Source organism: Rhamphochromis longiceps, linkage group LG19 (assembly GCF_057381845.1).
Source record: "Rhamphochromis longiceps isolate RC_006_pf linkage group LG19, R_longiceps_female_GT1.1, whole genome shotgun sequence".
NCBI lineage: Eukaryota > Metazoa > Chordata > Actinopteri > Cichliformes > Cichlidae > Rhamphochromis > Rhamphochromis longiceps.
This window is the reverse complement of record NC_140575.1, coordinates 3551321-3674896: the sequence shown is the minus strand read 5'-3', so window position 1 is coordinate 3674896 and position 123576 is coordinate 3551321. Positions and strand designations below refer to the sequence as shown.

The window sequence follows — 123576 nt, the reverse complement described above, 5'->3', positions numbered from 1 at the left end:
GGAAGGAGGTTCTGCAGCATCCGGTCCCGTACCAGCAGACTGAGAGACAGCTTCTTCCACCAGGCCATCAGACTGCTGAACACGTCATAGACACCTCAGCTTCACTACTGGAACTTTAACATTATGCACTCCATACTGTACAGTAATGCCACTTGTTTTACACATATTCAACTTTGTATATTTTATATATTTTATTATTATTATTATTATTATTATTATTTATTTATTTTTTTTATTATTATTTTTTTTTACTATTTAATTTGTAAAAATGTGTATACACACACACACACACACACACACACACACACACACACACGTAGGAAAATATTTAGTATACACATCCAGAAATGCATACACTATTATATATTGTACATATATTTATTAGTTTCAGGTTGGCCATTCTTGTATTTTGCTCGTTTGTGTTGTTGTGTTTGCACATCTCTGTTGCTTGTGGGGCTCGCACACAAGAATTTCACTCGCATGTGCTGTGCCAGTGTGCCTGCACATGTGATGTGACAATAAAAGTGATTTGATTTGATTTTGATTTGATTTGAAACCAGGGATGGAGTAATTTAAAAACTAGACCTGGGAAATATGGAGAAAAAAACTAACACAAATACAGAAAATTACACAAAAATCAAAACATTGGGTCAAAGACCCAGGAACCATAGCACAAAAACTGCAGTAATGCATCTATAAACTGTGTTCATTAGGTACCCAGTAGTCTTAGTATAAAGGTAAAACCTCAGACATACCTTACAGTAGGCTTAATCTATGATGGCAGCACATTTCAAGTATTTTTGTAGATAGTCAAAATTCACAAAATTTAGCTTGCACAAGTGGAATATGAGCACATTCTTTTTCCATGATACATGACTGTATTATTTTCAGAACAGCTTGATCAGAAGGATCTAAACATTTTTTCTAAAAGTGCTACTAAAGTGATAAGATTGTGCACGTACATAAACATGGACTCATTTTAATGTCTGTGAATTCACTCGCTAATTTATAGTATTCACCAGGGCTGGACTGGGACAAAAAATCGGCCCGGGCATTTTGACTAGAGACCACCAGGTATTATAGGAAAACCCATAAAGCCTTTGACTGAAAACAAACGCTGTTGTCACAGTGATGTACACTGTCTTGTTGGTATATATGTATCAGTCTAATAAACTTAAATTAAGACAAAGACTAGAGGTGAGACATGATCATTACTGATTACTGATGACAGATTTAGATTTATTTTCATAAACCATTCATTTGCCACATCAATAAACAGCATGGCAAGGCAAAATATTTTTTCTAACATGGCAACCTTTAAAAAGTGAAAGGAGACAGAAAGACAGCTGAGAAAGAATAAAACTTAATTGACTTTTTGATGGCATTTTACACACAGTACTGGTACAGTTTCTAGAAAATGTGGGAAAATACTGGCATCATATACAGTACTTAGCTACTTCTGAAGAAATTAAAATGGGACCCTAAAAAATTACTATGTACAATAATGGATTTCTATGCATTTTACATCAGATGAAAACGTTTGTTGTAAGATTCAGATAATTATTTGTTAAAAGCGAGACATTTTAAATGTACTGTAACAAAAAAATAATTTCCCCCAGGGATCAATAAAGTATTCTGATTCTGATTCTTACCTGAAGTTCAGTTCACCACCTCGGGTCTCTGCTCCTCCTGCCTTTCCGTCATCTACCTGCCAGTGTGTTGCATCTGCTAGCCTCCACCACTTGCTAATGTTATTGAATCTGTGGAAGCTCCGCCATAGCCACCACCAAACAACTGAGTTATTTTTACACATCTCCCAGCATCTGGCCAATCCACCACCTTTCAGTGTTTATACCGTTACGAAAACAAAACGAAAAAAAAACATCGGCCCATGAAAACGAAAAATCACCATTGGGCATACCGGGCAATGGCCAGTCCAGCTATGGTATTCACTCACTGTGTGTTTAGGGTTTCGCTAGCTTAGCGACTCGCTAGCATCTGTCCCTCCTGCGCTTCTCATTTTGTAAGATGTTTAGTAACTTCTTGGCCTCCTTTAGCAGTGATAAAGTTGTAATAAATGTAGCCTATTTGCAGCTCTGGAGGCCAGCGTCACTGAAATGGAGACTAGGTAGTGTAGGCCCTGCCAGCTGTCCCCCGGCAGACTGTCCCAAGCAGCCGGGGAAACAAGATGGCTGGGTGACGGTGAGGAGGAAGCATAGTCTTAAACAGAAGCCCCTGGGACACCACCAACCTGTTCATGTGTCTAACCACTTTTTCCCACTCTGCGACACACCTGCTGGGGATCAAACTCTGGTAATTGGTGATTCTGTTCTGAGACGTGACGCTACAGACATTAGCAACCATAGTCAATTGTCTTCCAGGGGCCAGAGCAGGCAACATTCAGGGAAATTTAAAACTGCTGGCTAAGGTTAGAAGTAAATTCAGTAAAACTATAATTCACGTCGGCAGTAATGACACCCGGTTATGTCTATTGGAGATCACTAAAATCAATTTTAAATCGGTTTGCCAAACTTTGCCAAAACAATGTCAGACTCTGTAGTTTTCTCTGGTCCCCTCCACAATCAGACCAGGACTGACATGTTTACCACCACAATATTTTAATGGTGTTATGATGTTCCTTTTCTGAAATGCTATGTTACTTTTATGCCAGATGTAGTGGGAGACACACTTTCCAAGAAGTTCCACTTTTGACTCATCAGTCCACAGAGTATTTTCCAGAAAACCTTGGGGATCATCAAGATGTTTTCGGGCTAAACTGAGACGAGCCTTTATATTTGTTTTGATCAGCTGTGGTTTTGTAACTCTGCCATGCAGGCCATTTTTTTCCCTGTCTGTTTTTTATGGTGGAATTATAAATATTGACCTTAACTAGTCAAGTAGGGTCTGCAGTTCTGTGGATGTTCTGGGGTCTTGGGGTCTTTTGTGACCTCTTGGATGAGTCATTGCTGAGGATAATTTTGGTTGGCTGGCCACTCCTAGGAAGGTTCACCATTTGTGGTGAATGGCTCTCACTATGCTCTCACTGATCTTTGGGTCTACTCCACTTTGTCGGGCAGGTCCTGGTTCCTAATTGAGAACAGCTTTGGATATTTTTCCTCATTTAGAAACTGTATTTTGTTTTTACTTGTGTTATCTTTGTCTAATGTTTAAATTTGTTGATGATCTGAAACATTTAAGTGTGACAAATATACACAAAAAATAGGAAATCAGGAAGGGGGCAAACCCTTTTTCACACCACTATAGCTCATTTTGACATTTTGATCTGCCTTTATGCAAAGTTATGTCAAACTGAAGCTGTGGGGCAAGGTGAGTGTTGAGCTCAGGACGAGGACACGCTGGAAATCCTAGGTGGGAAGTACTCAGGGAGCACAGGCCGGATTATATCTGTGAACATCAAATTTGCTTATGTAACACATTGTAGTTCAGACAAAGACACTAGCAGCTGTTATGCAATCCACTGAATCCACTGGTGACCTGGCTAAGAGGCACACTACACTATACACACACACGTACACATGGATATCTAAGCTACACTTTGTGTGTGTGTATAGGAAAGGGAGAGGGAGGAAATGACAGAATGGCTGTAATTGCCATAAACAGTATCAGACCGTGGTTTAACATAAAATTAAATGCAGAATAGAACATAAGGCTTAAAGTTTTAGAACAGTTGGTATTCAGAAGATAGCCTGAGATCTGGTTTAGTAGCCATGAAATCCATGAACGTCAAGGACCAGGATTTTAGGCTTGTAAAAATGTATTTGTGCATATGAATATGCTCTTGTATGTGGTTGACAACAGCCGCATAAGTGAGGAAATGAAACTGAGTGTTTAAGGAGCTTGGAAAGAAAAGTGTCTGGACTTCTTTAAGTTGCTTGAAAACGTTTCACCTCTCATCCGAGAAGCTTCTTCAGTTCTAGGGTCAAATGGTGAAGAAGCTTCTCGGATGAGAGGTGAAACGTTTTCAAGCAACTTAAAGAAGTCCAGACACTTTTCTTTCCAAGCTCCTTAGACTACGATGACCTGGATGACTGAGAACCTTCACAGACAAACTGAGTGTTAGTGGGTGGTTTCAGCAGGGAAGGCGCCAGAGAGAAATTCAGGGTCTGTTCCAGTCCAATAGTCTATTTTGCTTTGGAAGGTTCCTAACTGAAATAAGTCACCTGGAAGTGTCTGTGTGACAGCCATTATAAGAGATAGACATAGTTCGACATGAACATTTTTAATACAGGGAACAAGGAAACACTTCAGTCATCACATTTACTTACATTTTCACATTAACTTTTAGCTAGAAGACTCAGTTGTTAATGAAAATACTGTATAGAAAAGAGATGCTGACTCCACTCTTCTACTGAACCAAGGATGATAACTGACAAATCAGAACAGGTCTCACTCAACATAATCAGACATTTCATTTGGTCTATGTAAAGTTCCTATCAAACTAAATGGGGAGGGAGAGAATGTCCATTTCAGTGGTCAGTGGGACATAAAAACTGCATGTATGTGGCACCAGTTTAGCTCACTAGTTGAACAGACGATCATATGCCACATGGCTAAATAGCAGTCTGGGTCCAATCTGCAGTCCTTTGGTGTGTGTCTTCCCCAGTTTCTCTTAACACATTCCTGGATGTAAAAAAACTGCATCTGATAACTCAACTCAAATCTGATAAAGAAAAAACCTTTAAGAGTTGGTCTCTTTGGCTGAAAATACGGTTTAAAAAGCTTTTCCATCACAAGTTCCATACTTCACTATACAGTCGGAGAACTTGAGTTTCCAAAATTTTGTTGTACAATGACAATAAAGGGATCTTCTATTCTACTGCCTCTTGTATAATTCTTTATTTTAAAAGTATTTTTTTCACATTAACACACTAATTGGTTCAGGTTCCCATCATAAACATCTTCAAATGTACTTAAATATAAATTTTTTTGTGTAGTTTAGTTTTCTTGTGTTCTTTTTGCCCAGTAAAAATAGGCAAGTGAAAGACACTGGGGGGCTGAATGGAGCAAATGATTCACACTAAGAAAACAATTTAAAAAAACCATCAGGGTGCAGCTCAGGTACAGTTGTTAGTGGGTGCTGCTGCACACTCCGCTGGTCAGAGTCAGTTTACTCCACCTCCTCTGGTTGAGGAGTTTTCGGCTCTGTTGAACCTTTACGCGAACATCAAAAACCTCCTGGATGGCTTTTTTGAAGCAGTGAAAGTTGTAGTCAATCAGTCCTGTCAGAGAGAGGACAGAATCACATTTGTTAGAAATGAAAATACTTTCTAGCACTTATATGATGTCTGAAGAACAACCCTTAAATACAAGGGAAAGTCCAAAGGTACCATATCTGAGGCCATAAAAAAAACAAAAAATGTATAGATCTAGATTTGGTTTTCATGGTTTCTTTACGGTCATCTATTTGTGCATCATTGCACTGGTTTTGAACACTCTTGCTCATTTTGTCAGACAATAGAGCACTTTTTGTGTTTGGGAGTGAGATAACAAAACTGTTCAGAGGGTACCAACCCTCTCCCCCGACTCCAGCGTTTGGCAGAATCTAAAAGAGGTCAAGCACAGTCACACCTTAAGATTGTAAACTGCACATGCTCTGTCCCTCCCTCGCAAACAAATTTCTTTAAAGGTGAGGCTGAACAGTAGATCATCTCCATGGAGACTTTTAATCTCAAGGGGAAAGAAAACTCTTCCATTGTCACTCACTGAACATTAATATCCACCTGTTACCAAGCAACATGAGGTAGATAAAGTCAGATGAAAGAATAACAGGAATGAAGCAGAGCTAAACTATAGGTATACAGACACCAAGCACAAAAACTGAATGTAAAGTGTAAATGCTGACAGCAACATCATACAAGGCCCTTATTAAAAAAATCATGAAGGTGAAATTTAGCACCTCAGGACATGATAAAATTGCAAGCACAACTGTCCTCTAAAACCAGAAATGACAAAATTTTCATAAGCCTCCAGGAAAATAATGAAATACGCCATGACCTAGTTGATGAAATTCATCTCAAAATTGTGTTATGGTTCCTTTTTGGAGCCAAGTCTCATGATTATTGACCATTTTCTCCAGCTCACACACAATAACAACCAGAAATGGAGGTAATGAATAGTTACAAATACAATGACTGATTTTAAATTGTGCTTTGATGTGAAAACAGAGGAGTTTAGAAGGCCCTACATTTATAAACTAAGATGACTGAATGGAGATAGGACTTTGAAGGATCGGTGAGTTTAGCTCAGAGTGACGCTGAAAAACTAGTTCATGCATTTATTACTTCCAGGCTGGACTACTGTAATTCATTATTATCAGGAAGTCCTAAAAAGTCCCTGAAAAGCCTTCAGTTAATCCAAAATGCTGCAGCAAGAGTCCTGACAGGGACTAGAAAGAGAGAGCATATTTCTCCTGTTTTGGCTTCCCTTCATTGGCTCCCTGTTAAATCCAGAATTCAAAATCCTGCTCCTCACATACAAGGTCTTAAATAATCTGGCCCCATCTTATCTTAATGACCTTGTAGTACCATATCACGCTACAGGCAGGTTTGCTGGGACAGACAGGGTGAGTCCCCGTGTTCTCAAGGCCAGGAAACCAGCGATCCCTGTTTCAATCCAGGAGGTAAATGTGGAGGACTATAAATACCTATACCTCAGTCTCTATACTCCCAGCCGTTCTTTACAATCTTGCGGTCAGTTACTTCTGGCCCAGCCCAGGCACCAACTAGGGGTGATCGTGCTTTTGCCTCTGTAGCACCAAACCTATGGAATAGTCTTCCTGCTACCATTCGTGCCTCTGACTCCATTCAATCATTTAACGCATGCTTGAAAACTTACCTATTCAACCTGGCTTTTCTTACTCGCTAATTCTCACCGCTCCTTAATTGCTGTATCCCTACTCATTTCTCTGGATAATCATGTTCTCTCCCTGTTTCTATTTACTAATGCTTTTTGTTTGTTTTCTCTACTTTCTGTATTTTACCATGTTTTAACGACTTACTGTTGAGTGTAATCTTTTACCGTTATTTTAACTGTGAAGCACTTTGGTGTACACCCTGGCTTTCAACGTGCTATATCAATAAAATTGTATTGTATTGTAGATAAGTACACGTCTCTATTTTCTGAAGGTGGTTGAGTCTTTTCATATCTGTCAGACAATGCTCAGGATTTTCCATGAGTTTGCTGCAGCCAGTGCCATCCTCTATGATGTGTCATGCTGGGGCAGCAGGTTGCAGATAGCACCAGATTCAATAAACTGGTCTGCAAAGCCAGTAATGTTGTGGGGAGGGAGCTGGACTCTGGAGAGGCAGATGTTGTCCTACATAAGGACGATGCTGGACATTACCTTCCATCCACTTCATGACATGCTGGCCAGTCACAGGAGGACGTTTAGTGAAAGACTACGATTACGCAAATACACCACTGAGGACACAATAATTCATTTCAGCTTGTGGCCAATTCTTTGAATAATTCCACTAAGACAGACACCCTAGATTAGACACCTCAGAGTAGTGTGAAGTGGGGTTGTCAGCTTAATGCTGACAAAACCAGAAGCAGAAGTCCATAACACCAGGCCAGCTCATTCGCATAAGTCTCACATGATCGTGAAGATGCTTCATAGAAGAAAGGCTGGGGAACCAGGATTGTATTAGTGGGGACTAAAGGGATTAGTTGAATGAGGATCACAGTGCTGACGGCAAGTTAGAGAGTGTCTGATACTGTCTGGCCAATCAGATGCTGTGCTCATTCTCTTATGTTTTTACGACAACCTTTCAAAAAAGGTTTATTAACAAAGTTGTAATTTAACAACAACATGAACTGCAGGGCTGTTTTCTGTGGGGATGAAGAGAAGGGTACATTTTAAGCAGGTGAGTGGAAAGACATGCAGGTAATCTGAGTTTGAATCAAAATCCAGTAAATTCCAAACATGCAATAAGAGAATCTGATTAGGCTGTGAGCTTTGTGGAAGAAGAGATGAAAGCGATACTAGAAAAAATGTAAACTACTAAGATATGATCTGGCAAAGGTGGAGCAGCGGAGCCAGTACTTAAGCACAGTTTTTTTGAAGTCTGTCAGCAGCACCAGCTGAAGGGCATGTCTTCAGAGATATAGAACAAAGAGGCAACCATGCACACACACATGCACATAACAGAATGAAGAGACAAAGAGAAGGAGAGCGAGAGAGAAGTAAAGAGAACGGGACAACAAGGAGACAGAGAAAGCAAAAAAGAAATCTGCCATTGAAAATGAATGACATTTGGCTACTATAAGTCATGTAAAGAGTTGTGATATGAGAGATAACCCTCAAATCACGAAAACTGTTTTGTACTGATTCACTTGTGATCCATAATGCAAAGAAGTTAAATAGAACTACAGTACAGATACTATTTCTTAAACAGAACAAATCAAAATCGTTCACTAGTGTTGCTAACTACATAATTCAACTAACGTGCCATTTCAGAGTGCCCAGCCTACTAAACATTGTTTTGATATTGTTAAAATCAATCAACATCAAAATTCAGGGAAAGGAGACAGAAAGAAAAAGAACAGTGATTTCAACTGAAATTTGGACAGTTGTTACAGACAATTACAATAGTAACAATAATAACGTTTGTTTGTTTTTTTTTACTTAGCTAGACAACTAGTATAAAATACGAGAGGTTTATACTGCACCGTGATTACCTCTGCAGTAAAACAACATAATGCACACGTGACTCGTGCTTTTGAATTGGCTTGATGAAAAAAATTACACTGTAAAAAATTTTGTTTGGGACATTGAAGAGCCATATGTGGTATCTTAATCTTTTTCTTCTTCTTGTAGCCATCCTCTCTTCTTCCTTCCTGGAATCTTTTGTCCCATTTATCCAGATGTCCACACCATCTAAACCTTGCTTCTCTAATTTTGTCTCCAAAGCATCTGACCTTAGCTGTACCACTGATATATTTATGTCTAATCTTTTCCTTTCTGGCCACTCTCAAAGAAAATCTTAACATCTTCAACTCTCCATCTCTAGCTCCGCCACCTGTCTTTTTGTTTGTTCCACCTTCTCCAAACCATTATAGCAGGTCTCTATAGCAGGTATTGAAAGCTTCGCTGTTACATTCATTACCCTGTCATTCACAGACATGTATCTGGTCTTGGTTCTACTGACTTCCATTCCTCTACTCTCCAGACCATGCCTCCACCTCTCTAAAATTTCTTCCACCAGCTCCTCACTCTCACTACAGTGTTGTCTAAGAACATCATAACTCATCTGTCAAACTGTCCATCACAGCGCCAATGACAAAAAAGGGCCAATCATGGATTTCCTTCTCCACCTTCAACTGATATGTCACTCCTACTACACACCTCATCATGCAACTGCACCTTATGTACATTCTGTAGTATTCATTCCACCTCATTCATTTCTGTATTTTATGTATATAAGTTTAGATTCGTTATTTATAGTTGGTTTACACAGCTTTGTGTATGTATGTGTAATGTGTATATATAGACACGTGTGTGTGTGTGTGTGTGTGTGTGTGTGTGTGTGTGATTTACATTGCTGTGCTTGAGAGCCACCATCTACCGGAACCAAATTCCCTGTATGTGTCTGCACATATACTTGGCCAATAAACACGATTCTGATCTGATCTGATCTTGCCTTCATCTTTGCTCTGCTTGTCCTTCAGGGGTCAGATTTGTTTGCATTTGGTATGGTTTGCTTTGCTCTTACATTTGGTGAGTGCACAAAGCCTAACAATGATTAGTCTATTCCTAATGTTCCTTTCATTAGGGATGGCTTTGTTTCCTTGGTCGGAGGTGACGATAAAGACCCAGTTAAAATTCCGAGTGACACAGGAATCTATGACTTCTATATAGTGAACTCTGTGCTGCCCTTCTCAAAGGAGTCTGACACATGTGACTACATCCTCAGTTATGGGATGGGTTTCACCACTCTTCCTGTTCCTTTGCACAAGCTCAACTTGAATTGCAAGCTCTTCCAAGGTGACATTTCCATGGGAGTACGTCCAGCATTGCCTGTTGATGGTGTTCATTTTATTTTGGGCAATGGTAGCAGGGTTTGGGCAGATGTTCCTCCTTTAACTATTGTGACATCTGTTACACTGTCTCAGATGAAGGTGTTGGTGAGATTCCAGAGGTTTTTTCTGCTTATGTGGTCAGACATGCTATGGCAATGACTGATGGTGACATACCCTCGAGAAGTGTGACTCTGAGTTGAAGGTTCCGTCTTTAAACGAGTTTCCTTTAACAGTTTCACAGAATGATCAGAGTCTGAAAGATTTATACAATCGAGTGTTGCCTGAAACTGAAATAAACAGCCCAGCGTGTGGTTTATATGTTGCATAATGGTCTGTTGTTTCGAAAGTGAATCACTCTGGCTGACGGCGTTGTTAGAGATGCCATTTTGAAGCTGGTAGTACCGCCCAGTTGTCAAAAGGCTGTGACACGAGATAAATTCCAAATCACATTCTCCTGGGAGTAATTACGTAATATCAATATTACATATTACGCTTCATTTGGACACGCCCACTTTACTGAACACAAGCCTTGGGGCTTTAGTGTCAAATGTATCATTGCCTCCAACAAACATTTGACCACACATAATGCAATTAATTTGCATGAATGTAATTGCTTTGATATGCTGCTTAGCGATGGTGGTGCCTCTCAAAGCAGAGCCAATGAGAATGGCAGGAGAGGGGTGGAGCAGTGGGTTCAGCGTGTGGTGTCAGGGGAGGCTGACCAACACACCTGTTCTCCTTCGACTGGTCGTGCCTGCCCTATCTCAGTAGGATGCCAGGACGTGACGGGAGAGCAGTGTGCTACACGAGAACAAGACAGCTGGTAAGCTGCACAGGTAAAGAAAATGCAGACTGCACTGTAAATTAAAAAAAAACAAAACAAAAAAAGCTGTGCGCCTTGAGTCCTTTATAAAACAGAGGGCAATTACTTTTCACATAGGGCCAGTTAGGTTTAGATCATGTTTTACTTTAATTAAAAAAATCACAATTTAAAAACTACGTTTTGTTTTTATCCAGGCGCTAATATTAAAATTTGATCATCTGAAATATGCAATTTGGACAAATATGCAAAAAATAACAAATTAGGAAGGGGCCAAATTAATTTTTCACTGCACTGCAGTCATCTTTGTAGTGTATGCCTGAATTCTGTATAAATCTTTACCAGTGTTGCACTTGATGAAGAACTTTGGATACTTAATCACATAATAACAAAGCAACTTTACAGGCATTTCAATATGAACACAACGAAATTTATCACACTTTGAAGTGGTTCCTCAACTAGACTGAAGAACTAAACATGTTCTGTGCAAAAATATAACTGTTCATTTTGACATGATCTGCCATCTCTTTTCTGTTTTCAGCTTTCAGTGAGGGCTGTCAGCTGTCCCGTCATCTGTGTCCCCCTTTCACACTGTTTTTGTGTATGTTTAGGGTTGTCTGTTAGGCTTCAACACTGAATTAGCACAAAGATTTATTGAACCTGCTGCTAGATGTTTACTCCTGGTATCTTCACTGTGGTAAGACTTTTTTTTGCACAAGGGAAAAGTTTGCATTCTAAAGTGAAAGAGTATGTTGTAATCCAAAGCATTTCCTGTAAGTAACCAAGTAGTTTTGGTGCTTAAACCGGACTGAAATAGTCCTTGAAAAAAGAAAGAAAACTCAAACAAAAGTCTAAAATGGAACTCCTACATGGGATGCTAATCCTTGTTTTCTGGGTGAAATTGCATTGTAACTCAACCCCACCTACCTACAGAAAATATTTTTTCCTGTTTTAATACTTCCAGACCAGGGGTAGGCAACTCCAGGTCTCAATTGCCAGTGTCCTGCAGGTTTTAGATATTGCCCTTTGTCAACACACCTGAATCAAATGATTAGTCCATTACCAGGCTTCTGGAGAACTGTTGGGGAGGTAATTTGGCCATTTGAATCTGCTGTGTTGGATCAAGGACACATCTAAAACCTGCAGGACACCGGCACTCGAGGCCAGTAGGAGTTGCCTACCCCTGTTCTAGACTCATTGTATTTAGCACTAACCTGCATTATAAAAATGGTCCTAGATAGGTAACACCTGGATTATGTGGGTAGTACTTTAAAGTATGACTAGAAGGGTTCCTGACCAATTCATATCAGTGTGTGTTGAGCTGAGGATAAGAATGTGCTGCTTGTTAATTTCCTACTTGCACGGGATCAATCCATCTTTAACTTAAGAAAAGAAAGCATGATAATGAATTTCGCAATAGGGCTACTTCCTGACATGCTTATAAAGGTAGTGAATATTAATGAACTGACCTTTCCTAGCAAAGCTTTCCTTGCGGAGGAAGCAGACCATGGCAAGAAACTTGGTGACCTCTTTCAGGTATATGACTGTGGTGTTGTTCAGGTGAATGATGGCCATAGAGTCTTTGTCATGGGGTAAACCAGCTTCAGTGTTTGGCATACTGAAGGAAAGAAGACAGAAAAAAATAGCTCAGATGAACTTCAAAGATAATATTTAATTTTACATAATCCTGAGACACAGTGTAGGCTTTTACTGAGGGAGCATTATATTATAGCTTCATTTTTTAGCAGGTTAAAGAAACCAACTGCCTAGGTAAATAACAGAGTCCTGCTTTTATTAAGAACTCACCCAGAGGACTTTCAAAATGTAGCAAGAAAGTTGGAGAGAAAAGACGTAGCACCCTGAAATGGATAGATGGATGGATGTATAGATTCTCTGCAGGTAATCTAAGTTTGCAAAAGCACTGAGGAAGAAGCCTGAACTTTCACTTTTCATCCAAATTCAGAAGTACAAATCAGCATCACTTTCTCTTCTTTATGCTGTATCAGAAATCCTTCCTTACAATCCTTACAACCCCCCCCCCCTCCCACACACACACACACACACACATATATTATCACACCAAAAAAGTTATCTTCATGGGCTTTCAATTTCCACATCATCTATTTCAATCTGCAGTTGTGAGTTTGAGAATTTAAAAAAACAACATGATTTAAAATGTACTGTCATCAGCAAATAATACTAATTTTAATATATCAGATATCTTTATAAATGTCATTTATACATTTATATAAAAACGAATACATAAACCTGAGGAAGCAATGTCCAAGCATGATAAGGATTATTCTCTCAACTTCACACTTTTAACATGCATCTGGACAAGTCTTCGGTGATTTTTCCTGGAGTCATCAGGTGTTTTGAGTCTTTCAACGTTATATACCCTCACCCAGGTGGGGGTGATCAAGAGTCACCCATCGCTCTCCCCACTGGATCCACAACCATCTTGACACAACCTCTGCGACCTCAGTGACCAACTTGATAACCTTGTGCTTGCTTGCGCCTGTGATGCCCAGCTTGCTGAAGGTCCTGAAGCAGGACTGGACAATGAATCCTCTGCACCCACCTCTGTGTTCACACCTCACTTGCCGCCCATCCCTTCTACACTTTTCTACTAGCCCTGGATATCCTTTTTCTCTCATTAGATCCTCCATGTCATGCTTCCAACAGTCACTTCTATTAGGATGACCTGCTTTTTGGCTTCTGAGATCAGACATGATGCTGATCTCAGGCTTCCCTGATTAGCTGCCTAACTAAGCCTGTGTGCCTCCAGATATCCTGACACTTTTGGGATTCCCCGCTTCTGGACTGAAGTGTCAAGGTAGTTGTGCCTCAGGAGGTAGTCTGTTAGATGCCTGGCAACAATGGTGAAGAAAATCTCAGCTTCAACACTAAGAAGGGAAATAATTCTGAATTGATCAATATTTTTGGACTCTTCCTCCTCTGGAATCCACACCCCTTCTGCAAAACTCCACTGGTAAGCTACCTTGCCCCCCCTCCAGATCACTTTGAGGAGCATCCAGAGTCTGTGGAGTAACCTAGGGCAGTTGTTATACACCTTATACAGTACTCCAGTCAGCCCTGGGGGGGGGGGGTTCCTCTCGCCGTCTTGACCACCTCCTGGACCTCCTTCCCACAGGGCTCCTTCTCGTCAAAGTCCTGTGTTGGTCCAGGAGGATCTATTAAGGCTCCCGAATTTAACTCCATAGTTGCTTATTAGATGATGGTCTACTCTGTTTTGGAGCAAGTGAGCTGGCCATTGTGCTTCTGTCCCAGCAGCTGTTTCATAAATCCAAATAGATTTTCTAGAAAGACAGCTAGCTTTCTGGCCCTCTCCTTCTTCTGCCTCCTATGCTCCTCAGTCCTTCTCAATGTTAGCAGCTTCTTCCACAGGATGCCACGCAACTCTACGAGGGGTCCTTTCTGAGCATGTGAATTGTTTTTGCTCGGTTGTTCTTCGTGTAAGGTTTTGCTACACTCTCCAGCACTCAAACTGCTCAGCTGCTTGGCTGATGATGATGGTGGCCTCATTGTCTGGAGGTGGTAGTCAGCTTCTCCCTTGGCTTTTGCTTCCAAGATGGCATCGACATCATTGTCGAACAGTGGCCACTCCTCCTTCTTACAAGCTTGGGGCCACTTGACCTATGTTCTGATGACTGGTCATGTGTCACTTGGAGGTTCTGGGCACTCTGAGGTATCTCCCTGCCTGGCTCCTCCAGCATGTCACCAGAACAAGGGCCTGAATTCTGTGACACTTGCACCATCTGCACATATTTGTGCAGATGGTGCACATTTATGGGGCGACCGTGGCTCAGGGGGTTGGGAAGCGCATCTGTAACCGGAAGGTCGCCAGTTCGATCCCCGGGCTCTCTGTCCTGGTCGTTGTGTCCTTGGGCAAGACACTTTACCCTACCGCCTACTGGTGTTGGCCAGAGGGGCCGATGGCGCGATATGGCAGCCTCGCTTCTGTCAGTCTGCCCCAGGGCAGCTGTGGCTACAACTGTAGCTGCCTCCACTAGTGTGTGAATGCAAGAGTGAATGAATAGTGGCATTGTAAAGCGCTTTGGGTGCCTTGAAAAGCGCTATATAAATCCAGTCCATTATTATTATTATTATTATTATTATTATTATTATTATTATTATTATTATTATTACTTCATCTTGACCTGGTGGATTTTGGGGCTATACAGGTTCTTACAGATTTTGTTGCAAATGGATCTCATAATCATTATTGTGTTTCCATTGCCATGATCTATTATCATTTGGTCTGTCTGACTAGGATTCTCATTCTCCCTCACTCTCATGCTCTCGGAACCCTTGGGGGTGTTTCTCCATAGGTCAATCTGTAGCTGTAAACAATTTTTAACCCAATGCAGTACAACCGCCTTGACCCCATACCATTCCAGTTTTATTTCATGATCAAATGTAGTAATACTCTGCCTGCATACTGTTTATGATGTCTAGTGTTTGTAATCTCTCAGTTTATTCAATTAATGCGGGTTGATCTGAACCCATATTGAGTGTTAAATGGACTGATTCTTACATATCAGTTTTCTACTCTCCCAGAGTACTCTATACAACATGCCACATTCACCCATTCAAACGAGCACTGTTTCTATGCTTTGGAGTCCTTTCGAACTACCATTCACACATATTCATACTCACACATATTCATACTCCAATGGATGCATCGGAGAGCAACTTGGGGTTAATATCTTGCCCTGCATTTGGCAGGGGAGCCAGGGATAGAACCGCCAACCTTCCGATGAGTAGACGACCTGCTCTACAGCCACCCAGAGAATAACTAATATTTATCTAAGAATTTATCTAATTGTTTATTGAACAGTTTTTCTGGGATTTTTGAGAATTGTGGTAGTAGACAAACAGGCCTGTAATTTATGGAGTCAGAAATTTTAGCTAGTTTCATTCTGTTTTTGAACTTGCCTCTATGATCTTCTTGACAATTTTCATTGAAATCAGTGGATGTTTTTTATTTTCATTCATTTATGATATATATCAATTATTTTTCATCCACTGCTGTAAGAAACATTGAGTAATATATATATATATATATATATATATATATATATATATATATATATATATATATATATATATATATATTAGGGGTGCAACGATACACAAAATTCACGGTTCGGTTCGGTTCGATACTTTGGTGTCACGGTTCGATATTTTTTCGATACAAAAAAATGTTCATGCCTTTTTAATTTGTCATTTATTAAAATTATAAATATATATTTTAACTCAAAAGTACAGTTTTTAAATTTAACCCTAACCCTTGTGCGTGTTTTTTATTTTGACAGCGAATGCGCACCTGCGGACCACTTATGTGCAGCCCTGGTTATTTAGCTCGTCATATTGCAGCCACAGAAATTCTTTTGTCCATGAAACCATAAAGCTGCACTTTCTTTTTGCCTTATAGTCTGATTTGTCATAACTTTTCCGTTTTGTGGTAAGCTTTTCTTTGGCTGTCACTTCTTCACCCTGACCTGTCTTATTTGGCTCAGCAGAACTAAAATATATATCTGTCTGTGAAGGTTCTCAGCCATCCAGGTCATCGTAGTCAAATATATATCCTGCTGCTTTTACACACACACTCACATAAGCTCAGCGATTCTCTGCACGATCAACCTCTCACATGTTTAAGCTGCGGGAGATTTCACTTGTCATGTTTGCATAGTAAGCTAACGATTAATAAGATGATGTCAGAGGAATTGGTGCACAAATTATCATCACTCACAGATCAGTGCTGTCGCTCTCTATACACAGTTCGCACGATTGCAAAGTGAAAGCAAAAAACAAGCGCAAATTCAAACGCGATTTCAATATGTCACATATTGACAGTGGCTCACCGATGCCAATGACATAATTACCCAGCTACATTTCTGAAAGAATGCAAAAGCATTGACATATATTTTTCCTTCCTACAATAGCCCGACGGGCAGGGAAGAGATAGATTTTGGTAGCCCGACTGAAAAAAATCGCTAGCCCCGGGACGTCGGGCAGGCGATATTGCGAGCCCTGTATCTGATTGAGGAATCACTCATCTTTGGAAAAGAGAGTTTATTACAGAGAAATGTCTCTTTCCAAAATAAAAGCTATACTATCCGCTTCTTCTGGGCTATATTCTCAGCAGCATAAGGAGAATCATGTGCTAACAGCTGTCTAAGTGACTCGGCTAAAGTTAGTAGCATGCTTGTTGTTTTTGTCTTTGCACTAGGATGATGTCGGCGTAAATGTGCAGTCATATTCGTTGTGTTCCCACTAGTGCTTTCAGGTTAATCTCGTTGAAATGACCTTAACGCCACAACACGGCAAATCTCCGTTAACGAGCTACGCCGATCGCCCCGTGCATGGGGCTAGACGGCCAGCTAACTGCGCTAACACACTAGTTCCCACCAATGTAATTGAGCATTGCGTGGCACATCCAACATACTGTTTTACTTTAGTCCATGACGCGCTTACCTTCAGGGTCATACGTCACATGAAAACCAAAATAATTCCAAACGCCAGATCTGAATGAGGGTGGGGGAGGTCCATGTTGCAAGGGGAGCTTAACTTCTGTCTCGCTAGCTTGCCCTGCGCTCTTCCTTCTGACGATGCTGTCTGTGTTGAGCGCTCAGTGAATCTGCGTTCGACTACTCCGCCTAGGCTGCACTGTCGAGCCTAGGCGGAGTAGTCGAACGCAGATTCACTGAGCGCTCAACACAGACAGCATCGTCAGAAGGAAAGTTGATAAAATAAATTACAAATTTTGTATTGTTCGATACATATGCGTACCGAACCGAAAGCACTGTATCGAACGGTTCAATATCGATACGAATATCATTGCACCCCTAATATATACAGTGGGGCAAAAAAGTATTTAGTCAGCCACCGATTGTGCAAGTTCCCCCACCTAAAATGATGACAGAGGTCAGTAATTTGCACCAGATGTACACTTCAACTGTGAGAGACAGAATGTGAAAAAAAAAATCCATGAATTCACATGGTAGGATTTGTAAAGAATTTATTCGTAAATCAGGGTGGAAAATAAGTATTTGGTCAATAACAAAAATACAACTCAATACTTTGTAACATAACCTTTGTTGGCAATAACAGAGCTCAAACGTTTACTATAGGTCTTTACCAGGTTTGCACACACAGTAGCTGGTATTTTGGCCCATTCCTCCATGCAGATCTTCTCGAGAGCAGTGATGTTTTGGGGCTGTCGCCGAGCAACACGGACTTTCAACTCCCGCCACAGATTTTCTATGGGGTTGAGGTCTGAAGACTGGCTAGGCCATTCCAGGACTTTCAAATGCTTCTTACGGAGCCACTCCTTTGTTGCCCGGGCGGTGTGTTTTGGATCATTGTCATATTGGAAGACCCAGCCTCGTTTCATCTTCAAAGTTCTCACTGATGGAAGGAGGTTTTGGCTCAAAATCTCACGATACATGGCCCCATTCATTCTGTCCTTAACACGGATCAGTCGTCCTGTCCCCTTGGCAGAAAAACAGCCCCATAGCATGATGTTTCCACCCCCATGCTTCACAGTAGGTATGGTGTTCTTGGGATGCAACTTAGTATTCTTCGTCCTCCAAACACGACGAGTTGAGTTTATACCAAAAAGTTCTACTTTGGTTTCATCTGACCACATGACATTCTCCCAATCCTCTGCTGTATCATCCATGTGCTCTCTGGCAAACTTCAGACGGGCCTGGACATGCACTGGCTTCAGCAGCGGAACACGTCTGGCACTGCGGGATTTGATTCCCTGCCGTTGTAGTGTGTTACTGATGGTGACCTTTGTTACTTTGGTCCCAGCTCTCTGCAGGTCATTCACCAGGTCCCCCCGTGTGGTTCTGGGATCTTTGCTCACTGTTCTCATGATCATTTTGACCCCACAGGATGAGATCTTGCGTGGAGCCCCAGATCGTGGGAGCTTATCAGTGGTCTTGTATGTCTTCCATTTTCTGATGATTGCTCCCACAGTTGATTTTTTCACACCAAGCTGCTTGCCTATTGTAGATTCACTCTTCCCAGTCTGGTGCAGGTCTACAATACTTTTCCTGGTGTCCTTCGAAAGCTCTTTGGTCTTGGCCATGGCGGAGTTTGGAGTCTGACTGTTTGAGACTGTGGACAGGTGTCTTTTATACAGATGATGAGTTCAAACAGGTGCCATTCATACAGGTAACGAGTGGGGGACAGAAAAGTGTCTTACAGAAGACGTTACAGGTCTGTGAGAGCCAGAGATTTTCCATGTTTGAGGTGACCAAATACTTATTTTCCACCCTGATTTACGAATAAATTCTTTACAAATCCTACCATGTGAATTCATGGATTTTTTTTTTCATATTCTGTCTCTCACAGTTGAAGTGTACCTCTGGTGCAAATTACTGACCTCATCATTTTAAGTGGGGGAACTTGCACAATCGGTGGCTGACTAAATACTTTTTTGCCCCACTGTGTATGTGTGTATATATATATATATATATATATATATATACACACACACACACACACACATATACTGAACAAAAATATAAACGCAACACTTTTGTTTTTGCTCCCATTCCCCATGGGATGGACGTAGAGACCTAAAATTCATTCCAGATACACAATATAACCATCCCTCCCAAACAGTGGTCACAAATCAGTCCAAATGTGTGGTAGTGGGCACATCTGCTATATTGAGATAATCCATCCCACCTCACAGGTGTGCCACATCAGGATGCTGATCTGACATCATGAGTAGTGCACAGGTGTACCTCAGACTGCCCACAACAAAAGGCCACCCTGGAATGTGCAGTTTTTTGCACTATTGGGGGTCTGGGGACCCAGAACCGGTCAGTATCTGGTGTGACCACCATTTGCCTCATGCAGTGCAACACATCGTCGCATGGAGTCTATCAGATTGTCAATTGTGGCCTGTGGAATGTTGGTCCACTCCACTTCAATGGCTGTGCGAGGTTGTTGGATATTCGTGGGAACTGGTACACGCTGTCGTATACGCCGGTCAAGCACATCCCGAACATGCTCAATGGGTGACATGTCCGGTGAGTATGCTGGCCATGCAAGAACTGGGACATTCTCAGCTTCCATCTGCCCTGAACAATGTGAACCATGATTCATCCGTGAAGCCCACACCTCTCCAACGTGCCAGACGCCATCGAATGTGAGCATTTGCCCACACAAGTCTGTTACGGCGACGAGCTGGAGTCAGGTCAAGACCCCGATGAGGACGACGGGCATGCAGTTGAGCGTCCCTGAGACTGTTTCTGACAGTTTGTGCAGAAATTGTTTGGTTGTGCAAACCAATTGTTCCAGCAGCTGTCTGGGTGGCTGGTCTCAGACGATCTTGGAGGTGAACCTGCTGGATGTGGAGGTCCTGGGCTGGTGTGGTTACACGAGGTCTGCGGTTGTGAGGCCGGTTGGATGTGCTGCCATATTCTCTGAAACGCCTGTGGAGACGGCTTATGGTTGAGAAATGAACATTCAATGCACGGGCGACAGATCTGGTTGACATTCCTGCTGTCAGCATGCCAATTGCACGCTCCCTCATTGCTTGTGGCATCTGTGGCATTTTGCTGTGAGACAAAACTGCACATTCCAGGGTGGCCTTTTGTTGTGGGCAGTCTGAGGTACACCTGTGCACTACTCATGATGTCAGATCAGCATCCTGATGTGGCACACCTGTGAGGTGGGATGGATTATCTCAATATAGCAGATGTGCCCACTACCACACATTTGGACTGATTTGTGACCACTGTTTGGGAGGGATGGTTATATTGTGTATCTGGAATGAATTTTAGGTCTCTACGTCCATCCCATGGGGAATGGGAGCAAAAACAAAAGTGTTGCGTTTATATTTTTGTTCAGTGTATATATACATATATGTGTATATATACACATATAAAAACACACCCAGCTCGCCCCTGTGGGCGGTTTATCCTTCAAGCTCGGGTCCTCTACCAGAGGCCTGGGAGCTTGAGGGTCCTGCGCAGTATCTTAGCTGTTCCCAGGACTGCGCTCTTCTGGACAGAGATCTCCGATGTTGTTGCGGGATCTGCTGGAGCCACTCGTCTAGCTTGGGAGTCACCGCACCTAGTGCTCCTATTACCACGGGGACCACCGTTACCTTCACCCTCCACATCCTCTCGAGCTCTTCTCTGAGCCCTTGGTATTTCTCCAGCTTCTCGTGTTCCTTCTTCCTGATATTGCTGTCATTCGGAACCGCTACATCGATCACTACGGCCGTCCTCTTCTGTTTGTCTACCACCACTATGTCTGGTTGGTTAGCCATCACCATTTTGTCGGTCTGTATCTGGAAGTCCCACAGGATCTTAGCTCGGTCATTCTCCATCACCCATGGGGGCATTTCCCATTTTGACCTTGGGACTTCCAGGCCATATTCGGCACAGATGTTCCTGTACACTATGCCAGCCACTTGGTTATGGCGTTCCATGTATGCGCTGCATGCTAGCATCTTGCACCCTGCTGTGATGTGCTGGATGTCCTCAGGGGCATCTTTAGACAGCCTGCACCTGGGTTCTTTCCTGGTGTGATAGACCCCAGCCTCTATGGATCTTGTGCTCAGAGCTTGTTCTTGTGCTGCCATGATCTGTGCTGTCTTTCCGTCCAGCTTTGTCCAGCCACTGGTAGGACTTCTGGATGTCAGCCACTTCTATGCCATACCATATGGAGTAGGGGCCTGTCCTTCCATGATGGTTCCTCCTCTTGCTTCTCTTCTTTCTCTGGTTTCTGCTAGCATGTGTCTGTTGTGGCCATCTTCCTGATGTACTGATGGATGTTTGTTGTCTCATCCTGGATAGTGGTTCTAACACTCACTAGGCATTGGCTTCCTTTCTTTTGCTTAGCATACAGTCTCAGGGTGCTTAATTTGGGCTGAAACCCTGCATGTATGGTAAGGAGCTTCCTTGTCTTGTCAGTGGCTCCTATCTCCTCCCTTTGGCCAGCTTATTATCTAGGTGTTCATTGCCCAGATCATGTTCTTCCCATTCAGCTGACTCTTCAGGACTTGCCTTACTCTCTTCAGGTATTTGGTGGTTCTGGCTTCTCTAGTGGCCTTTTCATAGTTCCTATTTGCCTGCATGATTCCCAGGTACTTGTAGCTGTTCTCAATGTCAGTGTCTGCAATGTTGCCTTTTTGAGAAGAGGCCCCCACTCATATCATTGAGCTTCTTCAAACTCATTCTCCAAACCGGATCCACGGATAGTGGTCTTCTGGCTATTCCGCAGACTGGTTTGAAAACAAAGTACGATCCCGCTTTTCAAACATTAACGCCAAAAGTGTGGAACAGTTTACCTCCCATTCTACACACCATTGACTCTTCTTTTAAAAAAAACAGCTGAAAACTAATCTATTTAGACATGTATTTGGGTAATGTTCTTATGTATTATGTTGTTTTTGTCTGATGTATTTTTAAATTCCCTGAAAAGCACTTTGCAATAGACTCTTGTCTTAAAAAGTGGTATATAAATAAATTTTACTTCACTCTTTTTCTACTTCTGTTCATTATGATTTAGGGTTTTTTTCATATCATTATAAAAAAAACACTGATATGAAATTATTAAAATATTGTTCTTGCACATAGTACATTTTTTTGCAGCAGCTCTATGTATACTAGATGCTCCTGTTCCTGGTCATTTCAAAACATGCATCTCTTTGATTTTGTATGCTCTATGAGAGTTTGTGATGCGTTCAAAAGTTTAATAAAAAAATGTATACCTCATTCATAAAAAAGAAAGATTTGTAACTATCTATAAAGGCTCTGGAGGTCCCTATATATGCACATAAACTGTGTCAAAAAGTTCACCGCGTGCATGCGCGAGTACTCCTTGCTGGCGTACTTGCGCTGTGCTTTGCTCGATGCAGGTGTGAAGTAACTCAAAAGCCAGTTGCCATGTTCTTTCTACTGCGTCATATGTCTGATGTGTACTAGGAGTGTCTAACCACCTTATAATAATACACTCATTGCAGTGCTTTGGACTTTATGACTGCTAAATGCTAAAAACACTGACGCCACTATAAATTAATGAATGTTTTCAGAGTACAAGAGTCTAATGGTGTAGTTGTCCTGCACCATTAGAGGCCAAACTTGAGGCTGAGAACACTCTTTTTCATATTCTATCAGCTGTTGCAAAGTATTTTAATGAGCAAGGGCCTGCTGCAGTTTTGGCCCAGTGGGTGTGTCTCTCCTGCCTTTGGTACCACTCTTCTGTTTAGTTTACTCTAACCAGAAAAGGAGACCAGAAAAGAAGAGCTATAGGGCTAGAGAGCTTTTGGCTAGGGTGTGTGTTGAGCTTCACTCCTAAACTCAAATAGTGACCTAGATTCTGACTATGGTGTGAAGGCACTCTTCAAGCAGGAGGATTTCTCTGCATATCAAGGTGGCAGGAAAGTGCCTTAACAACACCGATATTGTGAGTCCAATCACCTGTTTATTTCTGCGGTTGCTCCTTCAGGCTGGACAAACTGAGCACAGTTTGTTTGGGATTCCCTTTGCTGATCGATTGGAAAACGCGAAGTGGAAGGTAGGGTTAATCAGTGCAACTGGCTGCCTCAGCTCTCTCCCCTTCTTTCCATTCACCAAGCACTAGGTTATTTATTTGGTTGGCTTTGTCTGATTGTTGTACACTATTAATTGTATTCAGTTAATAAATTAGTGTATTTTGATTGAAATCACTTGTCTCCCATTAATTCCATGATGTAAGTAAGTACAATTTTATTTGTGATAAAAATCACAACGTACTTCACAGAAAAGCTAAAACATAAAAACAGAAATCAAACAACAGCAAGTTTAAAAAGATGAGTTTTTAGCTTTTTTTTTTTTTTAAATGAAACCACTGAGTCCACAGATCTCAGGCTCAAGGGAAGGGAGTTCCAGAGTCTGGGGGCTACATTTACAAACACTCTATCGCCTTTCGTTTTCAGCCTCGTATGATGGACGACCAGCAAGCCCTGGTCACATGACCTCAGGGACCTGCTGGGGATGTAAGGATGTAAAAGATCTCTGATATACGTTGGTGCTTGTCCATGCAAAGTCAAAATCTTAAAGTGGATTCTGAATTTTATGGGGAGCCAGTGCAACTGGATCAGCAGAGGTGTAACGTGAGAGTATTTAGAAGAGTTGGACAGAAGCTTTGCAGCAGCGTTCTCAACAACTTGCAGATGATCCACAGAGGCTTTACATAAACAAGTGAACAAAGACTTACAATAATATAAACAAGATGAGACAAATGCATGGATGACCATTTCTAATTCTGAGCGTGGTACAATGGGACTCAGCTTAGCAATATTTTTTAAATGATAAAAACAGGAGCGAACCAGTGATTTAGCATTAGTGTGAAAATTATTTGCTGTGATGGGTGAGAAGCTGGCAAATGAGACTATGAAGCATCCTACTCTGAAGAACAAACCAGTGGATTATTTTTAAAGAAAAATTGTTGGTCACAGTGTGTAAGGCTATTCATGTGGCTTTGCTGGTTATACTGCGCGGTGACCTCCCCTCCCCCCCAGCCCCCCTTTTTTATTTAGGGCACTGCATTTCACAACATAATACCAGATATTGTGTGTGCATGTCTTTATGCATCATTGTATGGTAGGTAGGTGAGAGTGAATGAGTGACTGAATGAATGGTCTGTCGACTGCCTGTGGCTTCTGGAGGGGTGTTATTCCTTACTTCCCACCCTCATTATGTGATACAAAAGAAATATGAGCAGGAACCACAAGCATGTTGAGGGACTGGCTGTGTTAGTTCAGTGAGAGAGTCAATAAGTACTGTGTACACTTATTAATGCTTTTTTATTTGGTTAAATACGAACAAAATTACAGAAGTGCTGCCACGTATCTGGCCAGAAAGAAAGGACCAATGTGTTTATTTGGTAGTTCAATAAAAAGCTTCAGTTAGTTAAGAGTGAGAAAAAAAATTGTGTTCACATTTGCAGATTTGTCTTGTTATACAATATTTGCAAATGAGACAATGAAGCATTCAAAATTACTTTGTCACTTGTAAACTAAACATCCTCCTCTGAAGAACAAACCAGTGGATTGTTTTTAAAGACAATTTGTTGGTCACAGTGTGTAAGGCCATCTATGTGGCTTTGCTGGCAATACTGTGCGGCGACCCTCCCCCCAACCCTCCTTTTTATTTAGGTCATTACAGTTCACAACATATTACCACACAATGTGTGTGCATGTGTGGTTCGTGGTGGGTGACAGTAAGCTTTCTGGGGGGTGGTTATTCCAGCTTCCCAGCCTCACAATCAAGTACTTTTGTGAGACCCACACTCTCTCTGTCTCTCTCACATTCACACTTACACTACACGATTTTGTTGACTTATGTATCTGTGCATATTCAAAGTTTTGTGTTCCAGGTGCTGTATGTTTGTTTTTACCAACAGGTGCAGCAGTTGGCGATACATGCATTTCTATTTGTACTTTATCCTTATATATCACATTGTAGCGGGTCAGGGCTGTTTGGGGTTTTGTTTTGAATGCTAATAAACGGCTGTGCTCCTCTGTCTCCTCCTTGTCTGAGCTCGCCACATTGGTGTCAGAAGTGGGATAGCTCACCCTTGCCGTAAGGGAGGGAGACATTTGGAGGCTGGAGCAAGCCGTCGAGGAGAGCATTCGCTGCCTGGGAAGCTGACGATTGAAGAGAGAGGAAGCGAGCGGCCATGTAAGTCCCCCGACGGGTCCCGACGGCGCGAGCGCACCGCGGACGCTAGGACAATGCTTCATGGGCTGCCTCCCATGAAGCAGGGAGCAGCTGACCAACCGGAGCCGTCGGCCGGGGGAGAGCCTGGGCTCCTTTGCATCGGATGTGTTGCTGTATGCTCGTCGTGGCTACCCGGAGTTCCCAGCAGCAGCCTGTGAGGAGCTGCTTTTCTGCGGGGACTTTTTCCAGAGTGACTACACCAACACGTCCGCCTGGCCATGCCTCAAACTCTCGGTGAGGCACTCCTTGAGGCTGAAAGGGCAGAGCTGGTGCTCGCCTCGCGACCTAACCAGCAGGTGACCCCCCCAAACTACCCCCAAATCAGAACCGCAGACTGCGACAGGGAGGGGGAGGTCGCCAGAGATATGCCAGTTGCAGCCCTCTGCCCTGGAGGCGTCCCCGTCGACTGACTGACCGTTGCTACCGGTGCAATGAGCCTGGTCACGTGGCGCGCAACTGCCTGGCGCCCGCACCAAAGACCAGAACTATGTGGCCTCAGGGAAACAAGAGGGTGTAGTGAGGGGACCACCGCTCCAGCTTCCTGCCCCCCCTCCAAGAACGATGCACGGTGGTGGGCCTAGTCGGGCACCTCAAGGGACTCTACCTGAGCTGCTGTGATGAGGACCAGCCCTGCCGGGCCCTGGTGGATACGGGGTCTACCATTTCCCTAATATGACCTGGTGTGCTCCCTGGAACGTCTGGGCTGCTTGTGATGGGTTGGTCGCCCACCGACACCCAGCTGATGACGGTGATGGGGGAGAGAACTGACATGCTGGGGAAGAAACCGTTGCGGATCTGGAGCTGGTGCATGACTTCTGGCTTGCTGACATCCAAGACCAGTGCATCATCGGCCTTGATCTGCCGACCCGCTGGGGGCCTGCGTTAACACCGCGAAGCTGGCTATCACTCTTGGTACAGAGACTCTGGCCCTCCAGTGCGGTCAAAAGCAGGGAACGGAGGGGACCAGAGACAGACAAGCCGGGCAGGTGCCACTCAACAGACTTCGGACGCCGGTGGCTCTGGACCATCTCTACTCGCCTCAGGCCCAGCCTCTAGGCAAGACAAACCTCCCTCGACCAAGACAACCCAAGCTGTTGATGACCAGCGGCAGCGGTTGAGGTGCCTCCTGGACGAGAATGTGGACATTGTTGCCACTAGTGGCAAAGACTGCAGGCAGACGCGGCTGGTTCAGCGCACCATTGACACCGGCTCTGCTCAGCCCATCCGTCTGCGCTCACACCGGCTGCCCCTCTCGAAATGACAGGAGGAGCGGGCCCAGGAGGCACTGAGCGTGGCTACTGCTCAGGCCCAGCTAGCGGAGGGGGATGGCTCCCGTTGACCATGCAGCAGCTGAAGTGGGAGCAGGAGGCTGATGTGACGTTGGTTCAGGTGGGGGCCTGGCTGGAGGCGGCACGACGCCCAGGCTGGACAGGGGTGTCAGGACAGGGGCTCGAGGTGAAGGCCTACTACTCCCAGTAAAACAATCTCGAGACCCACAACGGCATCCTATACCGGAGATTGCGGTCCCCCGGTCAGGGCAGAGATCTCCCGCAGCTGTTGGTGCCTCGGTCGCTGCGGTTGCAGGTGCTCGAGCTTGTCCACGGCTTGGTGGGGGCCGGCCACTATGGGAATGCCAAAACTCTCCGCCGTCTCAGGCGATGGTTCTACTGGCCTGGTTCTCGACGGGATGTGGAACTTCACGTGCACTGCTGTGACACCTGCACGGCACGGAAAGGCCCCACTCAACGCCCCACTGCCCCCGTGCAGCAGTATCTGGTGGGGGCATCGATGGAGAGAGTGGGAGTGGACGTCCTAGGGCCTTTCCCCATAACCGAGTCAGGGAACCGGCGGCCATGGACTGCTACAGGAGGCGGAGGTAGCGGCCACGGGTGGTTCATGACTATGCCCACCAGGCTAAGGCCAGCTCCGGAGTTCGACTGAAAGGAGCCTGCGACACCAGGTGCCGAGGGGGAGCTTTCGTGCCTGGCGACAAGGTTTGGGTGTACTGCCCAGTTCGCAAGAGAGGAGTGTCCCCCAAGCTCTGCAGCCACTGGCAAGGGCCGGGGGAGATCGTGGAGCGGCTAACAGAAGTGGTGTAACGGGTCCGCATGCCGGGCCCCGGGCGCACGGTGTGTTGCACCAGGACAGACTCTCACCGTACCGATCGCTCGCTCCAGCAGCTGCCGGGGCAGGGGATGCTGGTGGCACCCCATGTTCTGATCCGAGTGACTCTTCCCCCGCCGGTCGAGATCGGCCAGTGCGTCGAAAGAAGACACCTGGACATTTGCAGGACTTTGTGTTGGGTAATGGGGTTGTCGGGGACGACTGACCCCTTACGTGGGGGCTATGTAGCGGGTCAGGGCTGTTTAGGGTTTTGTTTTGACAGCTATGTTCTGTTGTTATGTTGCCATGTATACAGGTGACGCTCTCTCTCTGCGACTGTGTGTTTCTGGGTGGGGAGAGCGCCATTTTGTGTTGTTGTTGTTGTTGTTGTTACACTAGAGGTGTGCCGAGCGGATGTGTTAGCGTGGTGTGTGTTTGTCCGTGAATGCTAATAAACGGCTGTGCTACCTGGCTAGCTAGCGGGGAGCAAGACCAAACGATACCTCTGTCTCCTCCTTATCTGAGCTCGCCACAATATTATATTTCCCTCCCTTCCTCTTTCCTTTTTTCCTGCCTTAGACATTGTCATACTATACCACATATAACGTAATAACTGAAATAACACAAATAGAAATAGAAATATATAAACAGCCAAAAGATTGACACGAACAAGAAGAGGTAGAGATTCTTGTAGAGATTCAAGTAGAGATTTTATATAGCTGTTCTTGGAAAAACTAAATGTCTTTGGTACTGAGGTGATTTCAGATCACAATTTTGATTGTCACAAAGGACAGGTTTTATTTAAACACACAAATTTTTTCATGGATTGTAATGTTTAACTGTTTAAGGATGAATTTTGTTTCTTTTAATCTCTATATACAATAATACATTATAAGCAGGTCAGTAGCGCTTCTTCTCCTCTCTCTTCCACTGCCAGTCCATCAGAAATGTATCAACTACTGTTCGGTCTGATTTTAGCCGAAACCTGACCTCTAATTACACAAATTTAGATTAGGACACAGGTTCAAGCTGGGTTGATAATTAAATACAAAGCATATCCTTTCTGATCTATGAGGGAATCAGGAGTACCTACCATCCTTTGGGTTTTACATCACAATGAGATCTGTAATATATAATGTCAATTCCCTCTGTTCATGAGACAAATAGATACTTTCCAATTCTAACTTTGAGAAGAGCTGGAATTTTACTCTGACGACCTAATTTCAGAACTCCAATTCTTTCTCATCAGTTTCTGATGAGAGAGAGAGAGAGAGAGAGAGAGAGAGAGAGAGAGAGAGAGAGAGAGAGAGAGAATGTGAACATTGAGCTTGTGGCATTAAGAGAAAGTCTACTGACTTACCCATAAATGCAGGAGATGTCAATGACCACGTCAATCATATCACAACACAGTTCATACGTCTGCATATCTACTGGACTGCTGTCTGTAGCGATGTAAATCTTGCTGCCTACGTCAAACAAGAAGGCCTTTTCAATACCCGAGTTCTGAAATCAGAGGCAGAGAAACAAAAGAGAAAAGTAGTTATGGATTTTTTTCTATATAAATACCATTCTATTCATGACCATTCTATGCAGCCAGAATAGTTGCTTTAACAATTAGAGTACTAAAAGGCTGTCCCCCCCAAAAAAGCAAAGGAAAAAGACAACTGCACTGCTGAGTTCTTATTAACACCAGAATACTTTTCCCACCATCATTATCAAGTGCATTTGTGACAAAGAGGGCGGCATTCTCCCTCTCTCTCCCTCTCTTTCTCACACAGTCTATAGGAAGATTGGTGATTGGGTTTTTTTGTCTTTTACAGGGGCAGCAGTTGGCGAAACATTGCGCATTCATCATTCCCCCCCATAGTGACAGACGTAGCGATACCGAATTCAATTAAATTTTATTTATACAGCGCCAAATCACAACAACAGTCGCCTCAAGGCGATTTATATTGAATGACAGGAACATCAGGAAGAAGGAACACGAGAAGCAGGAGAAGTTCCAAGGGCTCAGAGAAGAAGAGTGCAGTCCTAGGAACAGCTAAGATACTGTACAGGACCTGGGAGCTTGAAGGTTAGCCTGCTAGGTTACACTTTGTTAAGAATAATCATTTGTATTAGATTTTATTTATCATATTTTTACCTTGTCCCTTCACTGTATGGAAACCAAGTGTTTCTTGCTGTCAATCCAAACTCTTTCCTAGGAACCTCTATGGACTCAGAAGCCTTCATCACGGAATGATGTCTGCCTTGTCCTATTGTAGAGGCTCCACATTTGTGTCTCCAGCAGACATTGCTCAATGGGCATACTGGAGGAAAGTTATCTGTGGTGATGCTGCATCTTGTCGTTCTGAATCTACTGCACAACTGGACAGATTCTTTCCCCAGATTATATTGAACGTCTTCCGTTGTTTGTCTCCCTGTGTGAACTGTTATGAATATTGCATAGTTCATGTGGGCATCAGAAATGCAGAAGGTCTTCAGGCCACACTTGAGGCTTCAGGCACGTATTATGAATTGCTGTCTCAATGCCAAATGTATGGTGTCTGCTAATTCCTACTGTATAAAACAGTCTTCTGAAGAGGTGACACTGTTGCCCACAAAATATATATTCCTGACAGTCACAGTTGATAAGGAGAAAAAGTTCTCATGAAATTCCATAGGACATTAATGCGATCCATTTTTGGCTCACTTACGAAGTTTGGGGTAGTAATGCAAAAACTACAGTTCTCTAAAATGTATAAAAGGGTTAGGGATCTGATACCATAAAAATTGAAATGGCATAATGTTAAGTCAAATTGTTGAATATTGTCATTGTGTTTCTTAAATTTGTAAAGTCTTGGTTCAAACTATAGGATCAAAGCCATTCCTTTGATCCTGACCACCTCTCCAGCCACTCTGTGCTGGGGGAGGTTTTATTGCAGATACATTCTCTCTGGAAGATCTGTTTCTTCTGTTGTAAGCTTCCTGCTTTTATGATCCTTTTGGTGAGCAGGAGGTCTCTCTCTCTCACACACACACACACACACACACACACACACACACACACACACACACACACACACACACACACACACACACACACACACACACACACACACACACACACACACACACACACACACACACACACACACACACGTTCCTGCACATGCATACAGGTGCACACACATACATACACATAGTGCCTTGTTTTAGAACCATTGGGGGGTTTTACAGTGGAAGGTGCTTGTGTTGTGCTGTGATGTGTATTGTAACTGTCATGGGAATAAATAGCTGCGATGAGGGCTACTCTTTGAAGGATGTGGGCTAGAGACAGGTGATGAGCATTGCTCCACTGCCTGGTTCTGACTAAAACTAAATAATAACTTTTCATTACAATGATATTGCAAGAAAACAGCCTTACTGGGTAATTTTTGGCCCACTTTTCTCCAAACTATTTCTCTAGGCTAAATGATGGATTTTCTAAAAGTGTGATACACCATTTCCTCTCCAGCTTACGAGTTATCTGCTTTAAGGTGCGTGTTTGAGAATTATACCAGGAGTCAAGTACTTCTGATTTCAGGCGTTAGTTTTCACAGGAGCTACAGTATCCAGAATCGTACGTAGTGAAGAGTCAAATATATTAACAAGATGATCGACCTCTGTTGGAGTAGCGTTCAGATAGCTGCTCTGCTCTGTGTTGGTACAGGGCATTGAAGATGATAACAGTGGGTGGATTATATTCTTAAACTTAGTTACAGCGTTTTCAGTAAGACATCTACTGTGATAAAGTCTACTCTCCACTGCTGTGTATTCAATTATTGTAAATGTAAATGTTATCAGGAAATGATCAGACAGGAGAGGGTTTTCAGGAAACTGTTAAATGTTCAGTTTCTATGCCATATGTTAAAACAAGATCTAGAGTGTGATTAAAGTGGAGGGTGGGTTCTTTTACATTTTGAGAGAAGCCAATTGAGTCTAATAACAGATTAAATGCCATGTTGAGGCTGTCACTTTTAGCATCTACATGGATGTTAAAATCAGCCACAATAATGATTTTACCTGAGCTGAGAACTAAATCAGATAAAAAGTCTGAGAAATTTGGGAGGGGACCAGGAGTGACATTACAGACAGAAGAGTGAAAAGAATTATCAAAAATGTTGTCTCTGATCCAAGGACCACTTGTGGACAGTTACAGGAAGACCTGAAATCAGCAGTTACAATTGTAAAATAATTATAGAAAAACAATAAAGAAAACAATAAGTAATGCACTCAACTGCCATGGCCTGTATGCATACTCATCACACAAGACCCCCACTGCTGAATAAAAAACATAAAAAAGCATGTTTAAAGTTTGCTGAAATACATTTAGACAAGCCTGTGAAATACTGGGGGAATACAGTCTGGTCAGATGAGACCAAAATTGAACTCTTTGGATACTATAATAACACATGACACTATGTTTGGAGGTCAAAAGGCACTGCATATCAACCCAAGAACACTATACCAACAGTGAAGTTTAGAGGTGGGAATATCATGGTGTCGGGCCATTTTGCAACATATGGCAGTGTGTACTTCATGTACACGTACTTCATATAACTGAAGGAAGAATAAATGGAAAAATGTACCGAGACATTCTTGATACAAATCTGCTGCCCTCTACCATGATGATGAAGATGAAACAAGGTTGGATGTTTCAGCAAGACGATGATACCAAACGCACAGCCAAAGAAACTCTCTGTAGGTTTCAGAGAAAGAAAGTAAAGCTGCTAGAATATCCCAGCAAATGGCCAGGCCTGACCTGAAAGTTCATAGATGGGTTCCAAAGAACCTTGAGGATGTGAAGACTGTTTGTGTGGAAGAATAGGCAAAAAAATAACCAACCAAGCCTTTTGTACAAAGTTCAATGATTTATCCATGTGTCAATTCTCATTATTACACATATTTTATGGACATCTGTGGTTTGATTTCTTTGCATGTGTGGATTGGATAGGTTATTAGAGACATCTGGTGACAATTTCTTGTCAATACTACCCTTAGAAATATATTTACTTAGAAAGTTGGTGACATGCTCAATACTTATTTAACCTGCTAAAACATTTAGATCGCAAACAGACAGCAGTCAACCAGGTAATAACCACTATTGGTAAATACCTGGAAAAGGAAGAAACTGATTCTGTGCTACACATGAGTTCAGATCAAGAGTAACTGTCACATGGGCACATAGCCAGTCTAGGAGTAAGAATTCTGGCTGGTTTATAGAGGATCAAATACTAATTTTATTCAATAACTTACTGTTTTTTTATACATTTATTTGACGGCAGGGTAAACAGACAACATGTGAGTTTGTCTTTTTAGCCAAAAATCTTAATGGGATGACATGAATATTTGATCCTTATACACACAGAAATACCCCATGGTGTCCAGTGAAGACCCCGTGTAATGCTGGAAGTAAGACTTACTTTCATTCAGTTTGTCAGATCTGACATTTACATATCTCTGTGTGCAGGCCTATTCACAGTGTGCAGCTTTTCTCAGCTGCTAGAGATACTATCATCCCGCAGATATCACAGACGTTTTCAAAGCTTACACGCTCTGGAATTTTAAGCAAATCAAAGAAAATAGATTTTTATCAACTCCAACAATAATACTACATTTTGTTTCAAGTGCTCAAGACAAAATGCTTGGAAATTAATAATGCTTAAATCCCTAAAATAAATAAATAAATGAATAAATAAATAAATAAAACACAGACAAAAACCTTCATCTGTCCTCATTCTGGATTTGGGTATTAATGAAGCTGCAGAAAGATGTTTTGAAGTTGTGTAATGTCATAATAGAATATATATCTTACCAGGAAAAGCTGTATAAACCCTACTTTAGAGCTGAAAGTTTATGCTCTCCCCCGTTCGAGGACATTGGTTTAACCCAGTAGTATTACCTGTGCTAACTAATATAGCAAAGGCAGAAAGATTTGTCTAAGGTGAACTGTTCATTCTACACATAGATATTTATATTCCGATGCATCTCCCAGGACCTCAGAGAAGTCCCTACCTCATTTGGCAGAATGACAATTAGGCCAAAGATCCAGCTAAGTCCATAAATAGCAATACTGAGACACAAAAAGCACAATGCTGCAATTACTTTTCAGTTTTAACTTAGATTGGATGAAAACTCATGAATGAAAGAGCTGAGCTGTGAATAGCTCAACAATAACCACTGATACAGCAAGTAATGATTTTTGACTCTTTAATATCCTCCTAAAAACAGAGGAAAAAATAATTTTCCCATTGAACTTTTTTTTATAATTCCCTTCCTCTTTAGAGCAAAAAGAGCCCAAATAACACATCAAATATCAGTGGAAAGCCCGAGATGTCCTCTTAAGCACATCAGGACTTAGTATTTAGCTCAAATAAGTCCAAAGACTTTTTTTTTCTTTAAATGGTCCATTACAGAGGAGATAAATGAATAGGTTGGTTCTCAGCAGGATATGCCATCGTACACTGAAGTTGACCTTATACATTTCTACCATCTAGTGGCTGTTGTAAAGCACAAAAAGGCATCCACATAAAAATTTAGTTACCTGCACATTCCAACTTCAATCAGAAAAGCACACATTAGGTTTGTACAGAGGGTTGACCTAAACATTTAGTAAGTTAGTAAGTAAAATTTATTTATATAGCACTTTTCACAGATAAAAATCACAAAGTGCTCCACAATAAAACCAGAATTATAAATAAAATAATATAAAATAATGACAAAATTAATTAAAAGCTGGTTTGTATAAAAATGTCTTCAGATGCTTTTTAAAGGAGTCAGTGGAGTCTAGACAGCATAAAGACAACAGAAGACAGTTCCACAGCCTTGGTGCCAGTGCCTGAAAAGCCTGAACCCCACGTGTTTTGAACCTAGGATGTGGGACTAACAGTAACCTCTGACCTGAAGACCTAAGTCTAAGACCTATGAAGCATGAGGTTTCAACAGGTCAGAGATGTACTGGGGAGCTTCACCATGAAGAGCTCTAAAAGTTACGACTAAAATTTTAAAATGAACCCTAAAATTTACTGGCAACCAATGAAGAGAAGCCAGAACTGGAGTAATGTGTGACCTCTTGTTTGTGCCAGTTAAAAGTCTGCACAGTCTGAAGGCGATCCAGAGCTGATTTGCTGAGACAAGTAAAAAGACCATTACAATAATCCAGTTGCATGCTGTTCACTCAGTGATGCTGTAAGTGTGTTTGTGTGCAAGAAAAGCGAACTACTCACAGATATAAAGATGTTAAGCAGATTTTCCAGCGTTGGCAGCTGTGGGATGAGCTTTTGGACCACTTTGCTGAAGGCCTCAAATATGGAGTGGTCATATATGCTGGTTAAATAAAAGCTGCAGGGTTAGAAAGAGAAATATGAATCAGAACTGGGGTTTTTTTACCCATTAATAAAAAGACAGCAGTTTAGAGTTTTCAAATCTAGGAAAGGAGGCAGAGCCTTCAGCTGTATGGCCCTCTACTATGGAAGCAGCTCTTAGTTTGAAAAGACAGTAGGGAGACAGACACCTTCTTTACTTTTAGGATTAGGCATAAAACGTTTTTATTTTGATAAAGGATACAGTTAGTCAGGTGACCCTTAACCCTCCCTTAGTTATGCTACAAAAGGCTTAAGCTGTTGGGGGCTTCCTATAATGCACTTAGTGTTCTTCACTCACCTATATTTAGTCTGTGTGTTTATATACCACTTGAGTTTATTTCTGTGAGGTGTTTCCTATTGAAAAGAAATTTGTCTTTCCCACTGTCGCCAAGTGCTTACACATAGGGGGTTATATCAATGTTGGGATTTCTTTCTAATATTGTATTCTTTACCTTACAATATAAACCACCTTGAGGTGAGTGTTTTCATATAAAATTGAATCAAACTGAACCGAATCAAAAGAGTTTCAAGATCCAATAATTGCAGTTTCTGCAATTTAAAAAGAAGCTGGTAACAACCCATCCAATCAACACATGCAAAGAAATCAAACCATATATGTCCATAAATTAAGTTATGTGTAATAATGAGGCGGAAACCTTACTGAAATGTATTTAAGACTTCCTAAAAAAGCCTTTGTTGGTGATAGCTTCAAGTAAACTAGTTGTATGCATTGCGCAGGTATGATTTTGCCCCATTCTTCTATACAATCAGTCTTCAAATCCTGAAGGTTCTGTAGGCCTCTTCTATGAAATTTGAGCTTTAGCTGTTTGCCAGAGATTTTCAGCTACATTCAGGTTAGGCTGGCCATTGGTTGGGCCATTCTCTGAAACCTATAGATTTTCCTTGGCTGTGTTTGGGATCATTGTCTTGCTGAAACGTCCACCCTCATTTCATCTTCATCATACTGCAGATGGCAGCAGATTTCTATCACTGTTCCAGGGCCAGTCTGTCAGTGAATACTATTATTCCTGTCAAACAATCTTTTTGTAGGTTCAGTGGTTCACTGCAGTGCCTGGTAAAGATACCATTTAACATTGCTTTCTTGCCAAGTTATCAGTTATGTGTAGACAAAACATTAATTTATACCTGGAGTTAGAAGATGTTTTGTGCTTGAATGATTCATATGTCAGTGTTAGGAGGTTTAACAAAAAAACATTCCTCTAAAAATGGGTGGATACACAGGGTTTCCAACTGCTTGTGTTCTGGTTCTATTCCTATATAAAAGGCATTGAAAAGCACCTGTTGTGGAAGTTTTCCATTAAGTAAAGCCTGCAGACAAGCGGTGAGCGGTAGCTAACATTCTTTAATCAAAACAAAGAACAGACAACCAAGCTTGATGGAGAGCCTGCATGATCGCGGGGCAGACGGTCAGCAGAGTCTCCCTGAGCCTAGCATGGCTCTCAGTTAAATACCTTCTCCAGGAACAAAAGGCAGTACACAGCTGTTTCACACCTTAAGGTTCACACTCCCTTGCTACTCGATATATCGAGTTTTTTTAAAAAAGATCTATATATTTTTATACGAGCTATAAGACAATATCGTTTATATCGATATAGTATATGTTACGTTATAATTATACTTGTGGAGCCGCAAGTTTGCCTCTCTTTCGTCCACTTTTGTCTCTACGCAACGTTACTGGGCCTCTGAACACAACTCCCCCTCCCCCATAGCTTCACCTGCAGGCAACACCAAGATGGACACGGCAAATCTCTGTTAACGAGTTACCGCGGATCGCTCCGTGCGTGGGGCTGGACGGCGTCAACGTGTTAGCGCGCTAACCGCGCTAACGACATGCAGGGGCTGCACAGCCTAAAATCCTTTTATTTTCTCAAAAATCGACAGTGCGCCTTATGTATGAATTCTGGTTGTGCTTACTTTCCGCGAACTGATTTTATGTGGTACACGGCGCTCAGCAATCTGTCAAAAAATGTTTTAGTACGACTTTGCTAAGCTACGGAGCTGCACTGCTTGATGGATTGTTGGAGCATTACGACTACCGTGGTCTGGAGCCTCACGGAGCAATACGTACTGTGCTTCAACGTAATATTACCGTATTGTGTGTGTATAAGGACCATAAATGGCACCTATTAAGAGACATGGTTACGGAGCGGATTTCAAACTCCAGGCTGTCAGTCACCCAGTAGAACTTGGGAATAGAGCAGCTCTGAAATCTGTCTGTCTTTGTTATCATGCTCAGCATCTTTTAGTTTACATTTTGACTCCACAATTGTGAGCTTTTTGTTATGCACAAAAACAACATTGTTTGTTTTTGTGCATAACAGATGTACCTGTGTGACATCTGGGACACAGCTTTGACTAAGAACTCTTTTTTTTCTTACCTAAAATATCAAGATATATATCGTATATTGCCATCCAGCTAAAAAATATCAAGATATGAATTTTGGGTCATATTGCCCAGTCCTACTTGCTACCTCCCAGAGTCGTCGAAGAGACAAAAGATTCTTCCTGTGGAGTTGTCTGCTTCCCCCCAACTTCCTTACCGGACCCCCCACCATCTGTCTAACTGCATGAGTGTGAGACATGCTAAAATTCAGTGGCACTAAGGCATTATACAATAAAATAATGTGAATAATACATAAATACAAGAAATTCTTATACACACCATTGTCACTTTGCAGTTAAATATACTATGCTACACTAACTATGGCGGAATATGTCTAATATGGAGGAATTTCTGAATTTACAAATCTGAGGTTGTGGATAGACTGAAACTCCTGGACCCTGACATCTCCACTGAGAAGGAATTGAATGGTGTATGAGACACATTCAAAAGCATACTATAAATAATTGACTTCTCTTTGAACTGGAAGACAGTGGCATTGCCACAACAGAGGAAAAAGTCTTAAACTAGGAAAAACCTCCCTATTTGGATGCAAGGGAGGATTTAGATGCTGTGAGTCTTGCTTGCTCTGAGGAGAGATTCATTATGGCAGCGTACTGTTACTGAGAGAAAAGCTGAACTATCGATAATTTCTACAAGACAGTGCTGGATTTTTTTGTAGAGTTTTTGAAGTTTACTATATCGCAGTGGTTCCCAAAGTGGGGGGCGCACAGCCATTGCAGGGGGCCGTGGTATGAATAAAAAAAAAGACAAATAGTAGTGGTAGCTGCTTCTACACTGCTAGCATAATGGACAGGTTTTTGACAGGGCTCCCACACAAACACAAAGTGGAAGATGAAGCATCGCCAAATATGCTTCCAAACCAACTTCCTTCCAAGCCAAAGACTAGAAAATATAATGAAGCACACCTTGCCTTTGGCTTCACCTGCACAACAATGGGTAATGAAGGCACAAAGTTTTCTTTGTTAAGATGATCCCACACTGCTTGATGATGAGTTTCAGGCTCTGAGCAGACCAATCCATGACTGATAAAGTTCCAAGGTTCAAGGTTCAAGGTTCTTTATTTGTCACATGCATAGTTATACAAGTATAACACACAGTGAAATGTAGCCTGACACGCTCCTCGACATGTGCAAAAGTTGGGGGGGGGGGGGGGTGTAGAGGAAGAACATTATATATATATATATATATATATATATATATATATATATATATATATATATATACATACATATAGTATATACACTGGGTGAATGTGCAGTAGTAGCAGCAAGCAGGTGAATTCTGTACATTAATATGAATAGACATCTGACTATTTTACAGGATAGACAATATAAACATATTTAAAATTAAAGGAATTGAAATGTACATTGTGCCTTGGTTTAGAGTGTTTGGAAGAGAGTCCTGTCTCAGTCAATTATAGATGATGTGAGAGGGCGGGTGTGTGTGTTTAGGGCACGGATGGCTTGGGGATAGAAGCTCCTCTTGAGTCTCTCTGTCCTTGCCCGGAAGATGCGGAACCTTCTACCAGATTGCAGAAGTTGGAACAGTTTGTTGCCAGGATGGGACGGGTCCTTCAGTATCTGCGCTGCTCTAGTCCGGCATCTCCTGGTGTAGGTGTCCTGAAGCGGGGGGAGAGCAATCCTGCAGCAGCGTTCTGCTGTACGGATCACTCTCTGGAGAGCTTTTTGGTCCTTCACACAGCTGTTCCCAAACCACGATGTCATGTTCTGTGTGAGGATGCTCTCCACAGCGCCTGTATAGAAAATCCTGAGGATCTTTGGAGAGACCCTGAACTTCCTCAGTTGTCGTAGGTGATACAGGCGCTGCCTAGCCTTTTTGGTCTGGACCTGAATGTGGGCAGCCCATGTCAGGTCTGAGGAGATGTGGACACCAAGATACTTGAAGGACTGCACCCTCTCCACTGGAGCTCCATTGATGATAATGGGCTTGTAGTCTTTGTGCTGACCCCTTCTGAAGTCCACCACCAGCTCCTTGGTCTTGCTGACGTTCAGCTGGAGGTGGTTGTCCTGGCACCACGATGCCAGATTCTTCACTTCATCCATGTAGGCCGCCTCATCGTTGTTGGAGATGGCACCCAACACCACTGTGTCGTCAGCAAACTTCACAATGGTGTTGGAGCCGTGGGTGGCCACACAGTCTGAAGTGTAGAGGGAGTAGAGCAGTGGCGAGAGGACACATCCCTGAGGTGCTCCTGTGTTGATGGTGATGCTGTTGGAGAAGCACCTGCCCACCCTCACCACCTGAGTTCTGCCAGTGAGGAAGTCCAACACCCATGCACACAGACGGCTGTTAAGTCCCAGTTCCCTCAGCTTTGTGAACAGTCTGCAGGGAACTATTGTGTTAAACGCTGAACTGTAATCAACAAACAGCATTCGCACATAGTTACCCTGTTTCTTGTCCACATGGCTGAGAGTGGTGTGTAGGACGTGGGCGATGGCATCCTCTGTGGATCTGTTGGATCTGTAGGCGAACTGCAGTGGATCTGTGGTGTCTGGGATGGAGGAGGAGATGATGTTCTTCAGCAGCCTCTCAAACACCTTCATTACTACTGAGGTCAGTGCAACTGGCCGGTAATCGTTCAGGGATGAGGGTTTGCTGTTCTTGGGCACAGGGATGATGGTGGATCTTTTGAAGCATGTGGGGACCACAGACTTCGCCAGGGACTCGTTGAAGATGTAAGTGAACACACCTGCTAGCTGGTCAGCACAGCAGCGCAGCAGACGGCCGGTGATGCCGTCTGGCCCCGCCGCTTTCCTTGTGTTCACTCTCCTCAGTGCCGCTCGGACGTCATGCTCCGCGATGCTGGTCACCGGTCTCTCGCTGATGACGTCACTGTCCTCGGTAGTCAGGCGGTAGATAGCATTAGCCGCCTGGCTAACCTCGAAACGGGCGTAGAACCGATTCAGCTCGTTGGTGAATGCAGAGTCGGCGTTGATCGGCGCAGTGTCCCTGGCTTTGTAGTCCGTAATGGTGCGTAGTCCGTGCCACATACTCCGTGTGTCGCCCTGGTGGAAGCGGGACTCCACACGTTCCCGGTACCGGCGTTTGGCATCTCTCACCGCGCGCCGCACGCCGTATGAGGCCGCTTTGTAGGCGCTCATATCGCCAGTGGCGAGACCCGCGTTGTAGGAGGCGGTCCTGGCGTTTACTGCAGTGCGGATCGATCTGTCCATCCACGGTTTCTGGTTTGGGAATGTGGTGACTCTCGCAGTGGGGATAATCTCCTCCGCTAGCATGTTGACGAAGCATACTGCTACTTCCGTAAACTCGTTGATGTCGACTGCGCATGCTCTGAACATGTCCCAGTCTACGTCGTTGAGTGCGTCCTGTAGCGTAGCTTCTGATTGGGCAGTCCACCGTTTTACCTCCCTCATGGTTACTTCTTCCCTCCGTATGCTTTGTTTATACTGGGGAATGAGGAAGATGGCGTTGTGGTCAGACTTCCCAAAAGCCGGGTGTGAGACAGCTTTGTAGCCCTGCTTGTATGGCGTGTAGCAGTGATCCAAAATCCGATCCCCTCTCGTTGGACACGAGACTGTGTGTTTTTCTATCTGGGTATGCTTTTACTGCATTGGCAGTGTGTTTGAGATCACTGTCACACTGAAAAATGAAGCTGTTATCACTTAGATGCTTTGAAGATGATGTAGCATTGTGGATCAACATCTGATGGAACTTTTCTGTGTTCATAGTTCCATAATTATTGAAAAGATCCCCAACACCACTGGCTGAAATGCAGCTCCACAACAGAGGGCCCATTGTCTTTTAGGGCATTTTTATAAACCTGTAGTTTGTTTACTCTGGTCTGAAACAGTTAAGTTGTAAACTTGTAGCTTTTCCCTGTAATTCAGTTGATTTTCACACAGAAAAATCCAATTGAACTCCAAACAAACTGTAAGGAGTCTAAATTCCACCTGGACACCAGCTCTTTTACCTCTCCTCCTCCGTGATTTGCGTGGACCCAAAAGGGTGCTGTTGGCGACATCTGTCAAAAATCCAGACACCGGCGGCGGAGGAGGGAAGAAGCCATTGTATGAAGGAGCGATATCCAGGCCCACCATAGAGGAGCGAATAGATAGTAGTGTCAGACGATCATAGACTAGGGCAGGCAATACATCAGAGACAAAAACGGAGAGCAGGACAGTCAGAAACAGCAGCATAACAGAGCGAGGGAAACTGCAGCCAGCAGCAGCAAGGCCGAACACAGGCGCCATCATACCGGAGATGGTATGGTAAATTTACAACCTACACCTGATTGTTGGGTCGGCTCAAGGCGGAATCATGTTCACACTGTAAACTAACCACCCTGGAGTTCGTTATGAACTGGGCTGAGACCACCAACTCCAAAGCATAATGGGGTGGTTTTTTTCTCTTTGGTTGACACCTAAGTTTTATTACTCTGCTCACATCTGCTTAAGTGAACCGCACTGTGACCAACACATACATAGTTTGTGGCATTTTGTTTTCAGTGATTTTAGTTTTCAGACTGCTGTGCAGTTTTTCACCTGTCTTGTTCCCAACAATCTCCTGATATAAGGAAAAACTGATTATTCAATCAGCCCCAGCTGCCATGCCAGCCTCCCTGGCACCAGCCCTGAACCAACTGAAAAACTGCTCCTCTGCAGCAGAGCCGGAGACCACAACCCGCCACATACCCCACTGCCCAACTTAGGCCGGGGACACAACCAGATGAGCTTACTCCCTCACCCCCGCGAGCAGGAGAGGAAATCAGCCACGACTATCTGCACCCCTCGCCTATGGACCAACTTGAACTTAAATAGCCAGAGAGCCAAATACCACTGAGTGACCCAGGCATCGGTATTCTTCATGCGGTGGAGCCATTGCAGGGGGCATGGTCGGAACAGAGGATGAATGAGCGTCCCAGGAGGCAATAACGAAGAGGGTCGACTGCCTGCAAGATTGCTAGACTGTTCTTCTCCACTGTGCTGTATCGGGACTTCCTCTTCCGGCTGACGAACACAATAGGGTGGTCGATCTCACTTACCTGCTGTGACAAAACGGCCCCCAACCCTCTGTTCAAGGCATCCATCAGCAGAATGAAAGGGAGGGAGGGAAAGTTAGGAGCACGGGGCAGGGGTTCCCCAAAGAGAGCATGCCTGGCACCGCGCCATTCACTGGACCAAATCTAGGACACCCTTTCAGGCAAGGTCAGTTAAAGGGCTTGTTTTTTCCGTGAAGTCAAGCGCAAACTGGAGGTAGTAAAATGGTAAATGGCCTGTATTTGTATAGTGCTTTACTTAGTCCCTATGGACCCCAACGCGCTTTACACTACATTCAGTCATCCACCCATTCACACACTGGTGACGGCAAGCTGCATTGTAGCCACAGCTGCCCTGGGGCACACCGACAGAAGCTGCTGACACTGGCGCCACCGGGCCCTCTGACCACCACCAGTAGGCAACGGGTGAAGTGTTTTGCCCAAGGACACAACACCCGAGACTGTCGGAGCCGGGGCTCGAACCGGCAACCTTCCAATTACAAGACAAACTGCCAACTCTTGAGCCACAATTGCCCCGTCTTATCTGTTTGGGGGGTTCGTTTGGACGGTGGGAGACAGACTTTTTGAGGTTGGCTATGACTCCAGCACCGTAGCCACTCAACTAAATATCATCCGCCCAGATGTCGCTGTTGATCATCAAGTAAGCAGCAGTATATGCAGCATGTGGACGCAAGAGCCAGTCCATGAGGTTATGGAAGGTGGCTGTGGTTCTGAACAAGCCAAGCGGAAGTATGACAAAATGCTACAAACCGTACATAGTGGAGAAGGCAGTTTTTTCTTAGATTCAGGGTGGCAACATTAAATTTCATTTTTAGATGGGTTTTAGACCTTCCTCACGGTTTTCTTTAATTACATCCATACCGTATTGAGTACCTGGTCAGTCCAGGACTACCTGCCTGATGCCCTCAAAACTGAGGAAGGAAGAAGTAGATCACTACCCGAGCCTCCCCAGAAAGCAGAGGCAACAGGCCGAGTGACCATTTTTCTTCCAAGCCACAAGTACACTTCCAGCGTGGCTTAGAAGACTTCCAGGATCATGCGTGGGTCATCTCCCTCCTCAAACCCAGGGCTGGTGGGTGTTGTGACAGTGACAGTTGAGTTCGTTGCAAAAATACTTTCATTCCTATACAAATCTAATGGACCTCGGTCAACACTCTGCTATTGAGATTATGTTTTCAGTCACTCTTTTCAGATCATTACAGTTTCAGAAAGGAGGATTATCTAGGATATCACTAGCTAATGACTAGTGATTAACAAGTTGTTAGAAGCATGCAGTTTTACAGCCAAACTCATGATGCCAAAATTGCAACTTACTTCTGATTTAACCCTTTTAGCACTTAAATGCACCTCTCCATTGATTAGTGAGCAATAATCGAAATAGCAAGGTGTTTTGCTTTACCAACATGTAATATCTAGCACTGTCACAGATTTACATAAACATCATCAGCACAAAATGACCGTTAATTAATTCTGTGGCTTTTAAATATGTACACAACAACTGAACTAATATACAAAAAAGAAAAGATTGAAAGTTGAAAGAGGTGTTTAAAAGGGGAAAGAACTATTAATTAACTGAATTGAATCATGAATGAACAAGTACCCAATAATGCAGCCAATATCCAAATATTTTATGAAAGACCTTCAAAAAAGTACTGTTGCTTAATACCACTTTTTAAAAAAATCTATGCATATAATTAATCCAAACCTCAAACTCAAAATCCCTTTATAAGCTTTAGTTGATGCACAACCTTAGATGTATCTGCTCCAGTCCTGCATCTGTGAGGTCAGTGTTGGTTCGTTTGTGGATATCCCTCTGCTTCTCGATCTTGTGGTCATCAGACAAGCCATCCACTTTGTGAATGAACACTTCAAAGCTGATATCTGGGTTTACTTTGTAAGCCCTGGTCACTGTGAGATGCAGTCTACTCAGAGCTTCCACATAGTCATCCTGTCATGAAAAGAGAAATTCCTTTTAGTCTAAGCTCTTACAAACTGTTCATCAAAAAGCAAGAAGTAGACTAAATTTTAACTTGATTTTAAACCCCTTGAACTAAGCATGACACTTCAATCCCAGTAGTTGAAAAAGGTAAGTCCTGTACCAAAATAAAACAAACAGCCCCAATAAACAAGAATTTAGAACACAAAATGTTTTTTACTTGAGCTAAACACTGCACCAGCATTACAGCCGAATTGGATTTTCTTGTTTCTTAGTACAAGGATACCTCAATTTTGCAAAGGTTAAGTATCTAGGAATCTAGGAAAAAAAGCAAGATATATGACTGCCACGGTGGGCTGTGCGTGTATGTGTGCATGCGCCTTAAGTCCTCCCACCTTGCCACACCTCCATTTATATTCCCCTTCTCCTTTTCTCTCCTACTGATCTCCATGAACTAACTTCAAGCCATCACACAAACATGTCAGTTAAAGCCCATCCACAAAAGTCTGTTAAAAAAATCACCATTAAAACTTAAGTATTAAAAATGATTTAGGGTTCATCATAGCACAGAAACAGAACTAGTGAAGGTTACTAGTGATCAATGTTCCCTCTAATTTTTCATGTGTCTGAGCGAACACAAAAACTCCCTGAGCGGTCCCTTGGACCACTGTGAGCAACATTAGACGTGTGCACTGTGGTCACGCCAGCATCCAATCCATCCAAGTTACCTGGTTTATTAAAATAACAAAATTACAGCATTTATGTTAGACTACTTTTAATTAACTGCTTTAGCCCACTTACAATGAAAATTTTAAAAAATCTTGTTCATGACCTGTGTAGTATGTTAACACTATTGGAAGTAACTTGAACTCCAATTTTGAAAACAAAACTTTAGCTTTTATAAAGCTCTGACTTGTATTATGAGTATGAGTCTGTGGTCTGGGAGAGAGTCCTGTAACTATCTGTCTGCAAAATACAGTATATAATGACCAATGTTGGGTAATTAATTATATTGTTACTTCTTCAAAAAAGTAACAGAGTTATGCAAACAACAACATTTTTTACAGCTGTTTACCTAGAAATGCAGCCAAGGTGGGGTTTTTTTTTTTAAACTTTTATTGCCAAAAATAACAAGGCAGTTCACATCAACAACATGACCCGAGACCAAATCTGCAGTATATAATGGTGCGGGATATTCAAAAACTTAATTTAAAAGGAAAAACATATATACACATATACATATTAGAGATGGCACGATACCACTTTTTTATGTCCGATACCGATATCATAAATTTGGATATCTGCCGATACCGATATGAATCCGATATAGTGTTTTTTAATCAACAAAACTGTTTTTTTAAATATCTTGCTGCATTTTGTATAAGTTCATAACTCAAGTTTAAAACAACAACTACACTAAAGCTATTCTGTTATACCTGTATGCAAAAAAAATAAATTTCATAGTTCAGCAATACTGATCAATCTAATAAACTTAAACCTACACCATCCTCCCTATTCTGGTATTTTAAAGAGTACTTAGCGTAAATATTAAGCAACCTAACTAATAGGGTTCCAACTCCCAGCAACAACAAAAATAAATAAATAAAAAATAAGGAACCACCCCTCACGCTCCACCTCATGATGCTTAATCGACGTAATCAACCTTAATTTGATGCAGTGTGAAAAAAAAATGCACAGAAATCAATTATTTTTCAATATATTAAAATATTAAATAGATTCAACATCTTTCTTCAACAGAATTGCAGACGGCACAGATGGTACATTCCCAAAGGAAAAAGTACTATAGTTTACTAGGGTATATTCGACTTAACAGTCAATATATACAGTAATTGATTTCTATTCATTTTACATCAAATTAAAACTTTGGGTGTCAGATAATTATTTATTAAAAGCTAGACATTTTAAATGAGAATAAGAAAGAAAAGTATGTCTTTGTGCCCCCTTTTCCCTATTAATGCCCTATCGGCCCCCCTGGCTAAACTTTGCTAGATCCGCCCCTGCACAGTTACCAGCGTCAGCTACGTAGAAAAAGATCCTGGTGTAGAAAGTAATACTAAATAAATTCTAACAACAGCTTATCAAGCTTAAATGTGCTGCTGTTGTTTATCCACTGGTTTCCTCTTTCTGGTGCAAAGTGGGCCAAAAACAAACAAGAGAGACGGACTCGCGACAGAAAAGCCGATCAGCAGTTTCATGATTGAAGTAGCAGCAAGAAGAGGCAGTTGCTCCATATATCGTTTGTTAAGCTTAACGCAGGAATGCTTTACAAACATTCAGAGATGAACTTACACACTTGCTTTACTTCTCTCAGGGATAACTTTGTCGGAGATGAAATGCCGGGTTGCTAGCGAAGCTCCAAATGCTATCCAGACCACCAAGAGGTCCCGCATGCCACAGCCGCTCTATCACGTGATGCATACATCAAACATCAGGCATGCTTTCAGAGCGACACCCCTCCCCCACCTGGCTGGATCTGACCACCTCTGCATGTCCCTCACCCCCACCTACACCCCCTGCTGAGAAAAACAAAGCCCCAGACAAAGACAATAAAAACCTGGCCTGAAGGAGCCCTCTCTCAACTGCAGGACTGCTTCTCAACAACTGTATGGGATTTATTCTCCAGCCACAACCTCCAGGAGTACACGGACACTGTACTCTCGTACATCAGGAACTGTGTTGACAATGTCACCGTCAACAAAAGGGTCAGGGTGTTTCCAAATCAGAAACCCTGGATGAATAGCGAAGTGCAATCCCTCCTAAAAAGCCGCAACACTGCCTTCAAGTCAGGGGACAGGGCTGCGTATAGGGCAGCCAGGGCAGACCTGAGTAGAGGCATCAGGAAAGCTAAGGCTGCCTATAGAAGAAGGATTGAAGATCATTTTGCTGACAACGACCCCAGAAAAATGTGGCAGGGGATCAATCACATTACCAACTACAGAAGCAATAACCAGGCGACATCTAGGACTGATGCCTCGCTGGCTGAGGATCTAAACCGTTTCTTCGCCCACTTTGAGACGACCAAGCCCTCAGCTGCCACACCACTTCCACCCGCCCCCAGCACTGGCACACTAACACTTAGGGAGCACCAAGTGAGGTGTGTTCTAAGGTCAGTGAATCCCAGGAAGGCGGCAGGTCCTGATGGAATACATGGAAAGGTTCTCAGAGCATGAGCTGACGAACTGAGTCTTCACTAAAATCTTCAACCTTTCCTTGTCATCAAACACCGTCCCGCCCTGCCTCAAAACCTCCACCATCATCCCCATCGCCAAGAAGACAGCTGTGTCCAGCCCAAATGACTACAGGCCTGTTGCACTTACGCCTGTAGTGATGAAGTGCTTTGAGAGACTGGTCTGTCAGCACATCAGGGCCGGTCTGCCTCCCACTCTGGACCCCCACCAATTTGCCTACAGGACAAATCGATCCACCGAGGACGCCATCACCATAGCGCTCCACACTGCGCTGAGTCACCTGGAGCACCGAGGAAGCTATGTGAGAATGCTCTTCCTGGACTTTAGCTCAGCATTCACCCATATCATCCCGGAGATCCTGGTCCAGAAACTGTCTCACCTGGGACTCTCCACCCCCATCTGCCTCTGGATCAAGGACTTCCTGACAAATAGACCACAGTCTGTCAGACTCGGACCCCACCGGTCCAGCACCATCACACTCAGCACCGGGTCTCCACAAGGATGTGTTTTGAGTCCCCTCCTGTTTACGCTCTACACATCCGACTGCTCCCCTACCCATCTCTCAAACACCATCATAAAGTTCGTGGATGACACCACAGTGGTTGGACTCATCTCAAGGGGGGATGAGTCGGACTACAGAGATGAGGTCAACAGACTGACTGAGTGGTGTTCAGTTAACAACCTCCAACTGAACACCACAAAAACTAAAGAACTTATCTTGGACTTCAGGAAGGGCAGAGCAGACCCGGCCCCACTCTACATCCACGGGAACTGTGTGGAGAGGGTACACTCCATGAGGTTTCTGGGCATGCACATCTCTGATGACCTCTCCTGGACTGCAAATACCACGGCGGTGGTTAAAAAGGCCCAGCAGCGTCTCCAATTTCTGAGAGTGCTCAGGAGGAACAACCTGGAGGAGAGGCTGCTGGTGACATTTTACAGAACCACCATAGAGAGCATCCTAACGTACGGCATAACAACATGGTATGCAGGGTGCTCAGCTGCGGACAGGAAAGTACTGCAGAGGGTCATCAACACAGCCCAGAAGATCACTGGCTGCTCTCTGCCCAGCCTGGAGGTCACTGCAAACTCTCGGTACCTCAGCAGAGCTGGCAATATCATCAAGGACCACTCTCACCCCAGCAACCAACTGTTTGAACTATTACCGTCAGGCCGACGGTACAGGTCACATAAAACCAGGACAAACAGATTCAGGGATAGCTTCTTTCCCAGAGCTATCACCGTAGTAAATAAGCACAAAAACAATTGAACCTATTCCATACCGTCACGGTCATTATATTATGCTGCTATTCATACTGTCATTATATTAATGCTGCATCCTGTATATATTGTACATACTATTGTTTGAGTACTCACGATTGTTTTTTTGTACTTTTTATATTTTACATTTATATTTATTATTGAAACTTGCACCAAGGGAGTGGCACTCCAATTTCGTTGTACTCTGTACAATGACAATAAAGGCTATTCTATTCTAAAAAAAAAAAAAACTAAAAAAAAACTGTGGGTGTTTCTGGTTTGAGACAGTGAATTGTTATCATTTTTCTTTATCTATTTTTAAATAGAAAGGTTTTCAGTGGAGTTCTAAAAAACCTTAATTTAACCTTCCAGTCAAATTCCTTCCACATTTGACTACCCGCCCCTCTGTGGCAGCCACAGCAGACACTCTCCCATGTGACATCATCCAAAATTATATTGAGTTCCATTTCCCATTGTTGTTTTATATGATAGGTATTATCAGACATGTCAATCAGCAGTTTCGGGTAGATCAAAGACACTTGGTTTTTCAATGTACCCGACTTTTCAAGCAGTTTTATAAAATGGTTTTCTAAGCCGATTAGTTCTCTTCTAATATTGTCCCAATCTTTATGCTTTGTAATGTAGTCCATTAACTGTAAGTATCTAAAATGGTCCCCTGGGGATAAAGCATATTTAGCCCTTAGCCGAGCAAAACTTTTAAGAGTATTCTTTTTTTTTATGTCTCAAACTTTATTAGATTTTAATATAAAAAAAAAAAAAAAAAAAGATAACAGAATGGACATTCCCAGTAACAACAACAGAACAAATTGAGAATCAATGAGAAATAAAAAGTGTAATCCGATCCATTAAATATCAAAAAAGCACCTCACAAAACTGGCGACACGGCGTAACTCGGCTCATAACCGTAGCACGTTGGAGCAGTGTGGTCACGTGATAGAGCGGCTGTGTGTATTTGTAGCCTCGCTACCAAACCGGCATTTCATCTCTGAGGAAGTCATCCCAGAGAGAAGTAAAGCAAGTGTGTAAGTTCATCTCTGAATGTTTGTAAAGCATTCCCGCGTTAAACTTAACAACCGATATATGGAGCGACTGTCTCTCTCCTGCTGCTAATTCAATCATGAAACTGCTTAATGATCAGCTGATCGGCTTTTCTGCCGTGAGTCCGTCTCTCTTGTTTGTTTTTGGCCCACTTTGCACCAGAAAGAGGAAACCAGCGGCTGAACAACAGCAGCACGTTTAACCTTGATAAGCTGTTGTTAGAATTTATTTAATATTACTTTCTAGACCAGGATCCTTTTCTACGCAGCTGACGGCTGTAACTGTGCAGGGGCGGATCTAGCAAAGTTTAGCCAGGGGGGCCGATAGGGCACGAACAGGGAAAAGGGGGCACAAAGACATACTTTTCTTTCTTATTCTCATTTAAAATGTCTAGCTTTAAATAAATGATTATTTGAATCTTACACCCAAAGTTTTAATCTTATGTAAAATCCAAACCAAACTTTGTTCTAGTTTAATGCTTATAATAGAATTTAACAAACACTGAGAATGGACACAGTACAATAGATCCCCTAAGGGTATGAACTCACCGCTCCACCTTGTGTCAATTTCAGTTTAGAGAAGAGGTCCAAGTTAACCTCCAGAATAGTCCTTAATACGAAAATAAAACGAGCACGTAATAATCATCATTTGTATCTCTCTCTAAACATAATCAAAACTCAATTAATAAAACCAGGAGCCACGAGCTGTTCCAGTACTTCGGGGTCCAGGAAAAAAAAACAAAACAAAACAAAAAACACAGGAGAATATTACTACCCAGAAAATAAACAGAACCGACAGGTAAAAGAAGAAACAGAACAACAAAAAAAGGACAAAAACAAACAAGCAAACAAACCGGTTTTACACCATGGAGTGAATGAAAGTCATTGCTTTTTTATGGTCCTCGAAGTGACAGGATCCCTGAGGAGCTTTCACAACAAGCACTGCTGGATAGAACAAGGAGAAACCAATACGTTTGTTGTGCAGAAGCTTCTTGCACTCATTAACAGTGTTGGTCAAGTTACTTGAAAAAAGTAATCAGTAACTAATTACCGATTACTTCCCCAAAAAGTAATCCCATTACTTTACTGATTACTTATTTTCAAAAGTAATTAATTACTTAGTTACTTTTTAAAAACACGATTTACAACCTGAATAGGTGATAAAGTGATAGATCTTTCAGCCCAATTCTACTTTTTCTGCATAATCCATCATACAAAATGTAATCAAATGGAAAAGTCTCTTTTTAAAACTTGTTTTATTAGTTTTAATCTTTTAACTTTATGCATCAAGCAAAAATTTAATTATATGCAACATTCTCTGACTGGAAGAAATTTGTTTAACATTTAAACTTATTTTCTGCACATTATAGCACATAAAATATATTTTTTGTGTGTGTTTACACTCACTCTTTCAAATAGATGCAAGTAAAACACAGCAGAAAATAAATAACATCAAAGACTCAGCGGTCCTGTTGCTCTATTTTCACCTGTAAAGCAGGAGTGGCGTAGACGGAGGTTTACCCTGGTGCAGGTGTGCAGCGGTCAGTTGAAGAATCCGCGAGTTTCTCTGTGAGTTTCCCATTACGTGGTAGCGCACTCCCAGTGCTTGCTTGGAAGTGTAGGGGTTTTTTTCGGTGTAAAAAGAAGTTTTCTTCCCACGCACAACGGACACTAATGTTTTTGTCACTTTTTATGGAATCAAACTCAAAATAAGGTCAGTACTTCCACGCTTTAAACACTGCACGCATAGATACCCACTGCGTTTCTGAATCATGAATAATCCAGACAGCCATTGATTTTAATTGAGCTGCCCAATAGTACATTCTGAAGTTAGGCAACTTGAGGCCCCCTTTTTCTTTTCCAGACATTAAGATTTTGACTCTGACCCTTGGTCGTTTATTCTGCCAGATAAATTTAGATGTAATGCTTTCTAATAATTTGAATGCAGACTGTGGGATCAAAATGGGTAGGTTCTGAAATAGGAATAGTAGGCGTGGAAGAATATTCATCCTTATACATTCAATCCTCCCCATAAAAGTGAGTGGGAGTAGGTTCCATCTGTCCAAGTCCCCCTTAAGGCTGTACAACGTACTCGAAGGAGCGGAGGGCTCCTCAATGCCAGCTTTCTTGGGAAAAATATTGAAGGAATGTGTCGATCTCCCCCAGGGCACAGAGCTTGGCATCGAGAGATCACATCGGGCCCTGGGAGCAGCGAGGAACCGAGAAGAAACTCCCCGCTCAATATTAATACGTTTTGCCTGCTTTACTACAAAGGAGGAAGTTTTGCGCAAAGCGTGGGCCAAGAGGACCGTCCTGTTGAACGGTCAGAGAGTATACTTTGACCAGGACTATGCTCCAGCCATCCTGCGGAAACATAAGGACTATGCTGAAGCTAAAAGGGCTTTGAAACAACAGAACATAAGATTTCAGACTCCCTATCCTTCTAAATTGAGGGTTTTCTATCAGGATGGAACTGTGCTCTACTCGACGGCGGAGGAGGCGACTGCGGATATGCGAACCAGGGGATTCCAGATCGCTAAAGTCACACTGAAGCAAACCCTAACCAAGCACTTGTCAAGTTCAGCGTGGGAGACGATGGGGATGTCGCAGCGGTGCGACTCAGAGGGGCACAGAGAAAGAGCCATTCGTGAGCAGTTTCAGATTTTTAGGAGGCGCTCCCCCTCCACTACAGGAGACCAATGAGGATATACTACTCTGTCAAAGTGGGTGAGACAATAGATACCTTCCCCTTACTAGATGAATAGTTAAGACTATCAGAGAGACGATGGAGAAATGCACCTTAAAGGCGAAATCAGGGGCCCTTATCCTTTAGCAAGGAGAGGCTTCCCCCTGCTGGTGGGACTTACACAACATATGTGCCAGGGTCTGATAGGAATGACCCCAACCTTGGAATCACGTTTTTCTTTTTTCTGTTTGGTTTTGAGCAGTTATTATTGTTCATTGTTCAGTTTCTCAGAGGGAGTTGACCAGTCAATAAGTTATACAAGTTCTGATACTTCATTTTATGAAAAATGAGTGCCACGACCTTCCCCAGTCCCCCAAACCCCTGACAGGCCATCACCCTCCTCCCCCTCCCTTTCTCCCTCCTCCCCACACCTGAAATTCACTGAGGAGATGATGGAGCGGGTCAATGCTGGGCTCAGATCTACCCCCCGTCCCAATCCCTTTTTGTCCCCCATAAACCCCCCACCAGAGCGGCCAAAGGTTCGCCATCGAGCCCCACCCTCAACAGAGCAATCGAAGTCACATTGCCCAGCCTCGCCCCCCTTAGTTCCTCTTCATGCCCTGTCTCCGCAGTCTGATGCGTGATGTGTGAAGGGTCCGGGCTGCGAGGATTATGGCAGTGATGACTTTTCCCAGGAGAAGCTGGGACCCTGTTTACTAGAAGGTTTTAAAATTTCTGTACTTTTAGGTGACAGGAGACATGTGGCCTGGTCAAAACACAGAGAGCTGCACTCTAAAAGATCTTTAAACATAGTAAACATACCTTGTGTGCCACAGACTGCTCCCAAACACGAGGGGACAAGTAATACCTCTAAAACACTTAAGTTGGCTTTATTAAACATTAGATCTCTAGCTGGGAAAACATTTTTAATTAATGATTTAATCACTGAGCACAGCCTTGATTTTATGTTTTTAACTGAAACTTGGTTGGACCAAAGTAACAGTGGAGCTGTTCTCATCGAGACGACCCCTCCTAACTACAGTTTTATCAGTGAGGTCAGGGCGAGCAGGAGAGGAGGAGGGGTTGCTGTCTTATTTAATGAATCATTTCAATGTAAGCAGCTATCTCCTGGAAGTTTTCAGTCTTTTGAATATGTGGCTTTACAGCTGAAGGCCCCATCCAAAGTTGTGTTTCTTAATGTTTACAGGCCTCCCAAATACTGCACAGACTTTTTTAATGACCTCAGTGAACTGCTGTCTGTGATCTGTGTTGATTTTGACTGTGTAATTATTGCTGGGGATTTTAACATTCATGTGGACAACCCTCAGGACAAAGGGACTAAAGACCTGAGTAACACTCTGGGCAACTTTGGGCTGACTCAGCATGTAACAGAGGCCACACATAATAGAGGACACACTCTTGACCTACTGATCTCCAAAGGCCTGAGCATTTCAAAGGTTACTGTGTCTGATGTGGGCCTGTCTGATCATTACTGTGTTTTCTTTGAAAGTAAAATCTCAGCCCACACAAATATATCAACAACAGTGATCACAAAACGGTGTATAACTGAACACAGTAGTGCAATTTTTAACCAGGTCTTCCCATTAACACCTGACCTGCCCAGAGGGTCAGTCAATGAGCTCGTATTTTGGCCCATTCCTCCATGCAGATCTTCTCGAGAGCAGTGATGTTTTGGGGCTGTCGCCGAGCAACACGGACTTTCAACTCCCGCCACAGATTTTCTATGGGGTTGAGGTCTGGAGACTGGCTAGGCCACTCTAGGACTTTCAAATGCTTCTTACAGAGCCACTCCTTTGTTGCCCGGGCGGTGTGTTTTGGATCATTGTCATGTTGGAAGACCCAGCCTCGTTTCATCTTCAAAGTTCTCACTGATGGAAGGAGGTTTTGGCTCAAAATCTCACGATACATGGCCCCATTCATTCTGTCCTTAACACGGATCAGTCGTCCTGTCCCCTTGGCAGAAAAACAGCCCCATAGCATGATGTTTCCACCTTCACAGTAGGTATGGTGTTCTTGGGATGCAACTCAGTATTCGTCTTCCTCCAAACACGACGAGTTGAGTTTATACCAAAAAGTTCTACTTTGGTTTCATCTGACCACATGACATTCTCCCAATCCTCTGCTGTATCATCCATGTGCTCTCTGGCAAACTTCAGACGGGCCTGGACATGCACTGGCTTCAGCAGCGGAACACGTCTGGCACTGCGGGATTTGATTCCCTGCCGTTGTAGTGTGTTACTGATGGTGACCTTTGTTACTTTGGTCCCAGCTCTCTGCAGGTCATTCACCAGGTCCCCCCGTGTGGTTCTGGGATCTTTGCTCACCGTTCTCATGATCATTTTGACCCCACGGGATGAGATCTTGCGTGGAGCCCCAGATCGAGGGAGATTATCAGTGGTCTTGTATGTCTTCCATTTTCTGATGATTGCTCCCACAGTTGATTTGTTCACACCAAGCTGCTTGCCTATTGTAGATTCACTCTTCCCAGTCTGGTGCAGGGCTACAATACTTTTCCTGGTGTCCTTCGAAAGCTTGGCCATGGCGGAGTTTGGAGTCTGACTGTTTGAGGCTGTGGACAGGTGTCTTTCATACAGATGATGAGTTCAAACAGGTGCCATTCATACAGGTAACGAGTGGGGGACAGAAAAGCGTCTTACAGAAGACGTTACAGGTCTGTGAGAGCCAGAGATTTTCCATGTTTGAGGTGACCAAATACTTATTTTCCACCCTAATTTACGAATAAATTCTTTACAAATCCTACCATGTGGATTCATGGATTTTTTTTCACATTCTGTCTCTCACAGTTGAAGTGTACCTCTGGTGCAAATTACTGACCTCTGTCATCCTTTTAGGTGGGGGAACTTGCACAATCGGTGGCTGACTAAATACTTTTTTGCCCCACTGTATGTGGACATCACATTTTGGGATGTCTAGACAAAAAATACAAAATTTTGCTGTACAAGGGCGTAGAGCTGGGCGATAGAACGATAACGATATGTATCGCGATATAACTTTTACTCGATAGCGAAATTAAGCTATCGCGATAGACCTCGCCGCTCTTGTCCTCTTAAAAAAAAAAAAAAAAAAAAAAAAAGGTCAGCCAATCCAAATTAAGTAGCGCAGAGCCGAACCAATCACAGCCGCAGCGTCACGTCGCGTGACTTGTTACGTACAGCACAAGTGCCAAGCTGCACGTGTGTTTGTTTGGGAAGCAGCCAGCGGGTAATGGAGCCAGCGCACAATGGAGGAAATGAGTGTGCCGACTAGAAAAATCAACCGAGCGTGACCGAAGAGAAAACAGATGATGGTTCCAATGCCGGAGAGATTGTCGAACGGAAGAGCCATAGAAGTTCCGTAGTGTGAAGGTATTTCGGCTATTTCAAGTCTGACAAAAAACAGAGTAGCGTGCACTGTAAATTGTGCCGAAAGCAAGTCTGGAAATACAATAAACTGGTGCATGCGTCACACTGTGCGCCACGTTATTGTTTCGGTGAAATGAATTTCTACAATACTGTTACTGTTAATTCTACTCTCTGCAGTGTTTAAATGCTTACATATACACACAGTTACTGTCCCTCCACACTTACGACTCGGTTCTGCTTCTATGCCCCAGCTTTGTTTACTTTTTCCCACCGAGGCTTCTAGACTTCTGATTGGCCAACATTTCTGCACGGTTAGGAATCTAGCACCACCTGCTGCTTTGGCATGTTCATAGCAGCGTTTTCCTTCATTTCTGCCTTTATGTGTGGACGGGATTATTTTTTAAAACGAAAACGGAAAATCTCCGTTTTCAAAAATACCCGTGTACGTGTGGACGTAGCCTCAGTCTCTGACTGGAAGCGCTAATTCGTCATTCGGCTTTTGTCAGACTAAAGTAACTGTTAAAACTGTTTGAAAAGCTAAGCTATACAACAAGGAGAGATTGAGAATTTCCTTTTAGTTCTCAGTTTATTTGATATTGACAAAAGTTAGTCAGTTTTGTCTGTTCTTCTGTAAAACAAACTAAGATTTATTTTTAGAATTAATATTTTGTTTCTAAGTGGAATTGACAATTTAGTCTGTTTCGTTTGTTCTATTTTGAAACTTAAATGCTTTAGCGGCTGCCTTTTGTGTAGTTTGCAATATTTGCCTTTATTTATCTGAAAAAGTCTCATGTTCCTTAAGTACATCTACCCTGTTGAACTTATTATGGGAAATAAATATTTAAATAAAAACAAGCTGCTGATTATTTCACATTTTACTTGTGAGCAACGGCACATTTAAATCTTACAAATATAGTTATTTGGCTTATATCGTGATAGATATCGTTATCGCCTGAAATGAAAAAAACATATCGTGATATGAAAAAATCTCATATCGCCCAGCTCTACAAGGGCGTGATATTCACTTATGAGGACATTATACTGCATCTGTTCTATTCTAAATTTAAAGCTAATATCCTCATATGTGGATCTCATTTCTCTCAGAAACAAAAATCAGGTAAAAAAATGCATGCCATGAAAGAGTTCGGGTCTTAGGAGGTTAAGGTTATTTCTTTTAATGTAAATGGGCTTACAAATCCTATTAAGCGAAGCAGGATTCTAACTAAAATGAAGAAAGATCGAGCACAAATCGTATATTTCCAAGAAACCCACTTGACTAATAAAGAACATGAAAAATTCAAGAGAATGGGCTTTACAAACATGTTCTCCTCATCATACAAATCTGGCCGCAGGCGAGGTGTGATGATCCTAATCTCTAGGGATCTAAATTTTGAAAAGTTGTCTGAAATTAAGGATAAGGAAGGGAGGTTTATACTGGCTCGGGGAACGGTTGATGGTAATCTGGTTACATTAATGAATGTTTATGCACCACCAGGAAGTTACCTGAGTTTCTTTAAAAAAATTATTAATATAATGGTGACAGAAACCCAAGGCCCCTTGATTTGTGGCGGCGATCTGAATATTCGCCTGCGGCCGGATTTAGATAGCTCTAATAGAAGAATGCTGGAATCAAGTACTCTGTATAAAAGAGTCTCTGCACTTTTTGAAGAGGTAGATTTAATTGACGTATGGAGAAATCGTTTCCCTACAAGGAGAGATTATTCTCATTACTCAGCTCCACATTCCCTTTATACAAGGATAGATTATTTCATGATGTTTGGAAAAGATAGGGATAAAATCCAATCATGTGAGATGGGTACAATAGACATAAGTGACCATGCACCACAGTATCTGACAATTGATTTAAACGTATACCCCAAAACATCAACATGGACATTGAACTCATCTTTGCTTAAAGATGTAAAATTTAAGAAAGAAGTAATGAAAGAACTCAAAGATTACCTTGAAATAAATGATAACGGAGAAGTGTCACCTCCAATACTATGGGGATGCATTAAAAGCTGTCATAAGAGGGAAGATCATAGCATTTGCCTCTTTTTAGAAAAAAGCTCGAGAGAAAAAAATGGCAGAATTACAAAGGACTCAAAAACAATTAGAAAGTGAGCATAAACAAATGCCTTCAACCAGCACTCTAAAACAACTAACAATGATCAGAAATGAAATAAATAAGCTGAATACACAAGCGATAAAGAGAAAATTACTATATTTGAAACAGAAATATTATGAATGTGTATCAAAATCAATGAAAATTCTTAGCATGGAAACTTAAAAAGAAAATTGCAGAGAATACTATAACTAAAATTAAACACCCAGAGACTGGCAACATGATGACTAATCTACATAAGATACAGGAAGCCTTTGAATCATTTTATAAAACATTATACGCTAAGGTTCCAGGTGGAGCCGAGTACGAAATTGACAATTTTCTGAATTCTTTATACCTACCAAGTTTGAATGAGGAACAAAATAAAATAATGATTGCAGAAGTGACAGAAACTGAACTCATGAAAGCCATCAATAGATTAAAAACAAACAAGTCACCGGGCTCCGATGGTTATACCGCAGAGTGGTACCAGGGAATTTAAACAGAAATTGATCCCTATATTACTCTCTACTTTCAACTGGGTGTTAAAAAAAGCGCAAATCCCACCGAGTTGGAATGAGGCTATCATCTCGGCTATCCCAAAAGAAGGTAAAGACAAAATTGAGTGTGGCTCATATAGAATAGAATAGAATAGAATAGAATTCAACTTTATTGTCATTGCACATGCACAGGTACAGGGCAACGAAATGCAGTTTGCATCCATCCAGAAGTGCTTTAGTGATATAGATATATTACAATATATATTAGCAATAATATACACCCATCTCTGTCCTCAACATAGATTACAGACTGTTTACCTCTATAATTGCCAGACGAATGGAAGAATCTTTACCCAACCTAATTAGTAATGACCAAACGGGGTTCATAAGAAATCAGCAGACACAGGACAATATACGCAGAACTCTTCATGTAATAAATCAGATACAAACATCTAAAAGTAAAGACATGCTTATGAGTATCGATGCAGAAAAAACTTTTGACTCTGTAAATTGGGACTTTCTTTACAAAGTCTTGAACAAATTTGGCTTACATAATAGAATTATTGATACGGTGAAGGCATTATATACTAACCCTACTGCAAGAATTAAAGTTAATGGTTATCTCTCAAATAGCTTCGCTCTGCAAAGAGGAAATAAACAAGGCTGCGCTTGGTCTCTACTTTTATTCGCATTATACTTAGAACCTCTGGCACAATCAATCAGACAAAACAAAGACATCAAGGGAATAAACATTAGAGAACAGGAACATAAGCTTGCTTGCTATGCAGATGAGATATTAACACACATAACACATAACTCCCTACCTGAACTGATGAATCTATGCCAAAAATTTGGGAAACTTTCTGGGTATAAAATTAATATGTCCAAAACTCAAATACTTAACTATAACTTTAGCCCCCCAGCTCACTTGGTTGCTCAATATCCAATGAGATGGCAAGCAAAAATCATTGAAATATTTGGAGTTGTCATACCTAAAGACCTAACTAAATTATTTGAGGAGAATTTTGGTTCCCTGCAGAAGAGAATAGTGGATGATATCAAACGATGGAACATGATTCCCTTTCTAACTTTATACGATCACGAATTGAATCCATCAAAATGAATATTCTGCCAAGATTACTGTATTTATTCCAAACACTACCAATACAAATTGATCAAAGCCAATTTAACGAATGGGACAAAATTATATCACGATTTATACGGGGAGGGAAGAGACCAAGGGTTTGTTTTAATAGAATAGAATAGAATAGAATAGAATTCAACTTTATTGTCATTGCACATGCACAGGTACAGGGCAACGAAATGCAGTTTGCATCCATCCAGAAGTGCTTTAGTGATATAGATATATTACAATATATATTAGCAATAATATAGATATGTGAGTATATTACAGAAATGGGTCTATTATGGTATGTTATAATGTACACGGTATGAAGTATGTTGTGAATATTCTATAACTATAAGTATGTACAGGCTGTAGTGAGTACAAGCTATGTACAGGATATGAACAGGATATAAATATGAAAAACTATACAGAATATGAAATAAATAACTTTACAGGAATCTGAGATATACAGCTATACAGAAATGGGAACTATGCAAGTTGTAAACAGTTGTAGGATTAAAGATTATCGAATGTACAGAATGATTATTTACACAGAGCTATACAGTAGTGCAGTTAAGATAAGTGAGGGTGTAGATAGTTACAATTACAAAAAAAGACAGGAGGATAGGGGCTGCTGTCACTAAAAAAATTATTTTCGGGCTGCTCAGTTGAAGACTGTGATTAACTGGTGTGATATAAGCTATAAAGCACAATGGAAAAATATTGAGGAGAGCATCTTTTCTTTTCCAATACAAGCTGTCCTGATGGACTTAAACATTAAAAAATATATAGACAAGGTCTACAACCCTTGGGTGAAATGTACACTTAATGTATGGAGAAATGTTATGAGGGAATTTAAATTGGAACAGGACTTGGCTTTATTTAAATAGTATGCATATGACTCTGATTTGCCCCAAATAAATTGGACTCACGTTTTAAAAGTTGGTCTGCTAAAGGATTACCTGCATTCGATAGTCTGACTAAAGATGGGAACTTAATTAGTTTGGATACATTGAAACAAAAATACAATCTGGAAAAGCAGGATTTTTATCGATACTTGCAAATAAGACATATTAAGACAACAATCAGAGTGGCGTCGAACACTAATGTAGATTTGATAGCTATGCTTAAAAAGGCATATAGTGGCAACGTAAATAAAAAACATATTTCCTTTTTGTATACATTTCTTACAAATAAGCTTTCTCACTCAAATGAATATGTGAAGATATTATGGGAACAGGAGGGAGGAGTGTATATAACAAAGGATGAATGGACTCAAATATGGGAACAACAATGGAAATGCACTTCCTCACGAAGATGGAGGGAATTTGGATGGAAAACTATGATACGGTTCTTTATCACCCCTTGTCAAAAGACTCATTATGACGGGAATCCCCCTGTATGTTGGAGAAAATGTGGACACCAACGAGCACACCACGCTCACATAATGTGGGACTGCTCTTTGATCAGGACTTATTGGAAAGACATTCACGAAACACTACAAGAAATTTTCAACTGTACATTCCCTTTTGGAATGAAAACATTTCTTTTTGGATGTACGCCACAGGAATGGTCTAAAAAAGATAAATGTTTACTAAGTGCCTTGCTAGTTGCAAGTAAAAAATGTATAACAAAGAAATGGTTATTACAAGATGTACCAACTTTATCATTGTGGTGGGAAATAACACTAGAGATTTATAGGATGGAGGAGTTAACGGCATATGTGAATAACAGAGTAAGTTGTTTTTTGTCGTGCTGGGATAAGTGGGTCCAATACACCAATATACATAAGTCGAATTTAATTCTCAAATCTTAAAATCAATAATCTGGCTACTGGTCACTCCCGATTGTTCAGTGTTTCTGTTTTGTTTGGTCTATTGCAAATTGTGTTAATCAATGCCTGTAACCCGCATCGTAAACTGTAAAACCCAAAAATAAAAAATGAAAAAAAATAAATAAATAAATAAACTACAAGATTTTTTGGATTTGGGGCCATTGTGTGCCGGGAGTCTGGCGACAGCTGTTTTCAAAGTACAATTGAAATCACCTCCCACCAAGATCATTCCTTCAGATGTATCACTCCTGTAACACCTGTAACATTCAGCAGTCGCCTCATTGCTCTGACACACACAACAAAACTATTGACTAGACTACACATTAACTACACAAGATTTGCGCTAAACGTCGCAAATCTGTCACATCTCAAGACACCGCCGTCACTCCTAAAACTTCCCCCTTCCTAAACAACTAAATTCCATGTTGCCATATCATTTTTTGATTGGTCGACATGGTACATTTTTCCACCAATAGTGGGTGGGTTTGTTTTGGTTTTGCTCACAGACAGAGAGTGCTTTCGAGCGTTTTCCTTATAAAACGTCGTTTTTACCGTTTCTTCTCGCAGTAAATATAAACAACGATAGTATTCAGGAAGAAAACCAAACATTGCATATATTTAGCAATATGTGTATATTACCACACAGTGTTGGTATTATAGGAACTGCACTGCAAAGGTTTGAGTCCCATCTAACTGAGATTTGGATTTTATCATGTAAATAAGAAGTCTTCATCATATATAAAAGTTAGCCATGCAGTTTCACAGGTTTCCGTGTTGGGACCAATACTTTTTACATTATATATGCTTCTACTGGTTAATGTTGTGTGAAAATACTACATATACTTTCATTGCAATGTAGATGTCTCCCACTTAGAATTATTTAGGAAGACAGATGACAAATCAACTAAATTATGGACATGTCTTAGAGACCTGAAGGTTTGAATGACATATAATTTTCTAATTATAAAATTGGACAAAACTGAGATTACTTTAAATCTCACACGCCATATAATTCCTCTGGATGGCCTCACTGTGGTCTGTGAGGAATCATGGAGGCATTTTTGGTCAGGACAAGTCATGCACACATTAAACAAACATATAGGACAGAGAGTTATTCCCATACAGCTTATGACAAAATTTGATCCGAAGTGATTGATGGCCCTAATCACGACCTTTTGACCTCCCGCCCCTCCCCCCCGGAAGCGTGTAATGAGCGTGACGAATCGCATCCGGAGAAGGGGGGGTGGGAAACCCCCCGCGTGACGAATTATATCCTGAGAAAGGGGGGTGAACCCCGGAAGCGCGCCATCTGTTGCTAACCGTGTCGAATCGCACCCTGAGAAAGGGGGGTGAACCCCTGGAAGCGCGTCATCTGTTGTTGGGGGAAAAAAAAAAAAGTTTTTAGAGGGAGGGGGGAAACCTCCGGAAGCGCGTCATCTGTTGTTGGGGAATAAAAAAGCAGAGAGGTGGAGTCCGTCACAATTTCTAAGGCCCAGACGCAAGATGGATTTCCTTCTGCAGCCCCGCAGCGTTCCTGTGTCCGATGAGATCTGCTCTCCCAAAGAAGAAGGCTTTGAATATGACATATTCAATCTCGATCCGGACCTTATGACCCTACCGGAAATACTCCGGAAGTGTCTAGTCATTTTCAGACCTGTTGCGTCATGTTCCCTAAGCACAGCGGTGATGCAGCAGATGATTCTGTGATGTATAGAGAGACAGAGCGGATGTAATTTTACTTTCTTAAGCTGCACCGGCGTTTGTAATGGAAATAAAGAGTGACTTCCTGTAGAGATTTCAATAGTATTTTATTTTCCTATAATACAGACGCTGTAAAAAAAAAACCTTTAAGATACACCATAGCTTGTGATGAAAAGAAGAACTTTCTATCCGCTTGTAACCTACAGGCTGCCTATGACACACACACCGCGGGTCAAGGAGGAGTGAGACGGCAGAATAGTTTTTTTCTTCATTACTTTTACAATGGGATTTCTCAATAGATAGAAAATGATGACGCTGAGGAGTCAACATCCGATATTATCATTGCTTGTAACCCGGTAAATAATTTCGTACATCTCCCCATAAAACAAGTCTTAGTGGAAAAAAGCTCATATTCGAATAAGTTTATTCCCCTCTGTGGGAAAGAGTTTTTTTCTCAGAGTCAAGTTTTGTCAACAGCAATTGTCCATTTGGTAAAACAAATATCCGCCTCTAAGTCGTATTTTACCGTTGCAGAATGTGGAAAACAGACAGCCCTCACAGGAGGCACCATAGTTAAAATATTTAAATTTCAACTAAATTTGTAGTAATGATCGGATTTCCTCACTTATCTACACCACACTCCTTGTCCTTGATTTCTTATCGTTTCTTATCGTTCCTCTGTCCCTTAATAGAAACCACATATATAGAAACTATCCTCCCTTTCAGTTGTCTTTTGCACTTCCATATCGCAAAGCAGTTACTGTAGGTTATTTTCTGCTTATGCATTAATGTAATTAATTAACTTATTTATCCTTAAGTAAGGTAATGACTTGAGTTCTAATGCTTTTTGTCTCTTGAGTTAGCTGTCAATGTGGGATTTTTTTCCCCCTTTTGTCCAGTTAAAGCTGCCTTTCATTCTTCAACACAGCTTAAACTCTAATAGGTAAGCTTTCTTGTAATTTCTTAGTTCTGCAGGCTTCTTGAAAGACATCCGAGACTCTTCTTTGGATGCTGGCTGCCTTTTGTTTTGTTTTGTTTTCTGTCAAGATGATCCCACACTGCTTCGATTATCTTGAGGTTCGAACCCTGGAGAGATCAATCCATGACTGATGCGTTGTTTCATACAGGCATACTTTGACTACATTGGCAGTATGTTTGCGATCATTGTCGCACTGAAAAATGAAGTTGCTGCCAATCAGACACTACGTGGTAATACATGGTCGATCAAAATCTGGTGGAACTTTTCTACATTCATAATTTGATTAATTTGGATAAGAGCTCCAACAACACTGGCTGAAATCCAGCCTCAAAGCACGGTAGAGTATCCACGCTGTGTTAAAGACGGCTATAGACATTCACTGTTGTATCTCTCTTCGGACCTCTTCCGTGCATATTTCAAATTTGGATTCATTACTCCATAAGACATATTACAGCTGATTTCTTTTTCCAGTCAATTTCTTGTGTAATTTGGCACACCTCAGCCTTATTTTTCTCTGTTCCTTAAGAATGGCTTATTAACAGCCACCCTTCCAACTCAGATAACTTTTGATGAGGTTTCATGAAATGTTTACAGCACTTGAGTTACTCGCCATCCTAAATGCTAAAAACACTAAACTTTAATTCTAAATTACGTAATTAACGTTAACCAGAAAAAACAAGCCAAAGTCGAAATGTTGCTGAGCTGACCTGTGGTATGCTATGTCTTCTAAAGCACGTATAATGTAAACAGAACTGGTCTTTGCACAGAAGCCTGTGGAGCTTCATAATTAACCTCAGTGTGTGAAGAGGACTCTCCATTTAATAATAGCTGTAATAAAATGTTATGGCCGACGGTGTTAAACGCTGCACTTGGGTCTAGCAGGGAAGATTTCAACTTTTCAATATGAATGAAGGCTGAAAACTGATTAGATTAATGTCTGATGATCTTTTCCGTGCTTCTTCAAGTTTGTAACACCAAACATATTTTAAAGGATGATGTAAGGCTCACAGGAAGAGTTTAATTAGACACACATTTACTATTTTTCTTTATACTCTTTCTTTCTTGACATGTTTAATATGATTACTATCAGAGGAGAAAATGAACCTTGTGTAGTCTAAAAACTTTTTTATTTAATCAAACTGTAATGTTGTTGAACTCTGACGGACGTGTCTTTTAATCTTGTCAACAAATCCTTAATCATCTAAATCTGCCATTTATCATCTTGTAAAATGTTCCCTCTGCTTCTGTTGCACATCTCCCCCCGGACACTCTCTGCTTCACCAGCCCTGTGCAGCTGGTCCAACCCCTGCCTGCCTCCTTAAACTGGGGTGTTTAAATCTCTTTACCTCTGTTGTGAACTTCACACAAAGTTTGTGGTAACAAAATCAAACTGACGAGGATCTCGTTTGAAAAACACACACACTCACGAGACAAAATAAAAACAGACTGCTCAAAGCAAAAGCAGAGCCCTCACAGCTGGTAGTACAAACACAGTGACAACATGCGTATTAGATACCCTCAGTGCCAAAAGCATAAATATGAAAAAATGTGATCACCAAGAATATCCTAAAAATGGCATTGAGGTGCGTGTTACAGTAAAGAAAAAAAAAAAAGTAGCCAAATTTTCATCGGAAAATGTTGAATTTTAGTAAAAACAATGCTCTGTAGTTTGATACTGTCGTTACAGACAAAGCAGATGTTTAAAGCCTTTGGACGCACATTTGAAACGCGCTCATTCTCCTTATCAGCTGGAAACATTAAAGCCGTAAAATGACTTTTTCAAACGGATAAAAACTATTGAACAAACAGCAATGTTGAGCCTGTTCCAAAATTTGAATGTACATGTGTTGAAGGTGAGGGTCTTGTTGAATTATTAAACATACTTTCTTTAATTTTTCGAGCCACAAAAACAACAACTTTTAATTTTCTTCTGCTTGAGTCTCGGCCTCGGGTAGCTCTACTTATCATTGCTCAGTCAGTCGTCTGTTTGTGCTACTTTTTTTCAAGGAGCAGTGGATTATTGGTAAGGGTGACTTTATGTGTTTAGCTACTTAAGTGGAAGTACTGTGGAAAGTTTTACCTTACATACATAGATCTACCAGTACAGCTTCTGAGGTATCTGTTTACAAAATGTTATAATCTATTCAAAGGTTCTTTGCAATTTTACATTGATAAACATTATCCTTAACACATTTGGCCCACATAAAGTACTATGGCCATCACACGGTCATTTAGAATTGTTTAAATAACTCGTGTCTTAAGTCCTTCCATCAAACAGAAAATTAAAAAAAAAAAAAACATGGTTCACTTTTATATCACAAAATGTTAGAAATATAAGCCGTTCATAACAACCTGAAAGGTTGGGAGTTTAAAATGCAAACCGATGGAAGCAGAAGTAGAAGACTATAATGTCTCAGAGCACACGGTGTCTATTAATGTGTAGACATGTATAAATAAGAGCTTAATAAAGATGCTTAATTTCTTAAGAAATAAACAGGTGGAGTGATCTTTATCAAAAGTGGATGTTGCATCTGTGGCTAAACCACTGTACCCAAAAAAACTTTAAAAATCTACTGTGTGTGAGGCTGTGTAAGTAAAGCTTGCCCTTCACACCTGCGTGTAATAAACCATTTGTTGGGGGTTGTGGATTTGTCACCTCAGCATTGTGAAAGTGGGGAAACATGTTTCTGGCTGTGCATAAGATTCCTCCTTACAACTTAGAATCTCAGTTCTAAATGAAATTCAGATGTTTTTTTTAAGTATGGCTAATGTATTAATTGACTTCTAAGGCACACACACACACACACACACACACACACACACACACACACACACACAAGAACAAGAACAACACAGAGAAGAAGAAGAGGGGGTCGTTTTACTACACATCATAAAAACGCAATCATTCATCTTCCAACTGTATCTTTCTGTTCTGGCTTTAGAGTCATAGGTTGTTTACTGAGCCGTACTTTGGGAGTCATACTGTTGTGATACTGAGGAGAAAAGGGTAAGGTTTGATAGACTAAACCCTTACACACATAACTTGAAAAACCTAAAGAGTGTGTGAGACTGCTAGCTGTGTTGTTCAGCATTAAACTCATCTACAAATGTGTTAGTAAAGAGCGACTTGTACTTCTGTCCCATTAAGCAACGGTTTAACAAATTTCACTGCAAACTATAAAAGGAATCTGGATTTATATAGAACATAGTAGTGATGGATTAAGTGCAGGAAACACTAGTATAAGGTGTCTATTGAACAAATCTCCTTCAGCGTTCAAAATGACCAAAGTGAGGCCTACAGGCGTTTCTCTCGATTGGTTGTGTTCAGGGAAAAAGCAGCTAAATACACTGAGACTGCTCCACATTGTTAGCGAGTTAACTCTGGATATCTGTAGGTTTTGTCAAACTTGGAGTGAACAAAAGCAGAAAAACAGTAAAAGATGCAGACAGTGAAAGTCTGGTTTATTTCATGAACACAATGAAACATTTTACAGTCCACAGAGCAAAGTAGCATACATGATAAATAGATACACATAACATGAGAAGTAAAACTCGTCGTCTTACCACATGTTATATTCTGTAAACTTAAAATAACCACAGAAATTAGAGTTTAGTGTTTTAAGTCATCTATTAAAAAACATGAGTCAACATTACTGAAGTGACGCTTTAACGATGCGTCTTATCACCGTGTTTATGATGATAAAACATGTTCTCTCGTTAGTAGATGTCAGCGCTGTCACTTGTCATGAAAATGTCCAGAGCCAGGGTTCCTCTTTAATTACCATTGATCATTAATAGGGTCACAAAAGATTTGTCACATTATCCCCATAAACAAAATGCTTTTATAGAAATCATTGTGATACAAATATTTAGATTCTTGATTCACAATGTGCACGAACTCAAAATCTTTAGAGGTTCATATTTATAAAGTATCGCAAATAATACATTTATACCATTGTATGAGCTACTTCTTGTAAAAACTGATTGAAAAAAGCTCCTGTCGTGACCTTCCTTCTGTGAGGACACACACACACACACACACACACACAGAGAGAGAGAGAGAGGGGGAAGATCATTAGGATTGGAGGCGTTTTTGGATTTTCACTTATTGTTGGCTTTACAGTCACATAAAATTCATTCCAATTTTTTTGCCTTTGCTTCAATTAAGGTGTTTCCTTAAATCTACAGCAGCTTCCTTTTCAAAAAGTTTACTGACATAGTAAGGAAGTAGCTAGGGAACTCAGTAAGTATGAGCAACAACAGCTTAGGGACTGTTTCTACAATAAAGAGGAATTCATCATCATCTGCAGTTCATCAAAAAAAAAAAAAGTGCCATTAAAAACAATTCAGCAGATCCTCAAAGTATGGATACAATCTGTTTTCAGCTGTAGAGGTACGCTTCATGTACTTATCAACATGCAGTTTAGAGGCTTGCATTAGAGTGCTTTGGTACTTGGGCCTCTTTTATTTAGCACGGTTATACCATTGTGTATTTAGCTATATAAATATGCTCAAGAGTCTATTGTATGTTTGTCATGCAATTAAAAATTCAAAAATATAATTTTTAAATCAGTAACTTTGCAAATTTAGCGCGGACCCTCACCCCTCCCTCCGGCTCCCACGGCCCCGCTGTCACCGTAAGACTCATACTCTTCCCCCACGTATGCTGCTATTTCCCCGCGCCCCAATAATTCTTGTCCTTTTTCTGTTGCAGCCTCTGTGTTCCGCTTGATCCTCATTCCGAAAATTCAGATATTTAAATAAAATGGTGAATTGGCTAGTGATGAGGAGCCACTTAGATCCGTAAAATGAGGTTTGATTAAATTAAACTCTTATGAACAGCTATGAACTCTACCTCTCTGCTGATGTGTTCCAAACAAGCAATGTTTTCTACACGTCCAAACTGTGTGCTAACTACCTCACACCGCTGTGTCTGGGATCCGAAAAAATAAAAAGTTAAAACGCTATACCTTGCGGCAGTTGTGAAGTGCTGAGGAAACTACTGTGTGTCTGATGGGGTGTTTTTATATAGGTGGACTTGGTTTCAGTTGGCCTCTGACATGATAAGATAAAATAAAGGAAACTGATTGTAATGGAACTACAGTGCTGGGATGCTCTTGATAAGGGAGCCTCTTTTATTGTTTTATGACTTGTTTTGCTGACTGTTGAGGGCCTAACTGTAACCAACTCTGTCTAACTGTTGCAGAGTTAAGAATCTGTAGTTTTTAGAAGTAACACAAGAAAAGTTTATTTCTAAAGGAATACCTGTTGTTTGTGGTGCTCTATTTAAAACTATTAGTGTCATGAACCAAAGTTCAGCGCACAAGCTGGACCCAGAAGCAGAGCCAACACACACAGGAGTACGAGAAAATAAACTTTATTTTAACTGAAGGTGTCCCGGGAGGGTAGAAGGAAAACACGCGTGAAACTCGAGAAACCAAGGGACCGGGAGATGAGTCGCGCAGGAACGCCGAAAACGGGACTGTGGGAGGCTGCAACAGAAAAAGGACAAGAATTATTGGGGCGCGGGGAAATAGCAGCATACGTGGGGGAAGAGTATGAGTCTTACGGTGACAGCGGGGCCGTGGGAGCCGGAGGGAGGGGTGAGGGTCCGCGCTAAATTTGCAAAGTTACTGATTTAAAAATTATATTTTTGAATTTTTAATTGCATGACAAACATACAATAGACTCTTGAGCATATTTATATAGCTAAATACACAATGGTATAACCGTGCTAAATAAAAGAGGCCCAAGTACCAAAGCACTCTAATGCAAGCCTCTAAACTGCATGTTGATAAGTACATGAAGCGTACCTCTACAGCTGAAAACAGATTGTATCCATACTTTGAGGATCTGCTGAATTGTTTTTAATGGCACTTTTTTTTTTTTTGATGAACTGCAGATGATGATGAATTCCTCTTTATTGTAGAAACAGTCCCTAAGCTGTTGTTGCTCATACTTACTGAGTTCCCTAGCTACTTCCTTACTATGTCAGTAAACTTTTTGAAAAGGAAGCTGCTGTAGATTTAAGGAAACACCTTAATTGAAGCAAAGGCAAAAAAATTGGAATGAATTTTATGTGACTGTAAAGCCAACAATAAGTGAAAATCCAAAAACGCCTCCAATCCTAATGATCTTCCCCCTCTCTCTCTCTCTCTGTGTGTGTGTGTGTGTGTGTGTGTGTCCTCACAGAAGGAAGGTCACGACAGGAGCTTTTTTCAATCAGTTTTTACAAGAAGTAGCTCATACAATGGTATAAATGTATTATTTGCGATACTTTATAAATATGAACCTCTAAAGATTTTGAGTTCGTGCACATTGTGAATCAAGAATCTAAATATTTGTATCACAATGATTTCTATAAAAGCATTTTGTTTATGGGGATAATGTGACAAATCTTTTGTGACCCTATTAATGATCAATGGTAATTAAAGAGGAACCCTGGCTCTGGACATTTTCATGACAAGTGACAGCGCTGACATCTACTAACGAGAGAACATGTTTTATCATCATAAACACGGTGATAAGACGCATCGTTAAAGCGTCACTTCAGTAATGTTGACTCATGTTTTTTAATAGATGACTTAAAACACTAAACTCTAATTTCTGTGGTTATTTTAAGTTTACAGAATATAACATGTGGTAAGACGACGAGTTTTACTTCTCATGTTATGTGTATCTATTTATCATGTATGCTACTTTGCTCTGTGGACTGTAAAATGTTTCATTGTGTTCATGAAATAAACCAGACTTTCACTGTCTGCATCTTTTACTGTTTTTCTGCTTTTGTTCACTCCAAGTTTGACAAAACCTACAGATATCCAGAGTTAACTCACTAACAATGCGGAGCAGTCTCAGTGTATTTAGCTGCTTTTTCCCTGAACACAACCAATCGAGAGAAACGCCTGTAGGCCTCACTTTGGTCATTTTGAACGCTGAAGGAGATTTGTTCAATAGACACCTTATACTAGTGTTTCCTGCACTTAATCCATCACTACTATGTTCTATATAAATCCAGATTCCTTTTATAGTTTGCAGTGAAATTTGTTAAACCGTTGCTTAATGGGACAGAAGTACAAGTCGCTCTTTACTAACACATTTGTAGATGAGTTTAATGCTGAACAACACAGCTAGCAGTCTCACACACTCTTTAGGTTATTCAAGTTATGTGTGTAAGGGTTTAGTCTATCAAACCTTACCCTTTTCTCCTCAGTATCACAACAGTATGACTCCCAAAGTACGGCTCAGTAAACAACCTATGACTCTAAAGCCAGAACAGAAAGATACAGTTGGAAGATGAATGATTGCGTTTTTATGATGTGTAGTAAAACGACCCCCTCTTCTTCTTCTCTGTGTTGTTCTTGTTCTTGTGTGTGTGTGTGTGTGTGTGTGTGTGTGTGTGTGTGTGTGTGTGTGTGTGTGTGTGCCTTAGAAGTCAATTAATACATTAGCCATACTTAAAAAAAACATCTGAATTTCATTTAGAACTGAGATTCTAAGTTGTAAGGAGGAATCTTATGCACAGCCAGAAACATGTTTCCCCACTTTCACAATGCTGAGGTGACAAATCCACAACCCCCAACAAATGGTTTATTACACGCAGGTGTGAAGGGCAAGCTTTACTTACACAGCCTCACACACAGTAGATTTTTAAAGTTTTTTTGGGTACAGTGGTTTAGCCACAGATGCAACATCCACTTTTGATAAAGATCACTCCACCTGTTTATTTCTTAAGAAATTAAGCATCTTTATTAAGCTCTTATTTATACATGTCTACACATTAATAGACACCGTGTGCTCTGAGACATTATAGTCTTCTACTTCTGCTTCCATCGGTTTGCATTTTAAACTCCCAACCTTTCAGGTTGTTATGAACGGCTTATATTTCTAACATTTTGTGATATAAAAGTGAACCATGTTTTTTTTTTTTTTAATTTTCTGTTTGATGGAAGGACTTAAGACACGAGTTATTTAAACAATTCTAAATGACCGTGTGATGGCCATAGTACTTTATGTGGGCCAAATGTGTTAAGGATAATGTTTATCAATGTAAAATTGCAAAGAACCTTTGAATAGATTATAACATTTTGTAAACAGATACCTCAGAAGCTGTACTGGTAGATCTATGTATGTAAGGTAAAACTTTCCACAGTACTTCCACTTAAGTAGCTAAACACATAAAGTCACCCTTACCAATAATCCACTGCTCCTTGAAAAAAAGTAGCACAAACAGACGACTGACTGAGCAATGATAAGTAGAGCTACCCGAGGCCGAGACTCAAGCAGAAGAAAATTAAAAGTTGTTGTTTTTGTGGCTCGAAAAATTAAAGAAAGTATGTTTAATAATTCAACAAGACCCTCACCTTCAACACATGTACATTCAAATTTTGGAACAGGCTCAACATTGCTGTTTGTTCAATAGTTTTTATCCGTTTGAAAAAGTCATTTTACGGCTTTAATGTTTCCAGCTGATAAGGAGAATGAGCGCGTTTCAAATGTGCGTCCAAAGGCTTTAAACATCTGCTTTGTCTGTAACGACAGTATCAAACTACAGAGCATTGTTTTTACTAAAATTCAACATTTTCCGATGAAAATTTGGCTACTTTTTTTTTTTTCTTTACTGTAACACGCACCTCAATGCCATTTTTAGGATATTCTTGGTGATCACATTTTTTCATATTTATGCTTTTGGCACTGAGGGTATCTAATACGCATGTTGTCACTGTGTTTGTACTACCAGCTGTGAGGGCTCTGCTTTTGCTTTGAGCAGTCTGTTTTTATTTTGTCTCGTGAGTGTGTGTGTTTTTCAAACGAGATCCTCGTCAGTTTGATTTTGTTACCACAAACTTTGTGTGAAGTTCACAACAGAGGTAAAGAGATTTAAACACCCCAGTTTAAGGAGGCAGGCAGGGGTTGGACCAGCTGCACAGGGCTGGTGAAGCAGAGAGTGTCCGGGGGGAGATGTGCAACAGAAGCAGAGGGAACATTTTACAAGATGATAAATGGCAGATTTAGATGATTAAGGATTTGTTGACAAGATTAAAAGACACGTCCGTCAGAGTTCAACAACATTACAGTTTGATTAAATAAAAAAGTTTTTAGACTACACAAGGTTCATTTTCTCCTCTGATAGTAATCATATTAAACATGTCAAGAAAGAAAGAGTATAAAGAAAAATAGTAAATGTGTGTCTAATTAAACTCTTCCTGTGAGCCTTACATCATCCTTTAAAATATGTTTGGTGTTACAAACTTGAAGAAGCACGGAAAAGATCATCAGACATTAATCTAATCAGTTTTCAGCCTTCATTCATATTGAAAAGTTGAAATCTTCCCTGCTAGACCCAAGTGCAGCGTTTAACACCGTCGGCCATAACATTTTATTACAGCTATTATTAAATGGAGAGTCCTCTTCACACACTGAGGTTAATTATGAAGCTCCACAGGCTTCTGTGCAAAGACCAGTTCTGTTTACATTATACGTGCTTTAGAAGACATAGCATACCACAGGTCAGCTCAGCAACATTTCGACTTTGGCTTGTTTTTTCTGGTTAACGTTAATTACGTAATTTAGAATTAAAGTTTAGTGTTTTTAGCATTTAGGATGGCGAGTAACTCAAGTGCTGTAAACATTTCATGAAACCTCATCAAAAGTTATCTGAGTTGGAAGGGTGGCTGTTAATAAGCCATTCTTAAGGAACAGAGAAAAATAAGGCTGAGGTGTGCCAAATTACACAAGAAATTGACTGGAAAAAGAAATCAGCTGTAATATGTCTTATGGAGTAATGAATCCAAATTTGAAATATGCACGGAAGAGGTCCGAAGAGAGATACAACAGTGAATGTCTATAGCCGTCTTTAACACAGCGTGGATACTCTACCGTGCTTTGAGGCTGGATTTCAGCCAGTGTTGTTGGAGCTCTTATCCAAATTAATCAAATTATGAATGTAGAAAAGTTCCACCAGATTTTGATCGACCATGTATTACCACGTAGTGTCTGATTGGCAGCAACTTCATTTTTCAGTGCGACAATGATCGCAAACATACTGCCAATGTAGTCAAAGTATGCCTGTATGAAACAACGCATCAGTCATGGATTGATCTCTCCAGGGTTCGAACCTCAAGATAATCGAAGCAGTGTGGGATCATCTTGACAGAAAACAAAACAAAACAAAAGGCAGCCAGCATCCAAAGAAGAGTCTCGGATGTCTTTCAAGAAGCCTGCAGAACTAAGAAATTACAAGAAAGCTTACCTATTAGAGTTTAAGCTGTGTTGAAGAATGAAAGGCAGCTTTAACTGGACAAAAGGGGGAAAAAAATCCCACATTGACAGCTAACTCAAGAGACAAAAAGCATTAGAACTCAAGTCATTACCTTACTTAAGGATAAATAAGTTAATTAATTACATTAATGCATAAGCAGAAAATAACCTACAGTAACTGCTTTGCGATATGGAAGTGCAAAAGACAACTGAAAGGGAGGATAGTTTCTATATATGTGGTTTCTATTAAGGGACAGAGGAACGATAAGAAACGATAAGAAATCAAGGACAAGGAGTGTGGTGTAGATAAGTGAGGAAATCCGATCATTACTACAAATTTAGTTGAAATTTAAATATTTTAACTATGGTGCCTCCTGTGAGGGCTGTCTGTTTTCCACATTCTGCAACGGTAAAATACGACTTAGAGGCGGATATTTGTTTTACCAAATGGACAATTGCTGTTGACAAAACTTGACTCTGAGAAAAAAACTCTTTCCCACAGAGGGGAATAAACTTATTCGAATATGAGCTTTTTTCCACTAAGACTTGTTTTATGGGGAGATGTACGAAATTATTTACCGGGTTACAAGCAATGATAATATCGGATGTTGACTCCTCAGCGTCATCATTTTCTATCTATTGAGAAATCCCATTGTAAAAGTAATGAAGAAAAAAACTATTCTGCCGTCTCACTCCTCCTTGACCCGCGGTGTGTGTGTGTGTGTGTGTGTGTGTGTGTGTGTGTGTGTGTGTGTGTGTGTGTGTGTGATCGGCGGCGTTGTTTGAACGGAATGCTGACATAATATTCACGGATTCTTCCTCGCGATTGGTAGAACTGTCACAGATATCGACTCCCCTCCCGTTTCTTCTCTCATTTTATCCTAGTCTAGCGAAGCATCTGTTTTTCGCATCTTTCTCTTGACAATACCAATAGTTAGAGAGGGTTGTTTTTTTTTTTTTTTTTGATTGCCTTCTTGCGAACGCCGTCTGTTTTCCACATTCTGCAACGGTAAAATATGACTTTGAGACGGATATTTGTTTTACCAAATGGACAATTGCTGTTGACAAAACTCGCCTCATGGTTGACTCTTTCCCACAGAGGGGGGTGCTTTAATAAACTTATTCGAATATGAGCTTTTTTCCACTAAGACTTGTCTTATGGGGAGATGTACGAAATTATTTACCGGGTTACAAGCAATGATAATATCGGATGTTGACTCCTCAGCATCATCATTTTCTATCTATTGAGAAAACTTATTGTTAAAGTATTGAAGAAAAAAACTATTCTGCCGTCTCACTCCTCCTTGACCCGCGGTGTGTGTGTCATAGGCAGCCTGTAGGTTACAAGCGGATAGAAAGTTCTTCTTTTCATCACAAGCTATGGTGTATCTTAAAGGTTTTTTTTTTACAGCGTCTGTATTATAGGAAAATAAAATACTATTGAAATCTCTACAGGAAGTCACTCTTTATTTCCATTACAAACGCCGGTGCAGCTTAAGAAAGTAAAATTACATCCGCTCTGTCTCTCTATACATCACAGAATCATCTGCTGCATCACCGCTGTGCTTAGGGAACATGACGCAACAGGTCTGAAAATGACTAGACACTTCCGGAGTATTTCCGGTAGGGTCATAAGGTCCGGATCGAGATTGAATATGTCATATTCAAAGCCTTCTTCTTTGGGAGAGCAGATCTCATCGGACACAGGAACGCTGCGGGGCTGCAGAAGGAAATCCATCTTGCGTCTGGGCCTTAGAAATTGTGACGGACTCCACCTCTCTGCTTTTTTATTCCCCAACAACAGATGACGCGCTTCCGGAGGTTTCCCCCCTCCCTCTAAAAACTTTTTTTTTTTCCCCCAACAACAGATGACGCGCTTCCAGGGGTTCACCCCTCCTTTCTCAGGGTGCGATTCGACACGGTTAGCAACAGATGGCGCGCTTCCGGGGTTCACCCCCCTTTCTCAGGATATAATTCGTCACGCGGGGGGTTTCCCACCCCCCCTTCTCCGGATGCGATTCGTCACGCTCATTACACGCTTCCGGGGGGGAGGGGCGGGAGGTCAAAAGGTCGTGATTAGGGCCATCAATCACTTCGGATCAAATTTTGTCATAAGCTGTATGGGAATAACTCTCTTAGGACTCCTTTCCTTTATCTATGTAATATAGCAAAAATTAGAAATATATGTTTCAGATTTATGCTGAAAAACTGGTTCATGCATTTGCTGTTCTAAAAGTTCCCTGAAAGTTTTCTGTTTTCTTTGTATTATTGTAGGAGTTACCTTAGATTATGATACACCTTGAGGCAAATGTTGTTGTGATTTGGCACTGTATAAATAAAACTCCACTGAACCTTACTTTCCAGGTAGAATATCATAGAGCTGGGTGATATATCGAGTTTTTAAAACATATCGATATATTTTTATACGAGATATAAGATGTGACAATATCCTTTATATCGATATAGTCTATGTTACGTTATAATTATAGTTGTGGAGCCGCAAGTTTGCCTCTCTTTCGTCCACTTTTGTCTCTACGCAACGTTACTCCGCCTCGCCTTCACTGAAGACAACTCCCCCTCCTCCCCCATCGCTTCACGTGCAGGCAGCGACAAGACGGACACGGCAAATCTCCGTTAACGAGTTACTGCGCATCGCCCCATGCGTGGGGCTGGACGGCGTCAACGTGCTAACGAGCTAAACATGCTAACGAGCTAACCGCGCTAACGAGCTAACAGCGCTAACCCTAAAATCCTTTCATTCTCTCAAAAGTTGATAGCGCGCCTTATGTATGAATTCTGGTTGTGCTTGATGGCCGCGAACCGATTTTATGTGGTACACGGCGCTCAGCAATCTGTCAAAAAATGTTTTAGTACGACTTTGGTAAGCTGCGGAGCTGCACCGCTTGATAGATTGTCGGCGCATTACGGCTACCGAGGAGCTTCGCGGAGTGATACGTACTGTGCATCAACGTAATATTACCGTATTGTGTGTGTATAAGGACCATAAATGGCACCTGTAAGAGAGGTGGTTATGAAGCGGATTTCAAACTCCAGGCTATCAGTCACACAGTAAAACTTGGGAACAGAGCAGCTGTGAAATCTGTCTGTCTTTGTTATTACGCTCAGCGTCTTTTAGTTTACATTTTGACTGCACAATTGTGAGCTCTTTGTTTAGCACAAAAACAACCTTGTTTTCTTTTATTTATGGAGCATTATTATTTAATGAATGCTCATAATTTAATTTTGAGTAATTTTTCATGTACATCTGTGCTGTATGTTAATAAAAGTGCCTGTGTGACATCTGGGACACAGCTTTGACTAAGAACTCTCTTTTTGTTCTTACTTTATGGCTTAAAAAAAAAATTATCGAGATATATATCTTATATCGCCATCCAGCTAAAAAATATCGAGATATGAATTTTGGGTCTAGAATATCATATCATAATATATCTCTGATTAACCGGAATTACCCTTTATCACATAAACATTTATAATGGTATCACCACAAACAATAATATGACACAGCCCTACTTGACAGATATGCAAATTCTGAAAACATCATTAAAGTTAAGCAGTATACTAAGCATGTCATTACCCTCTTATTAATCCTTCCACTGCCATTCAGTTCTCTCTTGCCTTTAATGATGTGGTACAGTCAGATTTGATTTTACCACAGAGCAGAGCCGATCATCAGTATGGGGACCAGTATGCTGCATAATTTGCACAGTACAGTTTTCTGTTCTGGTGGCTGCTCATTTACAAACAAGCTCCTTGATTCGTTTTGGCTGGTCTTTCTGTGGTGACGAGGTGACTATTGCAAACAGTCATCTAAAGCAATGAAAAAAATACTGCAGTAAACAGTTTGCTATGATAGCTCAAAATAAACAACAGAGTTAAATATGAAACGATAGACTTGTGTTTAACGTTGTCATATCTCACAGCCCTAATAGCAGCTGTTCTGAAAAAGTAACAGTGCACAGAGGACCTGGATGGGGGAATCAGCCAAATGTGAATCTGTTAAGCTTTGGATTTTTACTGCTCCATTTCCAAAACTTTTAATCACATTTTGCTATTATGGTAACATGACAACAGTATATAGTATATACTGTTTCACTGTATTTCCTTGTGAACTGACCTGTGAATCAATGACAAAGATTAATGCTCCAGTGCCTCTGAAGATCATTTCGTAGTCAAAAGTGGGGTCAAAGAAGTCAATCTGACCAGGAAAGTCCCAGATCTGGAAACTGACAAAGGAGCTGCTGGAGACATCCTCTCTGCAGATCTTATTAGTACTCTCCAGGAACAGAGTCTCACTGGGAGACATTTTATGGAAAACCACTTTCTGGATGGAGGACTTCCCACTCCTTCTCAAGCCCATCAACAAAATACGAGGTTTGACCACACCATTCACGGAATCACTGAAGCCTGGAGCTATAAAACAGCAAAGGGAAACCTTTAGGTGAGCAATTCTAAATTAGACAAGTTCTAAAGATTGGTGCGCACGGTACTCTTAATTAGTGACGGCCAAATGAAGCTTTCTGAAACACTGAGACTTGTATTGAAAAAGGTGTCATTACTCAAAGCTTCTCAACACAGTCCTCTGCGGTGCCATCTGGTGTCCAAAAATATGAAGAGCAGCTTGAATCTACAACTTAAATTGAACTGCTTCAATTAACATTACAACACATCTCAGTACATTTTCCACCAGAGATGGGTGACGTTAGACACTTCAATATATTTCCAGTATGTCAATATAGTATTCACAGCACTTCACTGGTTTCACATTTTACCATCTTACACCCTGGAGTTTGCCAAAAGGCAAAGACGCACGACGTCTAGAGGAAACCAGCCACTGCTCATCACCAGCCAATACCATCCCTCCAGTGAAGCATGGTGGTGACAACATTATGCTGTGGAGATGTTTTGCAGCAGCAGGAACTGAGAGATTATTTACAGTCGAGGGAACGATGTACAATGTACAGAGTCATGAAACAGGAACTGCTAATCCAGTCTGGGTCTTTTTGGACTCCTTTTATCGTAAAGTTCCTGGGAGGGAATTTGCCAAATCTATTATGAAGGAGGGATGGAGGTTAACGAATCTGTTGATTTTAAACATTTAGAGAATTATTGTCAATAGTCCCACTGTTAACTTATTATTATATTATATTTACATTAAATCTGGCTTCTTTCAATTGCGCCAGATTTCTAAAGCTAAGTGTTATATACCACGCAGCGACCTTGAAAAACTTCCACGCTTTTGTGAACTCCAGGTTAGACTATTGTAATTCTCTTTACGTTGGTCTCTAATCCATTCCTCTTCATAGGCTACAGCTTGTTCAGAATGCTGCGGCTCGCCTTCTTACTGGTGCTGGAAAATTTGATTCTATTACTCCAGCTCTTGTTGATTTACACTGGTTCATGTAACTTTTTATCAAATATCGTATTGAGTTTAAAATTTTGTTACTCACTTTTAAAATTCTGAATAACATTGCGCCCAGTTATCTCACTGATCTCCTTATCTGTATGTTGCCGAGCGCTAAGATCATCGGGTCAATTACTAGTGCCATCGTGCCTTTGCTTCAGCTGCACCTAATCCTTGGAATAGGCTCCCCGCTTCTATTCGTGCCTCAGACTCTATCCAATCCTTCAAATCACAACTGAAAGCTTACTTATTTAACCTGGCCTTCCTGACCAGTTAGTGCCCTTATCGCATCTAAACGAATTAATTTCACTACTGGTTCTTTTAACTTCTTAGTTGATATTCTGTATCTATGAACTGACCTTCCTTCTGAACTGAGGTCTGATACCTTTTTTTTTTTTTTACCTCACTCTTCTTGTCTATTAGTGCCTCCCTTCTGTCTGTGCTAGTACCTGATCTGTATTTTGTTAATTGATTTATTTTGATCTTGTGTATTATTGTGAAGCACTTTGAAATACCTTTGGTTTATAAATGTGCTATACAAATAAAACTGTATTGCATTGTGTTGTATTGTATATTTGAATGACACATTGATCATTGTTATTACTTTTTTAATTGCTAATTGGTATTTAATAGCCATTTCAAGGAGTGGGAGGAGCCACTGGATATTTAGTCAGGGACTAGTGTGCCAGGTCATGATGGAGAGTGGACCATAGTAGCCTATTGTTAGGAGCCCTCATTAACGCGGTTTAGGCTAGTGCAGAGCTGTTTCTATTTAATTTAGAATTATCTTTAAATTGAAGGTTTCTTGTTTTTCCTTTGTTTCTTTGTAAAGTCTTTCTACTCCTACTTGGCTGCAAAAGTAGTTCTACTTGAGCAAAAGTTGTGAATATTTTTGTACACCTTATATTGTTATATTGTTCTTATATTGTTTTTTAATCATTTGCAATCGTTTTTTTTTAGATTTCTCCATATAATTTGTTAATTTGCAAGAATTTTGAAACTTTGTCTTCATGGGGTGTTATTACAAATTCATTTCATCTATTTAATTGTATTTAATCTAACATGACAACATGTGGAACAAGTGAAGCGCTGTCAGTAAATGACTTGTGTCAAGCCAGCCTCCAATTCGAGACTTGCAGTCAAGCCAGCCTCCAGTTTGTTTTACCTTCCCTGTGTATTCAAAGTATTACGGGAATGGATGTGGAAACCGGATTTCAAAATAAAAGCCAACTTCGAGTGAATTAACAGATATGTTAAGAACATAATAACATATAATTTAGGCTTTTTTTTACAAACTCTAATGTTAGATCTATATGACACAGCCTCGTACCCTAATTGTGCCCTGTCACTATCAAGGCCATCTTATTTTGGATTTCAAAGTAAAAGCCCTGTGAATCTTCATTTTTGAACTACTCTTTCAATGACTTAATAATGCTCTTAAAAGCAAAAGTCGTATTTCCAAATACTATTTGAACTTTATATCAACACTTTCCAACCACAGTCTTTTTACAGTGATACCATATCAATATCAAGTCAGTCTGATTTTGCCTTTCATAGTAATGGCCCTTTGAAATTGTCCATAATTGACTTAATCTTCTAACGATTCAAAATGCTCTAAAATGAAAAATTCTTGTTTCCACAGGGTAATTCCACCTTAGATCAACAGTATACAGCCCCACAGTGATACCATATCAATATCAAGTCATTCTGATTATGCCTTCCAAAATAAAAGCCTTTTTAAATTGTCCATAATTGACCTAACTTTCAGTGATTTCAAAATGTTTTAAAATGGAAATTTCCTGTTTCCACAGGGTAATTCCACTCCAGATCAACAGTATACAACCTCACGATGTTACCATATCAATATCAAAACATTCTGATATTGCTTTAAAAAATAAAAGCATTTTCAAACTGCCCATATCTGAGTTGCTCCTGGAACAATTTCAAAATGCTCTAAAATGGCACATTCCTGTTTCCACAGTGATACCATATCAATATCAAGTCATTCTGATTTTGCTCTCAAAAATAAAAGCCTTTTCAAATTGTCCATAATTGACCTAACTTTCAGTGATTTCAAAATGCTCTAAAAAGGAAAATTACTGTTTCCACAGTGTAATTCCACCTTAGATCAACAGTATACAGCCCCACAGTGATACCATATCAATATCAAGTCATTCTGATTATGCCTTCCAAAATAAAAGCCTTTTTAAATTGTCCATAATTGACCTAACTTTCAGTGATTTCAAAATGCTCTAAAATGGAAATTTCCTGTTTCCACAGGGTAATTCCACTTTAGATCAACAGTATACAGCCCCACAGTGATACCATATTAATATCAAGTCATTCTGATTTTGCCTTCCAAAGTAAAAGCCTTTTCAAATTGTCCACAATTGACCTAACTTTCAGTGATTTCAAAATGCTCTAAAATGGAAATTTCCTGTTTCCACAGGGTAATTCCACCTTAGATCAACAGTATACAGCCCCACAGTGATACCATATCAATATCAAGTCATTCTGATTATGCCTTCCAAAATAAATGCCCTTTCAAATTGAGCATATACGGCCTACTTTTTTGACGATTTCAAAATGTTCTTAAACAGAATTTTGCTGTTTCCACAGGATAATTTCACTTTAGTTCAACAGTATACAACCTCACGATGTTACCATATCAATATCAAGTCATTCTGATTTTGCTTTCAAAAATAAAAGCATTTTCAAACTGCCCATATCTGACTTGATCCTGGAACAATTTCAAAATGCTCTAAAATGAAAAATTCCTGTTTCCACAGGGTAATTCCACCTTAGATCAACAGTATACAGCCCCACAGTGATACCATATCAATATCAAGTCATTCTGATTATGCCTTCCAAAATAAATGCCCTTTCAAATTGAGCATATACGGCCTACTTTTTTGACGATTTCAAAATGTTCTTAAACAGAATTTTGCTGTTTCCACAGGATAATTTCACTTTAGTTCAACAGTATACAACCTCACGATGTTACCATATCAATATCAAGTCATTCTGATTTTGCTTTCAAAAATAAAAGCATTTTCAAACTGCCCATATCTGACTTGATCCTGGAACAATTTCAAAATGCTCTAAAATGGAAAATTCCTGTTTCCACAGGGTAATTCCACCTTAGATCAACAGTATACAGCCCCACAGTGATACCATATCAATATCAAGTCATTCTGATTATGCCTTCCAAAAGAAAAGACTTTTTAAATTGTCCACAATTGACCTAACTTTCAGTGATTTCAAAATGCTCTAAAATGGAAATTTCGTGTTTCCACAGGATAATTCCACTCCAGATCAACAGTATACAGCCCCACAGTGATACCATATTAATATCAAGTCATTCTGATTATGCCTTCCAAAATAAAAGACTTTTCAAATTGCCAAGATACGACCTACTCTTTTAAAGATTTCAAAATGCTCTAAAAGTGAAAATTGCTGTTTCCACAGGATAATTTCACTTTAGGTCAACAGTATACAACCTCACGATGTTACCACATCAATATCAAGTCATTCTGATTTTGCTTTCAAAAATAAAAGCATTTTCAAACTGCCCATATCTGACTTGATCCTGGAACAATTTCAAAATGCTCTAAAATGGAAAATTCCTGTTTCCACAGGGTAATTCCACCTTAGATCAACAGTATACAGCCCCACAGTGATACCATATCAATATCAAGTCATTCTGATTATGCCTTCCAAAATAAATGCCCTTTCAAATCGAGCATATATACGACCTACTTTTTTAACGATTTCAAAATGTTCTTAAAAAGAATTTTGCTGTTTCCACAGGATAATTTCACTTTAGGTCAACAGTATACAACCTCACGATGTTACCATATCAATATCAAGTCATTCTGATTATGCCTTCCAAAATAAAAGACTTTTCAAATTGCCAAGATACGACCTACTCTTTTAAAGATTTCAAAATGCTCTAAAAGTGAAAATTGCTGTTTCCACAGGATAATTTCACTTTAGGTCAACAGTATACAACCTGACGATGTTACCACATCAATATCAAGTCATTCTGATTTTGCTTTCAAAAATAAAAGCATTTTCAAAATGCCCATATCTGACTTGATCCTGGAACAATTTCAAAATGCTCTAAAAGTGAAAATTGCTGTTTCCACAGAATAATTTCACTTTAAATCAACAGTATACAACCCCACAGAGATACGATGTTAAGATCAAGTCACTCTGATTTTGCCTTCCAAAATAAAAGTATTTTCAAATTGCCCGTAGACGACCTACTTGTTTGACGATTTCAAAATGCTCTTAAATTGAAAGATGCTGTTTCCACAGGATAATTCCACTTTAGATCAACAGTATCCAACCCGACAGTAAAACCATGTAAATTTCATGTTGGTCTGATTTCGCCTTTCAAATTAATGGCCCGTCGAATTTGTCCATATGTGATATACTCTTTCAATTATTTCAGAATGTTTTAAAAATGAAAATTGCTGTTTCAACACATATTGGGTTTTCATTTTGAAAAGCAAAATCAGACTCAATTGATTATGACAGAATTGAATCATAAAGATGATGTAAAAGGAAGCTGAAATTGCCACTAGGTTGTAATTGATAGTACGTTTATATTTTAAGTCTGTGGAAAGATGTCATTCTAAATAAAGAAATTACAAAACTGCTTGCAAACCAACCATGACATCTTTCCACAGACTTAAAATATAAACGTACTATCAATTACAACCTAGTGGCAATTTCAGCTTCCTTTTACATCATCTTTATGATTCAATTCTGTCATAATCAATTGAGTCTGATTTTGCTTTTCAAAATGAAAACCCAATATGTGTTGAAACAGCAATTTTCATTTTTAAAACATTCTGAAATAATTGAAAGAGTATATCACATATGGACAAATTCGACGGGCCATTAATTTGAAAGGCGAAATCAGACCAACATGAAATTTACATGGTTTTACTGTCGGGTTGGATACTGTTGATCTAAAGTGGAATTATCCTGTGGAAACAGCATCTTTCAATTTAAGAGCATTTTGAAATCGTCAAACAAGTAGGTCGTCTACGGGCAATTTGAAAATACTTTTATTTTGGAAGGCAAAATCAGAGTGACTTGATCTTAACATCGTATCTCTGTGGGGTTGTATACTGTTGATTTAAAGTGAAATTATTCTGTGGAAACAGCAATTTTCACTTTTAGAGCATTTTGAAATCTTTAAAAGAGTAGGTCGTATCTTGGCAATTTGAAAAGTCTTTTATTTTGGAAGGCAAAATCAGAATGACTTGATATTAATATGGTATCACTGTGGGGCTGTATACTGTTGATCTGGAGTAGAATTATCCTGTGGAAACACGAAATTTCCATTTTAGAGCATTTTGAAATCACTGAAAGTTAGGTCAATTGTGGACAATTTGAAAAGGCTTTTACTTTGGAAGGCATAATCAGAATGACTTGATATTGATATGGTATCACTGTGGGGCTGTATACTGTTGATCTAAGGTGGAATTACCCTGTGGAAACAGGAATTTTCCATTTTAGAGCATTTTGAAATTGTTCCAGGATCAAGTCAGATATGGGCATTTTGAAAATGCTTTTATTTTTGAAAGCAAAATCAGAATGACTTGATATTGATGTGGTAACATCGTGAGGTTGTATACTGTTGACCTAAAGTGAAATTATCCTGTGGAAACAGCAATTTTCACTTTTAGAGCATTTTGAAATCTTTAAAAGAGTAGGTCGTATCTTGGCAATTTGAAAAGTCTTTTATTTTGGAAGGCATAATCAGAATGACTTGATATTGATATGGTAACATCGTGAGGTTGTATACTGTTGACCTAAAGTGAAATTATCCTGTGGAAACAGCAAAATTCTTTTTAAGAACATTTTGAAATCGTTAAAAAAGTAGGTCGTATATATGCTCGATTTGAAAGGGCATTTATTTTGGAAGGCATAATCAGAATGACTTGATATTGATATGGTATCACTGTGGGGCTGTATACTGTTGATCTAAGGTGGAATTACCCTGTGGAAACAGGAATTTTCCATTTTAGAGCATTTTGAAATTGTTCCAGGATCAAGTCAGATATGGGCAGTTTGAAAATGCTTTTATTTTTGAAAGCAAAATCAGAATGACTTGATATTGATATGGTAACATCGTGAGGTTGTATACTGTTGAACTAAAGTGAAATTATCCTGTGGAAACAGCAAAATTCTGTTTAAGAACATTTTGAAATCGTCAAAAAAGTAGGCCGTATATGCTCAATTTGAAAGGGCATTTATTTTGGAAGGCATAATCAGAATGACTTGATATTGATATGGTATCACTGTGGGGCTGTATACTGTTGATCTAAGGTGGAATTACCCTGTGGAAACAAGAATTTTTCATTTTAGAGCATTTTGAATCGTTAGAAGATTAAGTCAATTATGGACAATTTCAAAGGGCCATTACTATGAAAGGCAAAATCAGACTGACTTGATATTGATATGGTATCACTGTAAAAAGACTGTGGTTGGAAAGTGTTGATATAAAGTTCAAATAGTATTTGGAAATACGACTTTTGCTTTTAAGAGCATTATTAAGTCATTGAAAGAGTAGTTCAAAAATGAAGATTCACAGGGCTTTTACTTTGAAATCCAAAATAAGATGGCCTTGATAGTGACAGGGCACAATTAGGGTACAAGGCTGTGTCATATAGATCTAACATTAGAGTTTGTAAAAAAAAAAAAAAAAGCCTAAATTATATGTTATTATGTTCTTAACATATCTGTTAATTCACTCGAAGTTGGCTTTTATTTTGAAATCCGGTTTCCACATCCATTCCCGTAATACTTTGAATACACAGGGAACGTAAAACAAACTGGAGGCTGGCTTGACTGCAAGTCTCGAATTGGAGGCTGGCTTGACACCAGTGATAAATGCCAGTACCCCTGGCACTTCTGTAGGTGTGCACAGTTGACATTATCATGCTGTACACAACTTCGCTAGTTACGCCCACGATTGTAGAGAAAACAGCCCGTTTTCCGAGTGTGTGACCTTCCAAAGCAGTGAAGTTGCAAAAATCCCATACCTCTGTCCTCACAGCTCAGGTCGGCATCAGAGAACGCCTCCAGGTCGTACTCGTCGTCGTCATATTCCAGAGCTTCGTCCTCCTCTCCGCACAGGACTGAAACTTTCTCACTGGTCATGCTGATGTTTTGTTTTGGATTCAAACTGCTCGTGGTATCCAGCTTTCCCACAGCGTTCACCTGATACGTGAGCGCCATGCCGGTGAACTTTCACCCGCGGTCCCCGCCTCCAGTCGCTGCATACGCAGCCAAGCAGGGAGGTGTCAAAGCGTAGGTTTAGTCTTGGTAGCTTTACAACACTCCGTCTCATACTGTAGTAAAGTATTTAGAAGCAAATTAAAATTACATTTCTGATAAATATTTATTTAAGATTTGCTTTACTATTTATTTCAAAAAAGGTCTACACATTAAAAGAAAGCAAAGCATTAGGGTAATAGGGAAAAGACATCTGAATGATCTTCAGACGTATGTGGCTGTGAAACAATAGCTGCATCCATCTTGGGGTGACTGTGGCTCAGGGGATTTGGAAGCTCATCTGTAACTGGAAGGTTGCTGGTTCAGGCTGCTCTCTCTGTCCTGGTCGTTGTGTCCTTGGGCAAGACACCTTACCCTACTGGTGATAGCCAGAGGGGCCGATGGCACGATATGGCAGCCTGGCTTCTGTCAGTCTTCCCCCAGGGCAGCTGTGGCTACAACTGTAGCTGCCTCCACCAGTGTGTGAATGTGAGAGTGAATGAATAGTGGCATTGGAAAGCGCTTTGGGTGCCTAGAAAAGCGCTACATAAATGCACTCCATTATTATTAAAACATGATAATAATAATAATAATAGCACCATGCCGAGTGTGTGTTTTGTTGTTGTTTTCCCATCGACCTATTTATCTGTGCTGTGCTTTTTTGGAAATCGAATTTCCCAGAGGAACCCACCCGAGGGATTAATAAAGTTCTATCTTATCCTTATTACTAAATATGTGTTTCATTTTTACACCTTTTTCTGAGTCTTCTTGTTTGTTTCTTGTTTGTCTCTGTGGAGAACCTAATTGTTTTCACATGGGACCAACTGAACACATCAGTGATACTGAATGGAACCAGACCTGTGAGGAGCCAAGGAGGACAGAACGGGGCTGTAGAACTAAGCAAAGAGTTAAGAGGGGGATATACACTTACTGTCCACTTTATTGGGGACACTTATTCAACTTCTCATTAACACAGATGTCTAATTAGCCAATTACAAAACAGCAACTCAATAATATTTTATTTATTCTTTTTATTATTAGTCCTTTATTTATCCAGGTAAAAAAAATCTTATTGAGATAAAAATTCTCATTTCCAAGAGAGACCTGACATCATGGCAGCAAAAGTCAAAAACATGTACACAACAAATAGAATATCCCATACAAACATGTGAACAATATACAATAACAGATTAATTAAGAGCAACATTAAAAACAATCACACTGAGTAAAAGAGTCATTGTCTTGTTCCTTTAAGAGGGACTTAAACTCCCCCAAGGTAAGCAATTCTGATCATTTCAGTTCCTTCTGCAGATTATTCCAGAAAACAGGGGCAGCATATTTAAAAACCTTTTTTCCTAATTCTCTTCTGATTTTTGTGGACAATCAATTGTGAGAACGAAGGCTGTATTGGTTGTGTTTTTACCAGTGTTGGGTAAGTTACTTTAAATTAGTAACTTAGTTACATTACTAGTTACTCCTATCAAAAGTAACTCAGTTACTTCAAGTTACTCGTTACTTTCAAAGTAACTAGTTACTAGGGAACGGAACTTTGGTTTTACCCAGAATTCTCTTATTAATGTGTTGCTTCCCTAACTGGATGCCCAGCAAGGATGCCAGTCTTCTAGCTTGCTTACATGTTAGCACTATCCTGCCACAAATACACTGTGCCACCTAATGGCCTGAACCTAAAATGGTTAAAATGGCAGTGTAGTAGTGCGAGTGCAAGTTAATGATGAAATGCATGAAACTAAATTAGAAATTAACAAAAAGCTGAAAATTTAAATTGTTAAAAGTTTCAATGTGAATAGTTGTTTTTTGTATTATATGATTTATTTATTACATTTTATGTGGAGTGAATAAATAAAAGTATATTTACGGTGGCCCCCAGAGACAAAGCACGTACAAACTCCAAAACACGTACGAACTCCGAAGCACGTACAAAACACAACAGAAGTGCTCCAGGATGCTAGGGGCAGTGTTGAGCTTTTGTTGTTGTTTTAAAATTATTTATATGAGTGCTTGTGTATAAATACACAAACAATACACATATGCTTTCAATTGTGTAATTTAAGTGATCCAGGTAGCTCTGTTTTGCAAGTTCAGTTACGCTAGAAATGTGGTTTGGAGTTTGTACATTCTTTGGAGTTTGTGCGTGCTTTGTCTCTAGGGGCCACTGTATATATTTATATATAAACATATATAAATAAACCACTTTTTTTTTTACATGAGTAATTCCGTTCGTGCATAATTTTATATTGTTGTTAATAATAAATTAATTAAAGCAACAAAACAACCTGAAGAGCCGGTTGGGAGCCGAAAGAGCCGGTTCTCTAAAAAGAGCCAGAAATCCCATCACTAACAGAGCCGCCTCCAGCCACAGGTGAGTTTCCTTGTCAGGGTGTGCACTCCTGGTTTGTCCAATCAAAGCCTCCTTCCTCTAATTAACTGGAGATCCTCAAATTGACACCAGCCTGCAGTCTGTGGACCTGGGGAAATGGTGAGCAAAGGGAGAGGGAAAGAAAAGATGCAGCCTGCAGACATGTAACAGCCATGTACAGTACACAAGTTCCATAGAGGACTGTGCTGTTACCTTGCACACGTCAGACTTTCAGGACATCTTCAGGTCATGCCACCAACAGAAGTACTCTGATGACTCTGCAGTGGCTGGATGTATTAGTAATGGGCATGAGAAGTAGAGAGCACTAGATAATTTTATGAAATGGGCAAGGAGAAACCATTTGCTTCTGAATGTGAATAAGACCAGAGACATGATAATCGAAAAAGACAGCTACATGTCAGGGTAATACCCTGGGACAGGATGTTGATGTGATAGAGAAGTAAAAGGAAAGTTTTAAGCTTAACCTTGAGAGTAGAGAGGGTGGCTGTTCCTTAATCCAAACTAGGAGCTGGTTTCACAGAAGAGGGGCCCGAGAGCTGAAGACTCTGCCTCTCATTTAATTTTTAAAAATTGTAATCCAGTAGTCTGTGAATGAATTGTTCTATCTGGGTGATATGGTGCTATGATGTCTTTAAGATAAGATAGGGCCTGATTATTCAAGACCTTGTATGTGTTGCATGCGAGGAGAAGGATATTAAATTTGATTCTTGAAAGAGCCAATGAAGAGAATGTCTTTCTCTCTAGTCCACGTCAGTACCATTGCTGATACAACCAAAGGGGTTTCAGCGAGTTTTTAGGATAACCTAATAACAATTTATTTCAGTAGTCCTGCCTAGAAGTAATAAATGCACTGTCAAGAAATAGTAGAGTTTAGGTAACTGTTCTGAACTGTGTTGGGCCCATGGCACTGAACAACTTAGACATAAACTTCAAAATACAGCTGCTATAATAAAATGTGTTCCCCTCTGCTGTATAATCCATTATTATAAATATGAATGTTATGAAGAAATAAGTTGCCCAAAGAGGGGTCACAGGGAATCAGTTTCTATGCCATGTGTCTCAGTATATGATTTAAAGGTTTATTATTACCTGAGATACACAGATTAAGCTACACTAAACACCAATGCATATTGTAACAGGAACAGGAAGTGATACAATATCAGAGTGAGAGCCAGCACCAAATGAGAGCACCACCAATGCAAATATAGTGCCAAATCTCAACAAGCGACTAAACTAAATTAAATAATATAATATATTACACTTAAAAATATAAGAAATAGCTCTAATATATACAAATAGATCAATATAAATATCAAGAACATTACAGAGATTAAATATATATAATCACACGAGCCAAGGGGTGAAAATGGGTGTGGGTCACAATCAGCCAAGGTTTCAGGTGAATTCATTGTGAAACCTAGCTCCAACCTGTCATGTGATTTACTGAGGTCAAATGGCCCAGGATGTGAGTGGGCATTAAGGCGTCTGGGGGTGGATCTCAAAACTGGATTATAGATGGCAGACAGTTGGTCACACATATATTTCCCTTAGTATTTAGGTATGAACACAAAGCAAAGATGATCAAACCAGCACAAAGAGACTTTAAAGTGATTCTACTGTAAAAGCATTGAACAGGTAGAAACAGAGGCTTCAGCCTGACTGTTCATCAGTTTGTTACCTGTTGAAGTTAAGCAGTGACTGGCTTCACCGCAAATGATGGCTCACGTTATCACAGTGCTGGGCTAGGGCCAGCATTCATTCAGCTTTATCATCACTCTGGGTTCTTGGCTTGCATGCTAAGTACAGGTGCTTGCGAAGAGAGGGAAGCAAGAGTACTATATGTGTCACATTTGTCTTCTTTTTTTTTTACATGAACCATAGCAGGGGTACCAAACATGAGGCTTAGGGGCTAGAATTGCCCCGGCAAAGACTCCTATCCACTCCAGTCCCACTGCATGGTTATGGAAAATGTAAAGGAGGACATACATTTATTTGGTAAAAAAAAAAGTTGCTGTGAATTAACAAAAATGTTCTGTTTTCTAATTAATAAGCAGCTTTCACTGCTAATTACAAGCCTGTCTGGACAATAAGCTACTGAAACTTTTTCTGCAATTTTACACAATTGGTTTAAGGCCCAAAGAGTCATGCCTGACATCCCTGAAGGAGAGAGAGAGAGAAACATGGGCAACATAACAAAAACTGTTTCTTTTTTTTATTGAAAAATAAGTCCTTTCTTGCCTTTTTCCTTTAGACCCTGATATGCTTACTCCAAAGGTCAGTTGTTAAAACGGCTCCTTTGAAACATACAGCAATAAATCAGAGAGACTTGACTCTCTGATTTATCCTAAAGAACAATTTCAAGGTATTACACTGTATAAGCAATAGTAACTTGATTTCGAAATAAACCTGCACATTTCTTGCAGCAGTGAGTTATTGTGCTTTGAAGATCATCACTGGGAGTGACTAGGATGGACAAGGTTAGACAGGATTATTGAAGAGGAAGAATTCAGGTTGTGTGTTTTTTTTGGGATAAAATTAGAGAAGCAAGACTGAGATGGTTTAGATAACTGCAGAGGAGGGATAGTGGATATATTGGACAAAGGATATTTAATATGGAGCTGCCAGGCAGGAGGAAAAGAGAAGGATGATATTAAAGATTCATTGATGTAGTGAAAGAGGACATGCTGCTACTGACATCCTCTTGGTCCTTTTACACCAGCCCTAATCGAGCCCCACTTGTTCCAGCCACCTCTCATGTGGAGATCGGATCATCTTATAACTCCTGATCTCCATGATCTATATTTACAAAGACATCAGTAAAAAACTCTCCCAAGCTAATTTAGCATATTAAAGGAAGAATTAACTAAGAAAAGAATTAATCTAAGCACTCGGGGCAGTGACCCCCAAACTGGGTGCGTGGCTTGAGCAGATGATCTGATCTGAAACATAGGTGTTACAAATGTGCAAAAAAACGAAGCCATCAAGAATGGGGCAAACAGTTTCTAATGACACGAAGACTCCTGCACGCCTTTTGGGCCATGTTTTGAGGATGTAGAAATCCATGTTGTGAAGTGAAATTTGGGCCGGTCATAGGTCTTTTCTTCCACGTTCGGGGGACTACCCTTGGTTGCAGTCTTTTTTCAGATCTACCCACATCTTAATGTGTTTACATTTTCTACATTTTTTACCTAAAGCACATTTAGACTAGCTTTGTCAGACAACCCAAGAAAGACTGATGAGCTGACGAGTGCCTGATGCTGTGCAGTGACACAAGCCAACGCAACCATTACCCTCGAGTTTTTCATCAATTGTCCCGCTGAGCCAACATTCAGCCAGGAGAGAAACAATCTGCACGCAGTGGAGATGAGTGCCCTAACAGATGGGATCAGATCAGGCCAGAAAGCAGTAGGATTGGTCTGAAGTGATCATTTTAGCATTTATACTTCAGAATTTGCTTTTGAGGTGATATCTGTCTTCCTAGAATATTTGTTTTATTTCTAAAGGTTTGGGTCATTTCTAAGCTTTAGTTACAGTAACTGGACAAACTATAGCTGCAACTATAGCTGAACTTTAAAAAACACCCAACCAATAACATGATCACAGATTGTGGAAACAAGCCTTAATGAGAACTACGAGTACAGTTATTTCATTCATTGTCTGCTGAGGTCACCCCTTACAGTTAGAGCCACTTCGTGCTTCAGCATGGATGTGTCAGGTGTCATTTAGTTTGAACTATTGTCCTAGATTGAAGGAACTTTATGAACTAAAAGAAATGACAGGATACTATACTAACTGGTAGGGGTGCAACGATACACAAAATTCACGGTTCGGTTCGATACTTTGGTGTCACGGTTCGATATTTTTTCGATACAAAAAAATGTTCATGCCTTTTTAATTTGTCATTTATTAAAATTATAAATATATATTTTAACTCAAAAGTACAGTTTTTAAATTTAACCCTAACCGTTGTGCGTGTTTTTTATTTTGACAGCGAATGCGCACCTGCGGACCACTTATGTGCAGCCCTGGTTATTTAGCTCGTCATATTGCAGCCACAGAAATTCTTTTGTCCATGAAACCATAAAGCTGCACTTTCTTTTTGCCTTATAGTCTGATTTGCCATAACTTTTCCGTTTTGTGGTAAGCTTTTCTTTGGCTGTCACTTCTTCACCCTGACCTGTCTTATTTGGCTCAGCAGAGCTAAAATATATATACTGCTGCTTTTACACACGGACTCACATAAGCTCAGCGATTCTCTGCGCGATCAACCTCTCACATGTTTAAGCTGCGGGAGATTTCACTTGTCATGTTTGCATAGTAAGCTAACGATTAATAAGACCATGTCAGAGGAATTGGTGCACAAATTATCATCACTCACAGATCAGTGCTGTCGCTCTCTATACACAGTTCGCACGATTGCAAAGTGAAAGCAAAAAAACAAGCGCAAATTCAAACGCGATTTCAATATGTCACATATTGACAGTGGCTCACCGATGCCAATGACATAATTACCCAGCTACATTTCTGAAAGAATGCAAAAGCATTGACATATATTTTTCCTTCCTACAATAGCCCGACGGGCAGGGTAGCCCGTCTGAAAAAAATCGCTAGCCCCCGGACGTCGGGCTAGCGATTTTGCGAGCCCTGTATCTGATTGAGGAATCACTCATCTTTGGAAAAGAGAGTTTATTACAGAGAAATGTCTCTTTCCAAAATAAAAGCTATACTATCCGCTTCTTCTGGGCTATATTATCAGCAGCATAAGGAGAATCATGTGCTAACAGCTGTCTAAATGACTCGGCTAAAGTTAGTAGCATGCTTATTGTTTTTGTCTTTGCACTAGGATGATGTCGGTGTAAATGTGCAGTCATATTCGTCGTGTTCCCACTAGTGCTTTCAGGTTAATCTCGTTGAAATAACCTTAACGCCACAACACGGCAAATCTCCGTTAACGAGCTACCGCCGATCGCCCCGTGCATGGGGCTAGACGGCCAACACGTTAACGAGCTAACTGCGCTAACACACTAGTTCCCACCCATGTAATTGAGCATTGCATGGCACATCCAACATACTGTTTTACTTTAGTCCATGACTCGCTTACCTTCAGGGTCATACGTCACATGAAAACCAAAATAATTCCAAACGCCAGATCTGAATGAGGGGTGGGGGAGGTGCCCTGCGCTCTTCCTTCTGACTATGCTGTCTGTGTTGAGCACTCAGTGGATCTGCGCTCGACAGTGCAGCCTAGGCGGAGTAGTCGAATGCAGATTCACTGAGCGCTCAACACAGACAGCATCGTCAGAAGGAAAGTTGATAAAATAAATTACAAATGTTGTATTGTTCGATACATATGCGTACCGAACCGAAAGCACTGTATCGAACGGTTCAATATCGATACGAATATCGTTGCACCCCTACTAACTGGATACTATAGCTCCTCTGAAAAGAAAGCCTCAAATCAGAAGTATTTGACTTTTTGCACCTTAAAACAGATAACTGGTGTCCTTGAAAAGAAATGGCGCCTGACTAATTTAGAAGATCATCATTATTGTTGCACATAGTATAGAGGAAAAAATAGTTCCACTATTTAAAAAAAAGCCCTCTGTGATGCTATATAAAGAAATAAGAAGCCAAGGATTCCTTCAGTAATTACTTCCTCTTTTAGACCCCATTCCTACAAGACTGCTCAAAGAAGTCCTGCCATTAATTAATGCTTCAATCTAAAATATGATCATTCTATCTCTATTGATAGGCTACGTAACACGGGAGTTTCAGTCAGGTTTCAGAGCTCATCACAGCACAGAAACAGCTTTAGTGAAGGTTACAAATGATCTTCTTATGGCCTCTGACAGTGGACTCATTGGCGTTTGTTACTTTTGACTATTTTATTACAGCAATTAGAGCACGCTGTAGATATTAAACATACTGTGCTGTATTGGTTTGAATCTATCTGTCTATCTAACAGACTCCAATTTGTTCATGTAAATGGAGAGACCTCTTCACACACTGAGGTTAATTTTGGAGTTCCACAGGGCTTCGTGCTAGGGCCAGTTCTGTTTGCATTATACATGCTTCCCTTAGGCAGTGTCATTAAAAGCCACAGCATAAATTTTCACTGCTATGCAGATGACACCAATCTTTATTTATCCATGAAGCCACATAACAGATATATATATATATTTACACCACAGGAATGTCTTAAAGTCAGAAACACTTGGATGACCTCTAATTTTCTGCGTCTGAATTGAGATAATCCTTAAAAGTCTTAGAAATATGGTATCTAACCAGATGCTTAATCTGCATGGCATTACCTTGGCCTCCAGTAACATTGTGAGGAACCTTGTAGTTGTTTTGGACCAGGATATATCCTTCAAAGTGTATATTAAAAAATGATGACAGATGGCCACAACTCTGTGAGCCTGGTTCTGGTGGAGGTTTCTTCCTGTTAAAAGGGAGTTTTTCCTTCCCACTGTCACCAAAAACCTGTTCATAGGGGTCATCTGACTTTTCTCTGTTTTCTCTGTGTATTGTAGGGTCTTTACCCTACAATATAAAGTACCTTAAGGCAACTGTTGTGAGTTGGTGCTTTATAAATAAAATTGAATTGAATAGCTTGCTTCATGACCACTTTCCTGACTGCTGATAGTGCATCGCAAAAACAGAAACACACACTGGGTATGTTGTACTCATGTCATAGTATATGTCCCTAAATGTGGGTGTTTTTACACAAAGTGTCATTGCTTAGACAAAGTCCCACCCTTGCAGCTCAGATGTTAGTCAGGCAGTTGGGTGTAGCTCCTCATAAAGCTTGCATTTGTTGTGTAACACAGTGATCCTGGTGTGACATCTAGCATTTGGCCTCAGTGGCCACAGCAGTAGCTTCTGAAGGGAAAATCAAATCAATGCTTCATTGACTCTGTCAGAAAGTGATGGAAACCTAATTAAAGGCCCTACAGGCAAAGCTGGTCATTTTATGCAGGCAAGCAGTAGGGCTCTAAAATCAAGCTAGTAATATGCACTATTACTGCGATCTGTGTTCTATGGGAGGGAATCTGTAAGCACAAACATGTATGAGAGACAGTTAAATGTTAATTGTCAGGGGAAGTATAGAAACCTTTCAATTTCATTTTTTGCTGTGGAGTTTTCAAAAAGCTGCAGAATGTTTGTTTGCTACAACTTTTCAAATGTCCACATAACTGACTAAAGAATTCATCACAACATGAAACAAATATGCGATATATGAGAATGTTTCTGCAGCAGCTCAAGTCAGGAGACTGCAAAGACACTGTACCTGTCCATTTTGCAGAGACCCTTCAGTCACAAGATAATAAACCAAATAAGAATGTGAGTCATTTACTCAAAAAAGTCAGCTGGTACAACATACCTTAGCCCTTGTTGGAGATTTAAAGCACCTCTGCAGTTGCTTCACTTCAGACACTGAAGCTGGGCATCCCCATTTTTATATTGTCTATGTAATTGTGTTTTTCATAATCACTATGTGTAACACGACATACTAGTCCTATTGCACACTGCATTGACAGTGTGAGATCAGTGTTTTAATATCATCGTGACATGAATGCAAAAACATGTGCTCACTGACTGGATCTGTGGGAAATCGTTCAATAGTTAAAATATCATCTAAGCTAAATGTTAAAGTATTTTTAGAAGAAATAGAATACACTGTCAAAATAGGAGTGTCAGTGTGTTTTTGGCCAAAGTCATGAATATTCTTTCATTACCTTCATGTGAGAGTTTACAATAAGCCTGTATGCACTTTGTTGGATTGAATTTACACAGCAGGGTTTGTAATGTATCTAATCACATGCATAAGACAACTCCTAAAGTATAAGTTGTTTACACTGAGGCAGGTAGGACATAAACCATAAAACCACAGTCTCTACATTAGATGAGTGAACTTTTAACTTTGACATTAAGATGTCCATGCTGGCTCAGTTATCTTTAGGTTGAGTATACCAGAAGCAGGCCCTGTGCGAAAGACCAGCCATAAACATAAACATAAACTCTCTCCACATGGAAGAATTATATTGAATGCACTGTTTGGAGTTGGAACTGTTGGCGTGGGAGAAAGGAGTAGGGTGGGGGCAATGTCCCGTCGAGAGGCAATCAATGCTTACATCCTGTGAACTCTGCATGTAACACGGGAAAGCACTCACAACAAACAAGCAGCCAGAAAACGCACAGCCATATAGAACCAAAGAGAGAGGAGAGTTCTGGGATGTGGACTGGAGTTTTGGATGGGCACAAAAGAACCTCTAGATAGCTCAATGGGGTAGCCGTACAGACCCATTTGGTTCCCAGGATAAACATAAACACAATGAAGTGCATCAAGAGGCCAAGAGGGAAGCCATACCAGTGACATGTAAGTGCTTCTGAAATGGTTGATGCGTTGAAACGAAAAGATCTGTTATGTCATCCTCTCCAATGAGGCCCTGAATGACTCGCGTAAGCTAGTTTTCTCAAACGACCAAATTAGTCTTCCCATATGGAAAATAAAGAAAGAAACTTTAGTAAATGTTTATGTTTAATATATGTATTGTGTGTGTTGTAAGACCTATATTCTTTATACTGTGATTTACCTTAAAATGTCACCTATTTGATTTTCTCAGGCTACATAATTATAAGAACAGGGATGATATAACATAAATTAAAAAACCTATTATTGGATTGAATGGGAAACATTTTTTCACTCATTGTATGTACTTAAAGTTTTGCATTTTGTTGTGGTTATTGTAAAGCAACAGAACATTTTTCCAACTGAATTTATGACTTTGTAAATAATAACACAAGAGCATTTAGTTTGCGTATCTACAGACACTAACATCCAGTGTATAGTATGCATTTCTATTGCCAGTCCCTTTTTTTCTCAGGCCTTGAAGCAAACCAGGTATGGTTTAAAGAATAAAATCATTGGCTCAAAGTCATCTTGCTTTCAAACAGCCCTAGACTCTTGTGTGAATTTCTATGAGGATAATGATAATGTTAGTGGAAATGGACTGCATTTATATAGAACTTTTCAAGTCTTACCAACCATTTAAAGTGCAACATGCAACATTAAACAATATATTCATACACACACATATATATATAACCATATATTCAACTTTTGTCTACCTTTCATCCATGCTCAATTTAGAATCCCATTTGACCTAACATACATATCTTTGGATTGTGGTAGGAAGCTGGAACACCCAGAAGAAAACTGCGCAAGCTAGTCATGGGTCTCCTCACATTCCTTATTTTTTTTATGCTTATTTACGTTAACTATAAAGCTGCTGTGTTATAAAACAGCAAAGTCCCACTGTATCTTCTCTTAGCTCTTCACCCCACATTTGATGCAGTTTTGTTACCGTTTCTTTTTAGTTTATTGCTGAATTTGTACACAAACAGGTCAAAATTATATCAGCTGGGTTCATAGGCTGGAATCTTGGTTGTGCGTTGTCCTGCATATAAGGGCATTGATGTGCATGCTCTGCAGGGCAAAATCTGTGCAGAAAAGTGTGCAGGCCATTGTTTGTTTGCAACCATTCTGTCTTCTTGTGTTTTTTGTATTTTTGGCGCTATTTTAATGATTATCAGAAAATACAGTAATCACATTGGTATCTATAGAATTGTCATAAATAGTAGAATCTGTTGATACAATGAACAATATTTAAAAGTTAATTTAAAAGTTAATATTTAAAAGTTAACTGTGCATGGTTCTAGCCAACATGCACAGCGGCATGGTGATTAGCACTGTTTCCTCACAGCATGAAGGTCCTGAGTTCAATTCTGCCATCAGGCCCGCGTCTTTCTGTGTGGAGTTTGCATCGGGTACTCCAACTTCCTCCCACAGTCCAAAGACATGTAGTTAGTGGGGATAGATTTACTGTAAACTTGGATTTGTGGTAGAGAATGGATGGATATTAAAATGTATTGTGTTTTGTGTGATAATGGGTTGTGTTTGCATGCTGTATCTCCACAGTTTGAGTATGTGACAGTGACATGGTGAGAAGCTGACCATGGGTGACTGGAACCTGCTGGGCAGCATCCTAGAAGAGGTCCATATACATTCCACCATTGTGGGAAAGATCTGGCTTACTATACTCTTCATCTTTCGCATGCTTATTCTGGGAGCAGCTGCTGAGGATGTATGGGATGATGAGCAGTCAGAGTTTGTCTGCAATACTGACCAACCAGGCTGTAAGGCAGTCTGCTACGATCGTGCTTTCCCCATTTCCCTAATTCGCTTCTGGGTCTTGCAAGTGATTTTTGTGTCTGCGCCTTCACTCGTCTACATGGGCCATGCTCTTTACTGCATTCGTTCATTGGAGAAGGAACGTCACCGACGACGGGCCCAGCTAAAGGAGGAGCTTGATGAGGCTGAGTTGGCGTTGGATGAACAAAAGCGGGTGGAAAGAGAGCTGAGGAGATTGGAAGAGCAGAGGAAGGTGAAGAAGGCACCTCTGAGAGGCTCTCTATTGAGAACATACATCATCCATATCCTTACACGCTCCGTGGTGGAGATCTGCTTCATCCTGGGCCAGTATATACTATATGGTGTCCAGCTGGAGCCTCTCTATAAGTGTGAGAGACTGCCTTGCCCCAACAGCGTAGACTGTTACATCTCTAGGCCCACAGAGAAGACGATATTTATGGCCTTCATGATTGCCATCGCTGGTGTCTCACTTTTCCTAAACATTCTAGAAATATCCCACTTAGGTATCAGGAAAATCAAACAGGTGTTGTATGCAGAGAGGTACACAGAAGATGACAGTTTGATTTACAAGTCCAAGAGGAAGTCATCCCTACCACATCTCTGTGTAACAAGCAATGTATCACCTCACGATGGGCCTTTAACTCAAACCTTCAAAGTGATTCCAGGGGCGAACCTGAAACCGAGTCATTACAACAGTGGGCTCAAAGCCAATCAGGACGCACCAAGACACAACAGCTTGGCTCATGTGGGGCACAGTCAAACCATCTATATCTATCCCCAAGCAAGGAATCCACCCACGTCTGCCCTGAGCTGTGCAATCCAAGCTCCCCAAACTAGTGAGGGTTCAGAGGTCCCCACAAACCTGGACCTCAGTCAAGCCTGGATCCCTGTCATGTCCACTGCAGATGGGACTCAAACAAGCCACAAGGACATTCATGAGGAAGACCATCCTCACCCCAGCCATTTGGAAGCTCTGCTGGCCAGTAGCAACGTCAGGCCCAGAGCTATTCCAAATCTTAATGAAAATGAAAGAAGGGAGTCAGTGGGGAGCGAGTTCCTGATCCCCAACACTCGGAAGACTAGCTTTATGATCAGGCCGCCATCTGAGAGCTTGTCGTCCATGACTGGCTCCACAAGTCCCTCCTTACATACATCAGAAGAGTCAGATGAACTGGGGTCCTTGCAGGGAGACATGCCGATGATGCCACCAGCCGGAGGCCGAAGAATGTCAATGGCAAGTAAACAGCAGTCTCATGTGCCTAAATAACAGAACACAATTGTCCAGAAAGTTGACCTCAGCTATTCAAAGTCTAAATTAGACTGTACAGTACTATAATTATATACACACAGAACTGTATGTGTAATTGTAGATACTCTACTTGTGAATCTAGCTAAGGCCCAGTACTATCGATTCAGTATTCTGTGGAAATAATGATTAGAATTCCAAATTCCCCTAAATTATTAGAGATAAAGGCATTAAATGGCTTCTCATTTGTTTGACCTCTTGTCAGAAATTTAAGGACAAATCAGAGTTACAGAGTTGGCAAATAATTATTTCACTATAATTTTAATTGAAAAGCTCAAAATGTCAGTCCTAATGAAATATTCAAAATTGGAACATATTGTATTTTTATCTTATAAGACAAATTTCATGCATGGTTTGCCAATGTTTAATTGTTCTGAAATTAAGAGTAATTAGAATAGATTAGAAATTAAGCATATATGTTAAGCACACATGCTTTAACAGATTTTTAAATAACACTGCATTAACCTTAAGATCCCATGTCTAACTAAACTGGTTGGTCCAAAGCTGCATAGTAGCCCTGACACAAATAAAATAAGTTTTATAATAAAAATAATATAATAAGTCATTCATCTTTTTGCTTTTTCTGAATGTGATGAAAATGTGCCAATACATTAAATGTCAGAGTTGTCTTTTTGTCTTTTCCAGAGTATGTTTCTGGATATCTCCTCAATCATGAAGAAGTGAAGAGATAAGGCTAATGTCATGGCTGTAAGAGCTGTTGTCCACAACCCAGCTAGGTCACAAACAAGGGAGAAACTGTATCAATGATCCAGCCATCAACATTGATCCACTCGAGTCACATGTGGCCCAAACCACTCAGCCATGATGAGGCAGCAGACTCAGTGCCAAAGCACCTTACAATGTCTACATGTTCACATTAATAGAAAATGATTTTTTGAAAATGGACATCTTTCAGTGTGTTGGTCAAATTTTTGATAATTTTTAAGCAAAAAACAAAAAGAATTATTAATCATTGCGCTTAAGAGGATCTGTTTGTTTCTGTAACATGGACTTTATAAGCTTAAATACCTTTTCTAAGTCAAAGACTTCATTAGAATGTGTGTGTGAGTGTGTTCTGGTTGCTCCTACCTTGGTGCGGACCAAAATCTGAAAGTTACTGTACTGGTGGGAACCAACAGCCCTCATGGAGACCAAAATCCAGGTCCCCACGGGGTTGAAGGCATTTTTTACACTCAAAATGTGGTTTTAGTGTCAGGGTTACAGTTGGGTTATGATTAGGTTTAGGGTAAGAGTTAGGTTTAGGCATTCATCTTTGATGGTTGGGGTAAGGGTAAGTGAAAACATTATGTCAATGGGATGTCCCCACGAGAATAGCAACCGCAGACGTGTGTGTGTGTAGTGCAGTGCAGTGATTTCATGTGGAGTTATACTTTATATTGTATTAAAATGAAATATTTATTAGCAAAACAAAACAAACAACCCCACAAAAAGCTTTTTTCAACAACTATTTAAACAAAATACACACAAACACACACACACCACTATGGAATTTCCATGCTTTTTATTTTATTTTTCAACAACGATTGCCCAGGCAAAATGTATGTTTTTCTCATATCAAATAACCAAGGCATGGCATTGCACAATAGTTACAAAAAAAACCTAAACACTGGTCATTTGAATATTCAAAGATAAAAAAGAAATGAAAAATACTAAATCTGTTTCTAACAGTCATGTTGCAGGTAAAATGAAAATGTAAAATGTACAAATACTATAAAAAGTTACAAACAATGCCACAGAAGCTGTCTACTTGTCTGTCCTATGGTCTTTACTCATGAAGAGGTATGCTGAAGCATGCAGGTAGATACATGTTAAAAGTGTGTTCAACTGTTTATTTTTGTTAACTTTGTTTTCTTAAAACAACAAGTTCACAATCCAAGATTCATTCATTCTGTAAACTGGCTGGATAAAATAGGTAACGCTATTAGTCTGCTATCAGATATCAGATCACTGCAAACTGGAGGCATCTGAAACTTTAATGAATGTCAGAAAACTCTTCCCATATACCCAGTGCTGTGTGCCAAATAAACACTGTCTTCAATTTCCTGGTAATGCTGACAAATTTATCTTTCAAAATATAACATTACATAAAATAATTTAAAGCGGCATTTCATTTTATTGTTTCAAGTACAATGATATCATTTTACCATAGTAACTAGGGGTGCAACGATATTCGTATCGATATTGAACTGTTCGATACAGTGCTTTCGGTTCGGTACGCATATGTATCGAACAATACAACATTTGTAATTTATTTTATCAATTTTCCTTCTGACGATGCTGTCTGTGTTGAGCGCTCAGTGAATCTGCGTTCGACTACTCCGCCTAGGCTGCGCTGTCGAGCGCAGATCCACTGAGCGCTCAACACAGACAGCATCGTCAGAAGGAAGAGCGCAGGGCACCTCCCCCACCCCTCATTCAGATCTGGCGTTTGGAATTATTTTGGTTTTCATGTGACGTATGACCCTGAAGGTAAGCGAGTCATGGACTAAAGTAAAACAGTATGTTGGATGTGCCATGCAATGCTCAATTACATGGGTGGGAACTAGTGTGTTAGCGCAGTTAGCTCGTTAACGTGTTGGCCGTCTAGCCCCATGCACGGGGCGATCGGCGGTAGCTCGTTAACGGAGATTTGCCGTGTTGTGGCGTTAAGGTTATTTCAACGAGATTAACCTGAAAGCACTAGTGGGAACACAACGAATATGACTGCACATTTACGCCGACATCATCCTAGTGCAAAGACAAAAACAATAAGCATGCTACTAACTTTAGCCGAGTCATTTAGACAGCTGTTAGCACATGATTCTCCTTATGCTGCTGATAATATAGCCCAGAAGAAGCGGATAGTATAGCTTTTATTTTGGAAAGAGACATTTCTCTGTAATAAACTCTCTTTTCCAAAGATGAGTGATTCCTCAATCAGATACAGGGCTCGCAAAATCGCTAGCCCGACGTCCGGGGGCTAGCGATTTTTTTCAGACGGGCTACCCTGCCCGTCGGGCTATTGTAGGAAGGAAAAATATATGTCAATGCTTTTGCATTCTTTCAGAAATGTAGCTGGGTAATTATGTCATTGGCATCGGTGAGCCACTGTCAATATGTGACATATTGAAATCGCGTTTGAATTTGCGCTTGTTTTTTTGCTTTCACTTTGCAATCGTGCGAACTGTGTATAGAGAGCGACAGCACTGATCTGTGAGTGATGATAATTTGTGCACCAATTCCTCTGACATCGTCTTATTAATCGTTAGCTTACTATGCAAACATGACAAGTGAAATCTCCCGCAGCTTAAACATGTGAGAGGTTGATCGCGCAGAGAATCGCTGAGCTTATGTGAGTCCGTGTGTAAAAGCAGCAGTATATATATTTTAGTTCTGCTGAGCCAAATAAGACAGGTCAGGGTGAAGAAGTGACAGCCAAAGAAAAGCTTACCACAAAACGGAAAAGTTATGGCAAATCAGACTATAAGGCAAAAAGAAAGTGCAGCTTCATGGTTTCATGGACAAAAGAATTTCTGTGGCTGCAATATGACGAGCTAAATAACCAGGGCTGCACATAAGTGGTCCGCAGGTGCGCATTCGCTGTCAAAATAAAAAACACGCACAAGGGTTAGGGTTAAATTTAAAAACTGTACTTTTGAATTAAAATATATATTTATAATTTTAATAAATGACAAATTAAAAAGGCATGAACATTTTTTTTGTATCGAAAAAATATCGAACCGTGACACCAAAGTATCGAACCGAACCGAACCGAACCGTGAATTTTGTGTATCGTTGCACCCCTAATAGTAACATATGCTGCCCCGATAGTCTCTGGCTTAAATTTACATTTGAAACGGAATTACATGCACTACATGACTGAAAATATTTATCAAAAAGACTACTAGACATTCTACAAATGTTGTACCCTGACATTTGGATTTCTAAAATTCAGACCACCAAATGATACCTTTTACTTCACTGAAGTGAAACCTTCAATTAAACCAAAATCTTGTTAAATTTACAGCCAAAACAAGGCACAGAATCACTGCATGAAGTTTCTTCATGACTGCACAAAGCGCATGTGGTGAACAGGAGTAAAAAAATATGGCAACATAATTCTATGATATGACGTTTTCCAGTCTTACAGCAGTTTTATATCACTCCTTTATTAAAATTAGGGATTAAATATTCCAAAATGTACAACAAAATTTAATGTTGACTCAAAGGCAAGTGTAGGTGATATTATGATTGCACACACTACATTCCCAAAAAATATCAAAACCCCAAATATTTATCACATATCTTTGCAATTAGTGTTTTTTCCCCTCACAAGACATTTTCTTTTAGAAACCAGACATAAAATAGGTGGGTGTAACTGGATTAAGCATTTTATATTGACCTCTTTAAAATTTGAAGGTGTTTTGTAACAGGGAAAGTGAATATTCTGTGAGAAACAGTGTTGTAAGCTCATCAACAAATATGGATCAGATTAATTAGATCAAGTGTACATCTCCTTTATCCAGGAGGACATTTTGGGCATATGAAAAAAACCAACACACACAAAGGAAAAGAAGTTATAGCACATAATCTTATGGATAAATACAAATAAAAACAATGATAGATGTATGATACTGTGAGATAACCCAACACATTTTCAAAACAAAGTGTTTTTAATTTTCAAAACATCTATTTATTTCAAGTAATTTTTCCATTTCAGCACTTTTATACAAACCATGCATGTTCTGTGATTATTCCACATTTTCATAACAATGTTTCCCAGTTTAATGATGTTTCTTAATTACATAAGTTTTTAATATATTGATTGCTGGCTCTCAATATTTTCAGAGGGGAGGAAATGGAAGGTTCATCAATAATGAAACAAAATGCCTGAAATAAACTTGTGGAAATTCTACTACTAGACCCCGGTGATGACAAAATTTGATTGCCTTGTTTTGTGACACTTACAGTGCAGTTTTTTATAAGAGCAGTGGAATTTCCAGTGAATAAAATATTACTTTGATGGTTAAGCCTATACCCTCTAGCAGCACCAGTTAGAATCCTACTCTTATCACAAAGTCTTGAAACTTTTAACCAATCTAAATAAAACATCATCATTTCTATTAAAATGAACTATCTGTGTTAATTTTATCACTACAGTTAAAAGACCATTTACTACACTACATTGTAACTGACTCACACCTCTTTATGTTAAAATATTACAACTTAAAAGTACAAGTGACTTGCAAATAAAGAACAGTGTGTGTGGCAATAGTGAGTGAGGGACCTGCTCATGTAATTGCCTGTCATTCTCATGTGTTAAAGCGGGCATGTCAAGCTCACATCCTATCCATTAAGAGTACTTTTTGAATTTAAATATCCTATCATCTTTGCCACACTAATAGCTTCACATTTACATAATCACACAGGGAAGTTTTGACTCTTTAGTTCCTGGGTTGATATCTGAGAATAAAGATGAGTGTCATATTAGACTTTCCTGTGCTAAAAGTGGCACAACCCACATTAAAATGCCATGGGCATGCTTCATCATAATGTTCACTGTGTAGCAGCAACAACACAGACACCAGCAGCACTCACCCCTGCCACGTGCCTCACCATTGACATTTCAACAGATGAATCTGGCATCCCTTTAAATCAATATGTGCCAGTGTGCTTGAAACTTTGAACCACCATGCAGTATTACAGATACTGATGCGTATGTAGAAATTCACTATTTGCTTGGAGTTTCAGCACATTGAAATCATTTGTTAATTTGAAACTGAACATGCTGCACTGAATACTTTTCAGCACAGTTGTCTTATGAACAATGCAAGATGAGTGCAATTTAATACATAATTACTACAAACACTAAAATATTACTAATACAATAAATACATGGGTCAAAAGGAAAGAAATAACAGAATATGATTTCCTTACACTTCTCCTTCTGAGCATGGAAAGTTATAAATTCTATTATCCAGTTCCACAAATAGATTCTATGTACTGGTCTTTTAAACTGTCGGTTACAGATCGTACCAGTATAACTGAATTTTAAACCCATTATAATGGTTAATGTATCCCAATGATCCAAGACATTATGACCTCTCTCAGACAAAGCCAATGATTATTCGATTATTTTATAATTTCACATGTCAACAACTGGGATTTACTAAAGTTTAAAATCCAGCAAAAACAGTGACTTCTCATTGTTAGCATGTTGCAATTGAGAGAAATGCCTAGCCTAATTTAAAGCCTAATTTTCTGGGGCTAATCAAACACAGTGGTAATAGTGATAACATGGTCAGCAAACCATTTGGGAGGAGCTTCTTTGGAATCACCAATCTTTCCTGGCCAAATTCCCAAAGAGAAGAATCCAGATAAACAAACAACAAAAACATCTCTGTAGAAATGATCCATATAAGATGATAATTTTTTAACAGTGTCTATGGCAATATTGAAGTGAGGGACTAGTTCAATCAAGCACAGTAATAACATGGTCAGCAAACCATTTGGTAGGAGTTTCCTACCAATCTGGATATAAAAGGAAATTCTGCATAAAGCTTGTCAGCAGATGGAAGCATTAGGTGTCTCCTGGTAGACAGCTACACTCACGTTGGACTTTGGTGTGACTGTGTGAAACAACCATGACCAACACCAGCTGACGGCGTGTTACCTCAAATCATCACAAACTTTCGAAACTTCTCATTGGACACCTTGGATTCTGTTGCTCTCCACTCTTCCTCTGGAACTTGATTTTCAAATGAATTACAAAATTTGCCTTCATCTGAAAATATGACTTTGGACCACTGAGAAACAGACCAGCTCCTTTGCTTTTTACCTTAGCTCTGGTAAGATGCTTCTGACATTGTCTTTAATTAGATGGTGAATTTATAAAAGGAGCAACATCTGTGCATGGTGCTTTTGATGCACCAGTACCAGCCTCAGTACACTCTCTGTGAAGCTCTCCCAAGTTTCCAAGTGGATATATGCTATTTATACTATTTTACTCAAGCTCAACATTATTTTTTATGACTTCTGATTTTCAAATGTTTTGAATGTAATGAATACAGAATATATGGAAGTTGATGTTTTTTATAGGAAAAAACTTTTCGCAATATTCAAATATTCTTATATGCAGTAGTAACTGTTTTGAGTTATATGCTTTAAAATCAAAGGCAGTAATTTCTTTGTAAGCTTTGTTAAAGAAGGGCCAGCAATTAATACTTCATTTTAGTTTTTGTCAGGATCAAGTGAAACAGGTCTCTCTAGAAACCCCAAACCCAGTTTGACCACCAGTTTTGACAAGGATGCGCCAAGCTTACTTTTACAGTTTTTGCATTCTGATTTTTATACTAAACTCATATTAGAAAGACCAAGTGAGAAAACATTTTAAAAATCTTCAGGAGAAATATAAAGTAACCCCTATGGAAACCATCTATTGGAAACCACTTAGTTGGCTTCATACTTAATTTTAGTGCTAAAGTCACAAAGCATGTAACCAATGCCACATCTTCCCCCTCAGATGTACTGGACAGTGCTTTGACTCTGTAATGTATCTCTGCCTCTTTAGTAGAATCATTTAAAAAAAACACAGAAGAAGAAGATTAAAAAAAATACACAAAAAAGTGAAGATCAAGTCTGACATAAGAAACGCTAAATGCGTATGACAGCTCATTTATTTGTTTTTCTCCCAATGTGAAATTTTATAAATACAGAACTTTGGTAACATTTTACTTTAAAGTCCTGCATCACTTAACAGTTACTGCATCAATTTATAGAGTCAAGCCTAAACTGTTTTATATAATCAGATTCACTTCAATAGTTTAAGAGATACGTATGTTTTTCTTTTTCAGGCCAATTAGCCAATTGTTGATTACAACATTTAGATGGAATATTTGTATCATTAATTTCATTATCTGTCTAAGGTGCCATGGTCTGCAAGAGAGTGTGGATACCCATGCAAAAATATCCAGGAAAGTCAGCATGGCCTAGCTGAGCTCTCACTAAAATTAAAAACATTCAGACTTGTCCAATTATAGCTCCATTGTTTAACCCAAACACCAAAAAGATCTCTAAAAATGGCTTTAGTGGTTTTAGTGTGGATTTATGTCATCTTGGTCATGCCCCAGCCATAAGTAAAGGTGGGATTCCTTAAAATATAGATATTAGAATATTTTTTTAACAAATTCCAATTCATGGTAAAATAACTGGAGGAGCATCAACACACTGAAGTAAAATGGGTGCATATTCAAAACAGCTTAAAGCTACTTTATATAAATAACATTAATAGAAATAATAATACTAAACTAAACTTTTCCACATTTTAGTGGTTCAAACTGAAAACTGACTTACAATATATCCAAACATTTACCACAAATCATTTTGCACATAAGTAACTGTCAAGATTAGACAGGACTGCAAAGTAAAGTTCAGGTTTATGTTAACAAGCATATTACTGTACATTCTGTAGAATTCCTGAGTTTAGCCTCCCATGATGCATGAGAGAAGAAGAGAATCCAATGGAACACAGAAAGAGAGAAAGCTGCCAGTGCTTTTATTTTATACCAGTCCAAAAAATACCTGCTGAACAATATTGAAAGACAATACTGGTATCATTCATTTAAAAAAACAGAAAAGAAACAAATGCTTTAAATATCAAAGTATGCACCGATCGTGTCATTTAGCCCCAAACTCTAAGCACAGTCTTGTCTGTTGTGTTCTTCTGTTGTGCATTTCACAGTCATCTCCTGACAGAAATCCACTGTTACAGTGGGGCTACATACTTCGTCAGTAGATTCAAGCACTAGTGAAAGCTCAGGATCCTCCTGCCTTAAAGGCAACATCTCCTCTGCGGGCTGCCTATCCTCTAACCCCTCCTGATTGGCATTCAAATTAGATGTACAAGCAACCTCACTTTGTTGGGTCACAGGTGACGTGGGTTGGACAGACCCGTCCTCAGTTGAAGGTGATGAGGGGTTGGATGTGAGATCAATGCTGGCAAAGTCGGGTGATGGCTGGCTGCCCTGCACCTCCCTGCACACTTGCTGGGAGAGGAAAGAGAGGTTCTGCAACAGCTCGGACATACAAACCTTCAGCCTGTTTCGCTCGCTAAGCAGCTTCTCCTTCTCACGTACCTGGGTTCATAAGACAAAGCATCATCAGGTTATCATGACATTGCTGTTCCCTCATTGCTGATCACTTCATCAGGTTAACTGCAGCCCACTTCCTATCTGGCCTCACACCGATCATTACAGTTATAAGCCTGTGAAGAATCTTTTAACTCAATCTCATGTCTACACGAGCAGCCTCTTTGCTTTTCAATAAAAGTTGCAACGTCAAGTTTAGACCTAGTAAAATTTATATATCATATATTGTTACATTACAGACAAGTGCTTACAAGATTGATATTAGTGAGTTTCTTAATAGGCGTAATAGCACTGGAGCTGGGAATCAATGTAACAACTGTCAATATATTCCAACAGATATTTACGTACAGCAGGAAAAACCCCTGCAAAAGTGGACTGACAATGATCCACTATTGCTTAACATGAGAAAAATCAAGGAGGGTTTCCCTTCTGGCAGTCTTTAGTAGTGACGCCATTTAATTTTCTTTTTTTTTTCAAATTAAGATTCCACTAAGGTGGAAGCCTTCCACCCCTTGGCTTTGCATTAAAATTCTGAGAGGAATTGGTGACAAAGGGGAGCCCTGGAAAAGTCCAACTTCCATTGCAAACAAGTCTGCCTACTTGCCAGCAAAGCAGGAAGTCACTGCAGGTGTATGGTGTGTAACAGCAAGCTGGATATCGCATACTCCCACAGAGTTCCACAGAATTCCCACAGAATCCACAAACCAAAGGTGGACTTGTTGGGCAAACTCGCATGCACCCTGAAACAAGAGCTAGTTCAAAGTTCCATGACCAGGGTCAACACCACATAGTGTAGTGAGATATTAATAATGATGATAATCTCCTTTTCAGTATTTTGGAGTAGACTTTTCCAGTGAAGCTGAGTAGCATGATCACCCCATAAGTGGAGCACACCCTCCATGAATCGCTAGTCCACACAGGAAAGTACAAATGGAGAGGGTGAGTGGAGGCACTCACACAGATTCTGTCACTACAGCATCTGTGTTAGGTCTGTTATCCCAAAAAGCCAAATATAATAAATGTGAGGTTAGTACCAGCATTTGTGGATTTAAATTATAGTTCAAGCTTATGGATCACTAAGGGTTTACAAAATGCATGTAAAAAGAAAAATACATTGCACCGGAATTCCTAAAACAAAAAGAAAAGAGGCAAAAAAATATAAAAAATACAAAAATAAATAATTTATTACTCTATATAACATACTCCGATGGACCTCAAGAGCAACTTAGTTAGTATCTTGCCCATATTTGGCATGCAGACTGGAGCAGCCAGGGATTGAACAACCAACCTTTCAATTAGTAGATGACCTGTGGTACCTCCTGAGCTACACCCACACCCATATTGTTTTCTTTCACCATATTTACAAATTCCCTGTAAAAAGTTCATACTTTTAATTGCTTTTAAATCTGTGAATGGCTTAGATACATTGTTAACACGCTCACTGGACAGACCTGTAGAGCATTAGCTTTTCAATGTGGATACTGGAGAACATGTTATATTAAAATATGGCTTAAGAAGTGTCACATTTCCATTTTATACCCACAAACCTGTGTGTATGTGTATTAGTTGACCATACCAGTTTGTGAATCTCGCTCTCCAGGTTCTGGATGCAGTCTAGCTTCCTCTTGCGACAGCGCTGGGCAGCAATGCGATTTTTGCTGCGCCTGCGGATGTCATGGATGAATTCCAACTGTTCTGAGTTCAGTTTATGCATCTTGATGAGAATCTGGAAGTCATTGCGTGGCAAGTTGGTGATCTGGTCCACAGGAAAAGGCAGCTTCACCTACAAAAACCAGGTCTTTATTGCAGTCTATTTAATTTTAAACCAAATGAATCAGGACTGTTGCCATGGAAATTAAGAAAACTATATTTTATGCTTAAGATATTTTCTATTTACATTTACAAATATAGTTTATATAAAATGCTGTTTGGAAGTCTGCGAACCCTCAAATGTTTCCTTTTTTATTTTTATTTTGCATAAATATGACCTAAAACATTAGATTTTAACCTGTCCTAAAATTAGATGAAGTGAACTCAATCAAAAAAAAAAAAAATCATACATACATATCTGCAATTTTTCTATATCTACGACTTCAGTGGGATCACACACTCTGATCTTTTCTCTGCTTTTTGCAGATGATCTGGTTTTGTTGGTGTCACCAAGTGACAACCACGAGCCTGCACTGTTGAGAAGATGTAACTGAGATGAGAAATGGCATTTCTAACTCTGGAGTCATGGCTCTCACCCGAGTGGCTGTCCCAAGTGGAGATGTTCAGCTGTCTCAGGGTCTTGGTCATAAATCATTATATTAAGTGGTGCCCCCAGTAAAGTACTTAACTATAAATTTGAATATTTTTACACTGTGAATATAAGACTTCAACATAGAAAGACTTATTATAGACATAACTGTTATTAGTATGTGTTCAGAAATGGAAGAAGTATCAATTGCTGCAGTTGCATGTTGTCAGATGGAGTGCACTGTGATATAAAATCCACTAGATGTCAGTATTAGTATTGCTGTTTGTGCACCAGCTCAGGCACAAAGAACAGAGACTATCGGCTTACCTTTCTATGCAACTCTGCCTTATCAAAACGGTTATAGTTCTGTGTATTCTTCTTCTTTCCATGGAAACACACTGACATTTTTTTTTATCTATTGACTGAATAAATAAAAGACTCATAAACAAATTTCAATGCATCTGATTTAAAATACTAAGGCATTGACAGCATGTGTATGTTGACCACTTCTTTTTTCTCTTAGCTTTACATTGCATCAGAACAGTCCACTACAACAGCACAAACTGTTCTCTTCAAACAAGCAATGCTCAGCACAACAATGCCAACATTCAAGTATGGTATCATTTATTGCGCTGACAATGGGAAGAGGCACTTATTTGCTCACAACCTGTCACAAAAATATACCATTTGCACCCATTTCTTTTGTTGAACTTAGGAAAAATATGAAAGATATCCCATTTTGACAGCTATAAAATTTAATTTTTGATCCAACAAGGTGATTCGAGCTATTATATTTTATATCGGCATGGGGTGCTATGTTTAACCTGGACAAACTGGACACAGTTTGAACTGAGGAGAAAAGAAGAAGTGACAGGCTCAAAAACGGCAAATGAATACTATCTGAAAGTCACTTTCTTTGAAAAAGACCTAACACAGGACGTCAGAGATGCATGTGGCCCTTCAGCTGATTCACAAACTGTTCGTAAATGGTCTCAGTGGAAGGGTGGCTGGAGAGAAGCCATTCCTCAGTAAAGGCTATAGGGAGCAACGACCTAGGTATGCCACACTATACAAGAACTGGACTGAACATCAGTGCCGATGGGTCTTATACAGTGGTCAGGTTTTGATCCACACGGCAATATCATCTGGAAAGAGTCTGTTTAGCAAAAGCTTCATTTGTCAGTATGAAACCATCCCAAACACACTAACAATGTAGTAAAAGCACAACTGGCTAGAAAAACACACAGTCGGGCCATCAGTCACGGACTGGCCTCCAACATTTGCTCAGTACTGTATATATTCATAACCTGCATAACTGGAGCTTGGGTCAGCAGATGGGAGATGTGGGCAGCACATCCATGGACATCCTGCCTGCACTCTCTTCTTTGCCTTTTTGTGCAGTTTGGTATTTAAATTCATCAAACTTCACTATCTCTACTTCTGCTCTTGACATCGTCAGTTTTACACCTGCCTCCCTCTCAACATGTATTCTGTCTCGCTTCTACTGACTTTCATTCCTCTTCTTTTCTGCTGCAAACCAAATATATACAGTTCTGCTTTTATGCAGTTCTCATGCCAGAAAGACAGTTCCCAGACGACCTCAATGCCAACACACTGACATTTTAGCCAATGGAGTATAATAAAGAGCCATACTAACCTCAGGTCCAGAGATTCGAGAGGTGCCACTTTCACTGTCTCCCTCTGAGAAAGAGCCTGATTCATCACTGGAGTTCCCACCACTAGCACTGAATGTCTTTTCAGATTTAATCTTTGTGTAGTCTTGAGTGAGGACTACTTCATTGTGGGGATTCCTGTGCTCCACCATCCCAGCCAGGCAGTGAGGAAGTCCAGAAATTGAGCCTGACTGTGACGATGAGGAAAAGTCAAACTGGGACAAAGTAGAAGATGAGCTACCAATGGTTGCATCCTCTGGGTAAGAGTATGAGGCACGGGGGCTGGAAATCTGGTTGCATGATGTAGAAGTAGTAGGAGAGTCCACTGATGTTTTCGTTGAAACGGGGCAGCTGGTAATAAGGAATGACTGACTAGAGGGAAGGGATTCCTCCTGCATCAAGGTTGAGATGGCCTCATCAACATATGTATGGGACAGCATATGTTGCTTGATAGGCACAGAAGAGAAAATGACACTGCGTCTGTCCAGCTTCCCTTCATGCTTAGACACCGAATTTTCAAGGTTTCTACTTATACCAGTAAGTGCTGCTGGTATCACATTGGCAATGCCAGTGTTGAGGTCAACTTCATCCAGAGATTCCCTCTTGGTTTGTGGTCTCTGTATGACCAGTTCTTTGTAATGGTTGAGAGACAGTTGGTTGCTTAGTAGCTGCTGAATGGTGGTGCTTGGCATGCTGCTGAGACCACCTCTCTGGAGGTATGAATGCAAACAGGAAGAGTATGATACTTGGCTGGAAGATTGCACATCTTCTACTGGAACCTCTTCTACCTCTAACTCCATCTCCAATACCTCCTCAGTACACAAGTCTGAGTTGCTGTCATTCCTTTCATCTCCTTCTTCCTCAAATAAACAGGGTTCTTCTTTGATCCTGGAGGGAGTAAGACGTGTTTGCGGAACAGCGCTACTGTCGGTGAAGTGTGAGCTCAGAGGGCTAATTGAGGTATGGTTAACCAAAATGATGTCATTACTAATATGATGGTTCTCTACATTGTGCTTGTTGTCACAAACTGCATCCTGATATTTCTTATATTTTGGACACTGCGGCAGGTCAGCAAGAACATGACTGTCCTGCTGCCTTATTTCTGCAGAATCATAACAGGATATTTCCTCAGAAAAGATTGGATTCTCTGTTGTGATATGATCATCGTATTCCACCGTGCCATTATGGTTAGGTTGGCTGTCATTCTTAAGCTGGGCTTGAAGGAACCGGAAGCAAGAGTCCTCCAAATTATGGATACCTAGGACGTCCGCGCACACAATTACTTCATGGATGTTTTCCTGACTTAAAACCAGCTTGGCGGTGTAGGCAAACTGAAGCAGTGGAGCGAAACCTTTGGCTGTCACCTGTGGAACAGAATTGAGGAGTCAAATTAAAGAATGAAAAACATCTACAGTGGGGCAAAAAAGTATTTAGTCAGCCACCGATTGTGCAAGTTCCCCCACCTAAAATGATGACAGAGGTCAGTAATTTGCACCAGAGGTACACTTCAACTGTGAGAGACAGAATGTGAAAAAAAAAATCCATGAATCCACATGGTAGGATTTGTAAAGAATTTATTCGTAAATCAGGGTGGAAAATAAGTATTTGGTCAATAACAAAAATACAACTCAATACTTTGTAACATAACCTTTGTTGGCAATAACAGAGGTCAAACGTTTACTATAGGTCTTTACCAGGTTTGCACACTCAGTAGCTGGTATTTTGGCCCATTCCTCCATGCAGATCTTCTCGAGAGCAGTGATGTTTTGGGGCTGTCGCCGAGCAACACGGACTTTCAACTCCCGCCACAGATTTTCTATGGGGTTGAGGTCTGGAGACTGGCTAGGCCACTCCAGGACTTTCAAATGCTTCTTACGGAGCCACTCCTTTGTTGCCCGGGCGGTGTGTTTTGGATCATTGTCATGTTGGAAGACCCAGCCTTGTTTCATCTTCAAAGTTCTCACTGATGGAAGGAGGTTTTGGCTCAAAATCTCACGATACATGGCCCCATTCATTCTGTCCTTAACACGGATCAGTCGTCCTGTCCCCTTGGCAGAAAAACAGCCCCATAGCATGATGTTTCCACCCCCATGCTTCACAGTAGGTATGGTGTTCTTGGGATGCAACTCAGTATTCTTCGTCCTCCAAACACGACGAGTTGAGTTTATACCAAAAAGTTCTACTTTGGTTTCATCTGACCACATGACATTCTCCCAATCCTCTGCTGTATCATCCATGTGCTCTCTGGCAAACTTCAGACGGGCCTGGACATGCACTGGCTTCAGCAGCGGAACACGTCTGGCACTGCGGGATTTGATTCCCTGCCGTTGTAGTGTGTTACTGATGGTGACCTTTGTTACTTTGGTCCCAGCTCTCTGCAGGTCATTCACCAGGTCCCCCCGTGTGGTTCTGGGATCTTTGCTCACCGTTCTCATGATCATTTTGACCCCACGGGATGAGATCTTGCGTGGAGCCCCAGATCGTGGGAGATTATCAGTGGTCTTGTATGTCTTCCATTTTCTGATGATTGCTCCTACAGTTGATTTTTTCACACCAAGCTGCTTGCCTATTGTAGATTCACTCTTCCCAGTCTGGTGCAGGTCTACAATACTTTTCCTGGTGTCCTTCGAAAGCTCTTTGGTCTTGGCCATGGCGGAGTTTGGAGTCTGACTGTTTGAGGCTGTGGACAGGTGTCTTTCATACAGATGATGAGTTCAAACAGGTGCCATTCATACAGGTAACGAGTGGGGGACAGAAAAGCTTCTTACAGAAGACGTTACAGGTCTGTAAGAGCCAGAGATTTTCCTTGTTTGAGGTGACCAAATACTTATTTTCCACCCTGATTTACGAATAAATTCTTTACAAATCCTACCGTGTGAATTCATGGATTTTTTTTTCACATTCTGTCTCTCACAGTTGAAGTGTACCTCTGGTGCAAATTACTGACCTCTGTCATCATTTTAGGCGGGGGAACTTGCACAATCGGTGGCTGACTAAATACTTTTTTGCCCCACTGTATTTAAAAATTAGATCATATTATATCGATGCAAATTTCTTTTGGAAGACCAGATCACAGCTAACAGCAAAAGCTGAGCTAGCAAACCTCAACACCTCCCCTAAATATGGACTGAAGTCAAATCTTCAGTATCACTACACTAATCACTGTCACTCCCTCCCTCAGTTACTTGCCATATACAAGCAGTGACCTTACATCAGGACAAGCAAGCCAAACACTGCTCGTCAAGTGAAATCCTAAAATTTAACATCAATTATAACCAAATCAGAAGTGAAGCACCATTTTTTTTCATTTACTGTGGCCACAGTTAGCTTTTGTCTTTGGAAGCACATTTAAGTGTGTTTGACTTGAATCTACTGGAAACTCTTGCATTTATTGTTTTTATAGGTGTGTCCATGCCCCGTTTACCATCTTAATATTTTTTGATTTTCCTATAGATATAGACAGTTAACACACAATGCTCAACTCTTTTAAGTCAGCTCTGTTATCTTCTGCTTCTAAATTCAGGTAAAATAGAGGTTATTGTACTTGGCCCTAAAAAATATGTTTATACACCACTTTGCATTTAATCGTTACTTATTATTAATATCTGTCTCTCTTCCACAGCATGCTTGTTCTGTCTTCCTCACTTCACCCCAAATCGGTCATGGCAGATGGCCGCCACTCTCTGAGCCTTGTTCTGCCAAAGTTTTCTTCCTGTTAAAAGGGAGTTTTTTTCTTCCCACTGTCCCCAAGCACTTGCTCACAGGGAGTTATCTGATTGTTGGGGTTTTTCTGTCTTCTCTGTATCATCGCAGCGCCTTGAAGCAACTGTGATTTGGTTCTATATAAATAAAACTGAATTACATTTTTGTTATCAATATTTTAATATACAGTGAAAAAATTCCCAGCACTTCACTTGTACCACGTTTTGTCATATTACAGCCTTATTCCAAAGTACACCACATTGCCAAAGGTATTCATGTTTGCAGACAAGCTAGTTCCTGGTGACCATACAGGAGCAGTAATGATAGCCAGAGGCCTCAGGAAAGCACTTGCATGACTGTGTGGGGTCATCTAATGTGTGTCACTACGGTATAACGTCAGGTAAGGCCTATAAAACAACTGGAGCACTGTTATTACTTTCCGGATGCACTGCATAGTACTTATTTCAGTTGAAATGTGGCCTGTTTTTTGAGTAAATCTGTGTTTTTAGAGATATGTAGAAAAGTAATCACACACCACAGTACACAAGTGTACTATATTACACATCTCCAACTACTGCATAAGCTTTGCTGAAAATACCAAGTGCTATAATTTAAGGGCACTTACAAACTCTTTGCTATAGGACAAACACTGGCATAAGAATCACAGAGTACAGGGGGACACTAACAGCACTATGTAAATAAAACATTTTTCCAAAGAAAAAATAAATTTTCCAAAATGATGTAACAACTGTAACGACGGAGTGCAGATCATCATCCTATTATATCCACTAATTTCAGACAACTTTTAACATCACATTTGACTAGAATACTATAGGAGTTCATGGTCAGCTCAGTTACTTCAACGTGTCCAAGTCGTGTGGCTGAAAAACAATGAGGTATAATGCTTGTAGCTGTGAGAGACCAAGAACAGTGTATTATGTGTACACACGGGCTGATATAATATTTAGTAGCTTTAAACTTATAATACATAATAAATCTATTAATTTAGTCACAGAGTGCTTATGAAACTGGAAGAGATCAATTACAACACTCTTCCTCATAGTAAAAGAAGAAAAAGGAGATGGCACATAACAGTTGGGGGTTAGATATTGTGAGCTGATAATTGTGCCCCATAAGTGACCAATCAACCACTGTCATGGTTATTTTTTCACATTTCTGATTTACTCATTCTTGTCTGGATCCCAGGCAGCACGGTGGCACGGTGGTCAGCACTGTTGCCGCACAGCAAGAAGGTCCTGAGTTCAATTCCACCATCAGGCTGGGGTCTTTCTGTGTGGAGTTTGCATGTTCTCCCCGTGTTTGCGTGGGTTCCCTCCGGGTACTCCGGCTTCTTCCCAAAGACATGCACTTTGTGGGGATAGGTTAATTGGATAATCCAAATTGTCACTAGGTGTGAATGAATGTGAGTGTGAATGGTTGTCTGTCCCTGTGTGTTGGCCCTGTGACAGACTGGCGACCTGTCCAGGGTGTACCCCGCCTCTCGCCCTACAGACAGCTGGGATAGGCTCCAGCGCCCCCCGCGACCCTGAAAAGGATAAGCGGTAGCGAATGGATGGATTGTCTGGATCCCTTCACTTCTTACCGTTATTCATCCTTCAACTCTTTTGCATTAGGTTTACTTTAGAGTGGAGTTGTTAAGTGTGAATGTGATGGACAGGGTTTTTGACACAGTTACAAAATGTATACGTTTACTCTATGTGGGTGTGTGTATGTGCTTGTTCAGTAACATGTATGTATAATGGTATGCATATAACATAAGTCTATTGTGAGCTAGCATCGTCTACAGCTCTCTATTGTTGAGATAGGTGGGAAAGTGTATTACCTGTCATCACATCTTCAGAGAAGGTAAAAGGTCTTAACATCCAGCCTTTTAGGTTAAAATACAGAGTGCTAAAACAGAGTTTATCTATACATGCTCTTGCTAATAATAAATCATCTTTATTCTTAGTTAACAATATAATGAAAGTAGAAGTCTGATTAATATTTTGAACGAGAAATGCATTTTAAATAATGACAGCGTCTGTTTTAATGCTTTAAGGGATTTTGTGTGCACCGACATGACCTTGGCAGATTAGTATCGTGATCAATATACTCAATACTTGTACATGAATAGTAAAAAGAAGAATTATTCTTATGGACAATGTCAGTACTGCAGACATCCACGGCACTCTACACTGTCACACTGTTGTGTCTTGTGTAAATGTTTTCAGGTTCTCAGAACATCGCACTTCTCTTTTTCTCATGCCCATTTATACCAGTTGTTGTCACTCTTACAAATAGAAGTTGTCATGAAATTCTCTGTTAATAAAGTCTGCAATGCGATCAGCTGTGGCCAAGGCATAGTGACAAATGAATGTCCTTCACCTGAGAAATAAAAGGCTATACAACATTCTACAGTAAAATTCTGAGCACCTGAATCTAAATGTGAGCATAAACCACAAAACTTCCATCACAAAGTGGAGGGCCTTTTTTGTTTCAGCTTTTTGTGCACTTGGCAGTTTACTAGGGTATGACATGGGGTGTGAAATGTTAATGGCTTGTCAATGACATAACCGTTCCAAGATTTGAGAGTAGGAGATGGTGCAACAGCTTAAACTTATGATTTCTTTGTGGAGGGAACAGTTTGTTTCAAATTTTGTTACTTCAATGCTGATGTGGAGGTTTGTCTGAGTGTTGGTGACCTTGTGCTGTGTCCACTGAGGTTGAGGAAACGTGGTTAGGAGACAGGAGGTAACTTTTAGGGCTATTTAACCTTATCCCTTAGTGACTCAATGGAGGAAACGTCTGGAGGAAAAGTTGCTTAAAAAGTGTTGCCAATGCTTATCTACACTGAAAGCAAGTCAAGCCCCCTCAACCCCCTCATTGAGATCATTAACAAGACTGGCTATGGATATTGTCTATGGAATAGTGCAATCATTAGCCACCTCCTCTACATTGATGGCACCAAGCTGTATGCCAGGAGTGACCAAGATATCAATTTACTGATGCATACCACTAGAATCTACAGCAATGAGCTGGGATAATAAAGTGTCCAAAGGAGGAAACAGAAGCCACTGACATCAAGACACAGAAGCTCCTCACCATGCATGGAGGGTTTCACCCCAAGTCCAGCACCCTGAGACTATACGCTAAGCAGAAGGAAGGAGGCTTAAAACTAGTGAATGTCACAACCACTATCCAGGATTAAACAACAAAGATCCATGAGGGAGAGTACCTGAGCTTGAAGGTTAAAGACCGACCGACTACAGGGCAAGGGGGGAATTATATACACGCATTCACGCACACACATATTTATAAATCAACTCCACACTATGTGCCTATATTTTAATTAAACAACAAACAAAAAAAAAAACAATACAATGACAAAGTTCAGGCATGCTCATGGGTGTTGGTTGCCACAACAACAAAGAGACAACTGCAAATACTGATTGGTTTTGTTGTATACATGCTGTATTTCCTTACCAAAGCATTTCAGTACAGTACAACATTCATGTTGTATTACATGCCTCAGTGCAACATGGAGGCATGTAAGGCAGATTGCAATCACATAACTATATTCATCATTATGACAGATCTGGGGCATTACAGTGCTAGCCAGTGGTTCCCTAATGAGCATAGGAGTGGCAGTAACTAGGAGACTACTTCCATTAATACTCTTGCCTTATGTGCCAAAAAATAGCTCAATTTCTGCCAACCCTACTGTTCCATCCATTCTCCCTACCCCTCTTGAGCAAGAAAGGTTATGTTTTCTCCATGTTTTTTATCTGGTATACTCTTGAACATCAACCGGCATAGACGCGCAGCTCCACCGTCTCCTTTTCATGCTTTGTTTCTCCAAAACATGAAATGGTAATCCATTCCTGCATGCAGAAATTGCATTACCAGCAGAGGGAGATAATGTATTTAAAGCCCCGAAGTCAGTAGTGAGCAAAAAACATAGCAAGTACATTTGAGGGTCCTTAATCGTCAGAATCGATTAATCTAGGCAGCTAATATGTGTGTGCATGTAAATGTGTTGATAATGTCTGTGATTATTTTCCTGTTGGCCACCTCCATCTGTTGTTACTGCAGATTACTGCAACTTCTACATATGTGTATATTTTATGTTTTAGAAAGGCAAAGTGGGAAATGGACACGGTGGACCATAATAGCGTCCACTGTTTGTAACAGAAGCAGGAATTTCTCTGTCCATCTACTGTTAAATTTTACATTTTACAGGATTCAGGATGTGTTAAAACCCAAATTGCTGTGTATCAAGTGTATCCCCACATGCTTGCTATTAAAAGCCATTTTAGTCTTATAATTGTTTTCTCACAAACACATCTATGTTTATGTTGTCTATTAACTTGCAGTTGTTTACAAAAATCAATTCATTATAAAAATCTCAAATAACTATGAGAAAAACTGAATGTTCACCTGCGCATGTTCTTTTCCCACTGTTATTCTTGTATATGTACTGCTGTGTGCTGTGGTGCATGGGGAAGCTGTACTCTCTCAGAGATAACAGTACATTAAAAAAAAGAGTGACCTGAAACCAAGAGGAGAAAAATCATTCTTTATTTTAAAACAAGATTGATATAATCATCGATTAAAACAACAACAAATACAGCAAATCATATTCAAGTAATAAATATTTTTTCTTACAAACAAAGCCCAAAATACTGGCAAATATAGTGTTCGCTTCATAAGCTTGAAACACTCAGGGATATGAGTCTTATGGTCAGGGTGCTGCCTTAGTGCAAAGTTTTCAGGCTGAATTATCCTGAGATGCCTGAGCTGGCAGAGTTAAGAGAGAGAAAGAAAATGTTAGACATACCAGTGTAGACCTGGACGGGTAAATGCATCAGGAGATAAGGTGTGATTTCTAACAACCAATTTGAATGATGTAAATGAATTAGTTGTTGATGGTAAACAGTGTGCCATCAGTTACTATGAATTTGTGTGCTCAATATACACTAAAAAAAGAGTGTGTGGTAACATACGTAATACAGCTGTATAAAACTGCTTTATTAGATGATTCTTCTTTTCAGAGCTGGTGTCATATTTTAAACTTACCTTGTCGTTTTAGTCTCATTCTGAGTCCTCCGCCTTCCCTCTGTTTCTGTCATCAGCTGAGCTGTAACGTCACACAGATGCTAACAGTCAACTGTATACAAAACTTCTCAAAAATACTGTTTTTTTTATTTAAAGCCATATATCAGAAAAATAGCTATCAGTTTCCCTGATTGTTGTGCAGTTATCATACCAGTTTGTACATAGCAGAGGATAAATGACTTTAAACAGACCAGACAGCTTAATTCCTCAATGCTATATTTAGCTAATATTTCACTTGGTCAACACAGCAAAAAATCACAACTGAAAGCTTTTCTTTCTGATTTCATAACATTTAAAAAACCCGAGCTCAAACTTCTTACCTTCTAAAAGTGCATCTGAAACTTCGGTGCTGGCACAGCTGTTACTAACTTCCAGGAACTATTTGCGAGGCTCCATGATCCACCATTGCTGTAAAAAATGGTCCATTGGAGTGAATGGAGATGACAAGACTGTAGTTTC

The 123576-nt window shown here is 40.4% G+C and overlaps 3 protein-coding genes across 5 annotated transcripts in view; 1 reads left to right on the top strand and 2 right to left on the bottom strand.

The window, feature by feature from the left end:
• Positions 1-4232: 4232 nt before the first annotated feature.
• Positions 4233-87301, bottom strand: rragd (ras-related GTP binding D). Of its 2 annotated transcripts, XM_085391589.1 has the most exons (8): positions 87091-87301; positions 78743-79038; positions 44320-44519; positions 34971-35085; positions 29084-29226; positions 12331-12479; positions 10216-10265; positions 5127-5240 (listed from the first exon to the last, which is right to left on the bottom strand). In XM_085391589.1, the coding sequence occupies exons 1-8, from the start codon at positions 87284-87286 to the stop codon at positions 5235-5237; spliced, it is 1155 nt and encodes a 384-aa protein (XP_085247715.1). In that variant the 5' UTR covers positions 87287-87301; the 3' UTR covers positions 5127-5234. The 2 variants fall into 2 exon arrangements, with proteins under 2 accessions (XP_085247714.1, XP_085247715.1); XM_085391588.1 differs by lacking the exon at positions 10216-10265 and having other exon boundaries at positions 4233-5240.
• Positions 87302-99739: 12438 nt separating this feature from the next.
• LOC146646036 (gap junction alpha-10 protein-like) lies at positions 99740-101926 on the top strand. Its single transcript, XM_085390818.1, has 2 exons — positions 99740-101170; positions 101888-101926. The coding sequence occupies exons 1-2, from the start codon at positions 99740-99742 to the stop codon at positions 101924-101926; spliced, it is 1470 nt and encodes a 489-aa protein (XP_085246944.1).
• A 2748-nt stretch (positions 101927-104674) lies between these two features.
• The window catches only part of LOC146646035 (transcription regulator protein BACH2-like), a 67740-nt gene continuing 48838 nt past the window's right edge, over positions 104675-123576 (bottom strand). The window contains exons 3-5 of one of the 2 annotated variants that reach the window (XM_085390748.1): positions 114285-115664; positions 111965-112171; positions 104675-110376 (exon numbers count right to left, since the gene is read on the bottom strand). In XM_085390748.1, coding sequence (XP_085246874.1) covers positions 109936-110376; positions 111965-112171; positions 114285-115664 — 2028 coding nt within the window. In that variant the 3' untranslated portion in view covers positions 104675-109935. Of the gene's footprint in view, positions 110377-111935; positions 112172-114284; positions 115665-123576 lie in introns of both variants that reach the window. The other variant, XM_085390750.1, reaches the window with a different exon arrangement.

What these genes read in the sequence shown, in the direction of transcription:
- LOC146646036 (XM_085390818.1), top strand. Translation starts at nt 99,740, where the DNA reads ATGGGTGACTGGAACCTGCTGGGCAGCATCCTAGAAGAGGTCCATATA. An exon ending in GAGGCCGAAGAATGTCAATG is followed by an intron (nt 101,171 to 101,887) that starts GCAAGTAAACAG and finishes TGTCTTTTCCAG; the next exon opens with AGTATGTTTCTGGATATCTC.
- rragd (XM_085391588.1), bottom strand. Translation starts at nt 87,286, where the DNA reads ATGGCGCTCACGTATCAGGTGAACGCTGTGGGAAAGCTGGATACCACG. An exon ending in TCTTTGTCATTGATTCACAG is followed by an intron (nt 44,520 to 78,742) that starts GTCAGTTCACAA and finishes TTTTCATGACAG; the next exon opens with GATGACTATGTGGAAGCTCT. An exon ending in TGCTTAACATCTTTATATCT is followed by an intron (nt 29,227 to 34,970) that starts GTGAGTAGTTCG and finishes CTCTGATTTCAG; the next exon opens with AACTCGGGTATTGAAAAGGC.